Source organism: Epargyreus clarus, unplaced genomic scaffold (assembly GCF_041222505.1).
Source record: "Epargyreus clarus isolate Ecla_fem2 unplaced genomic scaffold, WU_Ecla_fem_2.2 ptg000029l, whole genome shotgun sequence".
In the NCBI taxonomy this organism is placed as follows: domain Eukaryota; kingdom Metazoa; phylum Arthropoda; class Insecta; order Lepidoptera; family Hesperiidae; genus Epargyreus; species Epargyreus clarus.
Window position 1 is genome coordinate 7,209,406 of NW_027332235.1, and position 121,896 is coordinate 7,331,301.

Genomic DNA, 121,896 nt, shown 5'->3' on the forward strand with positions numbered 1-121,896 from the left:
GTATAAAGTTCACTTACTTTTATTTATCTCCGGACGCCCGAAGTTAAGTAAAGACTATATTTTTCCAAGCACTGCATTTAATATTCATTCTACCACTTAAATAAAGAAAAATATATACTTTCAAAGATAGTAAATGTATTTTTAAATATAAGTAAGTTTAAGTATGAAAAGAGTATGCAGATCATCAGAGGTTATTTTTTTTATAATATAGGAGTAGCAGACAAGCATGCAGTCCACCTGTAAGTGGCTACTGCCGCCCATGGACATCTGCAATCAACCCCAGATAAAATTAGATTCCTAGCTGAAGTCGACCACAGATTCGACGCCCTGAGGACTAAGCTGGAACGTCTCGGACAAATATGTCTCCTTTACGCTTCAACCAGAACACAGCAGCACTTAATGCTGCTGTTATGAGGCAGAAATAGATGTAGCTTTGGTGCCGCCGGTGTCGCACCACTAAGGGTTCTACCACCTTCAACTGTGTAGGCCTGTTTGCTAATTCCAACTTATAAAAATATCACCTTGTCGAGTACAAAGTCATAATGAAATTTAATTTAGTTAAAATCAAAAAAATACCTAGAAAGCTCTATGTTAGAAGGTGGTAGAACCCTTTGTGGTTCGACTCCGGCGGCACCACCGCCACACCTATTTCTGCCTAATAACAGCAGTGTTAAGCGCTGCTGTGTTCCGTTTTGAAGGGTGTGGTAAGGGAGACATACTTTTCCGAGGCGTTCCAGCTTAGTCCTCAGGGGTAGCGGCGCATCTGTCGCCGACCTCAGGTAGGAATATCTAACCCTATCTGGGGTTGATCACAGATGTCCATGGGCGGCAGTAGCCACTTACCATCAGGTGGACTGCATGCTCGTCTGTTACTCCTATATTATAAAAAAAAAAAAAAAAAAAAAAAAAAAAAATGTTATATAAGAATCATTTATACAGCGTCGTATAATAGCTTGAAATCCAAAGTTCTTTATGAGACAAGAAATATTCTTGCAAATAAGTCTTTAGAGTGCTTTTTTCTAGGTCAAATATTTTTGCATATTTTAGTTCGTTTATTTTTATAGGAATTTATAAAGAACATCAATATCTACTCTCAGGTATTTAGGTGTGATAAATATTTAAATAGTATAATTTTATGATTTTCTTTAATAATATAGAAGAAGAAAATAAGCTTACAGTTCACCTGATCATAAGTGCCTACTACCGCCCATGGACACCTGTAAACGATCCCAGATAAGATAAAATTGATATCTGAGATTGGCCACAGATGCGCGCTACCCATGAGCACTAAGTTACGAAGCTTCGCATAACTATGTCTTCCTTGCCACACCCTTCAATGGGGAATATAGAAGTGCTTAACACTGCTGTTATTAGACAGAAACAGGTATGGCGGTGGCTTCGCAGTCAAACCGGAGTTATTACCCTGTAATACGTAATACTTAATAAAATGCCCCTGTTTATACATAAAAGAAGAATATACTAAAGGCAAAGGCCAAGGAGTAGCAGACAAGCATGCAGTCCACCTGTAAGTGGCTACTGCCGCCCATGGACATCTGCAATCAACCCCAGATAAAATTAGATTCCTAGCTGAAGTCGACCACAGATTCGACGCCCTGAGGACTAAGCTGGAACGTCTCGGACAAATATGTCTCCTTTACGCTTCAACCAGAACACAGCAGCACTTAATGCTGCTGTTATGAGGCAGAAATAGATGTAGCTTTGGTGCCGCCGGTGTCGCACCACTAAGGGTTCTACCACCTTCAATTGTGTAGGCCTGTTTGCTAATTCCAACTTATAAAAATATCACCTTGTCGAGTACAAAGTCATAATGAAATTTAATTTAGTTAAAATCAAAAAAATACCTAGAAAGCTCTATGTTAGAAGGTGGTAGAACCCTTTGTGGTTCGACTCCGGCGGCACCACCGCCACACCTATTTCTGCCTAATAACAGCAGTGTTAAGCGCTGCTGTGTTCCGTTTTGAAGGGTGTGGTAAGGGAGACATACTTTTCCGAGGCGTTCCAGCTTAGTCCTCAGGGGTAGCGGCGCATCTGTCGCCGACCTCAGGTAGGAATATCTAACCCTATCTGGGGTTGATCACAGATGTCCATGGGCGGCAGTAGCCACTTACCATCAGGTGGACTGCATGCTCGTCTGTTACTCCTATATTATAAAAAAAAAAAAAAAAAATGTTATATAAGAATCATTTATACAGCGTCGTATAATAGCTTGAAATCCAAAATTCTTTATGAGACAAGAAATATTCTTGCAAATAAGTCTTTAGAGTGCTTTTTTCTAGGTCAAATATTTTTGCATATTTTAGTTCGTTTATTTTTATAGGAATTTATAAAGAACATCAATATCTACTCTCAGGTATTTAGGTGTGATAAATATTTAAATAGTATAATTTTATGATTTTCTTTAATAATATAGAAGAAGAAAATAAGCTTACAGTTCACCTGATCATAAGTGCCTACTACCGCCCATGGACACCTGTAAACGATCCCAGATAAGATAAAATTGATATCTGAGATTGGCCACAGATGCGCGCTACCCATGAGCACTAAGTTACGAAGCTTCGCATAACTATGTCTTCCTTGCCACACCCTTCAATGGGGAATATAGAAGTGCTTAACACTGCTGTTATTAGACAGAAACAGGTATGGCGGTGGCTTCGCAGTCAAACCGGAGTTATTACCCTGTAATACGTAATACTTAATAAAATGCCCCTGTTTATACATAAAAGAAGAATATACTAAAGGCCAGGTTTATGTTCAAAATCTCGACCACTTGTCTCTGCATTTTATCTGAAACACCCCTTAGCCTGAATTGAATTAATCCAATTATTTGAATTTACTTTAGAATTTGCCTTCTGAACAGCGCCTGAATTATCGTAGAGAACCGACCATAGAGGTGCTTTAAAATAGAAATGTCTGTAGAAAATTAGTGTCGCGAAATGCACATATTTTTTTACTTTGTATAAGTTTATAAAAATTTAAAATACTATTGAAATCTAATGACTTTTCAAGCTCTTAAAGAAGTCTGAAATGTGAATAGCAAACTTTTGAGTAAGTGAATGAATTTTATCTGAGTTAGCTCTATAGCAAATACATATTTTTGAATTTATAAAGGCCTTGCGTGAAGTAGCGTGGCATAATGCTTTTCCAAAAGCTGAAATGTTGTACAACTTAAATAAGGTATTCTTATAAATCAGATCAGAAGGGACTTTTTATAAAAACGAAAAGGCTTTATTACACGTTTTCAACAATCAATTTAATTAATTTAACATAAACCTTAAAAATCTCACAAGTTTAATCAGCAAGGACAAATAACTCTAATCGTATTAATTAGTACAAATCTGAACCTAATAACAAGACAATGACAAGCGTAATGATAATTTATTAAGAACAGTACAAAGGAACAATATATGGCACAGACCGACACCGAACTGATCGAACGCAAAAAGGGGAATGAGCCCCGGCTACCGTTTATGATCGTTTTTATAGCATTCCTCCCACTGCTACCCTCATATCTTCCAACAGTATAGATAGGATAATTGCAATAAACTACTTCAATCAAAATCGATCTTCTCTTCTTCCTAGGGATGGTTACAATGCTGATGATTTAAGATGTATATAAAGCGACATTACTAATGCAAGTAAATGTCTATAGCAGATTTTTTAAGAACTCACAAAATGGAGATAATGGGAATTTTGGTCGTAAATTTAGTAAAAACATAAGAAGTCCGAGTAGTTTCGTAATTGTTTCGGTACCGCCATTTTGTTACGTAATGTTTCTAAAATGGCTATATAGGCGTGGACTGTAAACTTATAGTGCCATTTCTATTCCATCCATATTCTATGGTTGGCCTCAGCTATTTCGTTGTTACCAAAACAACACTTCAGACTCTGAGAGTTAGAACAAATTAGTTGTCCGTAGTTTTGATAAGTACTCTGCTGTAATGACACAAATTTGCTGAAAGTACAGATTTTCGCTGGATTTGATGAGGTTCGTGTGCTACAAAAAGACAGACGTCTTAGATATTTTGAAAGTACAGATTTTCGCCGGATTTTATTACTTTCGTGTGCTATAAAATTAAAGACAGACGTGTAAGATATTTAAATGTGAAAGAAGTAATATGAAAACGTATCCGATTTTTTTTACAATACTAGCTGACCCTGCAAACGTTGTGTTGCCACATAAATAAAAATATGTTAAGGGTTACAACCCTTATCACTTAGGGGTATGAAAAATAAATAGTAGCCTATTTTCAGACCTACTGAATATGCATATAAAATTTGGTGAAAATCGGTAAAGCCGTTGCATAGGAGTACGGTAACTAACATTGTGACACGAGAATTTTATATATAAGATAATAAAATAAAATGTGTGTATTAAGTATTGTACATTTCCCAAATAAAAATAAAATAAAAGAAATAATATAATGCAGTCTGCATTAAGCATGAAGTCCATCTTATGGTAAGTGGCTACTGCCGTCCATGAACATTTATAATCAAACCCAGATAAGCTTAAATTCCTACCTGAGGTCGCCAACAAATGTGCTGCCACCCCTGAGGACTAAGCTGGAATGCCTTGGATAAGTATATCTTCCTTACCACACCCTTCAACACAGCAGCGTCTAACATTGCTGTTATTAGTTAGAAATAGGTGTTGCTTTGGTGCCGCCGGAGTCGAGCCACAGAGGGTTCTACCACCTTTAACGTATTTTAGAGACAGTCAAAGTATTGTAGAACCTATTGTTCTAGGATAACCTTTTTTGCAGACCATTTCCTAAGAGAGGAAATTTTGATGGTGATAGAGAACGATTGATTCTAAAAGTGGGCGGTACATAAAATAAGCTTTCATCTTCAGATCTATTCGTCGCTTTTAAATATTTATTTATGTACTAACGCCCATTATCAATAATCTATCTTTTATTTTTAGCAAAATTTGTTAAATGACGAAGCTTGTTAGGCAAAACATCAGACAGATTGATTATAAATAACGGGCATAGATCGAGCGTTAAAACCCAAAACGTAGTTGCATTAGTAAATGTAAGGGATAACGCATTAACTTTTTGGAAAAACAACTTGACATCGTAAACTTTCTCAAATCCAAGATCGAATTGAGATTTTCCATCTTAAGAGGCTTACAACTTTTTTTCTTTGTGACTCGATAATCCTACACAGTTGAGGAACACTACTCAAGAAGTCCTATAAAGAAAATCCTTTAGGGCCTTAAGGTTCTTGTCTTACCACATACTGATAAGAAGTCTTTATCCATTGCATATGGCAAGTTCTCGGCTTCAAAAGTAAATCAAGGAAACTTTTTTCGGTTTTTATTATGGGACGCTAAACATCTCATAGTAACTAATTTTATATCATCATATTTTATTTATCATCATCAGATCAGTTCAATATTAAAAAATAAGCCTCACACAACACATTTTCATAAAAAAAAATTGTATTGTATATATAGTGTGAGTTGTTACGCATTAGCAGCCCGTCTACTAACGTTCTTATCTGAACTTCTGAAGTTCGTTATAAATATACTTCTCAAAAGGAACTCGGTATACTATATATTATGCACATCCTATAGTATGCCTAACCTATAATATGCCTATTCTTTACGCGTTTATCATAAAAACTAATTGAAGCCTTTTCTGGATTATTTATTTTCGTGAACATATAGTCCGCGCCAAACTAGTCCGCTAGTCCGCTCTACTATTACACCTGCTTGCAACAACTTCAGAGCGGACTAGCAGTTTGGCGCGGAATATACCACTAAACTCATTATTTAAAAAAAAAAACGATTTCTACAGTCACAGCCCCAACTACCTGTGTGATTCCCTGTGTCGTGGGTGCCATAGACTCACACATAGACAAATACATAAACACCCAGACCTAGAAACAGAAATCGAAATTCATCATTCAGATATCTGTCTGGCCGGGGATCGAACCCGGGACCCTATGTGCGTCAGACCGGTATGGTGACCGCTCCGCCACGCGGGTTTTCGGTCGTCATTTGCTTCGTAGCATCATTTATGTCTATAGTTAATGTTCTATCGCTTGAAATGACACCACACCCTTAGAAGATCCTTTGATATTCGCACATTTCCGGCCTTTTTCCGTTATTATTGATGTTTCTGTTGACCCTAGTCCCTTTTTATGCTGTGTGCCTTTTTTGCAGGCTATTACCACCCTTAGTGTTCGAAATGGCGTAAATCGATTACGTATTTCTGCACTTACTGAAGGATAAAGCGAGTTCTTTAATGGATTAAGTTCATTTGACACTTCGTTCTTCTTTAATGGTGAAGAAAAAGTATTTTAGCAGACTGCAATTTCATTTGCTTATTAAGTCAGTTAGCTTTATATAAAGGAAAATTTGCTTTGATAGTTTTAGCGTGAAAGTTTTTCGTTTGATATTTTAATTTATAAAGCTTTAATAAATAACTCAATATGACCTATTTTTTATTGGGATGTTTTTGCGAATTAGTTGATATTAGCTAGTTACATAGTACGAGTACTTAAGACCCTGAGAAACGGTGGTTCCTCTTTATCCCATTCCCAAAGTGTTTACCGATTGAGTGGAACAAAGAAACAAAATAAAATAAATCACATAATTAAAACATAAATTTAACACATGTTTGCGGGAATGTAGCTGCAAGTACATGTAACACATAATAAATTACAGGCCATTCTGATAATAAAAGCTTCATTTTAAGGCCAAGCGGTCAATGCGGTCGCAAACAAAAGCTGTCTGAATTTATGTCCTCACCGTATCCATTATAACGATTACTACTCGTGGTAATGAAAAGTGAATTTGAAAATGACGCATAATGATGTGCAACTTAAAAAAATAAATTTTTAATACAATTAATTGTTTGAAAATCGTTAAAAAATGGTTATGCATTCTTTTACTACGCTTTTATTAGCTTGACCGGTATGTACATATGTAGGTACGTATTTATGTAACGGAATCCTTATACTCGATTTATACTCACTTTGAATGCTCAGTTTTATTAAATTTTTGTAGTTATTAATTTTATATTACGCATAGGTATAACAAGACATTATTATTATATCTTTGTACTTATTTAAGCAAATTTTGCATAAAACACCCGTGCCAAGCAGTAAAACATAAAAAGCTGTACCTACATTCTTTTATTGTATCTATATACTTAGTTAGCAAAAATATAACTAATTTTATCGAACCTATTTGGTAATATTTCTTTGCAAATTTTATTTCAGTTATCATTTTTAAATTCATTATTTATTATTACAGTACGTTAAAATAACACGGGTCCATATGTCGTGGTCAAAGTACTTAAGCAAAGTTCGAAGCCGCAAAGCAAACCAAATTATAATTGGACATCATTCAATGTGAACATATGCGGTCTGTCTGATTTCACATTTCTCTACCGCTTACTTATATACAAATGAACAAATCAAGTTTGTCTCTGTGATATAAAACAATATTTGATTTAATTAATTATACTACATTAACAAAAACTTATATGTCATTGAATTGTGTCAGTGAAAAGTTTAAAATAGATGTAGCATATGTATATTTAACACTAGTTGACCCGGCAAATTTTGTACCGTCTCAAAATCTATTTATCAAATATATTTCATATAAAATATAGCCTATGTTACTCGTAGATAATGTAGCTTTCGAATAGTGAAAGAATTAAAAAAATCGGTTCAGTAGTTTTTGAGCCTATTCATTACAACCAAACAAACAAAGTTTTCCTCTTTATAATATTAGTGTAGATAGAAGTAGCAGACGAGCATGCAGTTCACCTGACCGTAAGTAGCCCCTATCGCTCATTGACGTCTCTAATTAACCCCAGATAATATCAGAGATACATCTGATGTCTAATCACCATCTGAATAGTTTACCTGAGGACTAAATTGGAACGCCTTGGATAAGTATGTCAGTATTATCACATCTTTGTCATTGGTTTGGTGTCACAGAAGTTTTTCGGGTATAACAAATTCTAATTGATGACTTTATGTATAAGTATAATAAATTCTAACTGATGACTTATTTAGTTGTTAATATCTAGCATAGATAAGTATAGATATCTCACCGTACCGCTACCGTGCGTTCTTTTCCGAGTTTCCACTGCCAGTGGAGCTAAGCTGTTTGGAGCAAGCAAAAAACGCCGACATTGCACGGCAAAAACAAAACACGTCGACATCGGAAAACGTCGAGCGTGTTCGAAGCCTAACACTTTATATCCGGAAATAGAACCGTTTCGCAGAAAGACACGTGTTCATATTCATATTGCTCTTTACACGTGGGAGTAAATTCAGTGAATATGAAAATGAAATGGCTGGTGGTCGTAAACTCGTGTTTACGACGATGTGCGACCACACATACCGCCGTCCTTCCCGGATATTTAGTTTTTTGGAATGCGTGGAAATTGCTTTGAATTACAAGAACGGAAAACATGATACCTATTATTGTGACGTCACGGTGACAATGACGAGCCTTTACATTTATCAGTTAAGAACACCTTATCCTGAATCATGTAGATTAAATGTATACAAAGTGCTGTTTGCATTTCTTTTTTTTTTTGAACTTGGCCGACACGCTACCGTGTGTCATCCATTTCCGACTTTCCACTACCAGTGGAGGTAAACTGTTTGCAACAGTAAACAAAAAACAGCAAAAACAAAACACGTCGATATCGGGAAACGTCGAGCGTGTTCGAAGCCAAACGCTTTATATCCGGAAATAGAACCGTTTCGCGGAAAGACAGGTGTTCATATTCATATTGCTCTTTACAACGTGGGAGTATATTCAGCGAATATGAAAATAAAATAGCGGGTAAGTTATAAATAGCATTACAGTGGTTGTAAATAACGTAATAGTTTGTGCTATTTATGCAAAACTGTGTGGGTTTTTTATAGTTAGAGGAGTTGTTTAATAAGTTGAAATGAGGTTTAATGAAAAGTTAGTCACATTAATAGGTCAGTTACGCTCGGAAGTTATAAAGTTGAAATATTTGTGGGTTTTTAACTTTTACTTAAAGAAACACATTAAGTTGGTCGGATTTGATGTAATAAAGGTAGTAGAGACCTCTAGGATTCGAGCCTAGAGACCGCCATCCCTATTTCTACTTAATAACAAACGTGTTAAAGGTGCTGTGTTTTTGTTTAAAGGAAGAAATACTGATTCGAGATAATCTAACTTAATCCTCAGAAGTAGCATCTATTGCCAATCTGGATCGGAATTCAATCATAATTTGAGGTTGATGAACAAATAGATTTTCATTGCAAAAAACATTATTAATATTTTCATTTAAATACAATATATTTATGTTAAGTATAATAAAATAGATAATAATAACTTAAGTGACAGTGATATCCTAGTGGTTAAGAAACTCGGACTCTCGATCGAGGGGTCCGAGGTTCAAATCCCTGGCACGAACCTCGGAATTTTCAAAGTTATGTGCGTATTAGAAATTAATTATCACTTGCTAGACGGTGAATGAAAACATCGTGCGGAAACCTGCATACATGAGATATTTATAAAAAAAAACTCAAAGGTATGTGAAGTCTACCAATACGCACTTAGCCAGCGCGGTGGACTATGGCCTAATCGTTCTCATTATGAGAGGAGACCCGTGCCCAGCGGTGGGACAGTAATGGGTTGTTGATGAACTTAAGTGACTACAGCTAACTTAGTAAACCATTAAGTAAGTGATATTGAAAATTTTATCCTAAAATAAAACTATCTAAACTTTCCTACAAAGTTCCTCCGATTAACTATGTATGCGGTAAGTTGGAACCACAAGTGATCAATCTAAGTCTAGAACTTGCATTATAAATCTTAAAAGCTTAAGTTTTAAGCGCTTTGTTGTATAAAACGGTCCACTTACTCGGTTTGATGAATTTTAGAGCGACAAAACTTGTGAGATAAAATCAAACGTATTTTTGGCGGTGACTTTGTTTAACAATAAAATTGTATAAGTTTTCACTTTGTTTTTGTTTTATTAAACTCAGACCGACATGGTGACTGCTCCCAACGCGTCTTTGCAAAAGATTTAAATAGTTCAACAATGCCTAAAATAATTAATATCGTTTAAGATTTGTATTTTTGTTCAAAAAAACACTTAAATTACTACAACACTTTATTACTACTAACAACAATTACTACTACTACAAAAAAATACTTAAATTACTACATTAAAATTACTTAAGCAACAATTAATTAGCGCAAAAAATGATAACTTACAGTAGATATAACCTATAACATTATATGTTTAAATAACTTCCATATGCGTATATGAAAACTTATTTCATTTCTCCTACGATGTTTGCGTTAATTACAAATTAACGGGCTTAAGCCATACGGCAGACTCATTTGCCATCTCTACCGAAAAATTGTTTATAATTAAATTACATCAAAATTGCCTTTATTGGTTAATATAATTCCTTCCCACTGAGAGCAATTTATTTTAAATACTTAGTTTTTAAAACATACTAGTGGTGCCCGCAGCTTCGCCCGCATTTTAAAGAAATAATATGACATACATAAAACGGAAAATTTGTACCTACATTGGAATGACAGTGGTGCCATCATCATTTTAGTATTTTTTGACACTCTTAACATTAATATTACCTAATAGATGTATACCTAACATATTAGGGCGGATAATGCATAGATTAACCTATTTTGTATGATCTCAATGTAGCTGAATACTAAACAATCAATGGAAACAATATTACGTGCCGTACATACAATGGGTGGGATCACTTATGTTAACGTATGAATATAGGATTATTGGTTAGCGACCTTGCTATATTATTCCTACGTATGCATGACTTCGTAGATTGTAATTATTTTATTGATAGAAAGAAGCAGTGATAGCCTAGTGGTTAAGAAGCTCGGGCTCTCAATCGAGGGGTCCGAGGTTTAAATCCCAGGCACGCAGGCAGGCACCTCTGATTTTTCAAAATTATGTCCGTATTAGAAATTAATTATCACTTACTAAACGGTGAAGGAAAACACCGCGAGGAAACTTGCATACCTGACAGATTTATAAAAAACAAATATCAAAGGTATGTGAAGTCTACCAATACGCACTTGGCCAGCGCGGTGGACTATGGCCTAATCCTTCTCATTATGAGAGGAGACCCGTGCCCAGCAGTGGGACAGTAATGGGTTGATGATGAAGAATTGTTTATCTCTCTGACTACTTAAACAACATGTTTTTCTAGTAAATTTTAGGTTATAATTTTCGAAGTTCATTTTAAAACTTTAAGCTGGTGAACCCCGTGTGGTTCGACTCTGGCGGCACCACCGCCATGCATTTCGGTCTAATAATAGCGCTATTGTGTTCTGGTTTGAAGAGTGTGGTACGGTTGACATACATTTCCGAGGCATTCCAACTTAGACCTCAATGGTAGCGGCGCATCTATGGCCGATTCAGATATGAATGTAATCTTATCTGGGGTTAGTTACAGATGTCCATACGCCAGTAGCCACCTATGATCAGGTGTTTGCATTCTCGTCTGCTAATCCTATAGTATAAAACTATGTTTGTAGGTATAAATGAACCGTAACTACAGAAACAAAACATTCAAACGAATGAAATTTTCCATAAATCCCTAACAAAGAACATATGTCACTCGTCCCACACACATGTCGGATTAATTACTTGGATTGAACTGAAAATAGTACGGTTTATAAAACCTTCGTTAAAACGTTTGTGTGCACTGTAAATAGATTTATCGATGTTTGTTTTTTATTGTGTGCAATTGAGTGAGACTTTTTTTTATGCTGTGGAAGTAGCAATAAAGCTTGCAGTTCACCAATGGTTAGTGGCATGGATAGACATCTATAGTTACTCCAAGTAGGATGGAAATCCTACCTACAGTTGACCGCAAATGCCTTGCTAACCTCGACGACTAAGTTAGAACGCTTCGTCTTTCCCTTACCACGGATAAACATTCAAACAAATACTCGTATATAGCACTTAACTGCTGTTTTAAGACAAAAGTAGAAGTGGCGGTGATGATGTCAGTGGTATGGTCTAACAAAAGGTTCAGGCGCCGCTGACTTACATATGAAGCAACCATCTTATGCCCAAAGAGTCTGTGATTGATAAAAGATACCCTCTGTATATGGAGTTGGTTATTACAGTTGTCCATGAGCGACAGTCAACACTTATAATTACGTAACGTAAACGTAACTTAACGTAAGCCACATTCTCGTTCGCAACTTCGATCTTACAAAATAAAAAAATAATAAAGATACCGAATCGAAACACATATTGCCGTAATATTTTCCTATTACAAAATACATATTAAAAATATTTTCCTTTGCCGTATAAAACATGTATGGGCTTACAAAAAGCAATATCGAAGCCTTTATAAGTGTCAAATGCGGTAAGGGTGTTTGTATTGGAAATTAATTTCTAGGAAAAACTGGTAGGAAAAGTAATGACAAGAAATATACCAGTTTTTTGCTTGCATACTGTATAAATTGTATGTACTAGTTTTTGTTTGTTACTTTGTCTGCGTAGTATAAAATAGTTTAGGTTAAATAAAAGTCAATTCTTGTGATAATTGTTGTGAAAAATATTATGTTGATTATAAAAAAGTCAAATTAAAAAGTCTGCTAATACTGAACTATTATTTGGCTATCATGCTTACAATTTATCGATAATGTATTTTAATGATTAATTAGTACGTTAAAATTATTTTTTTGTTTGTATATAATATGTACGTTTAGGGCATGAATCGTATATTGAACAACTTCTGGAAATATTACCCTTGATTTACCGAACAACCTGTATAGAAATTTTAATTACAATTGTTTTGAGCAAAAAAGTTCTCAAAATTCTAAAGTATACTAAGCACGTGGAGTGGACTATGGTCTAACTAAATCCCCGTGTCCAGTAGTGGGAGAATAATGGGTTATTGGCACACACACTGACACAAGTATCAAACTAATATATGACAATACTATTAGCATAAAAACCGTAGGATCGTTATATCTGTCATAATAAAACATTCATATCAAATAAAACTATAAACATAAAAGCAATTTTGATATGAGCAGCGACCATAAAATATTTCAGAGAATGGTCAACTGATATTACATTTCCCGATAATAGCATAAAATAGAAATCTCTTTCAAACTAATATAGGAGCAAATGTTGAACTTTTGAAATCGCGTTCATGATTGCGAAGAGCTTTAGATATAGTTTTATGGCTCGTTGTAAAGTGTTAATGACGGTCGGTCTGTAACCCACTTAGTTTCGATTGCTGGCTTTACAAATGATAAATATAAAGTTATATTTTGCATGTGCGCTTGTTTGTGTGTACATAGCATTCAAGACGAATAAAGGTGATAGAACGCTTTGTGGTTCGACCCCGGCGGCACCACTGCCACACCTATTTCAGCCTGATAACAGCAGTGTTAACCCCTTTTGTGTTCCGATTTAAAGGGTGTGGTAACGGAGATATAGTTTTCCGAGGCATTCCAGTTTAGTCCTTAGGAGTAACGGCGCATCAGAGGCTGACCTGAAGTATAAATCTTACCTTATCTGGGGTTGATTACAGATGTCCATGTGCAGCAGTAGCTACTTACATCTGGCTAGTGGACTGCAAGCTCGTCAGCTACTCCTAATCTGAACTAGCTATAAGGTCATCTTTAAAAAAAAACATCCGTCTGAAATCACCCTAGCCAACCGACTTCAAAATATAAAATATAAATTTGAGCTCGAGGGTCCGAATAAAAATAATTTAAGCAAATAGAATAAATTGCTTTTGATGAAAAGTCGTGAACTTGGACTTAAATAAAAATGCTAATACAAATAGGTTGTTTACGAAAAAACACTATTGTGATACACATACATAAATACACTTGCACAGAACTAGCAGTTACAGGGCATTGAGTCGCAAGATCGCGTTTTTTATTCATGTAAGCCCATGCAATGGTTTCACAACGAGCGATAAATTATAAGCGATAACATGTTTATATATCGTCAGTTATTAACTATCAAACTCCCCAAAGTTTTCCCTATCAAGTTTGGACATTTGGCAATCTCTGTCTACGATAAATTGTCAAATTTAGGCAATTTGGCAAAATATAGGAAAAAGTACAGACATTGCTTAATAATAACGAAAGTCAATGAACGGCACTCCATCATATGTTTATCTTAAACAAAAAACATTTGTAAACGACTTCAAGTAAAAGACCTGTCTTATTTGGATTCGGTTTTATAATTATATTTAAAAACAATAAAATTATTATAAAACATAACTAGTCAAAAATTCACAGACTGAAGATCATAAGGCTGAAGGTATATAACAACAGGTATATAACAGGTAACATATAACAGGTGTATAGCTATATAACAAGAGGTTTATTCGATCTATTTTTACTTACCCAATTTTATATTAATAGGATCTTGTTATAACGGGAATTATGAATGGCAAACGACAAATAATTTTGTTTATAATTTCCTCCGTAAGCTATGTTCAAACCTGCGAAGTTAATCGCTCAAGGTTGAACATGACCTTTAAATTTGCAGAAGGGAAAAACAAGATGCCAAACAAACAATATAGCAAGGTATCGCGTTTGCTTTATGAGTAATTTATTTTATGTATTATTGTGTTGGTTTACGATGCCAATTTTCTGAAGTTTAATGTACCGATACTTTCTCCTTTATTTAACCCCTTAATAGCCGTCTCCAATATTCACGGTAAGAGCGCTGTAGGGGGATATTATTATCTATCTTCTAAATATATATAACTCAAAGGTGACTGACTGATATAGTGATTTATCAACGCACAGCCCAAACCACTGGACGGATCGGGCTGAAATTTGGCATGCAAGCAGTTATAACGTAGGCATCCGCTAAGAAAAGATTTTGATCAATTCAACCCCCAAGGGGATAAAATAGGGGATGAAAATATTACTTCGTAACGCGAGCGAAGCCCCGGGCAAAAGCTCGTTCAATATATAATATCTATTGGTTGCTTCAGAGAGTAGGAGTTTAGGTCAGAATCCGTAGCGAGAAGCGTCAAGCGCGAAAACCTTTGAGAAATTTTTAAAAGATATTTTAATTCTGTAGGTTTCCTCGTCATGTTTTCCGTGTTATTAATTTGTAATGTGCACATAAATTTGAAAAATCAGAGGTGGCTTGTCCCGCGTTTAAATCTCGGACCCTGATTTTGAGACAACCACTAAGCTATAACTTCTTGATTAAATACTTTAAAAGAACTATTATAATAATATGAATGTTACCATTGTATCTAAAATATGTAATCATAATACGCTTCAATACATCATTTGCATGAAGCCACATAAACGAGTTCTGAAAACAAATTACCAATAAATATGGTAAAATCTTGCGTTATTCCGTCCCACTCTGCATAAAATGCGGATATCTGACGTAAAGAGCGTTACACTATACTAGTACTAGCGTAAGGCTCTGCTTTAAATATTTAATCACAATATCCTGCGTTATAAAGTCAAGCACGGCTTGTAGAAATCCTTAATAAAATTATTTATTTGCTTTATAAATTTTAACATCAACCCATTACTGTTCCACAGCAGGACACGGATCTCATAAGCAGATAAGTAGACTTCACATAACTTTGTACACTTGATCGCAAATTCAAGAACATAATCGAATTTTTACATCTGTAAAATTCGATTATGTTCGTGAATTTGCGATGAGATAATGACACATTCTTAGAGGGAGGTAGAGTGGTATGGTTTGATCGGGGAAGTACCATCGCCACGCCTATTCTATTGGTGTGTCTACGGCCGTAGCGACGTAGCTGGCGACTTACATGTGATTTTATCTGAGACCTCAGACGTGGTAATGTATCTGTGATTGGGTTCAGCTAAAACCTGTTCTACATTGAGTTAGTCACAGATGTCCTTGTGCAGCAGCAACTACCTACTGTAAGCTTAATTTCGTTTCTGTATGTTATACAAAATAAGATATTAACGTATATATATTAAGATACGTCAATATTAACCTGATGTCAATATTAAACTTTGGGATTATATGATTATGCTGCAATCCTTACAGTATAAAGGTCACATTAGTGTGTTATAAAATGAAATGAAATGAAATGAAATATATTTATTTTGTATAGGCCAACGGCGGCACTTACAAATTGTCAGTTACAATATTTTCTTAAACTACTACCGGATCGGAACGCGATCTCTACTGAGAAGATCCGGTAAGAAACTCAGTGGTTTTGTCTTTTTTAATTTTAAAAATAATTATTCTCTTTTTCATTTTTTTTAAATGCCATTATTTTTACATATAATTAATAAAGCATTAGCTCCAGTATCTTGCTTTACATTTATCTAAAAAAAGAAGTTTGTTCAGCAAGATACGCTACACTTTGACATTTTCTTAATTAACTAATAATTTTGTTATTGATATTGATATGAATTTAGGTCTCGTGATTTATGCAGACAAACATACATAGATTTTTTATACATGTATAATAGCGCTTGGGGTGACGTCGATAATGCAATTCATGCCACCCATGACAACAAGTTACGATCTTTTAAAATTGTGAACAGTTTCATTTCGCTGAAGGGGGACACTTTTTCAGATACATGGTGTTGTTTTATATTGAGCAAAACAGAGTTTAAAGTCCAGCTGTGTTTTTGATATCCTAGTGGTCGCCATCTTCTAGTCTGGTCTGCAGTGTATGAATAATTGAATATAGTCCACAATATATCAGGAGTTCTCCAGGAGACATACATATACTATCAAAAACATAACTCGTTAAAAAAACACGCAAGTCTCACAACTTAGTATATCTACCGTAAAAAGTTCTGAGATCCATGTTAGCAAGTCAGTTAATTTATTCAGCCCCTACTAACGGACCTTCTGACTAAAAGTATGTCATAATTAGCTAACCTTTTTTTTTTTTTTGACGAGGGGGAAGCCTTCAAAAGGTACCCTATGCCGTGGGAGCGGCACGGGGTTATGTGGGAATAATTAGCTAACCTAACAACATCTTATGAAACCATATTAATATTAAAAACCTCTTATGATTTAAATAAGTAGATTGACTTCGCAATCGCAATGACCTTAGTCCGCCAGAGTCTAGGTACCTATGTATCTATACCTATTGGTCCATAAATTATACATATCGGGCACATGGATTAATTTACTGCAAATGTAACTTTGTAATCTTATATATTTATATGGGATACAAAGTTATTAGCGTAGTTGGTTTAGCTAGAAAAGTGGATTGAAAACGCAAAATATTTTAGTTTTTCAGATATTGGATGGACGGTCTTTTGTAAGTTAGCCATTCCATTCTTAAAATGGACTAAAATAAAAACGCATACGTCACGATCAACCTATAACTGTCCCAATGTTGGGCACGGAAGTCTCAGAGTAAGAAAGCTTAAAGTTCATACTTCACCACGCTGGCCAAGAGCGGTTTGTTAGTTGTCTTATGTTTTTACAAGATTTTATATTATGAGCTCTTATGGTGAAGATGCTTCTATGTTTTCTTTTTGAAGCGCACATTTTCGTAAAATCTTAGTTGTTGTCTGAAATCGGAACCTTGAACCTCAAGATTAAGAGGCCAAATTTCAAACTACTAAGCTATAACTGTTTCAACCAAAATAACATAGATAGAGATATAAGGCATAGAGTTGAATGATAAATAGGTTGAATTCCAAAGTCAATTTATTAAATAAAAAATAAAATTATTAGTTCGATTCAGTCTATTATTGTAAATTGTACAAAAGGCTTTTGATTGATTCGGCAGCCTATTGTTAAATACGAGTATTGTTGAGCATCATTGAACATTCATTTGATTTTTCTGTTGTTCTACTGAAAATATTTATTTTTTTGCCACTAAAAAGTATGGAGAGGAATTATGTTTATTTTTGGACGTTTTTAGTATTTAAAGTGAAGTGAAGTAGAACTCTGTGTTTTACCTGACATTACAATCATATAAGAAATCAGAAAAATCCTAATTCCTCCAGTTTAAATTTTCCTAAGCATGATGTAGTAGTATATGTAGCATGATGTATTGATTTCGTTTATCGCCATTTACCATCAAAATAAATAAAAAAACATTTTGACAAAAAGGAAAAAATATTTTAATTGACATTTTACGGTCTTCGTAAGTCTATTTTTATATATAGGAATAGCAGACGAGCATGCAGTCCACCGGATGGTAAATGACTAGTCACTTACCATCCGGTGGACTGCATGCTCGGGGACAATGGCTGGCAGTACCTAGGTACTGACAGCCATTGTCCCTGTAGTACCGGGATCAGAATAGGGCTACGGTATCCCCCTTTTTTTTGTTTACGAGGGGGAAACCTTTAAAAGGTACCCTATGCCGTGGGAGCGGCACGGGGTTATGTGGTTGTGTGGGGTTATGTAATCAACCCTATATAAGATGAAATTCCTACCTTACGTCAGCACCGCTACCCCTGAGCATATCTCAAATTTGTATATGTAATTTCATTTGATCGGGAATCGAACGCGGTACACTCTGCACTTTAGAATGGCTCACAGTGGTATTAGACGCAAATCCCTAAACCGTTAATGGTTTATAAGAAAAATATATATACCATAATGACGATATAAATGAATCTTTAGTCCCTAATATATTCTTATGAGAATAATATATTTTTCCATACTATGGCGCTTTTATTGCTGAAAACGCGGCCTGAATATAAATTACCATGGAACCCCAAATAATTTTGCATTTAGTTCTGAATAAGTACAATCAGGGTTTAATATTGCGTTAAGAAAGTTTCGCTCTAAAAAGCTTTTTTTGTTCATAATATAGTTTTGGCTTATCTTTTAGTGGAGGATAATAACTGTTGGAACAACTGGGTATGAATAATGCACAGATAAAATGTAGTAAAGTACGGTTTATTAAATATTTACGACTGGGGGTGTTTATAGTGAAGCTGTTTACGTTCAAAATATGTTATGATATAAAATATAATAAATATCAATTATAATGATACATTCTAAAATAGAAAATAGAAAAATACGGAACGTTAAGATTGCGAAAGTTATTTAGCTTTTATAACGTTTTGAGAAATATAAACTTATTAAAATCGAAAACTACCAAATAAAATTTCTACTGACATTTACTGTTTACTGGAAGGTGACGTTACTTCTGCCTCACCAAGTAATAATTTCATTATCTTTATATATATATATTTCTTATGTGCGTGTGTATGTCACTGAACTCCTCCTAAACGACTGGACTGATTTTTATGAAATTTGTTGTGTGTGTTCAAGGGGACTTGAGAATGGTTTAGATTCACAATTTAGTCCGTGGGAAAAGATATTTTTAATTATTTTTTAATTCGTAAGTAGTTGTTGATCTTAGAATGTTTCACATTGGATTCGACAGACTTCGCTACCTTTGCAGTTTCAAATATTCTATCTATTTTTCAAACCCGTAAGTGATAAGGGTTGTTCACCCTTAACATTGTTTTTATTTATATGGCAACACAACGTTTGCCGGGTCAGCTAGTTGTTTATATATACTTTTAAGCTAACAACAGTTTGATCGATATACGTGTTAAAGTCAAATACCCTATTATGGAGTAGGTCTAATAGAAACGCTTCTCGTTCTAATGCCTATTGCCATGCCTAGCGGTGACACAGTAATGGGTTTATGATGAGCTATAACCAGTCTCCTTAAAGTATTTGTAATATAGACCTAACTGCAGTATGGGAGGGTGAAGTTCATACCGCATTTTTTAATTGTGCGAGCTGAATCACTATTGTTATGAATTAAAAATTAGATATTTCTAGGTTTAGGTGTTTGTGGGCGACCTTGTACGTTGTCGTCAACCCATTACTATCCCACTGCTGGGCACGGGTCTCCTCCCAGAATGATAAGGATTAGGCCATAGTTCACCGCACGGGCCAAAAATTGCGTATTGGTAGACTTTATATATCTTTCAGAACTTTTTTCAGATCTCTCAGGATTTCCTTTAAGTGATAATTAATTTCTAATACGAACATAACTTTAGAGGATTCTAAGCTACTACTAAGAAATACTAAGCTAACATTGCTTTTCCAACTTTGTATGTGGGCTCAGGATAGGTATATAGAATTTTCTGGTATGAGTGTCATTTGTTTTTTTTACGTAAAATATTACCAAAGTTGAGCCACAATAATACAGTAGGTGCCAATATAATATCGGTAGCTCAAAGTTATCAGAGTTATATTGTAGTTCAAACACAGTTTATATAACAGTATCGTAAAGCCGAGCTAAACAAGGCTATAAAATGTAGTAGATATCGTATTAAATCCGTTGAGTATGCTCGTATTTATAGATACATTATAAAAGTTTGTAAAGGATATATAGATTTAACTTGTGTCTTAAGATAAAGGACAGACGGTGTGATAAGGCGATATTTCTTTGGAACGCCCGAAAACATCAGGAAAGCCACTTGCCACACTTACGCATGTCCTTCAATACTTGAGTCTTTCAACTTTCCTTAATTCACTGTGTTGTATATATTTATTTGTGTATGTTCCTTTTTATTATATATTTATATTTATTAATTATTATTAGTAGTTATTATATTTTTTCTCATAGTTTGTATTTCTTGTTATTTTATTATTATTTTATTTATTTATTTTATCTATTTATTATTACTGTTTATGTTTATGCCTACCACATGCTATCGCCATCTCCCATGGTCAACTGCCAGAGGATACCATTAGGCATTAAGTTTACCCGTTGTAACCCTTAGTTTAAGGTGTACAAAAATAAATAAATAGTCTAGTGCTTTAAAATTTGGCCGCTCAAATTGCGTGTCCGAGGTTCAAAACCCACCACGCAGTGGCGGACTAAGGTCGTCGGAAACCTGTACCCTTACCATGAGTTTTCGAAACATCCCACAATTTTACGTTAAGTTTACTCAATCCAATATTCTGTTCCGTATGCTTCAGTAGACTGAGTAAACGTAACAATAAGTGCTCAAGTCTTTCTGTCTGCCCTAAATGTTCGCAAAAAAGCGACAAAACATAAAGCGCCATTTTGTCAATTTAGACATTTAATGTTACTGACACTATAGTTCTGATACAATCCGCTAGGGACGCTGATTGGAAATTGTATGGGCAAATACGTAAACAAGTACCAAAACAGTCATATTTGTCAAAACGTAAAAAGTCATGGTAAGGGCTGTAAGGGTACTGGGGCGGAAAGTTGAATGGTGGCTCCCAGTGTAAGAATTTTGTAAAATGTAATCAACACATTTTACAAAATGACAAATGTATCTTAGACTTATTTGCCGACAAATATGTATAATTTCCGGTGAATATGTATAATTTTTTTTCGCGGATTTATACACATTTCACACATTGTTCGGTTATGAGCACTATTTTTTATCAACTGTGTCGACCGATTAGTCCGCTAGTGACACCACGTACCTAACTTTTAAGTTATGTACGCATTAGAAAATATCACTAGCTTTGACGGGGAAAACATCGCGAGAAAATCTTCACGCGTGAAAGTTGTTTAAAAAATTGTGCGGTACCTACACACAGACATAATGATATAATGACATAATGATGTATAGGTAATTCTATGACACAATCCTCGTCAAAGCAAATGAGTATATAAGACCTTGCCTCCCTAGTCGATTTGCAAACTCTAATCGTGTCATGTGATGCTGACGGCGCTGTCATGTTGCTCAACTAAATAGATGCGGCCTGGTCTTCCTGAGTAATCACACACTCACACAGCTCATAGAGACTGAGCACTTCACAAGGCACACGCGGTAGCACGGCTAGTTTACGTGGAAAGCAGGAACGAGAGGGCACATACAGAACGTGTATGTCCTCGTCGAGCGCAAGACGACGACTGGTTGCAAGAAGTGTCATTCAACAACTTTTTTACATCTACCCACAGAAAGTTAACAAGGTTTGAATTGAACGTTATTTCTATTTTCATTAAATTATAGGCTCGACTTGGCGGAGGCACTGCCGTGCCTCCTGATGTAAGTAGTCGGGCTTTTGTTTTCATAATAACTATGAGTTTGTCTATAACGTTATATTCTCATCATCTTTGAATGGAAATATTCTATCTCAATATTTATTCCCTGATTATACATGGAGTGGCAGTCTTATACTACTTACTGTTCTATCGCTTTTATTTTATACTTTTTCTATTGCCAACAAAGCTTTACTAAAATCAGAAGGCGTGTCAAATCATAATAATATTACAATGAGGGATAACAAAAACGTAACTTATATTACGATCCCTATATTTACTAAGATATAAAATTTAGAGCAATGTATATGCTATTGTAGAAAAAGGTGTGGCGTTTATGCCACCACAGTCTATAAAAAGTTTGTCCACAATGCTAACCACAATATAATATATTTGTTATGCATAGCATTTTTGGTCGTCCTGAGGTGAATCAGAAATGCATTAGTACCGCAGATGAAAAAAATTTAACGCCTTAAAAAGTATTTCTCCCTTACAATGCCCATCAAAATAAACCACTTTCTACACTCACAGCACCACACTAGGATGATAGGATTCCCTGTATCGTAGGTACCATGGACACACAAAACGTATACCTAGCCTAAAGATATCTAAATTCATCATTTAGATATCTGTCTGATCGGGAATCGAACCCAGAAACCTTTGCGCTTCACCAGTAAGGTGACCGCTTCGTCAGGTGAGTCGTTCAAACGAGAATAGAACACTTGCCACCACTATTATAAGTACAAATAGGTATTTTTAACAATACAAGCAACGCCGTGTCATCAACTTAGTTGTGGAATATTCCTGCGGCTATAACCATAAAGGTTATTTGTTTCGGTAGGGATAAAACTTGCGTTTTATGGGCTGCGGCTTAGAAAATACGAGTTACTGGGAAAGGGAAAGGTTTTATGTTAATAAACTGGGAGTAGTAAGGTATCTTTAGGGATTGACATTTTTTCTATTGACAAATGAGTGTGCAGTCCACCTGATGGGTAGTCGTTCTACTACTTATTTTCAACTGTAATGAAACCCAAATAGGATTGGAGTTTTACCTTAGAAGGTAATATAACTTTTAGTGGTTTGACTCCACTAGCACAAGCACTATGTCTCACATTTAGCTGCCATGTAATAGTAGTGTTAAGGACTGCTGTATTCTGATTTGAAAAGTGTGGATAGCGGCGCATATGTGGCTGCCCTGAGGTCGGAATCTTATCTAAGGTTGATTACAAATATCGACTGTCCATTGGCGGCAGTAGCCACTTATAGTCCGCGTAAAACTACTAGTCCGCTCTGAATATAGAAATGAATCGCGCCGCCATAGCAAATTGTATGACTACACCTGATCGCAACAACTTCAGAGCGGACTAGCAATTTGGCGAGGACAATACCATAGTCCACCTGACTGCATGCCCGTCTTATAGGCCGATATTATTAAAAAAAGTCATAAATTAGATACAATTTTTTCATATAAATGTAGCCATAGATACTACAGTATATTATTTTTCTTATAAAAGTGAACTAAAATGGTTTCAACGTAATTCTTGACAAAAGCTTTTAAGGCATTATTACTTTATTAAGCCCAGGCTATTCATTTCAAAAGAAAAGGAAAACAGTTTCAAAAGAAAAGGGAACGGGTTCATCAATGGATGAAGGGATTATAAGTGATTGATGAACATAAAAAGTTCCGGAAACTTTAGTAATATCTAAGTCGTTAATGGCTCTACTGTTATAGATATTATTATGTTTTGTGAATATCATTCATCTTATAACTAAGGGTCGTATCGAACATAGATTTCGATTTTTACCCCAAACCTTTGAACAGATTAACTATATATGATATACATATAGAAGGTCTTCTAATGGTCATGTCGTGTTTTGGCTTTGTATGACATTGCTCAGAATTAAAAAGGCTTTTTACATGGAATATCAATGCTGTAAAAAAATAAAATCTTTTGATCTTTCTATCTACTATTAATAGTTTTTGATAAAAAAAACTTCATCGTCAACACAATATTGGTGGGCACGGGTTTGGTCTTACAGGTCTTAGGCTATTAGAAGATTTTACACATCTTTGAGAACTATTTTTATATGGACACTAACTTAAGCGATCCAATATTCACACCCCACATCTCTTCAGCTAACGGTTTAAAGGTATTTCTGATCATGATAAAAGTGTTCAGCACTACTATGTTCAGATTTAAAGGATGTGGTATATGACGTTCCAACTTAGTCCTTAGGGGTAATAACACATCTGTGTCTGATCTCAGTTATTACATTTGCCACTTATCATGTGTAGCCCACACTAGCATGCTTCTATCATAAAAAAATATGTGAAATACTTAAGTATATATAAACACCTTTATGATATTCGTTATTTGTCATTGTTTTATTACAAAAGATTACATCAATCTCCTTCGAAACGGTAAAAGGTTCCCCGAATTAATCGACAGACTTAATCTTTTATTTTCTTTCTAATGGCTTAGAGTAAGTGCTTTGGTCATTCACGAGACCATAATTATTTGAAAAGAAAAAAGGGCTTTCTTTTTAGAAGAATGGACATAGATTTAAGATGGTGGATGGACGTGGTTCGATTTCTTTATTTTAGTATCAGTCAAATGGGTGTAGTGCCTTAGGTTAATTCACTTATATGATGTTTTAGTACGTAGTGGTGGTATTTCACCTCTACCCTTAGTATGAGGTTTTACGTTTTTATAAAAATGACTGTTATTGTATTTGTTTGCGTATTTCCCACACATTTCCAATAATTTCTGATACAGTCCGCTTGGGGCGCTGATTGGAAATGTATTGTATCTAGTTCAAGTACAATTTGTGTTTTCTTTTTTGTTATAGACGAATGTTCGTTGCCACATCTATATCTGTCCAATAACTGCAGTGTTAAGCGCTACAATCTTCCACTTGGAAGGGTGTGGTAAGGGAAACAAACTTACCCGAGGCGTACCAAAGTTGACCTCAGTGGTAGCAATCTGTGATCGACCTCTGCTAGGAATTTAGTCTTATCTAGGTTTGATTACAAATGTCCATTGGTGGATTGCATGTTCGTTTGCTATCTTATGAAAAATATTTTCACTTCGTCTTTCCTTTCATTGCCCATTTTTGTATTGTTATTAACACGCATGAACGCGTTCTTCCCTTAATATTATAAGGAAAAAGGTTGATAAATGAAAGACCACGGATCGTCCATAAACATTTATTAATACAATATATCATTTCCATATTCCAATATTAGTAATAATACAATTATCGTGCTCCGTTAGGAAGCATACATAAGAAACTACATTAAGAAGAACTCTACTAGGCTGCAATACCATATACCCTCCTGTCGAGAGTTGCATAAGTACATTAAAGATTCGTTTAATATAAGAATTATTTGACACATTCATAGGTTAAAAATCTAAGTTGCCAATCGCAAATACAAGTGGCGTTGTTTCATACAAAGGCTTATTATAGCGTCTTTCACCAAGTTTTCCATTACCGAGTCTCTTACATGACTAGAACATTAAAAGTTACATTTATATTTTTGTCTATTTTGTAATATCTGCTACATCCTATTGACATAAGTTTACCACCAATTTAGTAGCTACTGTTTCTACGTTTATCTTAATTATCTCTACATACATACATTGTAATAAGCTGCGTAGTAGCGACGAGTCCTTTGGTAGAAATAAAAGGAACTCAAGTGTGGCCAAGAACCCATCGCCAGTAGCAGTTTCTAATGTCTGATTGGCCGAGCATAGTGTCAGAGCGTACTGATTAGGCAATAAGGCTGGGTGATTGCCCAACCAAGTAAGCGGACGCTCGGCTCAATCAGAGAAACCAAACACTACGAAACCGAAACGAGAACGTAATTTTGAAATTTGAAACGTAATCGAGTAAAGTGGTCCAAAAATATTTCCGAAATGAATCTACATCCCTGTTTTCGAATCTCTGAACAGATTTAATATAGATGTGAAGATGTAGAAGACGTGAAGGGAGAAGTAGAAGCTAACGCAACGGGTCCAGTGATAAAGCAGTTGTCGTCCATTGGAACGGCGATCAATTCAGAATGGATACTGGTTGCATTGATTGGTCGCCGTTTCAAGGGTTGGTGTTGGATCTTCATCCCCACTTCTGGAAGAGGCCCATGCGCTGACAGCGACAGTTGGACCCCCAGAGGTTGCAGCGACAGGATGAAGAGTGGCAGCAGTCCCCAGGACGGTGGTCGCAGTTGCCACCACGCCGGATACAGGCTCGCCTGAAAACGTAGATCAGCGACGAACGTCTGAAACCACATCATCGAATACTATCCTAAGTTTCTGTCCGGTACCTTATGAGGTTTAAGCTGTTTTATTCGGACATAGCAAGGATCATTCAATTTTATGATCGTCTTTGAATATTTCAGTATGGCAGTTTTAGTTTCATCAAAAATAAATATAGAATCGTATCAATTATATTTTATTATATTACTATTGATTGTGAGTCTCAAACTACCGGGACTTTTTTTAACTATACTTTTTAATAAAAGTTTGCGATTTTGTCTTTTTCCAGTCAATACAACCCACTCTAATATTATTTAACTTAAAATTTCTGAATACCACATATGTAAGCACATACAGTAACGAATTTATATTCTTAATATACGATGTTTTCTTTCTTCATTATAAGTTCCACTGACGCAACTATCGTGTACGTGTTTTCAATAAGTTTTTGCAATATTTTCTACTTACTTTCCAACATCCTGAAGCATTTGCAGATCAGCGGGGTCGTCATCGTAGTCGGGCACGCTTATTTCAACATCTTCGTCGCCTGTAAATTAATTATTATTATACAGTTACACATACAATATATGTATGTTAACTAATAACATAAATGAATTAGAGAATTAGTATAAAAACAAAAAACCTGACTGCTAAAAATATGCTATTCTTAGAATGAAGACGAATCCAACGACACCTCATATGTTAAAATCCGTCAAGCCATATAGGGTGTGCCAAAGAACTTAAACATAGGTATTGCCAGCTCCAAAAGTAGATAAACATATTATAATTTCCAAAATACCTATACACCCAAACGTTCATAAGTAGCTGAACATAACTAGCACCATAATTAGATTAACATCGTAAAGTTTCAAAAGTAGATGAATACTACAGTGTCAAAAGTAGCTGAACAATGACATATCATTTTCGTGACATTATTTATTATGCACATTGCACATATGTACGATGTTCAGATATGATGCTAGGGATATTTAGCTACTTATGAACGTTTTTGAGAATTTTGATTTGCTCTAATGACGCTGACTGTACATACGCTCGAAAATGATAAGATTTTTTTACTCGACTGACAGATTTTTTTACTTGATGATGAATAATTTTAGTCATTCGACTGCGAAGTTAATATTACATTACTCTTTGTGAAATAATTGAACTACTACAACCAACGCTTCGAGACAAAGTCTAATTCATTGAAATAAAAAGTAAGCGTCTAAAATGAAAGAGATTCAAATTGAACAAAAGCAGTGTTTATTAAGAGCTATAAGTAAGAGAATTTTAAAATAAAATTTCCAATAATGAATTGCTCTTTTCCAGTGCTATAAATTGGAGATGCAATTGAGCTTTTTATCTGAGATTGGATTTAGATTCATTAAGCGTGATTCACTAGATTGTTTTAATTTTACATTCAAATAAAAATAATATATTATATTTATTACAGTTAATTGAGGTAATATGTAAATGAGTGGCTGTTTAATAGGCATTACTCTGGACATGTGTAAAGCAAGGTAATATGGTGGAAATCTCACGTAAAAGTATCAAAAATGCCAAGGAATAGGTTAGAACAACGCATAAACTTACACATAGCAGAAGTCAACAATCTTTTAGCTAGAGAGGACACCCGTGTCCAGCAGTACGTCCAAAATGGGTCGACGAAGACGACGACGTAGATGATGACTAATAATAATCTGAATGAATTTCAAATTAATGTCTTACCGGGATCAATAAACGAGGCATGGGAGCACTTCTCAGCGAGAAGAACTGCCGCTAGCACCAGCAACAGTGCGCTGGCGCGCGGCATCCTGCTCTCTGGACAACCGCTGCTCGTCTGTGGAAGGTCAGTACATTTTATTTGACGGCTGAAGCAGTGATGATATGATTTAGGAAAATCATATCATCACTAGAGTCAGAGGAATTATTTTGAAGAGTCTAGGAAGACTGCAAAATAATTTCACTTTATATACATTTAAAAAAACTAATTCTTAATCTGGTAAATAACATATGTGTTACAAGTTACACTTACCAAACGATAGGATGCTAAAAAAACAAAATGACAGTCAATATGATATGACAGTACATATATCTGGCATCTGGGTAATGAAGTTTATTCAAGAAATGTTAAAATAAGTAAAGTTACAATTCCCTTTAAAATAAAAGACAGCGCGATGATTAAAAATAAACATAATAAAATGGCTACCCACTTATTCGTAAAATAAACATTAGACATGGATCCAGAAATAGAAAATAAAGTGTAGACACATTGTACAATATTCGATCATTGTCTAGAACGAAATACAATTTACGAGTACGTTCAAGTGTGTCGCCAAGGAGGCCAGCTGCAAGCCCCTAAAAGTTCAAAATTCGTATTCAAAATGCAGTAACCATCGTTCCGTAACAGCTGACCTACGCTGGGCAATTTGGTAGGTTAATGGATGGATTATTGATAACGAGCGTTAGTATACGTTATCTTCTTGTTACTTATGCATGAGCTAATCTTCATTATCCCATGATTAATCACAAAAATTCACAACATATGTACATACAAACTGATATATAAATCATAGATAAGTAATATATGATGTAAATATACAACTATTTCGAACATCAAATAAAAATACTTGTAAAAATAGACCAAAGTTACTGGATGAAAAGAAACTCGAAACAACGTCGATTAAATTACCACAGAACAGAGAACTGAAACATCACATGATATAATGAAGCCCATAGATTTGACAACAAAAGTTCCCGATAACACGTATCGAGTTCGGAACTTGTTTAGCACGTTAACCGCGATATTAGAGGAACAGCATTTCCTCTAATATCGCGGATGTTAGTAATAAAAGATCGTAACAACTCAATATGACGGTAGCTCGTAAAATTCGTAACATTCTATATATACCTACTACCCTCGCTGTTGACTTTGTTTTCAAACCCGTTGTAACGATTTTTTACTGTAACCACCTGTAACGAACTTTTAAGGAATGTTTATTTTTTATAATAATTGAATAAACAAATAAGTATGGAGTCGATCTTATGGTAACGTGCTAGTGTGCGTGGGCATCTTTAATCAACTCCAGATAAGATAAGAGAGTCTGCGACAGATGCGAAGCTGACTGATAGCTAAGTACATCGATATACTACTAATAAAGACGGCTAAGTAAGAAAACGCTTTGGATTGGCTTTGGTAGTGCTGCTGTTATTAAGCAAAAAAGGTGTGTCGGTATTGCTTCGAGAGAAAAACTACAAAGGATTCCACGACCTTTGTAGTTTATAGTTTTTGACTATAATCGTCCTCAATTCTGATTATGGTACGAGTATTTAACCAATAAGCGAGCACTAATTTTGATAACGTACCTTCGCTAAGTATATAATTATTCTATACAATGCAGTTACATTTCAAATTGATCTATACTAATATTATAAAGAGGAAAATTTTGTTTGTTTGTTTAATTGTAATGAATGGGCTCAAAAACTACTGGACCGATTTTAAAAATTCTTTCACCATTCGAAAGCTACATTATCCACGAGTAACATAAGCTATATTTTATAATAATATGAAATATATTTGATAAATAGATTTTGAGCGGTATAAAGTTTGCCGGGTCAGCTAGTAATTAATAAAATTCATCCAATTCCTTGACGTCAATAATTACGAAATATTTTAAAAGCCCTAGCAGACACTTTTAGCATCAGCGTCCCCCGATTTGCGGCATCAATGCAATCGTCGAAACTTCCGATTTTAGAATTCCAATACGAATTTCCGTTGTCAAAAGTCTACTAGGGACTTAAAGCGTAAAATACGATTACTTTCATTACACAATTATAATAAAAAAACCGATAACTCTACCGCGAACACATTTCTAAGCAAATATGCTGACGTTTTATGTATGTTTTACTTGTTTTTTACGTCCTTGTAGGTTTTACAATACATGGCTATAGGTACCACAATATGGCCTATAAACATGATAGGATTAGATACAGTTTATGACGCTATACACTCAAGAAATTACATGCGGGTGTCCCCATACTTATAAACACGTAATCGGCTTTATTCGGCGCAGATTAGAGGGGCCTACGTCCAGCAGTGGACTATCATAGGCTGATGGATGGATGGAATCGGCTTTAGTCGCTATATAACCGTCATTACATCATGTATTTTTTTTCGTGATACACAGTGTACATCGATGCCATAGATGTCAACTAATTGCTGCTTTTTGTTGTCCATGATCATAAAAATTCTTCCATTTTCAGTTTTGCTCAGATCATCTCTCTACTAAGACTTCCGGCAGCAACTGTTTCATACTAACATTCTTAAACTAAACAATAAATTAATGCAATTAAAAAACAAATTACACCACTTCATGTGGAAGTTATAATGATGCGTAAAGAGTATAATGAGATTAGTTTAAGGGACTGTCACCCTAACGAATTTGTTTGGGATCAATAGGAAAGTTTTGGGTTCTAAGCCATGCATTCTATCTCCTACGAGTATTGTATTAGGCCAACATACGAGCGATAGTAAACTATAATAATATAAGAGCGACAGTTCACGCTGATAATCGACACCGACTGTCGCCGACGATAGCGACTGCTAGCGAGAGTCGGAAGCGATCGCCAGCAATAGCACGTGGCAATGTGCAACCGTTGGAGGCGATCGTCAGCGACTACTGGCTACTGCCGCCAACTATTGACATCTGTCGTTCATGTCTTGAAGGTGGTAGAACCCTTTATGGTTCGACCCCGGCGGCACCACCGCCACACCTATTTCTACCGAAGGTGGTAGAACCCTTTGTGGTTCGACTCCGGCGGCACCACCGCCACACCTATTTCTACCTAATAACAGCAGTGTTAGGAGCTGCTGTTCCGGTTTGAAGGGTGTGGTAAGGGAGACAGATGTCCATGGGCAGCAGTAGCCACTTACCATTAGGCGGACTGTATGCTCGTCTGCTACTCCTATATTATAAAAAAAAGGTCTGCCGCCGTCCGCTAGCGACGGTCGCCGGCGACAGGTTGTAGCTCGTATATAAGAGCTCTTAGCGAATCATAACGACTTCTATAATAGCAAATTGATGGACTATAAAGAAATTTAAGGCACGACGTACCTACCTTAGTCTTACATATAATTTCCGAGAGGAATAAGTTCTCTACTAAAATGACAAAGTCTTCAGTCGTAAAATGTTCAGTTAAAATCCATAACATTTTTTATCTTCCCATTCAGTCTCTCTCTCGTTTATCGCAAGCGGTGGAACAGTTAACCTCAACCCAATCAAAGGGAAAGCAATCAAACTTGGAATAAGTTCTGTGTGACGTTGTTATAGTTTGTAAGGACCCTGATTGTGATTCACACTTCAGCAAAGTTGACTAAAGTTTAACTGTAATATTAAGAATTTTAATTTGACCTAGTTGTAATTAACGTGAAATACTGTGTTAAAAAAAACACTCTAAATTTTATATCTAACATATCTAATATTTTATAATTATTTAATATATATTTTATAATATTTTTTATAGTAGCAATGAAGCAGTGTACTTGATAGTAACTGACAAATGTCACCCAAGAAATTTAATAATAGTTTAGTAGCAGACGAGCATACAGGCCACTTGTTGGTAAGGGGATACTGATGCCAATTGACATCTATAATCAACATCAGATAAGATTAGATTCCTACCTAAGGTTGGCCACAAATGCGCCGTTACCCCTGAGGACTAAGCTGGAATGCCTCGAAAAAGTATGTCTCCCTTGGTTTAGAGTTCCATGAACTTAGTAAGGAAGAATAAGAGTATTAATAACATTTAGGTAAAATTAGGTCGTCTTAATTTTATAATATTTCTGAAAGCCCTTGATAAGACTGACATTTTCACGTTATAAATGTGAGATGTCAGATTATTTTGTAAAAGACCGGAAAAGATATTATTTTATTATATTCTAAAGGTTAAGCTTATACGATATCGCACTGATCGCCATCATTTATTATTAAAATGGATTCCTTGCCTTTTGGAATTACACCAATTTCACCCCTTTGATATATGACACATCAATTTTCGATCTTCTGTGCTTGTTAATTACGTTTTAATAGGATATAGGAATAGCTCTTTGATGAGGCAAATAATTCATAAATCTGTCATCTGCACTCGGAAACGCGAACCACTAAGCTTCGGGAACCATAGTTCACTCGCCGCAATCAATTATTACCCCCTTTGTGGTTTCTTGTGTCACTTTCATGCTCCAACCGTATTTATGATTGTTCACTGGGGTTAGAGTTTAATGATGCATTCAGTTATAGAATGAACTTGGTGGCAAACAGAAATTGTAGACATTTACAAAGATATTCAGAATAGTTGCAAAGTGTGTACACGTAATAATGTTCAAATTGTGAATTTCTAGGTATAAGATAGTTGTCCTATGCTAGGGGGATTAGGCAAACGCTGAATCCCCACAACAAAAATATTCGATATTTAATCTACTTTCGTTAATAAGTCTGCACTTACAACAATATCAAGGGCTTTAGGTACTATAGTTCACTTGACGCAATCGTCCATTATTAAGTCCCTTGGTGGGTCCTTTCAGTTTAATCACTTTCGAGTCAGAAATTTAATCAAATTTAGATATTGTAATGTATTAGTTTATTGGAAATTGACGCGTCTTACTTCAATTTTTCTTTTAACTATTACAATTAAATGAAATAAATAACTCTATGGTATTAAAAATAGTAATAGCTTACTAGTGAATTATTGGATATAAGGCTCTTCTCATAATGTAACTAAAATTATTTAAAAAATAAAAATCCCGGATTCTAAAAAAATATCAGGAAACCTACATCTATTTCTACCTTAAAACAGCAGTGTTAAGAACTGCTGTGTTCCGGTGTGAAGGGTGTGGTAAGGGAGACATACTTTTCCGACGCGTTCCAGCTTAGTCCTCAGAGGTATCGGCGCATGTTACCAACCTTGCGTGGGAATCCTGTCTAGATTTGATTACAGTTGTCCAAGGGCGGCACTAGTCACTCACCATCAGGTGGACTGCATGCTCGTCTGCAACTCCTATATTATAGAAAAGACTATTTAGACTTTGTTTTTTCTGTTTCATGATTTAGACGAATACAACGGCACCTCATTTTAATATGACAAAAATACGTCACTGAATGTGATAAACATACCAATCTACATACACTAGAATCATGATTCTTCGTTGGCTAAAATCGATTGTAATTGTACTCCTTTGTAGACATTAATCAATTATTTACTTCATCAATAAATCAGTCCGTCAAGCCAATTACCTTCACCGGTAATCGATTTGCCAATAAAGCTCGGGAAACGAAAATAGACACTTATTTGATACAAATTGGTTGTAATTGTTTTGTTTACTTGGTTAGTAGTGTTTAATTGATTAAATAACGGTATGTTTAATGTTTATTGGCAATTAAACCTTTTGTGGGTCGATCTATTCTGCCAAATAACAGCAGTGTTAAGCGCTGGTGTGTTCAGCTTTGAAGGGTGTGGTGACAGATATATCCGAGGCGTTCAAAGCTAGTCTTCAGGGGTAGAAATGCAATCCATCTGTGGCCCACAGATAAGGCGCTTATATCATCTGGGATTTATTACAAATGTCCATGGGTGGCAGTAGCAACTATTGTTACTTCGATTCTGTAAATCAGTAACTATGTGTTAAATATGTTACAAGAGCTAAATATAGAATACAGGTGGTAGAACCCTCTGCAGTTCAATTCTGGGGGCACCACCGCCATACCTATTTATGTCTATTAACAGCAGTGTAACCATAACCAGCAGTAACCATAACTTTAATACTAGAAATAGAAATAAATTAGCAATTCCTAAACATAGATTATGTAAGGTGGCTAGATCTTTCATGGGTAACTGTATTCGCTACTATAATAAAATACCCGACCACATTTTGAATGTCACAGAAAAAAGTTCAAGTACTTTAAACTAAGTGATTATTTGACTGACAAAACGGTGTGGTCTGAAGTAGTTCCAGCTCCATTAACATTATAAAAATATATTTTTTTTAAAGATGTGTGTTATGGAGTTTCTTTCGCCGCTTCTTCTCCATAACAAAACACCTTGTGAAGTGGTGGTAGTTTTACTGACATTCAAAAAGTGCTCTGTAAAGAACCTATTTTGAATAAAACATTTTGATTTGATTTGATTTAGTGTCAAGCACTGCTGCGTTATGCTTTGAAGGGTGTGGGTAAGGAAGACATTTTTTTTATAATTTTAAATAATTGGAGGTATGAGACCTTAAAAATATGTTTAGCAAGCTACATTTATTGATGGCAACAACAAAGCGATTTCCTATTCGAAGTCATACAAAATTTCCAGTATTAGGAACTTTTTCATTTTCTCCTTATTGTTCAACAGAAATCCAATTGTGTCTCGGCTTATTGTATTCAAATTGTATTTTATGGGATATTGTGTTTACGATGTAGATCGTGGAAAATACTCGGTATTGCTTTATTATGAGTACATTTTGCGGAAGTATTTCAATTTATCAAAGTTAGTTTTGTTTTAATTGCCTTTGACATTAGATCAAAAAATAAAGACAAAACCTTGCTAACACTTCATTTGCCTTTTTTATATAATATAGAAGTAGCACTCTAGCATGCCGTCTACCTGATATTAAGGAACACAAACTTCCTAAAGTACAATTTGCAATTCTTTAAGTGATTTTAAACGAATATCTTAAATTTATCTTTTACGTGTCTTTCTCTCTATAGTCGGTCTCTCAGTGCTGAGGATCGTGACTTCTTTGCTTTATAGTGTCTTTCCAAAGATTGCGATTAGTGGCCTGGTGTATCTCCTCGCTGACCGGTATTATACCGGTATGGTCTGACCATCGTTTTGGGCTGCGTCCTCTGCTTCTCCACCTTGCCTGTCACCAGTAGTTTTTCCAGGTTGTCATAATTTCTTCGGGCTATATGACCGAAGTATTTAAGTATGAGGTGCAGGCAAATACTGGAAAGACCGAAAGACTTTTACGTGAAGTCGAACTTTATTTTCCAATAACACATGATAGTTTTTATAAATATGCATAATATTAAATATAAAGACTCATTGGAGATTATTGTTTTGCGTAGCTATGTGTGTGTATTTTATGTTTACGTACGTAAACTGATTTTTGATTTCAAATTTTTTCAAAAAATTATCCTGGCTTTTTATTACTCTAAGGATAAACGATTATGATTCGAAAAATATTTTGGAAAACTTTACGCTCCATTATTTTCCCTCAGAAAGACATTACGCCGCTGCTATTGCTTTCAAATTACAGTTTAATTACTGTAGAAATATTTTATGGTAGCAACGATTTGTTACTTCGAAACTTATCAAAGAGGAAATCCAAGACAATCAACGACAGAACTTTGGTAACGTTATAAATGATTTTAACTTTGTCCTGTTGGTAACTTGATTAATAGATCTTTATAATTCTGACGATGAGCTGCGCCAAGTATTAAATATTTGTATCGCAGCGACACATCCGAGGATATTTTTGCGGACATGTGCGTAATCTAGACGTAAACTGTGTGTCCACCGAGTTCAGGGGATGCACGCTATTCCAGGGACGCACGTGTAATAAACGTAACACAATGTGTGTACTATACGGAACGTCGCAGAGTGTTTTATATTTACAAGTACGGAAACTGGCAGAATTTTGACTCAAAAATTCTTACACCGACGTCCTTACTATTTTATTACCTTAAGAATGATCGTTCAAGACTCGATTTTTTTTCGGAAAACTTTACGCTCTATTATTGTTCCTCAGAAAGACATTACGCCGCTGCTATTACTTTCAAATTACAGTTTAATTACTGTAGAAATATTTTATAGTAGCAACGATTTGTTACTTCTAAACTTATCAAAGAGGAAATCCAAGACAATCAACGACAGAACTTTGGTAACGTTATAAATGATTTTAACTTTGTCCTGTTGGTAACTTGATTAATAGATCTTTATAATTCTGACGATGAGCTGCGCCAAGTAGCAAATATTTGTATCGCAGCGACACATCCGAGGATATTTTTTTGCGGACGTGTGCGTAATCTAGACGTAGACTGTGTGTCCACCAAGTTCAGGGGATGCACGCAATTCCAGGGACGCACGTGTAATAAACGCAACACAATGTGTGTACTATACGGAACGTCGCAGAGTGTTTTATATTTACAAGTACGGAAACTGGCAGAATTTTGACTTAAAAATTCTTACACCGACGTCCTTACTATTTTATTACCTTAAGAATGATCGTTCAAGACTCGATTTTTTTTCGGAAAACTTTACGCTCCATTATTGTTACTCAGAAATGACGTTACGCCGCTGCTATAGCTTTCAAATTACAGTTTAATTACTGTAGAAATATTTTATGGTGGCAACAATTTGTTACTTTGGAACTTATCAAAGAGGAAATCCAAGACAATCAACGACAGAACTTTAGTAACGTTATAAATGATTTTAACTTTGTCCTATTGGTAACTTGATTAATAGATCTTTATAATTCTTACGATGAGCTGCGCCAAGTATTTAATTTCTTGTATCGTAGCGACACATCCGAGGATATTTTTTTGTGGACATGTGCGTAATCTAAACTTACACTGTGTGTCCACCAAATTCAGGGGAGGCACGCAATTCCAGGGACGCACGTGTAATAAACGCAATGCAATTTGTATAATACACGGAAGGTTTCAGCGTGTGTTATGTTTACAAGTACGCAAACTGGCAGATTTCTTAACTCAAAATTTCTCCTTTATAAAGAGATTATGTACTTACTTTTTTATTACTCTTAAGAATGATCGTTGATGACTCGAATTTTTTTTTGTGAAAACTTTACGCTCCATTATTGTTCTTTAGAAATAAATTACGCCGCTGCTATTGCTTTCAAATTACAGTTTAATTACTGTGGAAATATTTTATGGTGGCAACGATTTGTTACTTCGAAACTTATCAAATAGGAAATCCAAGACAATCAACGACAGAACTTTGGTAACGTTATAAATGATTTTAACTTTGTCCTGTTGGTAACTTGATTAATAGATCTTTATACTGGATAATTATTTAATATACATTCTTATTTTATTTTAGATTAGGTACGTCTTACAATTGCGCGAATTAAGAAGGAAAAGTAAAATACCAATTAAGTAGTACACATTAAAAAAACTATTGCTTAAAAATATTGCCTGTGTTACTTCCCTAATTTGGACGAAAGCCATGTAATAGAAAGTCATGTAATTAAAAAAACATTTAATCCTATTTTTTTACATCCCAGATTTTTTATAAGACTGGAGCAGCATAAGAGCTTACGTGGATTCTATTTGGAGCAAATCTTAGATGCGTTTCCTCTCTTGAGAAATAAGGTGGTCGCCCCCGGTAAATCAGCCAGCATCCGTGCTTTCAATTGGTGTAGCGCTGGTAGCTACCCGATCGAACCACACTAACTTTACCACTTTGAAAATTGAATAAACATTCGGCACTTTTTCACTTGAATATACTGTTTTATATCGTTACTCATAATCATAAACTCGAAGTTATTACATAAAATTGCAGTACTAATTTAAAAACAAATTTAAACTCGCTTATCTATTTAAATCTGTTTAATGTTAAGGGACCAACCCTTTAACCCGAGATAAAATCATAAATGTCTCTACCAATGACATGTTATCCTTCGTATCTTTAAATTTGCTTTGAACCGTAAGGTAAGTGTCTTATCTTTACCTGTAAGCGAGTAATGCGTTAATGCGTCAAACGATATTTTACATATGAATTGGGCTTTATTCCATGACTTTTGTAGATTGTGAATATTGTGACTTTTGTAGTGTCCGGTCGGACGCTTTCATATGTTGATTGGCACACTCAGCTGTTGATTTGGATATTTTATTAACAATAGCTTTTGTACTTCATTATACCTCTATACTCTGATTCATAATTAGGTGTCCAAAATGTAAACAAAGGTGTTGACCTATCAAGAAAATATGTTAGAAATGGTAGTTTTTATTTTTGTCGATATTAAAGTAATACAACAATAATAAAATAATAATCTAAATAAATTAAGATTAATTCACATTTTCTAATAATTATATCACCTCAATTTCGTTCCATACAGTAATAATAATAAAAAAAAGTTTATGGTAGAAAATTAAAATGTGATAATAGTAACACAATCGGATTCCAAGACATTTCTAATGCTGTCATTTTTAAGTTTCGTAACTAATATTATTCATTTTCGTGATTGTGATGGAACTCTAATGTTTTCTCGTTTACATAACGCGTTTGTTAAATTGTGTATATTTGTTAAATTTTCGTTTATTGTTGAGTTTGTTAAAGTTTGTGTTTCTTGTTAATTTTGTTAGTGACATTTCTTTGTTTACATTTTGGACATCTAATTATGAATCAGACTATAGTTGAATGGGTACAGTCACTACGAAAAATCTTCTCAATATGTCTATGTAATTTAGCTTATGTAGTATTATGGACAATGAAAAATACAAGTCTGTATTTCCTCACAGGCGTAAGTCAATCCGGTTATCGTTAAATAGTAATTGTTGAGTCTTATCAAACGCTTTTAAGGAAGTTGGAAATCATTTGTTTGAAAAAAAAAAACGATATCGATTAGCCACTATGCTGTATCTTCATTCACATGTCCCTTAAGTCATGTTAAGTATATTTATATTATTTGCAAATTTTCAAAATTAATTGTCTTTACTTAATACAAAATCTGTAGGTACTATAGGTATTTAGAACCTTTCATTAATATTATGAAAAAGGTCCTTAATAAAATAAATCGCTTGTCGTGTATCGTTTCATATATGTTTATCACCTAATCCGTTAAATAGGGTTGGACCGGATTAACCGTAAATGTGAGCTTAATGTCGTTTGGGTCACATTTAACTTAAATTTTCCCAATCCCCCATAATCGTTAAATGACTAAGGTTCGTGATTTTATTAGCATTGCTATTTAGCAATTTAGAAAGAAAATTAATATAAAGTGTGACATTGAGCTATTTTATTACAGTAATAAAGTTATAGCCAACGATGATATAGTTATGTTTATTATATCGTTAGGAGCCGCTGCTGAATATGGAAATTTGTAACCAAACCCCGATAGGGTTGGACTTCTATCTGAGATCGGTGCTTCATAGTATACAGACAGATCATGAAAAAATACATAACTATGGTAAGGGCAAAAGTAATTTTCAAATCTATTATAGATACGATACGATATATACATATAAATACGATAACGACGATATCGTACACTATACATTCGACGATATACGATACATATAAATACGATAAAAAATTAATCTCCAAAATTATATTTTTTGCTCATACATTAAAAAGAGCATATTAATAGAAATTCCAGCATTTGTGAGTTCAATCTTTATTAAAACATGTAATACTATATAAAACCATTCCATCAGTAATATATTCAAAACATGGAATACAATGAATCGATTACTTGCAAAGCGTCTGCTATGTAAACGAGGAGCTGTCGTCTCCGGTTTCCAATTTATGAAATTATGTCGTTTAAGAGAATATTTTGCACGGAAAGGATTTTAGTGGCTTTTAATAACGCACACACACTAGGATTCCCTGTGTCGTGGGTGCCATGGACACACACATAGACAAATACACAAACACCCAGACCCAGAAACAGAAATCTAAATTCATCATTTAGATATCTGTCTGGCTGGGGATCGAATCCGGGACCCTTTGCGCATGGGTCGTCTAATTTTCTTATAATGTAGCTTAAAGCGGGAAAGAGGGTTTTTCAACAGCGCTTAACTCTTCAAACAAAACCCAGCGTTAAGCGCTGCTGTGTTTTGATTTGAAGGGTGTCGTAAGGGATATATACTTTTCAGAGGTGTTCCAGCTTAGTCCTCAGGTAGCGACAAATCTGTGGCCGACCTCAGGTGAGAATATCTAATCCTATATAGGGTTGATTACAGATGTCCATGGGGGGCAGTAGCCTCTTACCATAGATGGACTCCTCGTCTGCTACTCCTATATTAAAAAAAATGTATCTCAGACACCCTTAAAAAAGCACGGAACATTTTAATATTTAACGAGTATTTTCTATACGCGGTTTTTAATTTATTTTGTCTATCACTAACGGCCTAATCCTTCTCATTCTGAGAGAAGACCCGTGCCCAGCAATACTGGGCATTATTGGGACAATAATGGGTTGATGATGATGATGCAAACTCATTCACTATTCCGTTTTATAAAAATCATACCTTCATATCGCAAGTATACAGTAAACTCATTTCATTTACGTCTGTACGTCACTTTACGATATTATTTCATTCTTGTATCGCGTTTACTCAGGCCGCCGTTCTTAATTGTTCCACGTCAGGGCTTTAGGCTTGTTTTCCACTGCGTTTACAAAGCTACAGCTTTTAGAAAATAGAAATGGGGAACTCAATGTAAATGTATTTAAGCCCAACTAGGCATAAAGTCTCTAACGTCTATGGGTATCTTTAATAAAACCCAAGTAAAACTGAAGTCTTGCCGGGGTAAGCTATAGATGCGATGATAAATAATAATCACTGATACATTAATTTGTAACATTTGTCGACATGAATATGTCGTAAAACTAAGAATTAAGTACAAAAACTTTCTGTAAGTGTTTAGCCATTTGGTACTCACAGAGAAAATAACTCAATAAAATAGAGCTTACATTAATCAGAAATAAGTTGAAATGCAGATATAGGATGTAAACGAAAACTATCATAACTGAAATACAAATTCAGCATAAAATATGAACGCTCGAAATTTTCGCACCAATTGTGTATCCGTTATAATAACCGTCTATTTTCTCGCCATAATAACTAACATAATTTTAAGAATACGTTTACCCTTTAAAGTATTTAGAAATTACTGTGAAATCAAATCAATCATTCTCATCAATCATCAATTAATATTATAGCTTGAGGAGGACTACTGTCCTAAACTCACCCTATGGAATACGCCTCTGTAATCAGCGATTCACGTTTCTTCCGAAAGACCTTTGTTTACTTACAGAACCTTCAGTATATTATATCTATATCAACTGTGCTAAATATATTCGTTTGTCACATTTATTCTTGAAATGTACTGAATTTATGGGATATTTTATGTAAAGCATTTTTGCACTTTAAAACTTTGTTATAAGTGTTATTAGTATTTAAAGTAGTTAGTAGTAGTAGTAGTTAGTCTGTAAGGTACAAAGATATATACTAACGTACGTCGTACGTAGGATAATATAACTATGGTAAGGTATATATGATATGGACCTCTGTCTTAATTTATACTTTTGTATCTTTGTTTATATTGTCGGAAATAAATTATGATGTTATTATTATTATTATTAAAACGATGAAAGAAAAATGTTATTACATGAATACTAAGTAAGTGAGTTATTTATCTCCACTCGAGGGTGATAGAACCTCTTAACTTCCGACTCCGGTAACACCATTGCAACATAGTAGCAGTGTTAAGCGCTGCTGTGTTCTGGTTTGAATGGTCAGGAGGGTGTAAGGGAGACATACTTTTCCCAGCGTTCCAGCATAGTCCTCAGTGGCAGTACAAATTTAATTTGATCTAGGGTTGATTACAGATGTCTATAGGCGGCTGTAGTCACTTACCATCCGGTGAACTGCAAGCTCACCTGCTACTATTATAAAAAGTCTGTAAATCAAGTATTCGGATAAGCTGTTCTCTATTTAACTTTAAAATATACAGTGTTAAAATTATATTTTCATTTTTATAAATATATTTAATTTAAAAAAATCTTGTTACGAAAGTTACGAAACCCATTGTGTACAATCAGACTCGCTTAACAGATTTTTTTGTTTAATTACTAAGTAATTTGGATGTAAATGGCAAGCACCAGCTTATGGACCGAACGTGCCCCGACGCGGGTTAAACATTCGCAAACTCTAAGCTTAAACTTATTCCACTGCCATTGTGCTGTAAGAATCCTTATCTGTTTGACCAGGTCGCGAAACTTTTCTATTTTCTTTGTTTATGTATGAGGTTACACTATACTTTACTTGATGCTTGGGTCAACAGAGGGATGAATATTATTTACGTTTTGGTATCATGGTAGTAGGCATATACCTACATAATATTATGTATAAGCTTATGAAATACATAATATTTATATCATCTTATCATCATCATCAACCCCTTATTGTCCCACTGCTGGGCACGGGTCTTCTCTCAGAATGAGAAGGATTAGGCAATATTTATATAAATGAGGTAAAATTTTATTATTAATCTAACAATTATTATTATTGAACGCGCGTTGCGGAGCGGTCACCATATCGGTCTGACACGCAGAGGGTTCTGGATTCGACCACCGGCCTGGCAGATATATAAATGTTGGATTTAGATTTCCATTCTACTCGTAAGTTGGGTGTTGGTGTTCCTCTTTATGTTTATCCATAACACCCACAACGCAGGGAATAATAGAGTATGACTGGAGTGTATTAAGGGTATTTTAAGCGGCTTTAAAAAATTGGTTTTTTGAAGGCAAACGTTGTCTAATTTTAACTACGGCCTTCTTTCCTGTCACACATGTCCCACTTCAATTTACTAACGGCAGTCTTTACGATTCGATTGCACGAATGACGGGAAAATGCGTGACAGAAAAAGCGTCCTAAGTGTGACTAAGCTTGACTAACCGTGACTAAGCTTTTATATTCTAGCGAGCGAAAACCCGACAATTAGCTGTTAATGTTTGGGTCAAGCGGTATGCTTAACCCAAATGTTTGGGTCATGTTACTCTGAACATGACCAAAGGCTTAATCAAGTGAAGATAATATCATACATATGTATGACGGAAAGTGACGAGGCTCGCAGATATTTCACGACCTAATATATGCGGAGGAAATCGCTGCTTTGGAGGAAAAAGAAGTGTTTTCCCTTGCGTATTACTTACTACTACTTTTCGTATATGGGAATGTATTTTGGGAACATATTTTTACGGCTTATTTAAGTATTGGAATTATGTTGTACATTTTGTAATACTTATATCATGAGATGAGATCAACTATAACGATGTTATTACGTTATTATTGCTTGTCGTATATATTTTTTTTCTTATTTTTCGTTTCTTACTTAATATAATTTTTAAACAACACATTTTACGTACAAAATCTTATTGTAATGTAAAAATAAGTTTGTAATAGTTAATATAATGACCGCCTGTCACAAAATCAAACAAAATGTTTGGTATCGTTGACTTATCACAAGAACCCAAGTGAGCTAATATGTAACTTAGCAGTGTGTTAATCAAGATAGTTGTAGGAAGTTAGTTTAATCTCCCATAATCCAATATCTGTTACGTTTCCTCTTCCGTTACTAAACAAACAAAAGTTGCCTCTTATACGCTAATGTAAGGGTAAATATTATGTAGCGATAGCCCTTTCTGTTCCACTTATGGGTTTGGATAACTTGGAACGTTGCACTATGTTGCTTCAATAAATTGGAACGAAATTAAACAGTGGTGAACAACACATCCAATGTTTTTAAGTCCGTTATGTCACGCGTGACGTGTTAGACTAACACGTCGCTTTTAAGGTCCCCGTAAAAGTAAAACGAGTATATCTAGTAATCAAAACCGTGATAGAAAGCTTAGGGCACTATTCACGACACGCATGTGAACGACAGCACACGCGTCCCTCACGTAGGAATTAACGCGCTGCAGTCTCTTGCATCTTTTATGCTGAGTTTGTCCCTTTTCATGGTCGTTGCAACACATATTACAGTAATAATTGAATGTACATTTTTATTGTCCTTTTGTCGTTTTTTTTCTTTTGTTTTATGTTATTTTTATTTTTTTGTCTCTTTCTATTATAGTATTTCATTTGTGTTGCAATTATTCGAATAAAATGTTTCTTTCTTTCTTTCTTCGCGGTCTCGTGCCCGTGTGATTATGAAACGATAAGATGCGAGTGCGAGTGTGACACGCGTGCGATCGTAAGCACGCGTGACGCGTGACAAGAGAAGCGCTATTAACGTGCTTTTATAAGGCACATCACGCATCCAACTTTGTATATTATAATTATCGGTAAACATTCAATTAATTTATAATTCGTTTAATTTATCGGGAGCTGTGTAATAAATACATTTATGCAACATCAGGCGAATTAACGAATTTATCGGAGAATTTAAAATTATTCGTTGCGTGTCCATGAATATTGCATGAATATTATAAAACAGTGTTTATTTGTTATATCCATTTACTAATTGGGAACGTATCAGGAATTAAAATCATGTTGTGGCATTTAACAGTTCCTCTTTTCCATAAATATTAAAAGTAAAAATCTCTACAATTTAAAAGTACATTTATGGGTAGATTATGTATACCTATATCTTTTTTTTTACATTGAGATACCCGCAGACGCGCATCTGGCCGCGAAGAAGCTTATTCACAATTAAATTAATCATATTCATATTAATCATATCAGACCTCTCCCAGTAGGTAAAGAAACACGCCCAACTGAAGAACATAAAAATTGCAGTTAATATCAAACCATTCGCAAAACAAGGGTAGCAGGAAACAGATTAAATTCTCTGCAGAAGGGAAATATTTATTGAGCAAACACTCGCGAGCAGATTCTTATTGAAGGGTGTTCTACCCTCTCGGATCTGATTGATTTTTTCCTCCCTTCCATATTTCCAACTGCTCACTAACCATTATTCCATTATGTATACTCTGTTTAAAGATTGGGTTCTGAAGCTAAATGGTGAAACGGATCTCTAGTTATTTTGTTCTCTCTGTGTCTTTGTCTATTTGTCTGTCTGGTTGTCTGAGCGTTTATCCGTCCGTATACCTGTACGGTCTTGTGTCCGTATGTCATAGTAATTTTACTATCGGCACTACATATATGGATAAAAACTTTAAAGTAGATGACTATCGATTTATGTATCTAGGTATAGTTAAATCAGACAAACAGGAGTCGTGAAAGACATACCGTAATTCAGAAATGAAAAAAGAAATGTAGATATTCAAACAACAAATGTACAAATGTAGATGTAGGTTTTCAAAAGTTAAGTTCGGATGTATCGAAATCACTTTCAGAACAAGTTAATAATTCGTAATATGTAGCCAGCGAGGAGGGCCCAGTGCCCAGGTTCAGCAGTGGGACATGAAAAGAGTAGGTAACATATAAAAACACTCATACCTAAAAAAACCTTCTGCAGCGGAAACCAATTTAATAACTACGATTGTAACATTAATAATTTTTATATAAGGTATGAAAACTTTAAATTTATAGGAACGTATATTTACGTCATCTATTGATTTTTCTTTCCTCATTTTGGGAGCTGCGGGCGTCGCAATCAACCGCTGTAATCAACCGCCCAGCAGTTACGAACGGCATATTTGCTGAAAGATTGATTCGATCGCTCGGACCTACTGTATTTGGTATCTACACATTTTTGCTACAAATAAATTTTCTTCTAGCCGTATATTTACGTCGTATCCCCCTCCACCATTTTGGGAAAGACGAACATCCTATTTATTCGCGGTAATCAATTTCGTCAGTAATAAGAGGCCTACTTGCTTAAATATTCATTCTATTGATACATGATTGTTACTGTAGATCTATTTTAACCGATTATTTACGGCGTGGATTGATCGCAATCCCGCCAGTAAGTAGTATACTTGCTGAAAGATCGATTCGACTGACTGACCCTACTGCATTCGATATGTACATTTTAATGTACACTTTTCCTCAATCATTTTGGGAAGTGCGGGCATCGCAATCAACCGCCCGTTGATTCTTCTTCTTCTCAGTCGTTTCGCTCTTGTCAGAGCGGTCGTGGTCATCACTCGCCTCACGACATTTCGCCATTTCACTCTACTGGTGGCCATTCTAGAGCACTCGTGTACAGGGCCACCTACAGCTGATTTCACTTGATCTGTCCATCGCGTGGGTGATCGTCCGCGAGATCTGGTTCCTTCCACTCCGCCCTGCACGACAAGCCGTTCAATGGAGTCATTATTTCGTCTTGTAATATGCCCAAAGAATTTGAGTATACGAGTTTGTACTAGTGTAGATAGACGCTGTTTGATCCCGAGTTCTTGGAGGATGGAGAAATTTGTGCGAAACTCGGTCCATGAAACTCCAAGCATTCTTCGCCAACACCACATTTCTAGGGCGTCTATCTTTTTCTTTTCCAATTCTCGTAATGTCCATGTCTCAGAGGCGTACAAAAATATGGGAAAGACTAAAGTTCGTATGAGCCGGGTTTTAGTAGCTTTGGTGATATTTCTATTACGCCATATCTTCTTAAGTGTGTCCATTGCAGTCCTTGTTACAATATGACTATTTGTACAGGTACTGGACTAATAAATTATATTTATTCGTACATTTATTCATTTTTTTTTCTTTAAAAAATGTGACAAATTCAATTTTTTTTTAAATATATTTATTCGTACATTTATTCAATTGGTTAGGTTAGGTTAGGTTAGGTATTTGTTTTTTGTTTTTTTTTTTTAAATTGATTTCGAACGGGCTGATGGCGATCGACGTCATTTTTTGATGTTAAGAGCTTAGTTTCTAAAATCGATCGGTAGAGCCGTTTAAAAGTTATTAAAAAAAAAAACATTTCAAAAAAATTTTTTTTGTAGTTTTTTTGAGATTTCTCAAAATCTACCGATTCGAATCGGATAATAATAAATTGTTTGTCCAGTACCCGTATTAATAATTATAAATTATTCGTACGGTAACCGTATTAATAATTATTAATTGTTCGTACAGTACCTGTATTAATAGACTCAGCCTCCTTGTTATTGTCATCCGACGCTTGATCTCATCTATGCAGCCGCCATTATTAGAAATTAACGCCCCAAGATACATGTACGTCCGGACTACAGAACAGTTCGCAATTTCTGTTATTTGCGGGGAGTTATTGGTAGCACGATCGATTATCATAATTTTGGTCTTATTGCGATTTATTGCTAACCCAAACTCAAGGCTGACACGTTCCATTTTAAAAAGTAATTCCTCCAATTTGTCTGGACTTGTATCAAATAAGGTGGTGTCATCTGCATACCGCAAATTGGCGATTAGTAGCAATTGAACAGCAGCGGTGATGTGATACATCCTTGGCGGACTCCTGTACTGGGATGTCCTTGGATAGTACATTGTCTGTTCGTACTGAGGCTGTTCCTGTTTCATATAGACTTCGCAAAAGGTGTACCAAGTGCTTAGGAGTACCCATATCTAGTAGCGTCCTCCACAACATGGGCCACTTCACCGAATCGAACGCTTTTGAGAAGTCAACAAAGCAAATATATGTTGGTTTATTGAATTCTCGAGCTTTTTCGATGATTTGGCGAACAATAAGAATTTGCTCGCGAGTACCTTTTCCCTTCATAAAACCGGCTTGCTCTGCCCGTTGATTACAAGTAGCATATTGCTGGATGATTGATTCAATTGCTCGGACCTACTGTATTTGATACCTACACGTTTCTTATATATATATATAAACCGTATATTTACGTCATTGATTGATTCTTCCTTACCCATTTTGGTAGCCGCGGGCGCTGCAATCAACCGCCCGTCGGTTACGAACGGCATATTTGCTGGAAGATTGATTCGATTCCTCGGACCTACTTGATATGAACATGAAGACCGATAAAATTACATAATTGATGCTTGTTCATAATATAAAAACACAAAACCAGCTTAATGTTTTCAAATTGTCGTGTCAAATACTAAAAAAAATGAATATATTGTGGTACCGAACCCAACATGTGCGAGCTCGACTCGGACTAAATATTTGTATACACATATTCTAAAAGAAATATCGTGACTGATTTCTACCTAGTAACTTGTTTTATTTTCTTGCTCTCCCGAGGGCCATAATCCTCTGCCATTTATATCGAGACCTAAAAGGTTAACATTTGATGGGAGAGGTCAGTAAGATTCATTAGGCAACTTTAGGGCGAACAATTCTTGTCATTATTCAACAGTATCTAGAGCGTTTTGTAACCTAATACCTAATTAGAATATGACAGATTGTTTAATTAAATGTGGTACGGTTTTTGTATTGGCGTGCAAAATATCTGGTGGTAGTAACATTGATTAGTTATTTATCATACCAATTAAAATATTTTCATTTTTTTTTGTTTACAAAGTAACTAATTTTGTCTAAAATTATTTAAGATTTCTAATAAGTTTCAACCAATATAACTGTAATATACTTAATTGTAATCTATATTTTTTTAACAATGTAAATAATTTCAAAATACTACTTGGGTGTCAAATCAATCAATCAATAAGTTTAAAATGTCGGCCAAAAAACTAAAAACGGAAAAAAGTCACAATAATGATCCGATTATAATTTAAGAAGAAGAATACATTATTTATTTTAAGAGAAACATATTATTTATTTGAAGTATTTTATTTTAGGATCACGTTAAAATTAAAACATATGTTTAATAGCATCATCATCATAACATAATTTCATCTTACCATTCATATCGTCTAAGTACTTATCTGAAGATATCCACAAAATGGATATAGTTTCTTTAGGAGTACGCCTTTATTAAGCCATTACATATTATGATAGTGTCGGTACATTGATACCCTTCTTTAGCGGTAATGGATAGCGTGATAATGAATTGACAGTATTAGATGGGCTTTTCTGAGAAAATCTCACGTCATAAGGGAATTTTCTTACATTTTGTCGTGGAAAATCTTGTGAAAAGACATTCCGGCCTTTGCTTTTTACTGTATCTTGGTATAAGATGTTTTACTGAGATGAGATTTGTCCAATTTGCGACTTTTTCGTAACCCAATTACTGTCCCGCTGAGGCTCGGGTCTGCTATGAGAGAGGCTTAGGCCGCTACCACGCTGACTAAGTTCAGATCAGTGGACTTCAACACAAGTTTGCGTTTTCTTATGTAATATAATAAAAATATCTTGAACACAGACGCAATAAGTGCGCGTTTTAACATATACTGTCAGTAGTATTTATCTTACTAAAATAATAATAATTAAGTTTTTAACCTTTTCATGGTACTTAACTTTACTTTTCATGTGCATTTAAAAAAATGTCATGTCATAAACGGTCGAGTAATTTAAAGTAGCTACATAAGAGTATAACTTTGCTTCTCTGCTAGAAACGATTTTTATAAATTATTTTTTCAAAAAACCTGTTAGGTATTTGTGCCGCGGACAAATATTAAAAATAACCGAAAACATTAAGCGATAATTGTTAGTACAAAAGAAGGAAAAACAATAAAATATTTTTTATGAACTAAATGAGAACGGAACTTGTAAGTTCGGAAATTCGGAAAGCTCGCAGAACTTTTACAGTAAAGTTCCGACAACAATAATAAAGTTAGTTGCCATAATAATAGAAGGAAGTCGAGGGCAGAAAATACTGAGTTCCCAATGCTATAAAAATGGTTATATTTTAAATGTATAATTATAATTATGTATACTTTATTATTTCACATATTTTTTATACTTCAGGGTCCTAAAAATCACAGATTTTAGTAAAAAAAAATATTTTTCCTTTTTTTTTATTTGAAAATAATAATACTTTTAAATGAGAAGTAGCGATGCCAAGATTAGCCAAGTGGCTAAGTAACTCGGCCTCTTAATGTAAAATACTGAACTTCTAATCCTAGTATTTTGTAATAAGCAAATAATCTTTCGTAACTTATTCGCTTGTTACAACATATTATTTGGTTAACAGTGAGAAAACCTATATGCCCGAAAAATTAAAAATTACAGTCTGAATAGCATGCGAAATCAGTCAACCGCCCCGTGTTAAACCCCTCACTCTGAAAGGAGACACTGTCTCCCTTCAAACCGGAACACAGCAGCGCCTAACACTGCTATTATTAGGTAGAAATACCACCACCCCTATACAAATGGAACGATCCTTTCTATTTTATTTCATAACAATAAAACTTATTCGTCGGCACAAACTTACTCAGATCGTACGAAGAATAAATGCTGGAACTATTGAAAACTTCGGTAGTTTCTGATCGTTCCCACAAACAAGACCGGCTCGCTAGAACTAGTCAGTTTTATGTAAAAACATGCATTTCCTCGTACGGACTTTGAATTTAAACTACGGTATTGAATATATTCGTAAGGAAAGTGTGTTTCTTCATATCTAAAAAAAAAATGCTATCTGTATTGTATGTTTAAATGTCTCTTAAAATAAGTTCAGGTATTTAAAAAGCTATCAGTATGGACAGACGGGAAACGCCGAAAAAACATGTAAATATATGATTTTAGACTAATAGTATCGTGTAATTGAGACATTTTAAATATGTAACGGCTACTCACAATACGCTAAAAACACTAAAAGTTCAAAAACGCCCGCTATTAATTTTCATCGATTATTTTAACCGTCTTCAAAAAATGAGGTTATAAATCTTAAGACCTCTAAATCGTAAGACGATCTTTACTTGCTCTTTGTATTCTATTGTATTTTCTTTGTATTTTATTTATGTTCCCATCATATTAAGGATAAATATATGAAAGAAATTGAATACAATAAACACAAATGTTGCCAGTCAAATATGCATATCCAGAGGTTTCTCCGGATAATTTGAGAACTCGATAGGGACGAGTGCCAAGTGGAACAAGTCCTGGGTTCGGTGCCAACTGCCTACAATGCTCCATTTGATGTACTGTCTTAAGTGTTACCTCAAGGGGTTATGGCAGTTAAAAATCATAAAATTCTCTTAAGGGTAAGATTTTTTGGCATTAATTTTATTTAACTGTAACATTATCGTAAAGTTAAGTGTGAAATATAAAGCAAATTAAAACACAATAGAATTTGAAGATGTTATTGTAAAGCAGAAATATATGTAGCGGTGGTGCCTCCAAAATCGAACCATAAATGATTTTTAAAATCATATTTTTGAAAGCCAAGTGGTAGAATCAGTGTAGTTCGATCGGTGAGGTACCACCTATATCTACCTGTTTATGAGTAGTATGCTGACTTATAATTATGAGACGACCGTCTTCATGAGAGCAATGTCAAATTCTGACTTTAGATCTAGAACCCGGGTTCAAAATAGAGTTAGTTACAGACCTATAGGGGTTCAGTGACCTCGTACCATGTATTGGACTGCATGCTCATGTCTTACTTACAGACAACGGCGGAAGTTCAAAAAAATTGAATCACAGAGCAGTTTTATAAACAAACTGAGCAACCTTTTTAATTAAGTTGATAATAAAATATTATAAAAAAATTAAGTTTAAAAATCATCATAGCGTAGTTTAAATAACACTTTCTATACTCACAGCCCCACACTAGGATTACCTGTATCGTGGGTGCCATGGACACACACAAAGACAAATACACAAACACCCAAACCTAGAAACAGAAACCTAAATTCATCATTTAGATTTCTGTGTGGCCGCGGATCGAACCCGGGACCCTCTGCGCGTCAGACCGGTATAGAGTATAGTGACCGCTCCGCCAAGCGGATCGTCAAAAATACGTCGTTGAAGAAAATACGTTTTATTGAACTTCATGTTAACAACTCCATATTCGTAACTTTAACTGATTGAGTTTACGCTGCATTACGCTCTGAGCATGAAGCAGCTTCATTACGCAGTTACAAGTATATTAAGCTTCCAAAAGCTTTCAGATAAAACTCGCGAGATACTCATATGAGTGGAGTTTGAATGAAGCGAAATTACGAAAAAAACGCTGTTACGAGCATTCCTTTTTTAGACAAATTGTGAAGTTTGTCATTCAATTTAGATTTCTGTCTTGGATATCCTCTCAGGTATTCAGGCGATATATAACTATTACAAAAAAAACAAGATTAGATACACACTGTAAAATAGAGCTGATAAGAAACAATTGGGCATTCTGTTTATTTTTTAAGTCTGGAAATAAAGGCATCATCAGAAGCAAAAGTTTTGGGAGTATTAGTTATGTGCCAGAAAGAAGCGACGTTGGACACGGTGAAGACCAGATGCCCGTTTCATACTTTTATTGAATATAAATGTATCGGCGTCTATTTTATGCAACGTATACTGTTGAGTACGGGTTTGCAATAAAAACTCCAATTGAATTTTTCTTCCTGTATTTTCTTTTCTTGACCATTTATTCACAATTCTTCTATTTTCCGGAGCGTGTCGGACCCTATTTTTAGCCACCTTAAGTGGCAAAGTGAGTGTTACAACCGACGGGGGGCTAACGCAGCAGTCGCTCTTATTCCCGTCTCGCTCACTTCCTATAGCCCTCTCTTTCTATCCTAGGGGTTTTTATATTTTTCCTTTATTTATTTACATAAAACTTATTTCTAATACATAACAAAACGTAATATAACATAAACCTTAACTAAATAACAATTTATGCATTTAAAAAACAATTTATAATCACAACTTAAGACTATTTTATTCGCCGTCCGCAACATATACGTTATCCTGATTGCCGCTTTCATGCTTCATCCACGTCCGATGTCCCTTCTGGCTTTCATCTTAGACTAGGTATTCATGAAAATATATTAACAAAATATAAACAAAGATAAAACACAATTAGGAAGTCATAACAACAACAAACGGTGAAACTGTGTTGCCACATTCGAAAAAGTTTTCTATCTACATCTATGTTAGAATAGCAACCCTTAGCGGGTTTAAATTTACATCAAAGAGCCCATACCACATACTACGAGAAAATTATGTTCATTCCACAATTTATACATTTTCATGTAATTTTAAACTTTGGAGTTTACGGCACAGTTACTTTGAGCACTAAACAACCGGCTTCATTACGAACTTGGTTTTACATATAATACGTCTCTTAATTTAAAAGCTAGCAATTAAAAAGCTGCTAGACTTAATTTATTGTCATTAATTCGACCGAAAGTTTCTTTTGTTACATGCGAATGTTCACGTTATATATAAATTTAAAAAATAATAAAAAAATATTGTATTTTTTCCGAGTCAATCAAATACTCATACTCAACCGCGTGGCTGAGTGGTGACCATACCAGTCTGACCTGCACTGGGTTCCAGGTTCGATCTCCGATCAATCAAATATCTAAATGATAAACTTAGATTTGTGTTCTGCGGTGGTTCTGGTTATTTGTGAGCCAATTTAATTTAATTTATTTATTTAGTCAATTAGTACAATCGATACTAATTGACTAAATAAATAATAATACTTCAATTACACTAATGAATAATGATAGATAAAAATTACAAAGCATACCTACTTATAGGTAACAAATCTTTTCAACTCATCCTTGTTCCATTCAAACCACGAGTGACCTATCAGAATGTAGTTTATCATTAAAACCACACGAAACTGTTTATGTTACATTCAATCTAACTTGGTTGCAATAACCAACCTAGTGATAGATCAATTCACAAATCTATAGGCAACTATAGATTGTGTGTGTGGAGCCGACCTCTCTGACTGACAAAGGCTTAGCTGAGATCATAGTATTATGCTTTAATAGACCTTTGGCAATCGTAACTCTAATATACTTGATATGCCTTCCCTACTAGCTATTCCAGACTTGATTGGGATTCTACTACCTATTGGAGATTTAATTAGATAATCCTTAAAATATGCGAAATTGGCTGTAGAATTTTAGGAGTACTAAGACTCTTTCCCTGTAGTTACCTGGTTTAGGGTGTCCTGTGCCTGTTGTAAGAGGTGACTAAAAGGGAGCTTCCATGGTTGCGGACGGCAAGAGTGAGAGCTGTAATCGGCCGGCTAGCGACCCCGGGAAGGACGATGGTGGTGTGTGGCCGCACACCTTCGTACGCACCAGACGGCGTGGCGAAAGCCAAGGTCACCTGAGATCCCGGAGCCCTCTACGCAGTGGCGAGGACGGCCACCGGGGGGGTTTTAGTGCGGTAATAATTCCACATAACTCTATGTCGGTCCCACGGCGTCGGGTACCTTGTAAGGGTTTTCCCCTCGTGAACAAAAATAAATCCACACGCTTCCACCGAAACGTAACAAACTGATAAATCCTAGAAATAGATGAAATGACGCTCTTATGTTAATTGACAAATGTACTAAATATTGGCAAAGATATTCAAGATTCTCTAAAGGGAAGAGGATCCGTGCCCATCAGTAAAGTATAGATTATAGTCTCAACCCTTTCTACTTGAATAAGAGATTTGAATTTTGTAATGAGAAAATAAGGGGATAAAAATAATGAAACAAAGTTATCCAAGCGGAAAACTTTTGAGGCGTCAAAGTTTTGAAATAAAATAATAGGTGCTAAGAAAATGATGGATGGATTAAACTCCTTACCCGCTAACGAGGTTTAGTTATATCTTTATTAATTGTGATAAAAGCTTAAACTTTTTATCTTAATAGATATTAGAAGCCGCCATTGAAATTCATGGACCAATTGTCCGTGAGAACTAATTTTCAGCCCATCTGACGTACTTAATATAATTTATAGGCTATTGGTTGAAACCTGGTATCTCGATCGAAAAGTCCGAGGTTCGAATCACATCACACTTTGATCTATCTGAACTGAATAAAAAAATATTATCACTTAGTAACTTTTCCTGTAATGGAAAATATCGTGAGGAAACCTGCATACCTGAGATATATTTATAAAATAAGTTCTTAAAGCTGTGTGAAGTCTACCAATACACTTGGCCAGCGCGGTGGACTGTGACCTAATCCTTCTCATTTTAAGAGAAGACCCTTGCCCAGCGGTCATATTTTTTTTCTAAATAGGAGCAAGCACTACACGTACAATCAGCTCCAAAAGTAGATGAACAGTGACATATCTTAGTGACGTTAGCCATTTTCTCACATAGAGTGTTCAGCTACTTTTGACACTGTAGTGTTAATCTACTTTTGTGTCTTTAAGTTGTTCATTTAATTATGGTGCTAGTTGTGTTTAGCTACTTATGAACGCTTGGGTGTATAGGTATTTTTGGAATTTTGGTCTGTTCATCTACTAATGAAGCTTACTGTACATTTCTAACAAGCATTTAAAATTTTGACAGGTACTGCCCCTGTCGGCGCGGCGATTTTTCGATAGATATTAAAATATATGACGTATTTATACACAAATGTCTGCTAAGACAAGCCACGCGTCTGATACGTTCTATGTCCGTAGATGTATTGAACCCTAACAAACAAATGCTTACAAATTTCCAATCAATTGATTTCCTCTTATTTTCTAATTGCCCGATCCAATTACCGATTGAAGCCCCAAAAACCTCTTCCACCGCAGGGTTTTGATTACAACCAATAAATTAAACAAAAGGGCTCACAAGCAGCTATTGGGAATATCTATTCCACTTTTGTGTGTTATAAAAATAAATTCCACTTCATTTAACAACTTATATCTTCTTTTTGCCTCCAAATTGTGCCAATACCAGGCAGCTCCGTGAAGTTTTTTTTTTAAAATGAACTGTTTTTTATCTACCCGTACAAAATAGGTACTTAATATTTTTTTGTGATATACTCTTAGGAAGCTTATACACTAACGACAATTCGGTCGCCATTTATCCACAACGACATAGCCATTTGTTTCATGGCCCGTTGTCGATTTTCACCGCTTTCCTACATAAGCAGTTAAGCACTCATGTGTTTCCACCCTTTACCTGAGAGATTTATATAAAAAAAAATCTCAAAGGTACGTGCAGTCTACCTACTCTAGTCTACAGCGGCCAGCGCGGTGGATTATGGCCTAATCCTTCTCATTCTGAGAAGAGACCCGTGCCCAACAGTGGTACAATCATGGGTTGATGATGAAAGAACTTCAACACTGAATAATAACTGAATTACACTTAGCGCATGGAAGCGTAGTATTACATTTTATGTTAACACAAGAGAATCGACACAGAGTAATGAAGTTTATGTCTACTAAAATTGTACTGCAGCGCCCATAATCTCTGTTAACGATGCTAGTTACTCTACATTGTGCATACTAATTTATGTTACGTGTTTAATATTTTAACGCAGTAACTTTTATATTTTGTAACATAAAATAAACGTTTTAAGTTCTATTAGTATGGGGCATCAGTTTACAAATTAGGTTTACGAGAAGTGTTAGAGATTGGTTTTTTAGGGTTCCGTACCCAAAGGGTGAAAACGGAACCCTAAGACTTCGCTGTCCGTCCGTCTGTCCGTCTGTCACAGAGCTCTATCTCTGGAACCGTAATAGATAGAAACTTGATTTTTTTACAGAAAACGCTTCACGGTGGCCGCTATAACAACAAATCCTAAAAATAAAATGAAGTTGAATATTAAAGGGGGTCTCCATACAACAAACCGGTATTTTTTGGCATTTTTCAATCTAACTGTTAAACCGTACTAGGAAGACAGTTGAAGTTTTTACAATCCGTTTACTACTATAACTACTATTATAATAAAAACAAATAAAAAAAAGAAAACATATTTTAATGTAGTTATTTTATGAAAATAAGTTAAATTTAATGAACATTTAACGGTTAACGGAAACCTCCATGTGCATCTTGACTAGTACTTGGCGAATTATTAAATATAGACGTAGCAAATGAGCGTGCAGTCCACATGAAGATCAGTGGCTACTGCCGCCTATGGACATCTGTAATTAAATCCGGGGTAGATTAGACTCCTGAAGATATTTTATAATAAAAAATAAACGTTTTAACTTTCGCTTGTCGGCGTAAAATTGAAAATGATAGTAACGATAAGACATTGCTGTATTCTAGTCTGAAGAGTGGTAAGAGACACACATGACGGACATCTTGACGGACTGCCTCTTGGCTGTCCAATTTAGATTAGATTCCTACCTGAGGTCGACCACAGATGTATTGCTACTCCTGAAGACCGAGTTGGAACGCCTTGGTTAAGTATGTTCCCGTTATCATACCCTTCAAACTATGTAGAACGCAGCAGCGCTTAACACTGCTGTTATTATACAGAAATAGGTGTGGTGATGCTACTGCAGGAGTTAAACCATAAAGGGTTCGTCAAATAGATTCATATGTATTCGTCCTCGTCAATAAATATTGAAAGACCCCAAGTATGTCGATATCTTACGATTCAGCGTATAAACATATCGTAAGCAGGACACGTAAAGTCGAGAGCTCGTGTTTCTAGTCTTATAGGGCCTCTGCTATAATCTTTGGACCTAAATATTAATAAGAAAGACCTTTGATGTACTAAGAAAATTTTTCTACTAAGAATATAAATATGAAAATTTAGTTTTTATGTTTTTAAGCATGTTTATGTATTGATCATCATTTTGTTACCGTAACCTTCTAATAATCCTTAATGAAAAATTAGAAAAATTAGAAACATTTAAAATTTTGAAACAGCGTCCCTTGTCGAAAATATTAAAAAAGGACAATGAAAATATATCTAAATATATAAACTTTTAACTTATTCGAAGGGCTAGTCAGTAAATTAAAAACATTATAAAGTTTCTTCCAAATTATTTTCGGACGTAAGCAGACAAAATCTTTTTGTCCATACAAAGCTAATACTTTTATATGAGCACAACTTATGTAATATATTAAGGGATCTGAAACTTTCGTACATAACTATGTAAAAAGTAAAGCCAAAAGCTTTTCTCCAAAACGTAAAAGACTCAGAGGGGACTAATGGGTAGTTTGTAAAGTCAGATCCCTTGTATAGTAAGTTATGGGAACGCATTTGGAAGGCGTGGATACTAATAAGGGTTACTGGCTTATCCCATTGCCAACGAGTAAGCGATAGATACTCTTCATAAGGAAAGGGACTTGTTCTTATCACACGGGCCTGTATGCGTACCACTTTTTGTATATAAAATAGCATAGCAGACGAGCATGCAGTCCACCTGATGCTAAATGGCTACTGTACTCATGGATATCTGTTTTCAATCCCAGATAAGATAAGATTCCTACCTGAGATCGGCCCTCCTTATAACAAACCTGGAATGACTCAGAAAAGCATGTCGCTCGTATCTCACCCTTGAAATGAGAACACACACTCAACACTACTATTATTAGGCGAAATGTATGGCAATGGTACCGCCGGACTCAAATCACAGAGGGTACTACCACTTTCATGGTTATAGTGAAGCAAGTCCTTTATTCCGATGTTTATACCATTCATTTGTCTCGCTGCATGGGCTGTCCGAAAAATAAAGTGATGACCATTACAATGTATCTTCATTTATGAATTAAACATTTTGTCAGTCTCCGAGACGACAAGGAGATGTAGCGAGAGTTAATGTAAGCCACATTACAATAACATTATGGCACTGTGGACTCCGTCAACAAAATGCTATGTATGTTGTTACTTCTTACTGATATATCTATTTCCATCCCATCTGTTAAATTGATGAAAACTATTTTATATCAATTTCACAAAACAATCTGGCTAGACTATGATTAATTATTTAAAAATTTTTAGTATAGCAATTTATGAAAAAAATGTATTTTCATTTTTCTTAAAAATTAAGCCTTTTCTTTAGGTTTTCATCTATTATTATTTAGTCAAGTTTGATATTTGTAAGCGAGACCATCAAATATGATAATAGGATGTGTTTTACATTTTCGTAATAAATACATTTTATGGTTTTTAGTAAATAAATATGTGACGGTCTTCCCTAATTCGGATTTTAGTTCATAAAAATTTGTATTTTTTTGACAATCATAATATGGTTGCGGTTTATACTATAATTATGACATTCACGACTAAGGAATCGATTTTATAAAAATTTACACGAAAGTTTTAGTTGTTATCTCAATGTGTGTCCCATGTGTGTCCCATAATTCTTTTGAGCATTTCTCGCTAATTCTGAAACTTTCACGTTCGAAAATAATCATACTGTAAATGTTTTCTTTCATTTAAAAATTCCTGCATTTAACTAAACGACTTTGATTTTGGAGTAAAAAATGATTTGGGATCTGGCTATAGATTTAACGTAAAACGATCCCCAATCCATACATTCTAATCTCCGTATTTGACAAGGGTCTAATTAGCATATTGGCTTTCAAATCTCAATTAACCCCGATTGCTTGTCTCGTTGTGGTATCGGAAATTAAAATTATACCTGTCTCCCTTTTTATAGGGTTTTAAACCAGAAGGGCATATGAAAACTAGCTTTTACATGCGGCTACGCTCGCGGTCAGAGGTTATCTATCCTTCGGGTACGGTACTTTTTTCGGAATAAAGAGTATCCTATGTCCTTTTTTGAACACTTGATAGCATTTGTACATATTTCAAGAAAGATTACAGAGTGCAGCAAACGAACAAACAATCGCACATTGGCATTTATAATATTTACCGCCTTTCAATGGCTTTAATTGCCCAAGTGAGTAAATCTTTATTTTTAATGCTTTTGATAATATCAAATTTAATAACTTAAATTATTTTTTAGATTGTGTAAGAGTTTTTTTACAAGAATTAATAGTCTGAAAGCTCTCAAAGATTGTGATCGGAAACAAAACACGTTTGGCGTGTAAGATGAACTATGACCTAATCTCGTTGGATTTCAATATGTAAATGAAAATGTAACTTTTAAACTAAATAGATGTTTATTGATAATCGTAATATGAATAATACTCTCTAGATAGACACACAAGTACAGGAGTACCCCGTCTGAAATCTGCCTGACTGCCGGGAGGTGCACCTGTGTCTACTAAGAGCGTCATGCGAGTTCTCGAACAATCATACATTAATCTTATCAGATGCGTCTTACTACCCAAGTATACCCTAACCCTATTCGATGAGTCTACAGACACACATAGCACGTTGACTCCTACACATACGTTGCGTCCTATTGCATATAATTACTCCGATGAATATTGGATGTTCGCCTCCAATTACCCTAATTCTCCTAAATACATCCGTGACAAATTTTATTAACCTCCATTACTCGTCATAGTATCGGATATCGAGTTTGTCTCTAATTAAACTAATTTCCACTGAATTCTGTATCCCATGTTCTAGCGTTCCGTCTATCGCCACTATTGTTCCGCTCCATTGAATATCCCGGGTTTGTTTGTTTAGAACAATGCGTTGACCAATGATTCTTCTTTTGATCTAAAAAAAGTTTCTTTTTTGTTGCGTGTGTGTATAAAAACAACACCTATTACTACCATAGATTAGTAAAGATACTTCGCCGCCTTGAAATTGAATGAAGCTTGAATTTGACAAAAGGCTTATTTGTAAGTGAAAATTTACGAATAAATGACTAATACTGCGTAATTTATATAATAAATAAATAATTATTTCAAATATTTTAGGGACATTTTAGCACGGAGACGTGGCAAAACTTTTTTACGCAATTATTTCAATTGTCAAAACTGGTTACGTTTTTTTGTTAGGAGTGAGTAATCTTTACTAATCTATACCACAATAGAAAGATAGAAATAGCCACTACATAAATAAAGGTAAAGGTAAAAAATAAAAATAGGATAAAAGATAAAAATTGTAAGATAAACGTAAAGGAAAAGAAGTTCCATTGCGTTTTAGGTTTCTAGCCTGTAGATATTAAGATTTACCTATCCGTTATCCGTATCCGTACCTATCTATACCCAAATGATTCCTGTTAGAGACAGCTAAGGTTAAGGTAGATTAATATTCCAATCTAACCCACGAAGGTTTACGCTCTAATAACCAATTACATCACGTAAGAAGGGTTATTTAACATGCAAAATGAACCCAAGCTTGAGATAGGAGATCGTAGAGAGGATAGATCTATATGCTTTAGGAAACCGTTAGTACGTTATGGGATCTATAGTATCCATAAAAAGTGACCAAATCTCCCGTTTTGAAGATAATTGTCTTTGTAGCTAATCTGTTCCGTTGCTTAAAACTCGGCCTTTAGATCAAGGAGTCCGAGATTCGAACTTTGACTTTTTCAAAAATAATGTGCGTATTAGAAATTAATTCTTATTGTAATAGTTAACCCATGACCAGCAGTGGCACAGTAATGGGCTGACGACGAAGAAGAGTTCGAGGATGCAATAATCAGTTTTAGGAAAAAATTAAAATCGCGTTTATTCAGCAAAATTCTTAATAAAACTGAAGGCAGTAGAACCCTTTGTGATCCGACACCGGCGGCACCACCGCCACAGCTATTTTTACCTAATAACAGCAGTGTTAGGCGCTGCTGTGTTCCGGTTTCAAGGGTGTGGTAAGGGAGACAGACTTTTCCGACGCGTTCCAACTTAGCCCTCAGGGGTAGCGGCGCATCTGTGGCCGACCTCAGGTAGGAATATCTAATTCTATCAGGTATTCTATCAGGTAGGAATATCTGGGGATATACAGATGTCCATGTGCAGCAGTAGCCACTTACCATCAGGTGGACTGCATGCTCGTCTGCTACTCCTACATTATAAAAAAAAACCTTTTTTTCGTCGACTTATCCCTTTCCGTTCCGTTGTTGTTTCGATGTATTTAAGTATTTATCCATTGTTATCAATTTAAATGCAGTTGCAGCTAATCATCAAAAAGTTTTTCTTTATCATTTTATACAAATTTAACTGTGACGTCATCATGCTTACTAGTGTGAGTGAGCACCTCATGTACAGTATAAAATAACAACGTGGGTGTAACACCTACACAGACAATTCGGTATGGTCAGCCATGTTTGCAAGTCTCTTGTTACATTCTGTAATGGCGTTCAATTAATTAGTGAATGGAGCACTTAATTAATATATCGTAAACGCTGTTCCGGTTAATTGGATGTCCAATATCATTGTTGAAACGTTAACTAATGTTGTGTCAAAGTGACATATCAAATGAACAGTCATAGAAGTTAATGAAGTGAAGTAACTAATATTATAAATGTGAGTTTGTTTGTTACGCTTTCACGCTGTGTGAACATACATCCGGCACGATGGCCAAAATGTTAGATTCGGCTCCGAGACCGAAAATATTAAGATTTCCGCGGCCGTTAGAACAAGTAAGGAACCGAATGTTCCTCTCTTCGATGGACAGGATGACCGTGTCCCGAAGAAGGTTAAGTGGACTGTATATACGAAAATTAAGATGCAAAGTGCTATAGGGTCACGCACTCACCTGCTGCTGATGGGCGCAGCCTCTTGTACTAGGTATAAGGCACCTTCAACTCACCCTAAGCTCGAGCTAGCTAGTCTTACCTCGGAATGGTCTACCGGTTACCTCTACCTTCTTCCTCTTCTCACGTGGCGTCGATCTTACAGCACGTTGCACCGCGAACAATGAAGTTAACGCGAATTTAAAGGAAACGCTACGAATACGAATAGTGGCTTCTATTTCGGAGTATAACTAAAACGACAAATATGCGCGAGCGCGACCGACGACTCCGAAACTTCTCGAATAAGCTTTATCCCGGTGGCGGCATACACCACCGCGAACGACACGACGACAACGACGATCTACAACGAACTATTTCAAACTATAAATCTCTATGCTTTTAATCCTACAGATTAAAATTAATACCAACGACAGATAATTAATACGTAGAACCATAGACAAAACTGAACATACCGCCCACCTAAATACTACGTATTTACGAAAACAAATAGACATTACTTAACCTACGACAAGAAAGAGTTAAGTTAAAACGTAACTATTTGGCGAAAACGACACATACTATAAACTACGACATGAAAGAGTTACGTGGAAACGTAACTAACTTACGAAAACGACACAAATTATTAACCTACAACAAGAAAGAGTTACGGTGAAACGTAACTAGTTCACGAAAACGACAAGAAAAACTTCTAAATTCTCACACCACGCTCACAACGGAGAGCAATATCTACGGAACGAATAGCTCGTTTAGGCGAGAGAATCCAAAAATCTTGCGAAAGTAAATTTTGTAGAGTTTGAGCACCAGGATGCATAAATTTCTTATGGTACTCATCGATAATAAGAAATGTTAATCTATGATTACGAGGTGAAAGAATAGGATGTCTAACGGTAAACTCTACATTAGCGTTAGCTAACCGACCGCCCACCCTCAAAATACCCGCGTCATCAACGAAAGGAGACAATTTACGCAAGGCTTTGGGTAGCGAATTAGGCGAACCTTTACTTAGACAATCCAATTCAAACGAAAACGACTCTACTTGTGCTTGCTTTATGAGCAACTCAAAAGCTTGACGTAGCTCACAAGGCTGTAATGCACCGACAAATTTATTTTTATAATTTCTCAAATTATGAGCGAAACGAAAACAAAATGACAAAACACGCTTTACTTTCGAAAGCGACGAAAAACGATTTAACAAATCGCTAACGAGATTCACCTTTTCCGGTGACAGAAGGCTAAGAATCCTTTGTTCTTCTGCGATAGAGTCTGTGTCCTGTTCTACCAATAATGAAGAAGGCCAATCATTCTCTGGCTCTACAAGCCATGAAGGGCCCTTCCACCACATGGAACAGTCAACGAGGTCAGCTGGAAGCGTACCACGAGAACCAATATCAGCAGCATTCGAACTAGAGCTCACGTGACGCCAATGGTCCGGAGCTACTCTACTCTGAATGTGGCTGACTCTATTCACCACAAACGTTTTCCACTTGGATGGACAAGATTTAATCCAAGCCAAAGTGACAGTAGAGTCAGACCATGCGTAAAGTTCTTGAACTGCATGAAATGGTTTTAAAGCCTCTACCACTGATTCCATTAAAGTAGATAACAAGACAGCAGCTAAAAGTTCCAATCTTGGAATCGACAATTTTCGCAAAGGCGCGACTTTCGACTTTGCGCAACAAAAATTAACGGATGTAGAGCCATCCGCCTCAACGACACGAAAGAATGTGACAGCACAGTAGCCACGTTCTGAAGCGTCACAGAAGCCATGCAACTGTAACGACACGAAAGAATTTACCATACGCCGAGGAATGGTAATCGAAACTAACGACGACAATTGAGACTTAAATCGCAACCACTCGTGTGCAATGTGAGGTGGCACATTATCGTCCCATGAAACTCCCGAAGTCCAAAGAAGTTGCATAAGATATTTAGCATAAAACGTAATCGGCGCTAGAAATCCCAAAGGGTCATAAATCCGCGCAATATGGGAGAGTATGGTACGTTTGGTGCACCTAGAGTCATCGGGGTTGACGACACGAAATCTAAAATCATCCGATTGCGGATGCCATAAAAGTCCCAAAATTTTTAAGGAGAGGTCTGACATCTCTTCGAAATGTTTAAATTCTTCTGAGTATAAGTCAGAAGATGGAAGATCAACGAAAAACTCACTACAATTAGATGTCCACTTTCTTAAATGGAAACCACCAGACGACAAAATTTTGGTGAGTTCCGAGCGCAATTGTAGAGCTTGCTCTACCGAGTCAGCGCCCGACACGATATCATCGACATAAATGTCTCTACTAAGAACTGTAGAGGCAGCCGGAAGTTCTTGGGTAGAGTCTTCTGCTAGTTGAGCGATCGCACGAAGAGCCTGAAACGGTGCAGATGATACGCCATAAGTGACCGTGCGAAGCCTATAGTCACGTATAGGACCGTCAGCAGATGGGCGCCACAGAATGCGTAGGTACTCGGTGTCATCTCTACAAACCAAGATTTGTCTATACATCTGTTTGACGTCACCAGTAAAAACGACAGCATGCCAACGGAACCGAATAAGTAAATCGAAAATATTAGTTTGCAGTTTAGGCCCAGCAAGTAGCGTATCATTCAAAGACAATCCATTAGCATCTCTACAACTTGCATCGAACACAGTACGAAGTGGGGTGCTAACAGAATCTGGTCGCAATACTCCGTGATGAGGGATATAATAAAACTTCCCAAAGCTTGAAGTCGGGGGATCCACCTGCTCCATATGACCGGCAACCTCATACTCATTCATGAACCGAACGTAGGCATCTCTAAATTCAACATTTATATTAAGTCTTCGCTCGAGAGAGAGAAATCTTTTTAAAGCAATTTCACGGGAATGTGAGAACGATGGCTTTACTGCAGGATTCATGAATGGAAGAGGCACCACAAATCTACCATCATCGTTACGACTATAATTATTAGTGAAATAATTTTCACAGGCTTGATCCTCCTTCGAAAGGATTTTACAGACAGGAGTGCGAACCTCTTCTGTTTCCCAGAATCTTTTTAAAGTGTTATCTAATTTTATATTTGATAAATAAGAGTTATCAACGAAGAAACAATCACTCTGATTACCATTACGACAGTTGTGTGTGTGATCTAACTCACACTCACCCATTAGAATCCAACCAAATATAGTATTTAGAGCCTTTGGTTGTCCCGGCCTCCCTCGTCTCAGACCAGGTATGAGAGATGAAGCAAATATATCCGCATTCAATAGCATGTCAATAGCCCCTGGACGAGCAAAGTCTGGATCAGCCAAAGGTAAATTCCTAATATGTGACCAACCACAAAAATCAACAAATTGTGCAGGTTGGTCACTACATATCGACGACAAAACAAAAGCTTCAAACTTAAAATCGATTTTATTTGAGTTATAGGATTTTATTTCACAACATAGTGAACCACGAGACTCAGCAACAGAAGATCCGATTCCATTTATTGATTGTTTAGTGTTTTTAATACATAACCCGAGGCGCTTTGCACATGGTACCGAAATAAAGTTGCAAGCGCTTGCACAATCCAACAACACCCTTACAGGTTGAAAGTTTCCCCAACTATCTTTTATAAGAACCTTAGCTGTAGAAAACAAGATTGTACCTTTACCACCGACAGAAGTTAAAACAATATTACTCAGTTGTGCATTATTATTAATGGAACTAACAACTTCAGTATCAGGTTGGGAATTGCTATCAGCGGACGGTGTAACCGATTTTTTAAAATGTAACAATGTGTTATGTGAACACCCACATACACCACAACTTATAGGGACTCGACAAGTTTTTACCCTATGAGTTTTCGAAAAGCAACGGATACAAAGATTTTTATTTTTAATGAATTTAAATCGAGAATCTATATCTAAATTTAGAAAATTCTTACATGATGAAAGACTATGTTGGCCAGTACAAAAGTCACAAGTCACTCCCGACACGACAAATGAGGATTTGGACTTTTTAAAGTTACTTGGTTTCGGTTCTTTTGATATTCCTACATTACTTAATATTGGGTTCGGAGTTACCTCACTTAATGCCCTAACTTGTTTCTCAACAAAATCCTGAACTTGAGTGAACTCTGGTATCTCATCTGAATTAAATTCTAATTGAAATGATTCTTTTGTGGCCCGATCTAATTTTGACCAAAATAAATGGAACAACATGAAGTTCTTATCTGGTAATCCAAACTTTTCCAAAACACTTAAATTCTCCACAAAAGTTCTATGAACACGCTCAAGTTCTACAGCTGATTTTGTTTTCACTGGCTCACATGACAACAACTTTTGATAATAGGAGGCCGTTATATAGCGCTTCTTATTATAATATTTATTAAGTGTATCATACGCGTCTATATAATTTTCATCCGTGAGTGGAAAGTTCCTGATTAAATCATACGCTTTATTTTCGACACAAGTTAACAAGTAATGTAACTTTTCCACATTAGGAATATTTCTATTATGGATCAACGACTCAAATAATTGTTTAAAAGATAACCAATTTTCTAGCTTACCATCGAATGGCTTAATGTTAATTTTAGGCAGCTTAGCAAAACCCGAAACTACTTCTTGTTTAATCTGACGGTCACTATTTGAATGCCGCAGACGGGCCAAAACACTTCTAAATTTTGTATCAAATGATGCAGTTACACCAATTTCAGACTGGCGTTGGGCAGCACTTAATGAACGCAATAAATTTATTTGCGCTTTATGGAATTCATTTGAAAGTTCCCTAAGGTCCTCCTCAACGCAGCCTGTCATATCCGATCCTGCTATATACTCCAATCGCATCATACTGTAATCCCGGGCAATCCTATTAACGTCCCCATCACTTGCGCCACTTTCGTTGCTCCCAGTAGACATTGTCATTAATTGATATAAGTTTATAAACTTAACGAAATCGACAACAATAGCAAATAATTGCAATGTCACTGACAGCTGACTTCGACACAATAATACGTCAAAGTCTAATACAATTTGACAGTATTGACAATATGACCAACGACAAATAAATATGGCGCAATGCAATACTGACAACCAACGACTATTAATAAAAATAGCGCAAAGATGGCGGGACCTAAGTACAACTAACAAAGTGATGAGTTGTAAAGAATCACACCCACCCTCAACATAAAATGTTAATCGACAAAACGAAAATTACGAAATTTTATAGAAATGCAATACAAAATAGCAAATCTAATACGAAATACGACACGAAACGACAAATTTAGAAGCCACTTTACGTAAATGTTCGTTCCTTTAGCGAAATACGACACGATAAAATTAATTTCAATGTTCGTTATGTTCGGTCGACGGAAAATAGCAAAAATGGTGTTTAGGACGATGGAACAATTAAGATCCGCCGAAGTGACCAAAAAATGTGGTGACTCCGGCTCGGAGAACCAAAAATGTGGTGAATACGTCTCGAAGACCAAAAATGTGTGAACATACATCCGGCACGATGGCCAAAATGTTAGATTCGGCTCCGAGACCGAAAATATTAAGATTTCCGCGGCCGTTAGAACAAGTAAGGAACCGAATGTTCCTCTCTTCGATGGACAGGATGACCGTGTCCCGAAGAAGGTTAAGTGGACTGTATATACGAAAATTAAGATGCAAAGTGCTATAGGGTCACGCACTCACCTGCTGCTGATGGGCGCAGCCTCTTGTACTAGGTATAAGGCACCTTCAACTCACCCTAAGCTCGAGCTAGCTAGTCTTACCTCGGAATGGTCTACCGGTTACCTCTACCTTCTTCCTCTTCTCACGTGGCGTCGATCTTACAGCACGTTGCACCGCGAACAATGAAGTTAACGCGAATTTAAAGGAAACGCTACGAATACGAATAGTGGCTTCTATTTCGGAGTATAACTAAAACGACAAATATGCGCGAGCGCGACCGACGACTCCGAAACTTCTCGAATAAGCTTTATCCCGGTGGCGGCATACACCACCGCGAACGACACGACGACAACGACGATCTACAACGAACTATTTCAAACTATAAATCTCTATGCTTTTAATCCTACAGATTAAAATTAATACCAACGACAGATAATTAATACGTAGAACCATAGACAAAACTGAACACACGCCTTAAATACAAAATGGATTGTGAAGAAATTTTGTACATACGTTGTCAAGGATACAGAAAAGGGTATAAGGTAACTTTTATCCCGGAAATTTCTACTGTTCCCGAGAGGTAGATAAAAATAACTTTTAGGGTGCCACTCGATGTCATCGATCCACGACCTCTGAACGCAAGCAAAGCCGCGGGAAGCGCGCGCTTTGCTTGCTTATTGTAATTTAAGAATTAAATAAGTGTTTACAACTCCCATACCTGGTTTTATACATCTATACTAATATTATACTAACTTTGTTTGTTTGTTTGGTTGTAATGAATATGCTCAAAAACTACTGGACCGATTTTAAAAATTCTTTCAGCAATCGAAAGCTACATTATCCACCAGTAATAAATTTAATAAAAAGATTTTGAGGCGGTACAAAGTTTGCCGGGTCAGCTAGTACGTAATAAAAAGGTAATAGGTAGTAACATGGTATAGACCGCGCCAAACTGATAGTCCGCTCTGAACTCGTTGCGAGCAGCTGTAGTCATACAATTTGCTATGGCGACACAATTTATTTCTATATTCCGAGCGGACTAGCAGTTTTACGTGGGGGAACAATGGGGTGAAATGGTAACTTAATAAAGACTAATTAAAGGCTTCCTGGCCGACTCCGTGCAATTTTCTGGGTAATTTTCTAATTAGAGAAGCAAAATACAGCTTTTTTCATTAACATTGTAGATCCAAATTTAATCACACTAGCCAAGGTTATATAAAAATGCTTCAAGTAAAATCTCCTTACGAAGTAAGAGAAGAATCGCAGACCATAGACCACTGGGTAAGTAAAAATAATTACCCAAATAAATAAATAAATAAACTTCACACACCTTTCAGAACTTCTTTTTGGAACTGTTACACGTGGTAGGTTTAACATGAAAAACCTACACCGTACAGTAAGTGATAATTAAATTCTAATAACAATTTTCTTTCAGTCAGCGAGGTGGATTATGGCCTGAACCCCTTTTATTCTAAGAGCAGACCCGTACCAAGCAGTAGGACAGTAGTGAGTTGACGATGCTTTAACTATGTAAATCAAAAGTTTAAGCCTAGGAGTCGAGCCTCGGACTTAATCCCTTCCTGTATCACGGATCATATTTTGATAAATAAAACATAAACCGGTTAATTAGGATGCTTTCATAACAATGTAGGTCTAACAAAGCCTTATTTTCGCAACGATGATCAAAGTTAAGCATTTGATCTTTCTTGTCATGGGGTAGTCGCGCTACAGAATAGCCTCCTTTCAACATAACCCCTTCGCTTAAGGGGCTTAAAATAAATTACGACAAGGTAAATTCGTATTATCTGGCAAACTTGAAAGGAAAAAATATCAAAGTATGAAAAGAAATTAAGGAATAGCATATATTTCAAAGGAATTTTTAAAAATTGTTTTTTGTAATCAAAGTACGGAATTAAGAAATAGCATTTATTTAAAAGGATTTTTTAAAAATTGTTTTGATCATCGATATTTAGGGTAATGCACCGATTTTGTATTTGTTTTCCTGAATCATGTTTGAGTTTTTGAAGATTCACCATCCGGCATCCACCACCATTCCACCTTAATTCCAATCCTCGATTGAACTATACTGTCTCGATGTTATATCTTTATTTTTCAAATTAACGACGTTTGAGTTAAATTTCAGTGTACTGGTTTATTTTACTAGTAAAGCAGTAACTATTTGCAGCCAAAAGTGTTGAAATGCAGTCACGGTTTGTATGCGAGTAAAACATTTGCGGCTTCCATTTACACTTTCAGATCAAAAATGGAGACTAATCTTTTCGAAACATGGAAAAAATTCTTACACTTAGTAACTTTGTACTTTATTATAAGTTATATCGTATTATACTTATTTGTATTGTACCAATTAATTCGCGGTATGGCATTTTAATGTTTTTTCTAAAGCCTCTTAAGCTATTGAATGGAGGCCGATGCCACTTGGGCGTCCAATTTCTAACAGAAGCGACCGACAAACATATTTGATTATTATTTTCAAAAAATTGCTCTACAATCGATTGTTACTCGCCTGCTTTGATTTGCGTTAGTAAGTGAAGCCATTAAGCCAATAAGCCATTGAAAGTCACTGGCATGTTGCATCGTGTATAATACTCAAATCGTTTATTTATATGTTTCAATTTATTCAAGAGGCTGTCTTTAACTTTTGGTCTGAGAACAATGTACACAATGCGAATCGCTCCCAAAATGCGTACAATACCGTGGAATACCGAATCCTTTACACATAAAGTGTTTGTTTGTGATGTTGTACGTTGAAACAATTTACAATAAATGGTTGTATGGACAATCAGGATGCAGGAAAGTACAATTTTAATTAAACGTTGTGAGTCCTTTGGGGTTCTACATACACATATGTATGACAGGAAGTCACCTATTTGGATAGATGAAAAGACAAACGGGGAACAAATATTAGGATTTGGTCTTTGATAGGATATTAGGAATTAGTTATCACTTGCTAAACGGTGAAGGAAAACATCGTGAGGAAACAAACCTGAGAGATTTAAAAAAAAATCTCAAAGGTATGTGAAGTCTACCAATACGCACTTGTACAGCGCGGTGGACTATGGCCTAATCCTTCTAATTCTGAGAGGAGACCCGTGCCAAGCAGTGGGACAGTAATGGGTTGATGATGATATTAGACTATAGACCACTAAATGGACAGGAAACTTTAATAGGTAGGTAATTCGGTCACATTCTAACAACGAAATCCATTAAACATCAATGTAGGTACACCATTAACCCCGTACCTTTATTGCAAATTCATTGTGAGAGAAATGTTGCGTAAAAAAGGAAATTTCTTAATTTCCTAGGCAGTCCGTACTGAATGATGTTCTAGTTTTTAACCCCCTGTAGGTATTATGTTATTCACGTGGCATAGCATGGAACGAACGCTCGATACTTACACTAGGCTATACGGCTACTGTTTCCGGAGCTAGTAAATGACCCAATTTCGACACAATTTCTAGCTGCAATTGTACAGATAAATAGTCTTGTAACGAGCTAGGTTTGTGGAAGTTTCTATCCCCAATTCAACAGACAAAACATTATAATGGGCTAGTTTTTGGCAATTTTTAGCTACATAGAAAGTGCTCATAAATACGATAGCTTTGTAGCAATATATCTACAACTGAATAATGAAGGTGATCCTAAATGGGCTATTTATGTCAATTAATAGCTGCAATTATTTAGACAAAAGGGTTAAATGAGCGTGTTAATTTTATGATATTTTCTAGCTTCACTTGTATAAATAAAAGAAGTCAAAAAGATTTAGATTCGTGGCAATTTCTATCTATTCAGTTTATGGATGGACGGGCTCATAAATTCAATCATTTTGTGATAGTTCCTATGAACAATAATATAAATAAAAATATCTGAGGTGTCACATGTGGGACACCCGATTGGAACGAAATTCTTTTCGTTTTGAAATAACTAAAATATTAAAAATAACTAAAACTACATATATACGAACACGACAAAACAATGTACACATACACAGCAGACGCGCGCGTCGTGTGGCTTGTCACTGTGAAAAGAGAGAGAGAGAACGAATAAGTCGAATCATATACTTGGCTTGCCCCTCACCGAGCCCTACGCACGCTAGCAAAAATGTCGTGAGGATTTTTCGTGACGCTCGCCTAGCCCCCTTACCCAGAGTACCGCGGGATAAGGAACTTCGTTCCAAAAGAGTTTGAATGTTATACAAATTATTTTGTAAACGCAAAAGTTTTGCAGCAATTTGAAATGAATTACATTATCGTCTATAAGCACAAAACTAGCCACAATATCAATACAGCCAGATAATCTCGCAGCTATTCTTAAATTTAACATCATCACATTCAATATATTGTAGCAACATTATCCAGAAATTCAGCAACATTGGATCAGCAACTTGCACTTTTACGTATTCGGAACCTAACAGTAAATCAACACGTACACATGTAAATCTACCCTACACTGTTTGTCACACATAACAGGTGTAACTAATGTGCCGCCACGCTTGGCAACGACACTAACATACAAATGGTCGTGTTTATGCAAAACGGATGCTCTTGTCCTATACATAAATATGACATTTTGAACACCAAGTTTTAGAAATGGTTTTGAAAGAAAATTTAACCTTTTTAGCATTTATACAAGACTGCTTTTAAAAAAACGATCAACAGAAAATAGGTGTGGCAGTGCACTAGTAATGGACCACTGAGGGTTTTACCACCTTGAAATTTTTTTTCGTAAAAACACGGAAAAACACAAGTTCATTTTTCTACATAAAAAGTAAATTATCCACAGATAATAAAACGAAAGTTTTCACTACAAAACCGAAAGCATAATAAAACTTTTAAAGCTCCTTAAAAGCACACGTTATTGACGTACTTTCACGAACATGTAACACATTTTACTTTTATTTTTCTTGGAATAAACGCTTAAGGCAATTTTATCTAAAAGGTCAGCCCCAAAAGGCAAAAGGGAGAAAATTATTTAGTTTCTTCGCTTTATATTTTATTCTCCATTTATATTACATTACAGTAGCAAGAATGAAAATATGATATGAAATATTTTATCATAATATATGAAAACCCTATTTCGCTTTTGATTTTCTGAATAGAGATTATAGAGGAGCGACTCAGGGAAAATGTTTGTGAAAAAAGTATTATTGTGATAAATTGGATAATATTATTGTTGTATTGAACTTAGAAATTTATTTCTGCAGTATTATTTCCTATTCCTACCCAATGACAACAGTGTTAGGAACTGCTGTGTTCCGTTTTGAAGGGTGTGGTAAGGGAGACAGACTTTTCCGATGCGTTACAGCTTAGTCCTCAGGGGTAGCGGCGCATCTGTGGCCGACCTCAGGTAGGAATATTTAATCCTATCTGGGGTTGATTACAGATGTCCATGGGCAGCAGTAGCCACTTACCATCAGGTGGACTGCATGCTCGTCTGCTGCTACTGTATATTAAAAAAAAAGAAAAAAGTTTTATGCACTGCTATATTCTGCATTGAAAGACCTGTGGTAAGAGAACTTAAACGAGTTACATAAGCTTGTGTTCTTCATTCATCACAAGTATATCGAGTAAATAACAAAATTGTTGTTTTAACCATTATATATCCCGTGATATGCAAGATCGCAAGCCAAATTTCATTATTGGGAAGATCTTAGTAGTAGCATATTAAGTCGATCCTATGATGTTCTAATCAATGGGAGAATAACTTAGAACTCAAGTGTAGCAATTCTCTCAAGCAAAATTGAGTCAATTACAATTCGTTAAATAAAACGAATTGTAATTTAATGTAAGCGACACATTTCAGGTATATTAATAACATTGTTCGATAATTTCAACCAACCTCAGAACCAACAACCACAAACCATGTAATCACCCACGTCGCTATCAGCGAATGCGAAATTAATATCCGTATTAAAATTATTTCTATTCAAACAATTAAAGTTGGTTAAACCCTTTGTGGTACCCAGAGCCACCACCGCAACACTCATTATTTCTTGATAACTGCAGTATTAAGCGCTGCTGTGTTTTGGTTTAAAGGGTGTGGTAAGGGATACATACGAAGTATTACAGCTCAGTCCTCAGCGGTAGAAACGTATGTGCGACCAATGTCAGGTAGGACTTTTATCTTATCTGGGATTTGTTATAAATGGCCATGTGGGGGTCGTTTAACACCCGCATTTAATTTATCAATTATTTATTTTTAGTAGGAAGTAACTGTCAAATGTCGATCTTTGTTAGGTTGGACATTGGATCTATTGATTATTAATAATGGGTTTAAATTGATCAGTGATACCCACAAGAGTATCAGATATTGTCTATTGTCTCATCATCATCAACCCATAAATGTCCCCCTGCTGGGCACAGGTCTCCTCTCAGAATGAGAAGGATTAGGCCATAGTCCACCGAGCAGGCGAAGTGCCAATTGGTAGACTTCATATATTTCTGAAAACTTTATTTATAAATCGTTTAAGCACCGTTAAAGCAAGTGATGAATAATTAATTCCTAATACATAACTTTGAAAAATCCTCCTAACTAAAAAAGGAACCTCCGACCCTTCGATCAAAAGGCTGAGTTTCTTACTAGGCTATCACTGTTTTTTTTGCTACAACGCAGACAAAATAACAGGCAAAAGCGAATTTACTATACAAAGGGCTAAGGGACTCAGTTTAAACAAAGCCAAAGCTATGAAAGTAGGTTAAGACACTGACCTCTTGTACCCGTTGTAAAGACGTGCTTTAAATATTCTATTTCCTACGAGCTTTAGCCACTTTAAGGTGTCTTTAGTTTTTTCTCTTTGTGATACCTTTGAGACAATGTGGCTAAGTTACTTTGTAAAATGTTGATGATAATTGTACTGTGGTTTCTTCTTTATAGAAATGTTGATTGTCTCTACTACTCTCTACCAAAATAATATGTCTGTACTTATTTTTGATGCACATTGATCGTTAAATATTCCGATTTCTTAGTTGACAGATGTTATCAGTTTTTTTAACAATTTTTTGTGACTCCTATCGGCGTGAATACACTTATTATATGTCAAAGACTATTTAAGCTTAATTACACGAGGCTAAAGCATCTAAACCTGTTTTTTTAACACGCTTTTATTAGCTTTGGTTGTATGTGTGTATGTATGTATGTATGTATGTAACAGAATCTGCACCTGCAACGATGCATTTTACTGCGGTTCATAACTGTTCTCTCATAGATAATTGGCAATAATTGTAACATTTAAAGCAGCCCACGCTTTTTACTCGGAATTGAAATATTATTTTAATATCTTAAATTTTATTTTGAGGCGATTCATTATGTTTGAGTGTTTTCTACTACTGTAATATAAAAACCTTTGTCATTAAAAAATATTTTCTAGTTTTTAGTTCGATTAGCTCTTTAATTAATTTCAATAATTGAGATATGAGAACAGCCGGAATCGGCTTCCATGAGAAAAACATCAAGTTACTTAGGCGCCTTAATGTACTTTGTCTATATAAACCGAATTTACTTTCTGGTGACGATGTATTATGGTCGAATTTTGATTGCGAAAAGAAGAACATTGTAACTTTCTTATACCTCATTTGGATACTCATGAACAAACCGCTGAATACCTGACCGAAGCTTGTCGTACTCTTATATTTGTCCTTGTATTGATTATTATATGACCTTAATGATGCGAAATAACAATTAACACCAAAATCCTCTGCGGTATCCTGCCGACAGAGAGCGTAGTTTCTAAAAATAAGTCTAGTCACAATAGCATTTTTGTTCGGTTTTATTTTATTACAATTTCTTTTTCATTTACTATGCAAGAAAATTGACAGCCTACCTAACGAAGCTTTCAACCTGTCTTGTATCCACATATCCGCGATCCGTTTGACACACACATCAGCTGTTAATTCTAGTTAGACGTAGACTAGAACACTCAGCGAAGTTCCATAGACATGCCATTATAAACCGGAATGGTCCGCACAGCAGCTGTCATACACAGTCCACACTTGAAACAATGCTAGCCGGCTTAGTAAATCGTTCGAAAGCCAATTATATTACGAGCCATTGATATAAATTAAAAGATATGTTACCAGCACAACTTGAAACATACAAAATACACCAATTGGTGTACGTCGACTCCAGTCGCTCTCGCGCGGCAATTATGCGCAAAAAATAAACGAACTTCATGAAGTCACATACCACAAGTGATTACATCACATGTATTCCTTCCACGAGTAAAGTGCCAGAAACGCAAAATTTACGTATGAATGAAACTTGAAACGCAACGTCAAACACTATATTATTTTTAATTGTTCCAAAATATTTGTCTATGTAGAAATGTGTAAGTAAAAAGAAAAATGTGCATGTGTGTAGGATTTTGGTTTGTTTACTGGGAAGGTAACATATCTATATTTTTAACTATCATTGTTCCGAGCCTTATTCGGATTCCAACAGAATCCTGGCTTGATTCCAATTGTACTTATAAAGAGCCCTTTGTTTTTACGTCAGAGGTTATCGCGAACAGTGAACGTATTCCCAGTAATCCGGCTATTATGGGATTACGTGGTTTTCCTCAGTTCTAAGAATCTTCAATGCATTTGCAAAAAAATTGAGGTAGTTATTTTCATGATTAGTGGATTGCTTGTGAATTTTTGTTATATCGAAATTGTTTACAATTCGGCGGGTCCTACGTAAACTGGTGCAAGTGCGTTTTCACAACTTTACAGTAGAGCGATTTGAATGTTCTAATGCGTGTAACTTTAACATTATTCACGTATAATGCAGTTTTTTTTCAAAGGGATTCAATTATACCATTTTAAAATTTTAACTATGTACGTTGAATAATGTTAAAGTTACACGCATTAGAACATTCAAATCGCTCTACTGTAAAGTTGTGAAAACGCACTTGCACCAGTTTACGTAGGACCCGTTGAATTATGAATTTTGGACGCTCACATTGAGGCTCAAAATTTACGGATTGAACCTCAGATACATCGAATATTTCCATGTAAAATTCGTATTAAAATTATTTGAATTAATATTTATTGATGAAAATTTATGATTGAAAATTATTTAGAAATGAATTAATTTTACGAACCTGTAATTAATTTCACAAATATTCCTGAAATTTATTATGAACATCATTGGATTTTTGTACAAATAATTTACAGATTTGTCATTTGGTAGCGTAGTACACTATGGTCTGAACTTTCATCATATTCATACGTTCGTGTCCTACTGTGGGTCAATAATGATTACACGATGATCAATAAACGGGACTAGAAATCAACCCCCAAAAGTATACTGAAATAGGCCCGAGTGTATCATCATCATCATCAACACATTTGGGCATGGGTGTCCTCTCTGAATGAAAGAGAAGGATTAGGCTATAGTCCGCTCTGCTCAAGTGCATATTGAAAGATTTCACATTCCTTTGAAAACCTTTTTTTAGATTTCTCAGGTATGGAGGTTTCATCATGATGTTTTCCTTCACCATTCAAGCAAGTCAATTTTTGGATTTGAACCTTGGATCAAGAGGCCGAGTTTCACTAGGTTATTACTGTTTAGGCGCGAGTTGGTAAGTGGCATATACTTCAAAGTAAATTGTTGAGAACTTTCACACAACTTTTCCTTGACGACCCCCGTGGCGGAGCGATCATCATATCATTTTGATGCGTAGGAGTATCCAAGTTCAATTCCCGGTGAGACAGATATCTGAATCTGAAGGTCTGGATCTCTGTGTGTTCGTCTTTGTATGTGTCCATTTACGTTACAGGGATTCCTAGTGTGGGGTTGTAAGTATCAAAAGCGTCTTTTTACAGAGAGACTTTCCTCCAGAGTATTATTTGCAATTAAAACAACTAAAAAATATTTCTACTATGCGTGTAACATTAATATAACATGACATAAAACGAATATTATAATTACAAACATGGAATTTTCCACTAGCGTTCGTGTAATTAGAATAGTGTATTTTGTTCGCGCGTTGGTTTCACGGAAATTAATGAATTAATATTTGTTTGCTTAAACAATGGGTGAAATGTTTTGTTTATACGGAAATATACGTGCAGAGTTTGTTTAGCGAACTTGTTTGTTTGGGATTTGCTTTGTTGTTTGTTAATTTTAATGGTCACATGCACCGTGTTCATGTGGTTTAGAGGAGAATATGTATGTGTTTGGATTTCAAATTACCGAAAGCGTTTAAAGTCTCATTTAAGTCTACATCTACGGTAGGTATATATAAAAATGAATGTTTGACTATATGTCATTTAAGAAATCGTAAGCTATGCATTTGATCATGTGATCTTTAGTAAAGTTGTTGTGCACGAGCCCACGAAGGTTTCAGGGTTGGTACGATTTTACGACAATTTTCGACAGATGGCGCCACTTTCATTCCAATGAAGGTATAATTTTTCAGTTATATGTACGCCACGTTACTTTTTTAAAAGCAAGCTCTACTATATATTAATCAGTCTTTTAAACTTTACTTGTCTTACTCTAACGCTTGTAAAAACCTGTTTTATAATTGTGCACCAAACACACACACAAAGACGTAAAGGTCTTGTTGAAATTTATGCCAACAATTGGACTTTTTATACCTTTCATAAGCTTCACAAGATTAACTTCATATTACAACAGAAATAATACGGACGAAGTGTTCAACATGAACTGATGCTTGAATTGAACCATTAAATTAGTACTAAATATAGCAAATAAAGCAAATATAGCTAGATAGTTAGCTATTAGCTATTGCAAATAGCTCGAACTATCTGTACAAGTGGTATAAAAGGCCAAGTTTGCTTACCAGATGTTGGAATCAGATGCTTATCAAGGCGGTTTCAATTACGTAACGGGATGCCCTCGGGAATTATATCAGCATCTACTAGGAAACTGGGATGGACTTAAGAGATTCTTATTTACTTTCCAGAAATAAAGTAACAGTCAATAATACAGAGTTGTGACATGGAAAACTTTATTAAAAAATACTAAAGGGTATTTATCAGATACATTAGTCCACTTCTGGGCTTCAGGCTTCTCCCAAGGTACGCTACTGGGTTCGCACTATAGATTATTTAAATAATGTACTCTCGTGACCCGCGTGGCTGAGCGGTCACCATATGATATTCTAGCATGCAAAGGGTTCCGGGTTCGATCCCCGGCCATACATACAGACATCTGAATGATGAATTTCGATATCTGTTTTAGACCTAGCTGTTTGTGTCTTTGTGTTTGTCCACAGCACACACGACACAGAGAATCGTAGTGTGGGGCTGTGAGAAAAACTACCGCTACCCATGGTCAGGTGCAACTGACTCTAATTTAGGCGGAAAGCATATCTTCTGATCGCAAATGCATCGCCATTGCAAGTTGCCAATTAGGCATAATTGGCACGTAGATTGATGATCCCATATGACAATAGTGGCACGCGAGCAATCAACTGGATTAAGTGCCTAATGTCCTATTCCTGGACTTTACTACGTTAATTTAATACGAGCCATTTATAGAAATACTAATTACTATTACGAGTTACGAGTAAGTTACCTGTTATGTTTTTTCGGTTTCCGTGTTTGATAGTTTATTTATCTTCTTTTATTTATCAACCTCACGACCTGAAGACTATTATATATACAGATGCGTTGCTACCTCTCAAGACTAATTTGGAATGCCTCGGATAAGTATAGGTATGATCAACATTTGAGCCCTTACAGATGTAAGGGTGTGCCCTTCAAAGCGAAACGTAGTTCTGAACACTACTATTATTATACAGAAAAGGGTGTGGCGGTGGTGCATAGTCGAACCATTCTAACTTAATAAGTAAGTTATATCTTAAAAGTCTCTTTTACTTTTATTTTAATCTCATCACACTCAAAATTCCCAGTTGAATCGTTTCTTTCAAACATTATGACAGTCAGAACAGAACATCTTTTAAAGTAAGAGACCCTCAGTTACACTCCGTCGGCTGGCTAGGTGCCAAATCTTAAAGAAAGACTTCACTAACAAAACAAGAAACTCATTTTTACAATTCTTTTGTATTCGTTTGTGGCGAAATGATATTAAGATGTGATGGTAGTAGGTTCAAGTGTAAGCTGTTTCAAAGTAAGAGCCACTATCTGACCTTTAAATGTTATTTTTGGGATACCAAAACATAAAACATACTTTATTGTTCAATTTGTGCCTTTGTGTGACTAATATCAAAATGATATAATTTACATGAGGGTTTTGCGTTTGTTTAGAAATGTTTAAGTTTTCTTTGTAAAAACTGAACTGCGTGTACGACCTCTCATAAAAAGAAGTGCTAGGTTGCTAACAGAGGTCTTAGACATTTTAAGATTTCAACTGAGTTAACAGACCTCCTATTTTTATCTTATAACAATAGTATCGCTGTTACATTAAAGAATTTCTTATAGTCTTAAATTCATAACATTCATTTAAATCGCTCTTAAAATCGCGCCGCTTATCGCATCGCTTGTGACTTAGCCTTAAACCGTAAACAAGCGGTTCTTAAGATCAGGTGGACTGTGTGCCCGTTTTCCACTTCTATTATATAAAACAGAGCAGATATATATTACATGCAATTAAAATTATTACGGGGCTAATACAAAAAACAAAGAAATTTTCCTTATTTTCCTCTGCGAACTGGCACCGTTCCAAATTTCGTTTGTACTGTGAATCTCTTAATTTTTACAACGTAGAATACAAATGTAATATATTATTACGGTACAGTTCACTTGTGAAGCTTAACTGCTCGGTATAAAACCCAGTCCGATATAAACCATTTTCTTTTTACAATATACTAGTAGCAGACGAGCATGCAGTTCACATGATGGTACGTAGCTACTGCCACCCATGGACATCTCTAACCAACCTCAGATAGGATTAGACTTTCCGGCAGTCGCCCACAAATACGCCCCTGAGGACTAAGCTGGAACGCCTCGGAAAAGTATGTCTCCCTTACCACACCCTTCAAACCAGAACACAGCAGCGCTTAACGCTGCTGATATGAAACAGAAATAGGTGTGGCGGTGGTGCCGCCGGAGTCAAACCACAAAGGGTTCTACAACCTTCATATTGTTTTAATATCTAATCTAGAACTTAAAATTACGTACCCTATGAAATATGTTTGAACTTTATAAATTGTAGAAAATCCTATGTAATACCATATTTATGCAATAAAGAATAATGATAATAATTATGATTATTATTACACTTATATTATTACCTTTATTATTCATACTAGCTGACCCGGCAAACTTTGTACCGCCTCAAAATGTATTTATCAAATATATTTCATATAAAATATAGCTTATGTTACTCGTGGATAATGTAGCTTTCGAATGGTAAAAGAAGTTTTAAAATCGGTCCAGTAGTTTTTGAGCCTATTCATTACAATCAAACAAACAAATAAAGTTTTCCTCTTTATAATATTAGTATAGATTATTATTGCAGTATAGTTCACTTGTAAAGCTTAACTGTTATATAACCCAGTAAACCACATGAAATGGAAACTACAAATTGATGTCGTGTGTCGTAAAGTTCGGGATTAGTGATTTGGAAAACGTAGTTAGCTTTATGTGGCCGTCCGAGTTAGTATTAATGGAGTCCTTTGATAGAAACTATATTATACGGGCTATACAAAGTGTAGTGATGTGGAATATCCGTTCTCTTCTCGTAGATATCATAGAATTCTGAGTTTTTGTAGCAAATGAGCATATAGTTCATAAATGGATATTGTTGTCCATTGGCATCTGCAATAAACAACATTATTGAAGTTGTCGGTAGTAGAGCCCTTTATGGTTCAACTCCGGAGGCCTAATAATAAATTTTCTACCCAATAATAGCAGGGCTAAGCGCTAATGTGTTCTGGTTTAAAGGGTTTGGTTAGAGATACTTATCTGAGGTATTCAAAGGGAGTAAAGGGTAGAAACACGTCAATGGCCGACCTCAGATAGGACGTTTATCTTATCTGGTGTGAATAATATATTATCATGGTCAGCAGTAGCCACTTACCAGCAGATAGACCGTATACGTAGAGGATAGCTATAGCAATTTTTATAATATAAAAAATATAGAAGCTGAGATTAACATAGCAAGGTTATAAACCTAGATTTTAGATACCTACGTCCAATGTTCATCCAGAAATATGTTCCCTAAAATCTGAAGTCTTTTTATACGTCTAATACTGGACAGATGCCAACCCTGGGGCGGATTTTATTCTCTCGGCCTAATACAGACAAGATTACGACACAATTGCAAACGATCGCTTTTTATAGCTAATTCCTGCTATAAATCTACACAGTCCTTTGAGGGTGATTTCACACAGGAAAGCAGGGCGGAAGAAGTTCGTTAGTGCCATTGATGGACCCTTTATTGGTGTCACGTGATTTCAACGTGACGTAGGTTTATTTTTTTAAACCATGTTTTGTATTGTGAGGATTTCAGCAGTAATTTACCTAATATTAAAAAATAATATTAAATAGCGACTCTGACATAGATTGAAATATATATAGATAGATAGATAGATAGAAAAGTGGACATATTATAAAACATCTAATTTAATTTCAATTACTATTATAATATTTGAAATTGGTTTTTCATGACGTTGTAATTTTCTGTAAAGATCCAAATACAAATAATCTCGAATATTCTAAAAGAAGCTCATATAATTGGAGAGATGTTATTAATCAATTTCTGTCTTATCTATTATGAGGGTGGAAAAGACTCGCAGATTCGCTGGGTGTTTATCTAAAATTTGATAATTTAAAATTTACAACACTCTAATGTTCCGTTATTGAAAAAAGGCCCTAAACGCACTTGCCTACAAAAAAGAAAGTCGTGTGCAATTAAATGTTAGATGGGTGGTTGGGGAGGTGGGCAGCACGACGGAATACAGTCCAAGCCCCCCAAAGTTGGGATAGTTAACCCATAACCCATTCTACCTGAAGTTGTCTCTCTTGGAGATTAAAATTTTCGCTGCATGTATAAGGATTCCACACAGAATATGCCACCGAAGGGCACTACTTCACACTACAAATATATGTGGCGATAGCACACCGAAAGGTATCATGCTACAATCATGCTAGAAATAGTGGCGGTAATAGTGGCATGCCTTCACGGTCAAACCATACTGATTCTATCACCTTTCAAAGCCACTATAGTTTGCTGCCTTATAACAAAAAAAATCAAAACTTTAAAAAAACATGTTTGTTAACTTACTACCAAATATAGGCTTATTCATGACTTTTATTAAATGGCATAATATTTTCTTATAAGAGTTGCCAATCTGTACTGACCCTTACAATCCGTTTAATTAACAGAACAAAGATGGTCGTTAAGATCGTATAACTGCAGCCTTTGCTCTAAATCCACTTGATTACTCCGATTCAATACTTTCAGATAGAAATAACGTTTATAAGTAACCTACTTATTGACTTTACACATGTTTTATAAGATTGAAGTAGTAAATGAAGGTAATGAAGTAATGAATTAAAGTAGTTTGAAGGTGGTAGAACCCTTTGTGGTTCGACTCCGGCGGTACCACCGCCACACCTATTTCTGCCTAATAATAGCAGGGTTAGGCGCTGTTGTGTTCTGTTTTGAAGGGTGTGGTAAGGGAGACATACTTTTCCGAGGCGTTCAAGCTTAGTCCTCAGGGGTAGCGGCGCACCTGTGGCCGACCTCAGGTAGGAATATCTAATCCTATCTGGGTTTGATTACAGATGTCCATGGGCGGTAGTAGCCACTTACCATCAGGTGGACTGCATGCTCGTCTGCTACTCCTACCACTTTTGCAGGCTAAGATGGTAGCCTTATATGTGAATCAGCCGGCCTCCACGCTCTTCCACCAAAATAAAACAACACGCTAGAAATAGCAGTGAGTCTTTTTTTTTTATTTAAACAAAATCCGAGGTGTGGTGGTCATCACACAGATATAACATCTAACAAAACCCAGATATGATCCTAAATTATAAATTGGGCTTTCTATTCCAAGTTTGCGTTTTTGGGTACTTGTATATGTCCATAGTAACCACAGGGGCCTACGAGGCTTTCCAATTTAAGTATTCGGTGGTTCCAACGCATCTGTAATTGAATTTACTCTTAAGTCAAATAGACTCTTATTTTATTTCGTTTGTTGCGACAACAACTAAGATAGAACGTTCTTTGATACTAAAAGTGACATACCGCGAAAAAATAATCGACCGAGAGTTCTAACCTTTAAGACAAACTATATGTGACTGACCTATAATTTTCTGTCATGAACGTTTTATCTAAAATTGTATTGACGACAAACTCGTCTCAAAATGCTCTTGAGTTTATTAGAGGGAGAGACATCATAAGTGGATCTCAAGGGCGTTGTTATTTGATTAGACGGACTGTTGTCTCGCGACACTTATGTATTAACTAGTGTCGAGAGAGAAAAATATTAGGTTGAAGTATTCGACACATAAATATTGAGCCAGAGAATGTTCAACGCTCAAATGTTTTTGTTTTATTAACCGGCTGCGAAGTGTTTTATATATAGATATGTTATAGGCAAACTCCGAAGCTCCGGCGCTCCTAGGTTGGACTGGTCAATCCTCAGGTCAGACTGAATGACTTAGTCAAAGCCCAAACAAATGTAAATTTTCGGCCTTTGACTAAACAATTTTCGTCAAACCTGGGAGAGACTAATTTGGTCAGGCAAACGTCAAAACACAATTTTATTAAATCGGGGTTTGACGAGTCAAACTCCGATATAGGTATGAAGTGTCTTATCTTCGTATATTTGGAAGCATTTTATCATTTAAGCAGCTTTCAAGTCTTAAGAACCGCTTAACTCTGCCAGTTCTGACACCTGATTGGTCAGCTTACGTGATTTTCACTTTTATATTTGAGATGCTTTGAGAGAATGCCGTGTGGCATTAGGCCCACCTTTTGTACGATGTGCAATAAAGTATAAAATAAATAAATAAATGCTTTGGAATATACGGAGGTTAGTTTGTAAGATTAGGTATAAAAAAATAACATTTTTAAAATTTTGATGTTTATTGTTTTAATAATTTAAAAAAACCTAACCTAACCTAACCTAACCTAACCTAACCTAATCTAACCTAACCTAACCTAACCTAACCTCACTCATCTTCAATTTTACACAATTACACGCCCGCACGCTCAATGAACGAACATGAAATGACAAAACAATCGGTCGGAACACCGCGAGAGACATTATGAACCTGTTTAAACATGTTCAGATCAACGTTTGACCGAGTTTTGCAGTCGCTTCTAGGATTGACTAGGCCAAAACCGAAACAGAATAATTTACTTTCGACGTTTGACTGAAAAGTTAGGAGCTCCTGGGTTTGACTAAAAATACTTCAGGCAAAGGGCGAAATTGAAATGTATTTCGGGGATTGCCTGATGGCTTTGGCCAAACCTAGGATAAACCAGTCCTTCCGCGAAGAGACTGTGTATCGGACTTTGACTATAACATATATATTATACAAGTAGCAGACGAGCATGCAGTCCATCTGATGTTAAGTGGCTAATGTTGCTCATGGACATCTGTAATCAATCCCAGATATAATTAGATATTCTTACCTGACGTCGGCCATGTTGGTACCCCTGAGGTCTAAACTCGAGGAACGCTTCGGAAAAGGATGTCTCACTTACCACACCCTTCAAACTAGAACACAGCAGCGTTTAACATTGCTATTGTGAGGCACAAATAGGTGTGGCGGTGGTGCCACCGGAGTCGAACCACAATGGGTTCTACCACTTTCAAAATGTTTTTCGAACGTATATATGTATGTCTAATTTTTTAAGTATGGCCATTTTAAAATAATCGGATCGACGAATTCCGCTAATTTTCTGGAATGTCATATCATAAATATTACAACTGGCAGACAGACTAAACATCGTCATATTTTCATAGATATCGTGCAATTATTGTGACTAATTTATCTTTTCTAAAACCTTTATAATTTATAATGTTTATTGGTAAGTAAATAGTTATATAAAAATAATTAAGCAACCATTTGCTACTATCATTAGTGAAAAGCTCTTGATAAAATACACTTTATTATTTATATAATAATTTGATTTTCTTAAGTGTACTTGAAATGATGGAAAGTCGTTATGTTGGATTGAATTTACCCCAACTCAGCCTCTCGAAATGTTTGCAACTTGTTCAGAGCTCTTCAGTATATTAGAGGGATAGACGTTAAAGTGGATCTCAAGGGCACTAGATTAGACGAAATTGTTGTGTGATAGATGATACTTATATCAATAAGAACTGCGGGTAAGTTGGAATCGTCGCCCGTCTAAGGTCCCACTTATATCTGACATGTAATGTCATTTTAATGTCGTGTGAGACAAAATTATATTTTTGTACACAATATTTTGTATGTCGCTCCATTCGTTTTACGGATATAAATACTCTTTGTATAGATATATATGATTTTGTTTTGCCCGGATCGTGTTGATCCTTACGATTACTGTAGATATAAATTCACCATAAAAATAATTATATAAATAAGCTAAACTTTCTACAGAGTTTTTCTTTACCTAAAGAGTCCAGTTTCAAACTAGGCTGTAATTGCTTTTAGGAAGTTAATTAAAAAAAAACTAAAACTGATTTTACGCTTGAAAACGTGAATTCGAGATATCGTTACCCGACGGCGATGTTACACGAAAGTAACAATGCTATGTTACAAGGTCTCGAGACCCTATTAAGAGTTATTAACATCGCTTTTAACTATCCGTCCGCATCTAGTGCCTACGCTACAAAGTTGTTAACACTAAAAGGCCTAATAATATGTTTATTATGAAGTAAAAAACTTAAAACTTGAAAAAAACCCTTACTTTAGAGAATATCCTTACAAAAAGCGTAAGGGACAATAAATGTCACATTCGTACGCAATAATATGGAATATTTAATTGTATTTTAAAGCAATTGTAGTCAGGAAAGAAATTTAAACATGATTATAAACTACTAGCTGACCCAGCAAACATTGTACCGCCTCAAAATCTATTTATCAAATTTATTTCATATAAAATATAGCCTATGTTATTCGTGGATAATGTAGCTTTCGAATGGTGAAAGAATTTTTAAAATCGGTCCAGTAGTTTTTGAGCCTATTCACTACAACCAAACAAACAAACAAAGGTTTCCTCTTTATAATATTAGTATAGATTTGTATTAAAAAAAGATCTAGAAGGTCCGTATAATAAATGATTTAAGGCGCAACATTACTCAAATGTCATGTAACACGAAATAATGACGGTGTGTTACAAGTACTTAAGACGCTGTTGCGAGTTGTTAACAATGCTTTTAACTAGTGAACAGCTGCGAGTAGGTACGCTATACATTTAAAACGCTAAAATCCCCTATAAACAAACTCTATTCTGAAAGATAATAATCCTAAATGTCTGCTAATATGCTATGCTAACGGCATTAATTTGAAGCTACAATTACTCTACATAGATTCATTGGCTGATAAATTGTGATGAAAACTGTTATTACTACAACTGAGGTATTAAGGTCGACAAGGGTCCTTTAAAATGTATACAAGACAAAAAAAAAATTGACGTAACACGATATTATGACGGCGTGTTACAAGTTCTCGAGCTGTTGCGAGTTGTTGACAATGATATTAACAAGCGAATAGCTACAAGAAGGTACGTTATACATTTTAAACGCTAAAGGCCCTTATAAACGTACTCTTTTCTGGAAGATAATAATCCTAAATGTCTGCTAATATGATATGCTAACAGCATTAATTTGAAGCTACAATTACTCTACATAGATTCATTGACTGATGAATCGTGATAAAAACTGTTACTACCACATATATATGTATACGGGCTTTTGCCCGCGGCTTCGCTCGCGTTACGAAGTAATATCTTCATCCCATATTTTATCCCCTTGGGGGTAGAATTGATCAAAATCCTTTATTAGCGGATGCCTACGTCATAACATCTACCTGCATGCCAAATTTTAGTCCGATCCGTCCAGTGGTTTGGGCTGTGCGTTGATAGATCACTATGTTAGTCAGTCCAAAGGTGACTGATATATATATTTAGATTGAGTAAAAAATAGAGAACAGAAGGTCTACAAGGGCTCTTTAAAATTAATAAGACAATGTAACTTAAAGTTGACGTAACACGAAATAATGACAGCGTGTTACAAGTTCTCGAGCTGTTGCGAGTTGTTAACAATGCTTTTAACTTGAGGCTGACTGCTTGAATACGCTAAAAGGTTCCAAACTCTAAAGCTTATTGTACACTGAGTTTGAATATTCGAAAGGGAATGAGTATTAGAAAGGGAACGGAAGGTTTATTTATCAAATAGGTACAGAAAATTTTACGCCAATAAATTTACTTAAGCTGTACATTATTCACGATAAGTGTTTCTTAACTGTTTTTGATTTAAAAATAAGTAATATTTTAAGTTACTATTTTAAGTTTTCAATATCTCTGTATATTTGACTATGTCTAAGAGAAACACCTGAACTGATATTAATATCCAAATGTATTTTATTACATTTACATTTTAGTAATAATAAATTGCTACTTACATTAACAAAACTGATATCGTCAAGGATTACTTCAAACTATATTAATTACTACTACGATTTAATATTAAACTTCCATACTGGCTTATCAAAGATACTTTCGCCTTATTTACAGTGCGGTCTCGAGTCAAGGGCACTTTCATTTTGCTCCTGCTCGAAATAATTTTAATATCTCTTTCTAACCTCTAGACGTTTTAGCAGTAAATTCTCAATAAATAATTTTAATACTGTGTATTTTACTTGTACAAAAATGTAATATAAAACGACGACTTATGCATATTATTTTGAAGATCTTTTTAATATGTAACGGGTACTCACGATACGCGGTTTTGAATTTCTTATTCTGATATTAAAATTTCTGAATTCCGCGATAATATTAGTCTAAAATTATATATTTTTAAGGTCGTAGAACGCTTTGCTGCTTAGTGAAAGGCAATGTGAAAATTGATCACAAATGTTAAAACCTCATGCCACATGTAAGCATATTAACTACCTTATACTTTATTAGTAGATACCTTACCTAGCATTATACGTCAGAAGTGTTGTTAAGTAATAACACACTCTAACCACGACATGGTGTTCGGTAAAACTCATTAATTATTTAATAAGGTTTGATTTTTTTACTAAATTCTTTTGTTCCACGCCTCAGTAACTTAGGTCGTTTCGTATCAACAGTTTAGCGGTCCGTCTCCCGAGATTTTGTCAATAAACTTTCATGGTCCCATTATCTCCTTCTCGGCCAATATTGGCTTTTAGAGATAGTAATTGTCGTAGCTACTATATAATCTGTATTTTTTTATGTCAGCGTTAAGAAAATGGTTTGAAATAAATGAATCATGGTTCAAGTTAACCGTCTTATTGTTTTCGGTGTTGAATTGTCTGAATTGTTGAAACATTAATCTCTATTTGTTTTAAATAGCATGTATAGGTATATAGGCATATGAAGCTTGCTTGATAAATATTTATTTAACAAAATTTTATTCAAGTCTCCTTATTTTCCTTTTTCGTATTCATATTAAATGATAATTAATGAGAGCTCTTTGTGCACCTTTTTCACTATACTAAAATAATATGTCATTGCAGGTTGTATTCACGAATACGGAACCCTAACATTAACGAGGATTCAGTACCAATTTTTCGTTTCACGCCACAGACATCCGACTTTACATAGATTTACGACCCCTATCGCTTAGGTTTAAGGGGTCAATGGTCGAGGGGTTGCGTGGTCATCCCGATACGACGCGTGAACTGCGCAAATCAGATGGAAAAGGGAGTAGCGAAATATATCTCACGAAATAAATTACGTGATAAGTAGGGTTCGCAACGGAGGTGAAAGTAATAATGTAATTTTAGGGGCCGTGACATCCTTGTCATAGTAGAGCCCTTTGTGGATTATCTCTAGAAGTGTTGGCTTTCATATTTCTGCCTAGTAACAGTAGTGTTAAGCGTTGTTGTATTTCGTTTTGAAGGGAGAAATTATCCTAGCCATCCAGCTTAGTCCGCAATGTATGTATGGCCGACTTGAGGTGCGATTCTCATCAATCATCATCAACCCATTATTGTCCCATTGCTGGGCACGGGTCTCCTCTCGGAATGTGAAGGATTAGGCCATAGTCCACCGCGCTGGTCAAGTGCGTATTGGTAGACTTCACGTACCTTTTGAGACTTTTTTTTCTAAATCTCTCAGGTGTGTAGGTTTTCTCACTATGTTTTCCATCACCGTTGTAGCAAGTGATAATTAATTTCCAATACGCACATAATTTCAAAAATCAGAGGTGGGATGAATGAGATGAGTGGGCCTGGGATTTGAACCTCAGACCCCTCGATTGAGAGGCCGAGTTTCTTAACCACTAGGCTATCACTGCCACTTCTCCTCATATATGAGGTTAATTATAGATATCCATGGGTGGCAGGGACCACTTACCGCATTTTATTTTTGCTACTTCTACCTTAAAAAAATATTTACTTACAACGATGCCTAAAAATGGAAACTGTTACGATAGTACCGTTTTCGAACATTAAAATACTGATAAAAGCGATCATTTTAGATATTTTGGAGACATTAACGTGATTTATGTTCAAGAATATAATATAAAAGACATTCATTTTCGAAACAAGTTCGAAACAATTTTCTTTATTATAATTTCTAGGAACCGGAGTTGAGTCTCTGATTCTTAAAATAGTCTAAAATTGAAATTCTAAATATATATTTAATATTATTTTAATACTTTTTAATTTTATGTAACTCGTTTAATTTTATTTAACTCGCGCTTGCTATATTATATATTTGTATTTTGTTTATAATATGTTTTAACGTATTCTTTGATAAGCTACTGTCTATTTACTTACCGTCTATTAAGGGGTTACTGCTAATAACCATTAAAAGTATTATCTGCGATGAGCTTTGTCTTATATATAAAATTCTCGTGTCTCAATGTTAGTTACCGTACTCCTCCGAGAAGGCTTTACCGATTTTCACCAAACTTTATATGCATATTCAGTAGATCTGAGAATCGGCTACTATCTATTTTCATATCCCTAAGTGACAAGGGTTATTCACGCTTAACATTTTTTTATTTATATGGCAACACAACGTTTGCCGGGCTAGCTATTTGTTTTTTAACTTTATATTTTGATTATTTTTCAACTTCAACTAAAGGTCACACTGCATTCTTGTATAAATTTGAAGTAAATGTAAGTAACATAATTATTTTATTTACATATACATGGAACACATTGAAATTATCAGTACTTAAATATCATAATCAAAGTTATATTTATAACTACATAATTAAGATCAAATTCGATGACACCATTATAAATAAAGAAGATAAAACGAACTAAGATAAGTAATAAATTCCGATTTCCCTACAAATTTGCCCTACGTTGAAATCCCATTTATTATATTACCGACTGGTTTGGTAACGGAATAGAGGTTATTTTTTCTCCTATAACCACAACGTGTAGAGCTGATTTTATTAAGTGTCATGAAATATTTGGTTTCCTTTTTGTAATAATAGTAAACGAGCCTACTAACGTTAGAGATAGAGAAAAAAGACGTTATCTCTAGTGAGACTATCTATACTAATATTATAAAGAGGAAAACTTTGTTTGTTTGTTTGTTTGATTGTAATGAATTGAATGAATAGGCACAAAAACTACTGAACCGATGTTAAAAAGTCTTTCACCATTCGAAAGCTACATTATCCACGAGTAACATAGGCTATATTTTATATGAAATATATTTGATAAATAGATTTTGAGGCGGTACAAATTTTGCCGGGTCAGCTAGTGTTTGATATATTTAACTAATATCATATCATAATCTTGTATAGAGTGAAAGAAAACCGTATATATAAAATTATAGTATACTTTAATAATCGCTTGTTATTCTAATATTAAATGTGAATGTGAGTTTGTTTGTTTGTGACACTTTCACGCTTTAATGACATAATCGATTGTCAAGAAATTTTGTACTCACGTTGTCAGTGTTCAGAAAAGGGCACAGGGTACCTATTACCCTGAAAAAAGGTTCCCATGGAATAGAAATAAATCTATAACCACGAGCCGCGTAAAAAGGTAGTATAGTATATTTTTAACAAAAAAAAATCAACGGTTGCACTTCAGGAGTGCCGGCAGAAGTAAAAACTTTCGAAACCTAACCTGAACAATAAAATATAATAAATAAAAAAATGCACTGACACTCATTGACATATTTTTCTATGCTGACACCGGATGATATCCTGACTTTCGCAGTTTTCTTTGCCTTACGAATTTTCGATCAGGACACGTGACCTGACGCGAGTTTTTCATTGTATCCGTCACAAAAAGTGCACAACCCTGCTAAAGAAGTTCAAAAACGTTTTCAGTATAAAATTACATATCGCTAAGCTATTCCGGGTAGGGGTACGATTTCCACACAACGGGAGTCCCACGTTCACTTTTATTTACACAGAAGGGCTGTGACGGGAACACGGATTGAAACAAGGGTCTGCGGGGATTCCGGGAATCATTGTTATTTTCCCCTCAAGATTTTTGGGTAAAATTTATGTTTCGTTTTTATGTTATGGTTTTGCTACTTTGATGTAACAAGTATGTAGATCACATATGATTTTTAATGGTTATTAGATATGTGTAACTACTTAAAACAGAACAGAGGTTGTCTGAGACTAAGATGATTTGGTTGGATGATAAGGTCTGAAAGTTGATTTGCTTTTATTTGATGGTCATCTCCTATGTAAATCAGGCGGCACGCCCACGTCCTTCCAAAGGCAATAATTGCTTTATGTTAGAAATAGTTGTAGCGATGGTACCTGACCGAAACGTACTGGTTCTACCACTTTTCTAGTTACACGGTCTAGTGAAAGTGTTTGTTAGTCAAACTATTGTACATACAACAAAATATGAGGGTGATAGAACTCTTTGTGTGCACCACCGCTGCACCTACTTTTGCCTAATAACAGCAGTGTTATGCGCTGCTGTATTCGGCTATGCAGGGTGTGGTAAGGGAGACAAATTTTTCGAGACATTCCAGCTTAGTCCTCAGGGGTGACGGCGCATCTGTGGCTGACCTAAGGTAGGAATCTTATCTTATCTGGGATTTAATATTAAAAAAAAATTGCATGTTTCATATATTATAATTAATCAACTGTGAATCTTCTCATGTTTACTATGTTATTCCCGTCAGCCATTATCGTTTATCTGACTCATAATACAGCTTTAGTAATCGAGATACCCGTAAGGTGAGTTAAGGGATTACGATACGAATATCCCGAATGATAGCATTGTGGATCGAATTAACTGAATTGTGTTAGGAAAATGGTCTATTAGGTAGTTTTTGTCTTGTCCCTGTAGTCTCGGGAATAGAATAGGGCTACGGTATCCCCTGCCTGTCGTAAGAGGCGACTAAAAGGGGGCTTCCGGGGTTGCGGGTGGCAAGAGTGGGAGCTCGGACCGTCCAGCAAGCAACCCCGGGAAGGACGACGGTATGTGTGGTCGCATACCGTCGTAAACACCAGATGGTGTGGGAGGAGCCAAAAGTGCTCCCCCAGGGTAGAGCCCGATCGGGGCATTGCGCTTGGAGGACTCCGGTTGTGTTCCCTCGGAGATCCCGGAGTTCTCCAACAAGCGTTGAGGACGACCACCGGGGGGGTTTTAGTGCGGTAAAAATCCCACATAACCCGGCGTCGCTCCTACGTCGTCGGGTACCTTTTGAAGGTTTCCCCCTCGTAAACAAAAAAAAAAGGTAGTTTTTGTCTAAAATGTGTTTTACTATTACGGTTTTATGTATTTACTAGGTATTTATCCTGATTTAGTCAAAACTAAACTGCTATTGTAAAATATCGTCCACTTTACTTGACCTCCCTGGTGTAGGAGAGCACGTATTAGGGTGAGGTCAAGTCATTACTCAGGTTTTATTTAACCGATTTTATTCAAATGAATTAGAATATTTAATGATAATGATCTTTTACATATTAAATCGCAAGAAGGTCTTAACATTGTCGAGGTTATCCCCGTTATAGTTTTATAGTAATAAAAAAAGGTTACATTTATCTATTGTAATGAATTATAAAAAGGTAGTCCACTGACCAAATATCTCACATATTATACTATACCTTTTTAAATGCTTTTGATGGCACAAGTTCCTATAAGCGATATACTAACTACCAACCTATCTACCTTATTTCTAAGCAAGCAGGCTAGATAAGTAGGCAACGTAAGCTAGTAGTCATTCAAAAACATCCAGATATATAAGGCCCATCGTGACGTGTTTGATAGACTTCTTATCTGTATATTAAGTATGATATTAATTAAAATTTCTTAAAACCGACTTCATAATAACTTCCTGATTCACAAGGTTGCCGTTTTAACAACATTTCCCGGTTCGTGGAAACTCAATAGCCCTGAGAGCGTTTGAAATGGGATAAGGATTACTTTACCGTTTCCCTTTTCGGCTCCACTGATGTTATACCACAAAATCCCGAATGTTTTGTGTTTTGCAAGGGAATGGTTTTCGAATGGAGGCAAAAAAGTTAATAAAATTAATTCAATTGTATGGCCACTGAATTTTAAATGTTAACGGTTGGAATGATAATAGACTACGATTCTATTATGTGACACACATAGATAATTATGACTATAATTATAGATAATTATAACTATTTACGAACTCATGTTTACTGAAAGGTATGTTATTTAATAGATAATTTATCACTCTATTGTCATATGGCTATCGTAATAGTATTATGTGTATGTTTTTTAAATAATCGCATAGTTTTGCATTAGTGCCTCCATCAAACGTATGCTTCATACATTTTGGGCTTTTTGCACGTGAACAATTAAAATACACATAGATAATTAAGCTCCCAGACCAGACAGATTGATCTAGGAACTGTCCATAGAAAGCGGACAGGGCATCTAATTCATATAGTGTAGATATTTTGAAGCTTTTTTCATTAAATTACTTCTGTAGGCCTTGTTAAGTGTAGGTACGTTGGTACATAAAACTACTATACTGCCTCAAAGCTGGGCACTCTTTAGGCATTGGCACTTTAGCCAACGTGGTTGACTATGGCCCTCCGCGCTGGCTAAGTACAGATTGGATTTTACACGCCTTTTAAAACTTTTTTCAAGAACTCTCAGGTGTGTTCATTTGCTCACGATGTTCTCCTTCGCTGTTATAATTATAAATACCTAACTTAGTAAAAATCTGTGGTTAAAAATCTTGCCCGATTGAGACGCGGTATTTCGAACCTCTAGGCTATCACTCCAAAAGAAGTAATAACTCATATTTCTTTAACTATTCAAATGTGAGAGCATACTTTTATTTTACTCGTATTTATGTGGTATACGTCAGACTTCTATTAAGTTACATTCAGGTCATATGCCACGAGTAATAATTTACAGGCGACTCGACTTCGACGCCTATGCACACGCTCGAATAAACTTCAGTTTGTAGTTAATATTGAAGAGTGCTGTCGGTAAAGGCAATTTGTACTGTAACTACAGTCATACTGCACTACACTCAGTTCCTAGCAGATAGCCTAGTGGTTAAGAAACTCGCCTCTCCATCGAGGGGTCCGAGGTTCAAATCCCAGGCACGCACCTCTGATTTTTCAAAATTATGTGCGTATTAGAAATTAATTATCACTTGCTAAACGGTGAAGGAAAACATCGTGAGAAAGCCTGCATATCTGAAAGATTTATAAAAAAAATCTCAAATGTATGTGAAGTCTACCAATACGCACTTGGCCAGCGCGGTGGACTATGGCCTAATCCTTCTCATTCTGAGAGGAGACCCGTGCCCAGCAGTGGGACAGTAATGGGTTGATGATGACACTCAGTTCCTATCAAAGTAGGTATGTATTGTTAATGCTGTTTAACTACATCGATAGTACATAACGGAATATTCTAGAGTGTATGCTACAGAAATTTTGTTCAGTGAAATTTATTTACTTACAATAGTTACAAAACAATACAAATAAAACATTAAATTAAACTAAAATAAATTAAACGATATAATATTAATAAAAAGTTATTTATAAAATGTAATAATATAATATGTTAATTTATTCAGTTCCATATAATTTCTCACGGGTAGCTAAAGGCTTCTCCTAATAGTTCGCAAAGCATTCCAAGAACGTTCTAAAACATATTGGTGTAGGTACTACATTAGACCCGTGCGGAATGTATCCAAACCCGCCGTATAGTTACCGAGAAGATTTAACGACTGCCACCCAAAGACAGCAGAAACCAACGGCTTTACGTGCTTTCCGATGGACGGATGTGCATGAAATTTATTCTCTAGCGTTCGCACATGCATCTACTAGCCATACTCTTTTATTTCTTTACGAGGGAGAAACCTTCAAAAGTTACCCGAGGACGGCCCTCGGCGCTGCGTAGAGGGCTCCGGGATCTCCAAAGGAACGCAATCGGAGTCCTCTTAGCGCGTTGCCCCGTCGGGCTCCGCCCAGGTGAGCTTAGCGCTCGCCACACCGTCTGGTGCGTAGGACGGTAGGCACCTTAAATTTCTAATCTTCTAGCCATACCCGAAGTTACCTTAACAGACCAATTACAGTTTTGAAACGTGGTAGAAAAAGTGTGTATTATCGACATTATATCGAACCTCTTTCTAACCAAGTTAAAGCTATTAAAATTTCTTCTAACACTCAATTCCCAATCGTAATGTCGTCCTGTGTAATCAAAATTATCTAAGAACATTATGCTGTACCATAATTAACTGCAAATAGTTTTACGTGCAAATTGCATGGACATAATATTGAAAGATTAAAGTACAGGTATTAAATCTTTCAAACGACGTCGAAGTCACGCTTCGAATCGATATTCGCCAGCAAGCTTAGTGCAGGGAAACTTTTTGTTCTAAAATAGTTTTCCTTATATATGAGGATGGTAGAATTATTTGCGCTTAAAATTATGGTTGTATTATACTGTTTATTAGTACTTATTTAAAATATGTTATTGGTTATTTTAAATAAAATCACTTTTGATACGCAGCAATACATATTACAAGTGATTGGATAAAAATTTTGAGTTAAGAAGTCCTAGTTACTCTCTATAAAATTTCCCATCTTGGGGAACGTTACAAATGTTTGCTATTCTATTAGTTTTTAGGGTTCCGTACCCAAAGAGTAAAAACGGAACCCTATTACTAAGACTTCGTTGATTGTCCGTCTGTCACAGGGTTCTATCTCTGGATCCGTAACAGATAGACACTTGAAATTATAACAATAAATACTAAAAATAAAGTTGAATATTAAAGGTGATCTCCATACAACAAACCGGTATTTTTCGGCATTTTTCGATCTAACTGTTAAACCGTACTAGTACAGTTGAAATTTTTATAATACGTTTACTACTATAACTGCTATTATAATAATACAAATAAGAACAATAAAACATATTTTAATATAGTTATTTTATAAAAATAAATATAAATATAATGAACATTTGGTGGTACAGAAGCCTTCATGTGAACATTCGACTCGTACTTGGCGAATTATTGTATTAAATTTACAAATATTTAAACCTTTATTTTCTGACTATTAATTATCAATCTATCCAATTCTTGCCTATCAAAGATCGATATTTAATAATGATAATAAAATTCCATTTTTAATAGGAATAAAACTTATAAATCAATATCAAGTAAGTGGATGAACATTGGGTATGTTCTCATACAAAGAATTAAGATATAAAGCATAAATTCTCATACACGAAAATATACGAGTTACGTGCTAAAATTTTAGCGAACAAAGCACAAGATTTGCAAGCGTGACACCGCGTCACGTCTAATGGAATTTGTGACATCTCCTTGTAGTGAAAATATTTTAATAGAGGTAAAGATAGATTGGTTATTAATGACGATCTATGTTGATAAACGTATGCAGTACTCATACAATGAATGAAGGTATAAAGCATAAATTCTCACACACGAAAATATAGGAGTTACGTGCTAAAATTTTAACCAACAAAGCCCAAGATTTACATGCGTGACACCGCGTCACGTCTAATGGCATTTGTGGCATCTCCTTGAAGTGGCAATATTTTATAGAGGTTAAGATAGATTGGTTATTAATGACGAACTATGTTGATAAACGTACTCTGTACTTACACAATGCATAAAGATGTAAAGCATAAATTCTCACACACGAAAATATACGAGTTACGTGCTAAAATTTTAGCGAACAAAGCACAAGATATTTACATGCGTGACACCGCGTCACGTCTAATGGAATTTGTGGCATCTCCTTGAAGTGACACCGCTACGGAAATAGATCCTGTCGTCATTTATCAAAGATAAGGAATTCGCGTTTCAAAATATTTGTGGTATTATAAATACATGTTATGATGCCGCACTTATCGTGTTTAAGGATATTAGTTTTTAGGGTTCCGTAACGAAAGGGTAAAACGGAACCTTATTTAATATTTTTTTTATAATATAGGAGTAGCAGACGAGCATGCAGTTCACCTGATGGTAAGTGGCTACTGCCGACCATGGACATCTGTAATCAATCCCAGATAGAATTAGATATGCTACCTGAAGTCGGCCACAGATGCGCCGCTACCCCTGAGGACTAAGCTGGTACGCCTCGGAAAAGTCTGTCTCCTTTACCACACCATTCAAACCGGAACACAGCAGCGCGTAACACTGCTGTTATAAGGCAGAAATAGGTGTGGCGGTGGTGCCGCCGGAGTCGAACCACAAAGGGTTCTACCACCTTCAAGATATACAGATACCTTCAATACGGAGGCTACTAAGCCTACTAGGCTCTACTGTCTATCTGTCTGTCCGTCTGGGCTTTATGTCCAAACTGATATACGAGAACACTTGAAATTTTCACTGAACATGTAAGATGATGTACCATGAATTATTCTACCACCTAATACCTTCTAATAGGAAAAAATAATAGGAAATAGAATATAGTATAATATAGAATAGAAATAGAATAATAATAGTAAAAATGTAGTTGCAACAAAATAAAAAAATAATTTAATTACAAAACGAATTCTAATTATTTCCACATATTGTTTAATAAATTAAAAAAAAAATCTACAAAAATATCTATAACGTTAAAATAAAAAAAAACTAAAAAAAACAGTCTATTTTATTTCGAAAAGATTACTGAATTGATTAAGAAAACTAAATGTAACTATTCAAACAGATTTCGGTGTAATACAGATTACTAAACCGTAAAGAAATACTTTAATTAAGTTTACATAGCTTGAAACCCTCGGCTTACTTTAAACACGATCTTGCTTTAAACTTTAATTTCCACTAGAAGTCACGTTTTAATTGCTTACTAAGTCCACCGTATTTTATATACGTGGTAATTAGGGTGAAAGTCATCGGTGGATGACCTAAATGTCTGACCTGCAATAAATCGCTTGTAACTAAGGCTATATTAGCATACTGTCACACTATTACCTCAATAGTACGACGGTGAGTTAATAAGCGACAGTTTATGATGATGAGAATCACTGAAGGTTGCTGAGTTTTGCCTCCTGTCAGTCCTGAATTAGCTCCCATAGATATAGTGAATGATAAAATGATAAGTGTTTTAATTTTTTTGCGCCACTACTTGAGTCTAAAATAGAATAATTTAACTGTTGAATAAGTCTAATCGAAATAGTAAATGTGTTTTAATCTTAATTTAATAAAATAATTAGCGATTGCTTTCCAATAAACACCTGTATAATTGTCATATCAAATAAAACTTACTTCAAATAGGTCAAGTATTCGTTAGAACTCTTAAGGCAAAAAATGAATGCCTAAAAAAGTCATTGGTAAACATTGTATGGGAATACTTACTCTCGATGAAATCAGATCTAACCTTTCGCCCCAGTTCACTATATTCACATGTTACCCTTCACAAAATAACCTCGTAACGTCTCACTTACGTGGCCTTTGAAAAGGACATTTCCCGCGATCAAAGAAACTGTAAGTCCGAATGCCTTTTGAAATGACAGAGCTAGGATTTGGTTGACTTTCCTCTTTGATACTTAAATTTATAGAACTGTGTTTAGGTCTTTTGGAGGTAGTACAGGCAGAATTTTTTTACGAATAAGTAAATATTATAAAAAACTTAAATTATTTATTTTATTTTTGTTTTTCCAAACCACGGAATATTAGCAGTATTTATTTTAAAAATAAAGCATTATTCCACCATATTATTTAATGAATATTAATTTTATTTAAAGCCTGATATCATGCCATTAAAACGGATACCGTATCGGACAGTGTGTAAGATATTTTTTTCATAATATAGAAGTAGCAAACGAGCATGCAGTCCACGTAGTAGTAAGTGGCTACTGCCACCCATGGACATGGTAAACGACCCCAGATAACAGAGTCCTACCTGTACCCTTACCATGAGTTTTTACGTTTTGGCAAATATGTCTGTTTTGGTATTTGTTTGCGTATTTGCCCATACAATTCCAATCAGCGCCCCTAGCGGATTGTATCAGAACTATAGTGTCAGTAACGTAACATTAAATGTCTAAATTGACAAAATGGCGCTATATGTTTTGTCCCTCTTTTTGCGAACATGTGAGGCAGACTAAAATACTTGAGCGGAACAGTATATTGGATTGAGTAAATGTAACGTAAAATTGTTTTGAAAACTCATGGTACAGATAAAATAGAGTCCTACCTGAGGTCGGCCACATATGCATTGATAATTCTTAAGTCTAAGTTAGGACATTTTGAATTTGTATCTGTCAATTACTACACTTTTTAAACCGGAACACAACATCGCTTAATACTGTCGTTATTAGAAATAAACAAGTGTGGCTAAGGTGTATCTAATGTTGAACCACAATGGGTTCTATGGGTCTATATGGGTCAACTTATTATTACTAGCGCAAACAGTACGTGAGCTACGAGTCCTAGAGTTTCCGGTGCAAACAGCAATTCAGGTCATTCTCGGCAAAAACTTAATTAAACCAGCAAGCAGCTGGTCTAACTAGAAAAGTTAGATTGTAACTATGATGTGCTAGAAGACTATGAATGCTAGAAGCATTAAACTTTAGTTGTAATTTACCAATTAATAGCTATAATTACGAATTATTAACTAATTTGTGATATATGTACCTTTTTTTTGTTGACGAGGGGTAAACCTTCAAAAGGTACCCGACGCCATGGGAGTGATGCGGGGTTATGTGGGACTTTTACCGCACTAAAACTCCCCCGGTGGCCGTCATCGGCGTTTGGTGAAGAACTCCGGGATCTCCAACGGAACACAATCGGAGTCCTTCTAACGCGATTCCCTTGTATCGGCCTCTGCCCTGGGGGGAGCAATTGACGCTCCTCTCACATCCCCTGGTGATTACACCGATATGCGACCACACAAACCGCTGTCCTTCCCGGGGTCGCTTGCTGGACGGTTTGAGCTCCCACTCTTGCCGCCCGCAACCCCGTAAGCCCCTTTTAGTCGCCTCTTACGACAGGCAGGGGATACCGTAGCCCTATTCTGGTCCCGGTACAGCAAGATTTTACATTTTGCGTCATGAAAATCTTAAAAATATTTACACAAACACGTAGATAAGTAATATGACTTGATATTTAAGACGTTAAGCTGGCCTGCGATTGAATCAAAAATATGACAAAAATTTTCGTATGACACCAGTAAACGAGGCCACGCGGATCTTAAAGCAGTCAAGCCCAGAATAACTTAAACAATCAAAACCAAATAATTGTCTATAAAAATCATCCTTCAATTGGATTAGCCCCAAGTTTCTTGAGTAATCTGCACTGAAGCAGCGAACTTAAGAGTCTTGGCTCTAACTTACTCAGGGATACTCGAAAGCTTAAGAGACCTTCCTTAAGAACGTTTATTTAGAGACTGGGCTCTTTACTTCAGATTTTCAATTTACGGAGAGCCGTAATTTTTTAAGCAGAATTCGCAGAGATCCTTTACTATAGTTTTCTTTTTTACAATAAAAGTTCTATGAACATCAGAGCAGCTATCTCTAAAAGTATATCATACCAAGTGATACCAAAAACGTTCAGACATTAGAAAATTACAGATACATGTAACATGTACGAGTTAGTTTTACTTATATTGTAGTTTTTAGTCAAAAATGACACGCGATTGCTCCCATGCATTAGATTTAATTATGAAATAACATCGAGAGGAGATGATATTAATTAGAGATCTACATACTGTTATTAAATTCTATCAAACAATGAACCGTTGAAATTATTCCTAATTTAACTTTGCATTCCGAGAACATATGTAGTAGCGCACATGCCTCGCTACTGCATACGATGGGTTTTTAGGGATCCGTACCGAAAAACTAAAAACGAAAACCTATTACTAAGCTTGCTTTCTGTCTGTACATTACAGGGCTCTATCTCTATCATATTACTACTACTAGTAAAGTTCGCTCCAAACTGCTAGTCCGCTCTGAAGTTGTTGCGAGCAGGTGTAGTCATACAATTTGCTATGGCGACGGGATTCATTTCTTTATTCAGAGCGGACTAGCATTTTTAGGCGGACTATATTAAAAACAAAAAATGATGGTCTACGTGGCAGAGCGAAACCATACTTCTGACACGCAGTTCAAACCTCGATCAGATTGATATCAAAATTATGACTTTAAATTTCTGTTTTGGGTTTTTCTGTACTCGTATTTGTCTATTTGTGTGTCCATACTCACAACAGGGAAACGCAGTGTAGTACTACGAGTGTAGAACGCATGTTTTTTGTGGTACGGGACCTTTAAAGTACGAGTTCGACTCATACTTGTTCATACAAATGTTCTTTTTCGTTTTTATAACTACAACGTTTGTGTTCAGGTGGCAACGTTACTTTTACTTTTTATTTCACACTTTGTGCAGAACAGTTTAACACGCGAAATACTAGTTTGTGGGAAAATAATGAGTATATCCCGAGCGTGCATAAAGCCCTATTCATATTTGAGAGTTTTAATCGCAACTTAAACTCGAACAAAAGAATAAGCATAATTTTGAAGTTCGATTCAATTGGAAACAAATTATTGTCAAAATTCTTTAAGTCGTCCTTGTTATAACAAGTCCTTGTGTTGTCACGTCAGGGTAGAGAAAGAGAGATTTTTTTCAAAAATGAAGACTTAAAATTTGTATCGTGGATTTAATGAAAGTATTCATTTGACGCCGACACAATTACGGATTGCGTAGATTTCAAACTTTTAAAAACTTTTTATGGGAGTCTGGAGCACTATGCTAAGGTCTATACCTTCCCACACAATTTCTACCTTCGCATACGAGATGCATTGGGATTCGAATTTCAAACCAACAAGCTCAGTCTTTTCGCCCTATATGGATCAACCCTTAATCCTTGATTATGACGGACAATCCAAGGAGATTAATTCAAGCGCACCGAACCATCTGCAAAGCGTGTCTTTCCATTTCCGACGAGATTTTAATTGGATCTCGGACAGAATTCAATTATTGAACATGAATTGAAAATTGGTTTTTGCTGATGATACTGGTTATAATTGGATTTTTTCTTATTACTTGTTCAACATCTTTTCCTATTCATAGTTTAACTTTTAGTTGACGATCACTCCTGTTGCGTCTGAATAAAATGAACTGTCTGCCTGTAATTTAAAATGTCTGTAATTTTTAAGTTTAATTGCTTATTTATACAGGGTGTCCCGTAAGTACCACGACAAACTTGGTGAGAATATAGGTGAGGGTCTGACCTCTCTGGGAAAAAAAAATGACCTTAGTAAAAGTGTCACCGTTTTTGCACTATCAATTGTTTTAGATTTTTTGAGAAATTCAGCCCTCTTCATCTTCTTTCGTTAACTGCGTGTACAAATTTGGTGATGCAGTGTTTATTTTTTCTGTTAAATACTATCAGATAGTTGGTCTATCATATCAAAATGTAAATTGCTTAAAAGATGTAAAGGAACCATGAAAAAAATAGGGCTATTTTTAGATTTTAATTTTTTTACTATTTTTCCCTCAACTTTGACTCGTCGCGGTGAAAAAAAAATGTACTGGACTATAAGTGTACATTGCGCAAAAAATATGTCCAGTTTATAAAGATTTAAAAAAGGTACCACACTTACTATTTAAAGTCGAACAAAAAAAGTTAAGGCCGTTTTTGCATGAAAGAGACTGAAACCAACTAAAACGTAATGATCGAGTTTTTATATAAATTACGCTTGCTACCATCTTAAAACGTGTCAAACAGTACAAATTTACATCATTGACTAGTTAGACACTTAAAAATATCCTTCTTCAGTAGTAAAAAAACAATTAAGTAACTAACTAGCAAACAAAGTAAAACAATTTATTAAGACAATTTTTACCTACTTTGAACTGTCGTTTCGAAGTGAAACTTCGTACATGTATGTAATTTGAATGACAATACCATAATTTGACATCTTGGAACTGATCTGATGATGGTGCCAGGGTATGGATGGTAGATCTCTTACCAATTTAGCCCAAATTCGAGGGATTTACTAAGATTGACCATGCACCTGCTGGTAACAACAACAACAACAGCTGGTAACAACTTTAAATAGTAATTTTTTTGCGCAATGTACACTTATAGTCCAGTACATTTTTTTTTCACCGCGACGAGTCAAAGTTGAGGGAAAAATAGTAAAAAAATTAAAATCTACAAAATTGCCTTATTTTTTGATGGTTCCTTTACATCTTTTAACCAATTTACATTTCGATATGATAGACCAACTATCTGATAGTATTTAACAGAAACAATAAACACTGCATCACCAAATTTGTCCACGCAGTTAACGAAAGAAGATGAAGAGGGCTGAACTTCTCAAAAAATCTAAAACAATTGATAGTGCAAAAACGGTGACACTTTTACTAAGGTAGTTTTTTTTCCCAGAGAGGTCAGACCCTCGCCTATGTTCTCCCCCAGTTTGTCGTGGTACTTACGGGACACCCTGTATATGTAGTATGCGAAGGTAAATAAGAAATTTTCATTAATTATTTTCTGTATCTTTACATACACTAATTTACAAATAGGAAATTGTACAGTATGTATCTTTTATATAATATAGGAGTAGCAGACGAGCATGCAGTCCACCTGATGGTAAGTGGCTACTGCAGCCCATGGACATCTGTAATCAACCCCAGACAGAATTAGATATCCCTACCTAAGGTCGGCCACAGATGCGCCGCTACCCCTGAGGACTAAGCTGGAACGGCTCGGAAAAGTCTGTCTCCCTTACCACACCCTTCAAACCGGAACACAGCAGCGCCTAACATTGCTGTTATAAGGCAGAAATAGGTGTGGCGGTGGTGCCGCCGGAGTCGAACCACAAAGGGTTCTACCACCTTCATCTAAAACATTCATAATATTTGAATGTTTTTTGATAAATGATACAAAATATATTTTTTGCCGTTAGTTCATATATTTTGTAACATATATATTGTTTTCGTTACCTAATCCTACCACTAAAATTTTAAACTGTAGGGTTAAAAGTTAAAACTAAGGGATAAGTTACGTTATAATGCTTGAGTCCTCAAAATATTGTTATTATTCGTATCAATCATTATTTAACCAGATCCAGCTAATAAGCTGCAATGTTTATGTCCCACTGCTGGGCATGGGTCTTCCAAACTAACCACTAGTAGGTATACCTCACCACGTTGCTCCAATACAAAGAAGAATATACGGTTGCGTTCCGTAGGAGATCCCGGAGTCCGCTTGGCAACGTAGAGGACGGCCACCGGGGGGTTTTAGTGCGGTAAAAATCCCACATACTCGTAACCCTGTGTCGCTCCCACGGCACCGGGTACCTTTTGAAGGTTTCCCCCTCGTAAACAAAAAAAAACGGTATACCTCACCACGTTGCTCCAATACAAAGAAGGATATACTCGTAATTACTTCGATGACCCGAACTATATTCCCATCTTTAATATTAAAAGAAGAAGGATAAATACCTTGAAAATCAAGTAACTTCGAAAAGGTTCCCTGAGGAAGGATGTGAGATTAATTCAAGGGGACGTATTTGCGTCACGAACCCGCGATAAACCTTTGGGGGTTGAATGATTGGTGGATGTATCGGTCGAAGTAGTTTTCAAACCCGTCGACGTTGCAAGGGTACGTTTGACCCAAAATAACGTTTTTGTAAAATAGGAAACGATGTTCCGTAATATTGCTTAGAGTATTTTTTATGTATAAAATAGACAAAAAGTTAATTCAAATTGACAGGAATATGGCCCAATGTTGGACATGTTCTCTTCCCATATTTGGGAGATGACACGAATAAACTCTATAAAGCGCTTCCAATGTAAATTGGTAGACACAATTAGTGGTCAACCTGAGGTGAATATTTTCAAGTCATCTATAAGGCTTCCGACTTATGATTATAAAGGCTAAGTAGGTGGTTTGTAAACATCCAACACAGCTTAACCTCTAACCTGTTGACTACCAATCTGCTTGTTAACAGAATGGAATATTACGTGCCAGCCTAGCTCCAATGAGGGGTAAAGACCTATAGATAACAATAAGAAATTAAAAGGAAGCCAGTCAGTAAATTATATTCCAAGTACTTCGGTCACGTCGATAAAAATACATTTTTCCCATATAGTAAATGAAATAAAACCTCATGCAATTCAAGTATTGACGTCATACATATGTGGATTCCCTCGGGAAGAGTCGCGAGGATTCAAGGAGACGTATTTTCGACGCCATGACAAGCCCTTGGGACGGACGGCTGCTTAACATATTGGTCGTAGCTCGAAATACTTTAAGTGTCGCAGGAGTCAGGTATAATGATGGCCCAGAGGAATAGAGTCGAATTTTTATAACTTTCCGGGTTCATATTCAAGGGAATGAATATCAAGGGATACATTTACTAATCCTGTAAGTATTTGCTAAAATAAGTTATTTAAGTGTAAAAAGCACAAAATCATATACGTTGTTCATAGCTTTGTTTTAACTTGGATGAACGAGGTAACTATTAAAAATTGCTTATTTTTATAAATTGTAAAAAGCAAGCGAGATAAAATTATAAAAGTATTTTTATCCTATTAGAACAAAAATAGGGCTGCAGAGACTCCACAAAGATAGCTTTAGGATTAAAATTATATTTTCTTAAACGAAGATTTTCTTACTTTTTACGACCAAAACCTACAAAGTTTTCTAATTTATATGCTTATATCATAATTGCTTTAAAAAGATAAATAATAATCCACTGATAAAGTGTAATTTTTCAAAGGCTTTTAAAAATATGCCTACATTTAGATCATCTATTAAAACCACCAAGGAGTAGTGACGTCATCGTTATATTTGTATCCCCTCGAGAAGGGCGAGCGAGGTTATTTCAAGGGGACGTATTTGCCCCGATCCCGGGTTGCACGGTTCTAGAGATATTGGTCGCAGTCTCAAGTGTATATTGCTACTATAACTCCGGGGGTACTATTTACCTTTAAATATAATTTGAGGGTTAGGTATTTATAATTTTGTGTTCAATTTTATTTCTCGTCATATATTTTTTGGTAATGGATACTATTGTGTTAATAATTGTGCCTAGACAGATGTACAACATATGATATTCAGAAACATTCTGAAAATAGTTATATTATGTCTTCAAGTATCCCAATACTTCGTTTGATATAGACTGTGACTGCAAAATATTACTTATAAATGTTACTTATATTATGAATTATAGCCATTTACTTAACCAATTTTTGAACCACTGCTGGGCACAGGTCTCCTCTTGGATGATAGAGTTTATGCCAAAATCTAAAGACTAACTAAAGATTGATAGACCTCATACACCTATGAGGTTTTTTGCACAATTCGCAAACTAAGGAAAATCAAATAAGCATATAGGATTCGAACCAAAATTGTAAGTAGGCTATAAATGCGTACACATGTTAAATTGCTTCTAATTATACAACTTAAGTTATATCAGGAGGCACGGCAGTGCCTCCGCCAAGTCGAGCCAAAAAAAGCGGCACGGCCGTAGCATTCTTTTCTCGAAGCAATTCGGCCCATTATATATTCAGTTTAATCAAAAGCCATCTCATTCAAATAAACATATTCAAAATACATTTGAATAAATTGGAAACCTCTTGTTAATGTCAGTAACTTACTAACTACTTCGCAACCTTTATTACAATAACTTTAGTAAATAAATTTACTTTATTTCACTTGTAACACAGGTTACCCTGTTTCCAATAAACAAAGCGTATCGACGTTGAATTTTAATTAAAATTTAATCAACCCCCAATAAGCTTCGCCATTTGGCCCAAAAGAGGACGTTAATAAATTTTGCAATGCCATTTGTAAATACTGGCATTGTTATATATGTGAATCGTTCTGTAACGATACGGTGCCCAAGTATCCAGTTTTAATAGGACAGTTTTGATGTACGACTTATTGTCCTATGTTGTGTCCTGCAGTTATGAAATGAAATGAAATGATTTATTGCAAACTTTTGCTAATTAAAAAAATCGTTTAAGACCATCTTAGTATAGCAATCTTTCTGTGTGCTTTGGAATATGGCTGTTTAATAAATCAACTAATATTGTGATTAATTTTTTTCATGTAGAAAAAATGTTTTTATTAATTGTAAATATACATTTATATTTATTCAATAATTCTACAAGTTACATTTAATTATTTACAATATTAACGTAATAAAAAAAGTACAAAATAATATATGAAATAGGCTATAAAAATACTTATAATAAAATAGTTAAATATAATAAGCTTCATCCAAATTGTTGTCTCTTGGAAGAGTCCCCAAAACGCTGGCGACATTACCTCGCTGAATAGCAAAGCTAATTCTTTGCCCGAGGTAAGCGCCAGCCCTTTGGTCGTGGGTGCACTCGATCAAACGCCTTGAAAGGTGTTTAAAAAAAGATCGAGCGTCAGAACCCCACGGCCCCATCGTCTCTACACCAAACGGCAGAAATATATAGTCTCGACTGAGACTAGCATATTTCTGCAGTTTGCGTATTTCCGCATCGGTAGCCACAACACCAGCTGCCCTAGAAGATAGTTGAAGATGGGATGGTGCCATTGTGTCGACACACGTAGCATCCCACACAAGACACCTCCCATTCTTCCAAGGAATTAAAGTCAAGCCGTCAGGCCTCTTACCATCGTCTTTTCATTTAATTATATATTGTAAATTATTTTTGTTTCACGCAATAAAACCTCAATATTTATACCTAGACTAGCTTAGCTACGTTGAATAAGAATTGCTACAAAGTCTATGGGTTTTGTACTGGCTATAAAATGTGTTGGTACTTTGTAGGGACTTTCCTAAATTACTTATTTGGAAAGAAAAGTCATAAATCCAATGTAATCTTTGTAGTGTCCCGTTTTAGGCCTGAAGCTGAATGGACACTTTATTTATGGACTATCTGTTATGAGACTGCAACTTCCTAAGCCAAATTGGTCTCAATTCGAAAGTAGGAATTGCTATCATCTTTGTGTGCTATCTATGTATTGTTCTTATTTGAGTTAAGTTTGTTTTGAGGTTATACATTTCGGATGTCAATATTAAGTGGTAAACTATTCAGTGATAGCTTGGTGGTTGAAACTTGCCCCTCTAAAAAAACCTGAAAGGCCGAAATCCCCACAACCTATTAATCTAATACTCATATGTCTGAAGAAATATAAGATGAAATAGACAAAGCTTCAAATACAAAGTTCAATCGTGATCCATCAATGTCATCTGTGATGCGGTCGCTCTATAATGAATACAATTAATATATTGCAAATCTGATTAAATATCACTACTATCTCATATTATAACAATAGTAAATGAGCCTACAAAGCACTTGATGGTTGAAGACCAACACCGCATATCTGTAATCAACTCCAGATAGCATAAGAACGCCTAGGAAAAGTATGTCTCACTAACCATATGTTTCAATCCAGAACACAGCAGCGCTTAACATTGGTATAATACAGTAATACTTATACAAAAATATATTTTTTTAAAGGTGGTAGAACTCTTTGTGGTTCGACTCCGGCGGCACCACCGCCACACCTATTTCTGCCTAATAACAGCAGTGTTAGGCGCTGCTGTGTTCCGGTTTGAAGGGTGTGGTAAGGGAGACATACTTTTTCGAGGCGTTCCAGCTTAGTCCTCAGGGGTAGCGGCGCATTTGTGGCCGACCTCAGATAGGAATATCTAATCCTATCTGGGGTTGATTACAGATGTCCATGGGCGGCAGTAGCCACTTACCATCAGGTGGACTGCATGCCCGTCTGCCCCTCCTATGTTATAAAAAAAAATTAGGTTTGCACGAAGCTATGGAAAACTGAAAAATAAGTTATAAGGCGTCAATGATTTCCGTTGCCCACTTTGTACTCCAAAGAAAAAAAAAATCTAACTAATTGTAATTCTGTACATCTTGTGTAAGATTTAATTCGTTTCGACTCATTATGTCCGATGACGATTTTTTTTAACACGAAAAAATTTAACTAATTTAATTATTTAGGAAACATTAACTTTCTACAGTTTCCACTAAAAAGTAATATTCAACATAGCTTGAAATATCGAATTCTTTTATCATTAGAAGTAAGTACGATTATTTAAGAATATTTTTGTGTACCTAAATAATATTATATTTGTAAAGTTCGTAATCATACAGATTGATCTATCTTTAACCTTCACTTCAGTAACTCTAGACAACCAATTTAGTAATGGTTAATTTACAAATGGACAGCGTAAGACAGCGTAATCATCGTAAAACGTAATTGGGTGTGTCCATTGTTTGTAAATTTTAATTATGGCTATGGTGTCAGTTCATGAAAACAACAGGGTAAATGGATATGTACTAATGCCCTGGCTATTTACCGCGGTGTCGCTCATAATGTCTTCAACTTGACTCCCTAGTGTCATATGAGCACTCATGAGCTGAGCGGTAAGTGCTGTTGTGTTTGGAGTTATAATGAAGGAATAGTTATCCACATGCTGTTATCGCTGCTGTGTTCCGTTTGAAGGGTGTGGTAAGGGAAACATACTTTTCCGAGGCGTTCCAGCTTAGTCGGCAGGGGTAGCGGCGCATCTGTGGCCGACCTCAGGTAGTAATATCTAATCCTATCTGGGGTTGATTACAGATGTCTATGGGCGGCAGTAGCCACTTACCATCAGGTGGACTGCCTGCTTGTCTGCTACTTCTACGGACTCATTTGCTATTTTAATTATATAAATGATCCGTGAATTTGTACACGTGTAAATAAAATACAAAACGTCTAGACACGCGGTAGTGTGTCAGCCAAGTTATAAAAAAAAGGAAATGTCGGCAGTACACCGTGTGTTATATACAATATATGTATACCAAATGATGTTAGGTTTACTGCCGCTTACGTCGATAGCTGATACGATCAAATAAAGCTGAAGTTGCCACGAAGTTGCGTTTATTTTATTACACCTATTATACAGTACATAGAAGTGGACACTTTATTTATGGACTATCTGTTATGAGACTGCAACTTCCTAAGCCAAATTGGTCTCAATTCGAAAGTAGGAATTGCTATCATCTTTGTGTGCTATCTATGTATTGTTCTTATTTGAGTTAAGTTTGTTTTGAGGTTATACATTTCGGATGTCAATATTAAGTGGTAAACTATTCAGTGATAGCTTGGTGGTTGAAACTTGCCCCTCTAAAAAAACCTGAAAGGCCGAAATCCCCACAACCTATTAATCTAATACTCATATGTCTGAAGAAATATAAGATGAAATAGACAAAGCTTCAAATACAAAGTTCAATCGTGATCCATCAATGTCATCTGTGATGCGGTCGCTCTATAATGAATACAATTAATATATTGCAAATCTGATTAAATATCACTACTATCTCATATTATAACAATAGTAAATGAGCCTACAAAGCACTTGATGGTTGAAGACCAACACCGCATATCTGTAATCAACTCCAGATAGCATAAGAACGCCTAGGAAAAGTATGTCTCACTAACCATATGTTTCAATCCAGAACACAGCAGCGCTTAACATTGGTATAATACAGTAATACTTATACAAAAATATATTTTTTTAAAGGTGGTAGAACTCTTTGTGGTTCGACTCCGGCGGCACCACCGCCACACCTATTTCTGCCTAATAACAGCAGTGTTAGGCGCTGCTGTGTTCCGGTTTGAAGGGTGTGGTAAGGGAGACATACTTTTTCGAGGCGTTCCAGCTTAGTCCTCAGGGGTAGCGGCGCATTTGTGGCCGACCTCAGATAGGAATATCTAATCCTATCTGGGGTTGATTACAGATGTCCATGGGCGGCAGTAGCCACTTACCATCAGGTGGACTGCATGCCCGTCTGCCCCTCCTATGTTATAAAAAAAAATTAGGTTTGCACGAAGCTATGGAAAACTGAAAAATAAGTTATAAGGCGTCAATGATTTCCGTTGCCCACTTTGTACTCCAAAGAAAAAAAAAATCTAACTAATTGTAATTCTGTACATCTTGTGTAAGATTTAATTCGTTTCGACTCATTATGTCCGATGACGATTTTTTTTAACACGAAAAAATTTAACTAATTTAATTATTTAGGAAACATTAACTTTCTACAGTTTCCACTAAAAAGTAATATTCAACATAGCTTGAAATATCGAATTCTTTTATCATTAGAAGTAAGTACGATTATTTAAGAATATTTTTGTGTACCTAAATAATATTATATTTGTAAAGTTCGTAATCATACAGATTGATCTATCTTTAACCTTCACTTCAGTAACTCTAGACAACCAATTTAGTAATGGTTAATTTACAAATGGACAGCGTAAGACAGCGTAATCATCGTAAAACGTAATTGGGTGGGTCCATTGTTTGTAAATTTTAATTATGGCTATGGTGTCAGTTCATGCAAACTACAGGGTAAATGGATATGTACTAATGCCCTGGCTATTTACCGCGGTGTCGCTCATAATTTCTTCAACTTGACTCCCTAGTGTCATATGAGCACTCATGAGCTGAGCGTTAAGTGCTGTTGTGTTTGGAGTTATAAGGAAGGAATAGTTATCCACATGCTGTTATCGCTGCTGTGTTCCGTTTTGAAGGGTGTGGTAAGGGAGACATACTTTTCCGAGGCGTCCCAGCTTAGTCCTCAGGGGTAGCGGCGCATCAGTGGCCGACCTCAGGTAGTAATATCTAATCCTATCTGGGGTTGATTACAAATGTCATTTTAGGTTCAGGTCAGGTCAGGTTATTTATCATCATGTATAGGCTAGGGACTCATTTGCTATTTTAATTATATAAATGATCCGTGAAATTTGTAGATGTGTAATTAAAATACAAAGCGGACGTCCAGACACGCGGTAGTGTGTCAGCCAAGTTATAAAAAAAAAAGGACCGGCGACAGTATACCGTGTGTGACATACAATATATGTATACCAAATGATGTTAGGTTTACTGCCGCTTACGTCGATAGCTGATACGATCAAATAAAGCTGAAGTTGCCACGAAGTTGCATTTATTTTATTACACCTATTATACAGTACATAGGAGTGGATTTATTGCTGCTGTCTAGCACGTAAACATACCATAAGTAAAAGTATACACTAGTCAGTAAATTAAGATGAAATACCCCACAAACTATATGAAATGTTAATGTTGCCTTATCTTGATAAGGCCACATTAACATTTTAAAAATATTGTTTTAGCTAAATAACCATCGTAAAAAATATACCTGCTAAATTAACATTTATAATTAAGATATGTTTTTTTTTTTTTTTTTTTTTTTTTTATAATATAAGAGTAGCAGACGAGCATGCAGTCCACCTGATGGTAAGTGGCTACTGCCGCCCATGGACATCTGTCATCAACCCCAGATAGGATTAGATATTCCTACCGGAGGTCGGTCACAGATGCGCTGCTACCCCTGAGGACTAAGCTGGAACGCCTCGGAAAAGTCTGTCTCCCTTACCACACCCTTCAAACCGGAACACAGCAGCGCCTAACACTGCTGTTATTAGGTAGAAATAGGTGTGGCGGTGGTGCCGCCGGAGTCGAACCACAAAGGGTTCTACCACCTTAATGTGTTAATAAAACCTGTTAAAAAAACCATTGGAAAAAAATATATAGACAAAATGTAAATGAAAATATAAAAGTAGTACCTACTGAACATAAGCTGAAAATTGTCTCGTAAAACCGCCTTACATCCCTTACATTCACATAATTTCATTTCAAGAGGGCGAAAGCGCCAGCGCCTTGAAAACGGACTCCAAAACGTGAAACGTAAGCGTAATTCAATTCTGTGAAAAGCCTTTTTCGAAACATGGACAAAATATAAATCAGGAGACAGCCTTCGTAGTAAGGATAACACGTTCAGAGATTCAAGGCTCGAGTACTTACCAAATCAGCCAGCGGGAACTATTTCTTATAAATTTTAAACTTATAAAATTTTGAAAATTAATAATGGACACCTTCAGAAACTCAAACGAAAATCTAAACTTTTTTATTCTACCTGCAGTTTATCAATTTAAAAATAAATTCGAACCCAGATGCCAAGATGGTATTAAAAATTATACTTTAAAATTAATAAAACTTAAAATTAAATACACAAAAATTCGCTTACAAAATTTAAACGAACTTTACACACAATTTACTTCCCAGATTCTAACACAAAGTATAGTGGCATACGTACGCGCGCGGTCGTACTCGCTCGGAACTGTTTGGATGCCACCCCGAGTTATCGGGTGGCGAGTCGGATCGCGAATGGCTGGTTGCGCGCTACGCCCGCCCTTATACCCTCAACTCCTAGCTGGATGGTGGGCGGATGTATACAGAGCTGCTAATAAGTGCGACAATGATGGTGTAAGTGTGACATTTCATTAACCGCTATCATGTATTACGTTAATGATAGTTTAGTTTTTTATTTTAGAATTGTAGTGGTTTTAAAAAGTGGATAAATAGCTGCGCTTAATATTAGTTGAAACCGTTGATTTTTTTTTATGTAGCGGGTTACGAATCTTTAATTAATTATGTGACAGGAGAAGTTCTTCCTTTCTTATCCACTGGTTCTCATATTGAATGCGGAAAGCATTCTATTTTTTTCCTCAATCAACATTTATATAAAGTTGTAAATTAAATTAAAAAAAAACATTTTTATACATTAATATGCACAATACAACAATATGTTATGACGTATGCAAAGATTACGCGGAAAATTTTTAATATGTATAGCTTTATTATCTTTAAAGTATGACGTAAATCATAAGGATTCCTTTGGGCGTATTAGCAGCTCTGTAAACGTACCCCTCCGCGCTTCACACCGCGACACCGCGAGTTGTCAACAAAATGTTATTAGTCGCCATCCACTGTCGACGAGGAAAAACTCAAACGATTCAGCGGAAAACTATCGAAAAGTACTGTTGCTATTGGGAAAAACTTCGGCAATGTATTAAAGTATCTTTTGGTATGTAGAAAGGGTATTCACTTTAGACAGTTAGAGGATATTCCGACTCCTTGGAGCTTTGGAAGAAATGTTTTTTGTTGTTTTTTCCAAATAATTGTAGTTTGAATTGTAGATGGTATTATGTTAAGTAGTTACTAAAGCGAAAATTTATCACAAGTAGGATAAAAAGCTTCCTTGAAGTTGATAGAGACGCGTTAAGCATTAAGAACTTAAGTTAGAACGTATCGTGTGCCTTAGACTTAGAATTTGGGCAACAAATAGTTGCATGGAACTTTAATAAACAGTACCTGGATGACCGAGCATTGCTCGGTGTTTTTTAACCGACTTCAAAAAAGGAGGACGTTTCTCATTTCGACCGTATATGTTTTTTTAAACGAAATTTTCTGAAAATAAAACCTAGCTAGATCGATTTATCGCCCCCGAAACCGCCTAAATATAAAATTTCAAAAAAATCGTTGGAGTCGTTTCTGAGATCGTTGATATAAAATATATACAAGAATTGCTCGTTTAAAGGTATTAGATAGATAGATAGACTTGAAGTACATTAGGTTATCATTGTACTCCTCAGGAGTGACAACGGATCTTTGATAAAAACCCAGTACTGTATAAAGGTTCATATAAGTACGCGTTCTAAGGCGGTCTAGCAAACTACGTTGCAGTCCATCTGATGGTAAGATGGTTTGCCAGGTAGTTTGCTACATCAATTCTTCGAAAAATATATTAATACTAGCTGACCCGACAAACGTCGTGTTGCCATATAAATAAAAAAATGTTAAGGGTGAACAACCCTTATCACTTAGGGGGATGAAAAATAGATGTTGGCCGATTCTCATAGATACCGGATAAGCACAAAAAATTTCATCAAAATCGGTCAAGCCGTTTCGGAGGAGTATAGCAACGAAAACTGTGACACGAGAATTTTATATATTAGATTTGTAATTATTTTTTCTTTTTAAGATTCAAACTATGCGCACATAAAAATTAAGTTCCATGCACCGCATTTAGCAAAAGCAAAAAAATTCGAAACGATCGTAGCTAGTTGTCGTTTAGATTTTTAGAAATCAATTCTAAATACCTGTCCGACTGTAACTAAATATTCCGACTGAAAACATTTTTCAATAACGTTGTTCGAACATCGAATGAGAAGAAAATTGATATTTCCACGTACAAACCTATTTCATTTTGTTCGCGTGTTTTCTTTTTTAAGCAAACTGATGGATGGATCCAGTTTTGTTATGGATATATTATAAGCTCATACGATCAGGTAAGCTCCCGAATTAATCCGCCCGTGAAACGAAATGTTGTTTCATTTTCTATTCCTATTCTATAAGTTGGGTATGAGTTCGTAAATGTCTTGTTTTGGTGTGATTATGTATTTGATAGCGATATAATCAAATAGCTATTGTGATTTATATGGATAAATTAAAAGACCTTTTGTCTGTCAGACATCTGTGGTCTACTCCTAGACATAGGCCTTTTTTATTATATAGGAGTAGCATATGAGCATGCAGTCCACCTGATGGCAACTGGCTACTGCCGCCCATCTGTAATCAATCCCAAACAAGATTAGAATCCTACCCGAAGTCGACCCTAGGTACACCTAGAGACTAACCTGGAATACCTCGGTAAAGTGTGTCTCCATTACCACAGCCTTCAAACCAAAAGACAGCAACGCTTAAAAGTGCTATTTTTAGGCAGAAATAGATGTTGCTGTGGTGCCGCCGAAGTGGAACCACATAGGATTCTACTACCTTCTATTATAATGTAAGTAAATAAATGAACCAAGTACATTTGTAAACAATTGTATCAATTACCATTACCATAAACGTCAATCATAGAATTGGGTCACGGACCCATAAGGTCATTGATCTTTCCGGATTCGCATCCAATTCTAGAAGCTTTGGTTTCCGCTTCCGGGCAGTTTTCCGAAATTTACGATCCATTAATGAGGTTATGTAAGATTGGTCAGTCGTAAATCGGGAAACGAGGGTTGCATGCATTTATATGTTTATTTCCGAGTGTAACTTATGAGTCCACGACCTAGCGGTATATTTGATGTATTCGGTAACCCGTTTAAACATTGTCGTTCACTCATTATTATCCCACTGCTAGACATGGTCTCCTCTCAGAATGAGGGGTCTCTGCCATAGTCCATAGCGCTGGCCAAGTGTGGATTGAAAGACGTTTAAACATTGACTTAAGTCTTAACAAAGACTTAACACTTGAATTACAACTAGTTATAGCTATAAATATCAAAATAAAAAACGAGCTGGTATTTTAATTGTTAGATGCACAAACGAACATAAGTCGTGAGCTCTAAATAGAATAGAATATTTTACTAAAACTAATCATATGCCTCGTAACTCATGAGCAAACATTCAAGATGACCTTTATAAGTTATTTCATAGTAGAATACATCAACCATAGAGCGCATACCACAAATGTAGGGTATAGGGTTTAAACCAAAGGGTTTCACCACTTATGGAATATACCACTGATCTTTCATAGAATATCTGGTGAATACAGGTGCATTAAATTTAAAATGTAAGAATGTTACTACTCGGAAATAACTACCAAATAAAAAATAAGAAAAAGTCGAGACTACGGCAACATTTTTTTATGTGGTGACAACCAAGAAGCGTGCAAATCAAACGAGGTTAGTTTGAAAAAAATGTATATTATTACGTCAGTAGGGTACTGACGTAATAATATACAAGGAGTTTTTACGTTTCGACAAATATGACTGTTTTGGTATTTGTTTACGTATGGGCCAATACGATTTACTAGTTCTGACACAATCCACTAGGGGCGCTGATTGGAATTTGTATGGGCAAATACGGTATCAAATACCAAAACAGTCATATTTGTCGAAACATAAAAACTTCTGGTAAGGGTAAAGGCCGCGAACTTTTCAATCCATCTAAGTAGTTGGCAAACAACATAGAAAACGGTAATTAACTGTGTTTTAAACCTCTTTATATAAAGATGATAATATTACACAATAGATTAGGTACAATAATGTCTATGCTCTATGCTTAGCTGGTCAACAGATTGGATTATAATCCAATTTATCCAGACGATCCACACCTTAGATTAACACCACTAGAACCAGCGGGGCGTGACAAATTGCAACACAAACGGTAATACCAATAAATATAACGGCTTTCTTATAATTGAATGGGATATAATGGTTATATGGAGTCAAACGGTTATTCTTAACTCCTAGTCTATTTTGTAAATTATCTAAGATGAGTTTCCAACACAGTTGAGCGCTATATTGTGATTATTAGCATAAATTTTGGTACATATATGTATGTTACAATGTAATTTTATGTGACCGAGACCAAATTAATCTAAATCACAATTTATTATTATTATTTTCTAACATTAAAACATGGTACTGATGGTGATGGATGTATTTCAAAGGTGGTAAAATCCTTTGTAGTTTCACTTTGGGGGGTTTTTAAGGTGATAGAACCCTTTGTGGTTCGACTCCGGCGGCACCACCGCCACAGCTATTTCTACCTAATAACAGCAGTGTTAGGCGCTTCTGTGTTCCGTTTAGAAGGGTGTGGTAAGGGAGTTATACTTTTCCGAGGCGTCCCAGCTTAGTCCTCAGGGGTAGCGGCGCATCTGTGGCCGACCTCAGGTAGGAATATCTGATCCTATCTGCGGTTGATTACAGACGTCCATGGGCGCTACACCATCGATACACCGATTTCTGCCTTATAAAAGCAGTGATAAACGCTGCTATATTCCGCTTTGAAGGGTAGTAAGTCCTAGTCCTCAAGGGTAACAACGCATCTGTGGCCAACCCCAGGTAGAAATCTTACCTTATCTGGGGTCGATTACAGATATCCACGGCCGGCAGTAGCCACTTACTATACAATGGACTGTATGTAAATTTGCTAACTCTATATTGTAATAAAACAATCAGTGTGTTATGTCGATATAGTGACCACTGTGGAACATTTTTACAGCCAGATATACAGTTTACTGATATAAGTGTATATTAAAAATGAATATGGTTTCTGTAAGTTTCGCTTTATTGTTTTAGTAATGTTTATTTAGCAATACCCTTCCGAGCGAAATCCATGAATCGGTATTTGTCTAAAGCCTGTGGAAAATATGAAAGTCATAACAATATTATTATTATTATTGTTCGTCCGTCGTCGTCACTATTATTCGACGAAATAATATTATTCGTCCTAAAATATCCAATAACCGTTGGGTAATACCTATGAATATCTTAACGTAAGTACTATTGAAAAGGTCAACTAGATTGGTAAGGACACATTTTCTAGGAAAATGCCACACAGGTCACACGATACTCGTTTATGCTCTAAAAGCAGCAGACAGTCCACGTCATTCAGACAGTAATCCTAAAATGCTTTCTACACTCTCAGCCCCACACTAGGTTTCCGTGTATCGTGGGTGATATGGACAAACGCAAGCACCCAAACTCAGAAACAGAAATCTAAATTCATCATTTAGATATCTGTCTCGTCGGCGGTGGAACCCGGGACTCTCGGCGCACCAGACCGGTATGGTGACCGCTCCACCACGCGGTTCGTCTGCTTGAAAGCAATGATAAATGCTTTGCTAACTCTGAGAACTACGGACCTTAAACCCAAAACACAGCAGTACTACACATCTGATGTATGCAGAAATAGGTGTACTAGAGAATGTTATTTTTTTACCAGCTTAATGTATCAAGCTAATTTGTGAATATTCACGCGAAAAGCAATGCTAGACTAGTAGCTGAAACTTGACCCCTCGATCCAATCCCAGGCACTCACAGGTGATTTTTCAAAAATATACGACGACGATTATTAATTATATTTAAATCCTTGTTTAAATCAGGACCATTTACTACATATTAATTCATCACATAATCACTACCCACATTCTACACAAATTACAAAGACTTATCCATAAAGGTCAACCGTTATATTCTCTTTTATAATATTGTTATCTAAACAGAAAAATATTGTTAGTACGAGTATTGTATTCCGAACAGAAAATATAATTCATTTAGACATTTATTTAGGTTAGAGGTATCTGTAGGTAAATTAGTAGCACCCACGAAACAATTATTTCTGGTGGAGTGCTAATAAGTGTTAAAATTACCTTTATTTGAGTGAACACCTATAAAATCCATTTATTTAACATTTTACATAATAAGTTAAAAAGTCGTAGCATAATAACTTTTTATTGCTTCACTTTATGCGGAAAAAATTTGGGTCTACGACAATCGTAGACAGGTCTACGTCGTAGCAAATAAAAGATATTATGTAGCAGAAGATATCTCGGTAAATTATAATCTATATATATAAAAGAAAGTCGTGTTAGTTACTCCACTTATAACTCAAGAACGGCTGAACCGATTTAGCTGAAAATTGGTAGGGAGGTAGTTTAGAGCCAGGAGAAGGACATAGGATAGTTTTTATCCCGTTCGACAGCATTCCCGTGTGACTTGACATGAAACATCAGTCACTATAAAACGTGGTATAAAAACAAAAAAGAATCAGACTTGGAATAACAAAACGCAAATCACAGCTATGTAATTGACGTATAATGACAGCTATGTAATGAAGTATGAATGACAATTAGATATTTGTAAGAAATCTATATATATAAAAGCGAAAAGATACTCACGTTCGAAACGTATTAATCAAGGTTTTGCCGAAACTACTGAAGCTACAATCATGAAATTTGGAATATAGCTTTAATTTATAATGTAGATGTGCACTAAGAACGGATTTTTTGATATTCCACCATTAAGGGGGTTAAATGGGGGTTGAAAGTTAATATGAAAGTCCGTCAGTTTTAAAGCAAACTGGATGAAAATTGGTATTTAGCTTTCTGATTTAAAGTAATAAAAATCTAATCTAAGGGTTTTTTCAAAATCAACCCTAAAGGTGGTTAAATAGGGGTTGACAGCTTATTTTAAATTTTGCCATTTTGAAAGCCAGCACTATGAAAGTTAGCCATTGCTTTACTGGTTAGATATAATAGAACTTTAGTTCTACCGTTTTTGGAAAATCAACCCCTATGTGCGTTAAATAAGGGTTGTAAGTTTGTATGGAATTCCCCCAGTTTTGATGTAAACTCTATGAAAATCGGTATTTGGGGTTTCGATAAAAAATAATAAAATACCTATTTCACCATTTTTGGAAAATCAACCCTTAAGTTTGTAAAATAAGGGTTGACAGTTTATTTTAGAATTTGCCAATTTGAAAGCCAGCACTACGAAAGTTAGTCATTGCCTTACTGATTAGATATAGTGGAACTTTAATTCTAGCGTTTTTGGGAAAATCAACCCTTATATGGGTTAAATAATGGTTGTTGGTTTGTATGAAAGTCCCCCAGTTTTGATGTAAACTGTACGAAAATCGGTATTTGGGTTTTCGATAGAAAATAATTAAACACCTATATCACCATTTTTGGAAAATCAACCCTTAAGTTGGTAAAATAAGGGTTGTAAGTTTGTATGAAAGTCCCCCAGTTTGAATGTAAACTGTACGAAAATCGGTATTTGAGTTTTCGATGGAAAGTAATTAAACACCTTTTTCATTGTTTTTGGAAAATCATCCCT

At 35.6% G+C, this 121,896-nt stretch overlaps 1 protein-coding gene across 3 annotated transcripts; it reads right to left on the reverse strand.

The window, feature by feature from the left end:
* Positions 1 to 25,185: 25,185 nt before the first annotated feature.
* LOC140754473 (U8-agatoxin-Ao1a) lies at positions 25,186 to 114,597 on the reverse strand. 3 transcript variants are annotated; one of them, XM_073089495.1, is made up of 4 exons: positions 114,528 to 114,597; positions 27,978 to 28,089; positions 26,718 to 26,796; positions 25,186 to 26,272 (listed from the first exon to the last, which is right to left on the reverse strand). In XM_073089495.1, exons 2-4 carry the CDS (start codon positions 28,060 to 28,062, stop codon positions 26,110 to 26,112), a joined length of 327 nt encoding a protein of 108 aa, XP_072945596.1. In that variant the 5' UTR covers positions 28,063 to 28,089; positions 114,528 to 114,597; the 3' UTR covers positions 25,186 to 26,109. The 3 variants fall into 3 exon arrangements, with proteins under 3 accessions (XP_072945596.1, XP_072945595.1, XP_072945594.1); XM_073089494.1 differs by lacking the exon at positions 114,528 to 114,597 and adding an exon at positions 31,368 to 31,684 and having other exon boundaries at positions 25,186 to 26,245; XM_073089493.1 differs by lacking the exon at positions 114,528 to 114,597 and adding an exon at positions 31,368 to 31,684.
* Between the last annotated feature and the right edge of the window lie 7,299 nt (positions 114,598 to 121,896).

What these genes read in the sequence shown, in the direction of transcription:
- LOC140754473 (XM_073089493.1), bottom strand. Translation starts at nt 31,460, where the DNA reads ATGTTATGGATTTTAACTGAACATTTTACGACTGAAGACTTTGTCATT. An exon ending in TGCCTCGTTTATTGATCCCG is followed by an intron (nt 26,797 to 27,977) that starts GTAAGACATTAA and finishes ATTAATTTACAG; the next exon opens with GCGACGAAGATGTTGAAATA. An exon ending in ATGCTTCAGGATGTTGGAAA is followed by an intron (nt 26,273 to 26,717) that starts GTAAGTAGAAAA and finishes ATGTGGTTTCAG; the next exon opens with ACGTTCGTCGCTGATCTACG.